This window comes from Hibiscus syriacus, unplaced genomic scaffold (assembly GCF_006381635.1).
Source record: "Hibiscus syriacus cultivar Baekdansim isolate YM2019G1 unplaced genomic scaffold, ASM638163v2 tig00113725_pilon, whole genome shotgun sequence".
NCBI lineage: Eukaryota > Viridiplantae > Streptophyta > Magnoliopsida > Malvales > Malvaceae > Hibiscus > Hibiscus syriacus.
This window is the reverse complement of record NW_024063471.1, coordinates 2,463,295-2,607,473: the sequence shown is the minus strand read 5'-3', so window position 1 is coordinate 2,607,473 and position 144,179 is coordinate 2,463,295. Positions and strand designations below refer to the sequence as shown.

Sequence of the window (144,179 nt, the reverse complement as noted above, 5' to 3'; positions counted from 1 at the left end):
GGCATTTAGAATCTTTTACATAAGAGTTATTGAAGATTTAGACATAACATGAGGGTTCCCATTATTCACGCAAATAGGAGTATTCCGTACATTTTAATTTTTGATGGCTTCTTAGTAACTTAATACAATAAGGGTAAAATAGTAGTTTACATTATTCCAAATTTATACTGAATTATCATGATTTTGAGTAAAATCGTACTATCTGATCTTCACCCTGTAAAACTTGTCAATATTCCAAACTAATATACTTCACGAATAATCGCTTCTTAATATTAATTACACTTGTTAAATTTGTCACTTTCAGAATCACCACTGAACAGAACTATAGGAGACAGTCATGTATTTGATGGTATTATACATTTCTGGGATGTATCAGTATCAAGAATACTCAGCACACTTGAGTTATGCTCCATAACCTTTAAGGATGATACAACATAGGTTTATTGGTGTTTCTAGAATTTATCCAAAGACATTCGCTTATTTCAAGTCGTTAGGATATTTAGGTCACTTCAACACTCAATGTTACTTCAGTCATCTTGAAGTTCAAGGTATTTTAATCCTTTTGGGGTTTAGGGGTATTTCAGTTATTTAAATATCAAAGTTATTTTAATATTACATAGATCGATGACCTTTCGGTAAATTCTTTTTAATCCAAAACTATGTACCTTTTTTGGGTAATTTGTCAGATATATTCGTTTAAAGTTATTTGAGAATTCAAGCATGACATGAGTGATTCCATTATTCAGGAAATGAGGGGCATTTTAGACATTTGGTTCTTGGATATTTCTTAGTAATTTAATCTAATAAGAGTAGAGCAATGATTTGTGGTATTGAAGATTATATATTGAATTATTAGGATTCCGAGTTAAAATTGAACCAACGATCCCAACACTGCGATACTTGTCAATCATTCGAACCATTATACTTCTCTATTTTTCACTTCTTAACACTGACTGCACTAGCAGATATAATCAATACAGAATCAACGTTGAATGGATATTAGGGAGACGAACAAGTATTTCAATAGTATTTATTTCATTTATGTGTTGCAACAGTATCACGAAATGTCGATGTGATGGATTCATGGTTCAAAACCCTTATGGATGGTACAACATATAAGTCCATTAGCGTTTCCAGACTTATCCAAGTCATTTACTTAATTCTATGTCATTGAGGGTACTTAGTTCATTTAGTAGTCAAGTTATCCCAATCACTTCGGAGTTTCTAGAGTAATTCAGTCGTTTCCACAATTCAAAAACCTACAATACTTCCATTCAGTTCAACTTGGTCATATAATATAGTAATTTTACACTTCAAGGATATTTTGGTCATTTTACAGTTCAGGGGTAATTTTGGTATTAAAGTTTTTAACGGGGATAAAAAAAATTTAGAGATTCTGAGGTTATTTGTTTTTCCGGATAATTATTGAACTGGAAATCATTCTTATTACTCTTCATGTGTCTATGCAGGTAGTCTGAGTCTTATGCAGGTAGTTTGAGCTTAGAAATTTTAACTATACACATGTAATCATGTTCAACCATGCATTTACCAATACCAATATGTTCCATACAACATGCATAAGGTAATAATATATTACCTCGATTTACGAGCTAGATCGATCGACCATTTAAACTCCATTTGATCACCCTCAAACTTTAATTCCACGTCCCATCATGTCTCGGATACATGGAAAACGAATTTATGTTAGAAACTAAACTTAATCGAAAAATTAAATTGAATCCAAAGATAAAACACTGAAAAAATGACTTACCGAGTGCGAATTTGGCAAAACGGACTTCGGATTCGGACTCAGGGCATCAAAAACATAACATATGACTTTATGGGAATTTTTACTTTTTTGTCAAAGTCAATAGTCAGACCGGTCAAATTCAAAGGTCAGACCGATCAACGGTCAACAGGTCATGTCAAATTCAACGAGACAGCGGTTTGGGTCAAACAGACCCGATTCAGACTGGACTGGTTATATAAGAAACCAGAACTGGGGAACAAGCCCCACGCGTATAAAACGACACGTGGTGGCGCATGACGACGATGACGGGTTAGAGAACGGCTGCCGATTACTCTTTGTTCAGGTACTCACCAATTACAATCAATATTTAGCCAAAAACATGCCAAAATTGGAAGAAATTTAACCAAACTATAAACACGAGCTTACCCACACTGATAACAAGGAAAATAACAGCGACAGAGTGACCCTAGGTCTAGGTTTAGAGCGGATGGCGATGTTGAGACCAATGGTGTAGACGGTGAGGCGAGACGATGGCCTAGGCGACCGGAATCGAAGGAAAATCGTGCGATGACGGTTGGGGTTTCGACAAAGATTCCTAGGCTTCTCCACAGAAAACAACAGTTCCATCGACAAATTGACCGAGGGGTTTTGGTCGCACGAGACCGGCCTTCGCCTAGTGCTGGTGGTGTAAGCCACCGTCGGCCGGTGACTGATGAACAACGATGAGTGGCTTTGGGAATTGGTTTTGCTATGGTATTTCATCGGGGGAAATTAGGGATAATTTTGGGGTTTGGCTTGCTCAACTGGGGGTTTATTTTTCATTGACCAAAAAAAATGGTAAAATTCAGGGTTAAGTCCCTACACTTTCCACATGTTCCAAAATTGAGTTGTAAACTTTTAAAAAAATTTCTATTTGTTCTTCAACTTTTTCCTTGTTACGACTTTAATTTAATACTTTAAATTAATAAAATCTAGCCCCTAAAGTGGGGTGTGACAGTGCTATTAATTTTTAAATTATGATCCAATAAAAATGATATCTAGACATATTGATTAAATAATTGAAGCTTAAAATGGTTGAATTGGAGAATAAAAATCAAATCTATAAATTATGCATAATACATGGATTAAAAAGTAAAATTTCATTAAATATATTTATTATTTATTATTTATTATTTAGGTTACAACTTAAACTTCAAGTTCTGAAAGGTATAAGATTAAAAATGATTAAATTAAAATACATAGACTAAATGATAGAATGTACTCTATAAGAATGTGTAACGCCCGAATTTTTGAGTCAATGTATGTATAGAGATTGACCCAATAAATATATAAACAGAGAGAGGTTGGTATTTAGAACTGTTGAGCCAATTGTGGGCATAATTGGATATAATTTGGGTTCGATTAACCGTAAAATGAATTTTTTTACACGAAATGCAAATAGAGAGTTAAAAGAATAATTATACAATTGTTAAAAAAGAGGTTAATATTGTACGATGTTTAAAATTAGGATTTAAGTGGAAAGACCGACCACTTTTCACATTTGTTTTCTCTTTTTTTTTCACCTTCTATTTTTTTTTTCTTCCTTTTTCTTTAAGCTCTAGAGATCCAAGGTTATTGGTAAGATTTCTTCCATTTCTCTATTAGGCTTCAAATTCATCCTTTAATCTTTTTGTAACTTTGTTTTCGATTAAATATCATTGTAATTCTTGTTTGGTTAGAGAAAGAGTAGAAAAACAACTAAGTGCTAGAGGAGAGAATAAGAGCAATGATAATTGAGTAAAAGAGCTTCATTTTGAGATTCTAAGATCGAGATAGTGTATTTTTAATCTTTTTTTGATGTTATGACTCCTATAAATATGATGCCTTGCTGTGGATTTGAGCTTTGAAGCATGTTAGATGATATAGCATGATTTATGATTTAGATTACATTTTAATTGTTACACATGTGTTGTTATAGTGCTAGATAACCCTAAATAAATCTCTGAAGCTTTAGAAATCATTTTGGGGTTAAATTAAAGTTTTTTGGGAGAGGAAAATTGTTAAATTAAATAATTTTCTGAAGCTTCATTTTTAGAAATCACTTTGGGGTTAAATTAAAATTTTTGGTCAAATTAACTTGGTAATATCCTGAATCAACTTCGAATTCCAAAATTCTCATTCATATCATTGATAAAAAAATCAAACGAGTACAGAGAAGAATCTTAAGATCATAAGAAATTTCCTCCTTAAACAAGCGATAACCAGATTCTAATATATTTTCAGAAAAAAAAATGATCACTCAGAACAGGTCAGACATATTGCTCTTTGGCCTGAAATATTCGTTCTTAAAAAATTACACTCCCTCAAATATAAGATCTGAAACTTATTATCCAGACCACAAGTAAAACACTTTAATTCTTACTTCTTCATCTCTATATCCACTTTAATTGATACAACATTTAACAGGGGTTCACGACATTACCCGATTACCTCTACTTTCTTATCTTTGTAGCCTTTGAAATAACATTCTTAATTTCAAAAATCAAATTAACTTCGTACCCTGCCAATCCATTTATCCATTGATTAAAACAAACTCTTGTAAAAGTAATTCTATGAGGTCGACCAACTTAACATACTGAGAATCTCATGCACATCTTCAATTATCTTGATAAACAGAAATATTCACTAACAAACCATAAGGGTTTGCTTGAGATAAGAAGCATGCTAGGGTTATCGATAAATCATTTGTAAGTACGAAAGGTCAAGTTATTCCATTACGATCACGCTCACAATTACGAATAGTTTACGACTTCATCCAACTATTATCAGATAAACCTATAAGGTTATACTTACAGGAAGATTTATCCTAATATCAGAGTTGGCACTTGAAGCCTCGTACACAGTTAAAAACTCATAAAAATTGGTGACATGGCCATCGTGACTTATTTTGTAAAACATTTTAAAATCGTTTTTTATTATTTTGTAAAACATTTTAAAACCATATAACAGGGTTATCGATAAGTTTTTTATTATTTTTGTATATGTTATATGGTTTTAAATTATTGAAAAATATTTTGAAAAAATTATCGTAATTCGCTAGATCTGATCATAACGAATAAGCTAGGTCTAGGGGGTTACACTTAGTTTGTATTAGAGCTTTTGGTTTTTAGACCTCAGAATATGGATGAGTCCTAAAAAATTAAAAAACAATTTTAAAATGTTTTACAAAATAAGTCATTATGGTCATGTCACCAATTTTTATGAGTTTTTAACTGTGTACGAGATTTCAAGTGTCAACCCTGATATTAGGATAAATCTTCCTGTAAGAATAACCTTATAGGTTTATCTGATAAGAGTTAGATGAATTCGTAAACTATTTGTAATCATGAGTGTAAAATAATAACTTAACCTTTCGTACCTACAAATGATTTATCGATAACCCTAGCATGCTTCTTATCTCGAGCAAACCCTTATGGTTTGTTAGTGAATATTTTTTTTATCAAGATAATTGAAGATGTGCATTAGATTCTCAGTTTGTTAAGTTGGTCGACCTCATAGAGTTACTTTTACAAGATTTTGTTTTAATCCATGGATAAATGGATTGGCAGGGTATGGAGTTAATTTGATTTTTGAAATTAAGAATGTTATTTCAAAGGCTACAAAGATAAGAAAGTAGTGGTAATCGGGTAGTGTCGTGAACCCCTGTTAAATGTTGTATCAATTAAAGTGGATATATAGATGAGGAAGTAAGAATTGAAGTGTTTTACTTGTGATCTAGATAATAAGTTTCATATCTTATATTTGAGGGAGTTTAATTTTTTAAGAACGAGAATTTCATGCCAAAGAGCAATTTGTCTGACCTGTTCTGAGTGATCCTTTTTTATGAAAATATATTAGAATCTGGTTCTCGCTAGTTTAAGGAGGAAATTTCTTATGATCTTAAGATTTTTCTCCGTACTCGTTTGATTTTTTTTATCAATGATATGAATGAGAATTTTGGAATTCGAAGTTGATTCAAGATATTACCAGGTTAATTTGTAATGACATGAGTTTTTTTAATTGTTAAACAAGTGTTGATTCAGGATATTATCAATCTTCCATAAGGACTTGCCCTAGTCCCAAAGGCGTAAGTGCCAACCTAAAGGAGCCCCTTAGGTCTATAAGGTCTTACCCTAGCTGAAGCGTAGGTGGCCACCTAAGGGGTGTGCCCTCATGCCCATAAGGACTTACCCAACGCACATAGCAGAGAAGACACCCTAAAAGAGTAACATAGGTTCCATAAGGTCTTACCACTAGGCCCCACCCAAGGGTCACCTTAGGTCCTTAAGAAATTACCAGCTTGATCGGTGCTAAACCTACAAAAGGAATTACCAGCTTGATCGGAGCTGAACCTGCAGAGACTTCATACCAGATCCCACATCACCCTGAAGGAAAATAGTTTTTAGACAGTAAACAATAGTAGCAGGAACAATAGTAGCAGGAAAATAGAGTTGAGACAGATATCAATTCAATAAAAATAGTAACTAGAGAACATGGATGAGACATGCAGGCTTAAAACTTCAGTAAATCAAAAATCAAGCTTGAAACAGATAAAACATACGAAATTTAATCAGATTAGCTAACCATATTGCAAATCATGTAAAGCAATCATGTGCACATGATATTTCAAATAGGTATTTAAACCATATATATATATAGAGAGCACCCAAGGAACACACCTCGCAAAAAGAATAAGTCTGGTAGATCTATCAAGCACCTGCTTCACTATGCTCTTCAACTGTATGAGAACCTAAGTCATATCAAAACAAAATTATTATCAGAGTAGTACACTAAATTGAGTATTTAACAGGATTGTAGAACTATACGAGTAATCACAGGCTCTCGCAGATAAACAGATCAGGAGGAACCGGGCCGAGCAAATTAATGGTCGAGAGAATCAAGGGTACCTTAATTAAACGGCATAATAATTTAGTCCTTGACCCTCAAATTAAATTATATGCACTTAATTAAATCACTTAAATAAATACTTAAATTACATATGCATATTCGAGTTTAACGGGTCAAATTGAAGCCTTTAATGTTCGAATTTGGCAAAACGGACTATAGATTCAGTCTCAGGAAATCGAAAAACATAAAATATGACTTTTAGAAAATTTTAATTTTTTGGTCAAAGTCAACGGTTGAACTGGTCAAAAGTCCAAGTCAATGGTTCGGGTCAAAGTCATAGGGTTAGACTAATTTAGATTAACTTAGGCTGATTCGGGTTGACTTAGTTCAGTTCGAGTTGACTCTGATCGGTTTGAGTCAACTCGAACCAGTTCTAGGAGGTTCCAAGACAGGGGAGGAGCCCCACGCGTACGTGGAGAAGCGTGATAGTGGTGACAGAGTCAAGAGTAGTAGTCGAGCTCTCTGAGATCACCAAAACATCAATACCAAGCTATAACAATGCTTAAAAAAGCTAAAATCATCAAAATCAAAGGAAAATTACCAAAACTCTAAACCCGGCAGTGGACAGATAAAACTAGCGATGGCACGGTGACCCACTGATTGGGTTTCGAGCGTACGGAGGTGGGGAGTTCAATGGTATAGGCGGTGAGGCGAGCCGATGATCGAGGTGACCAAAATCATGGAAAGAACGAAGCGACATGGAGGTTTTCGGTAGAAATTCAACAACTTCTCCACGGCGATCGGTGACACCTTTCAACGATCAGTCAAAGAGGTTTTGATCGGGTTGAGATGATGTCTTCATTGGAACGGGCTGGGACACGTACTGCCGACTGGAGGGGGAGAATTGACAAAGAAGAGTACGAACGAGTTTCTCCCTTCTTCACGACGAACGATGACTCACTTTGGTGTTTCGATAATCGGGTTCGGGTCACAGGAGGATACCGGTTTAATTGGTGGTGTCGTTGAACTTCACGGACAACTGAAACGGTGGTAGACGGTTGAAGATGGTGATGGTGGGGTTTTTTTGGGGTACATGGGTTCGATGTTTGGGATTTCACGAGCACCGAGGGGTTTTAAATTGGGTTAACACCTAGTTTATTAAATATAAAATAAAATTTTATTATTTACAATAAAAAAATAGTAGCCTTGCTCGATTGGTAGGGCATTCTCGACTATATAGTAGGTCAAGGTGTTGAGTTAATCAATCGACGAATATGGCCAAGAGTGGGTGAATTGGCAATTAAAATTTGGTGGAAGCTTTTGCAGAAAATTGAAAATATTTGCACAGCGATTTAGAGTGGTTCGACTTTCTCAACCAAAGTGTACGCCCACTACCTTAGCTATCCACACTAAAGATTTTCCAAAAATTCACTAATTTGACTTTCTTTTGAGGACAAAGAGTAACCTTACAAATCCCTCAAGAATTATACCCCAAATTCTTGAGAACACTCTCTCCCAAAGAGAACAATACAAATTTTGCAAACTTACAAGAAAATCCTCACAAGGCAAGATGTTTGCACAATTCTAGAACAAAGAAAAAACACTCAAGAATAATACAATTGAGCTCAATAAGTGTTCTTGAAAGCAAAAATGAATATTGAATGAAATAGGCTTGAAAATGCTCAAACTTGAGGTTTGATGTTTACTCTTTGATTCTCTCTTGATTCTTGTTGATTATTGTGTCTTGTTGTTGATCAATGGCTTCTAAGCTTGTTTAAATACTCCTTCAATTAATTCTGAACGTTGGGGATGATTAGTGGAGTCAATTGAGCCGTTTAAGTGTGAAAACAATTAATAAAATTAGTGGGAGCGTCTGGTGCATCGATGCATAAGGCTAGTGCATCAGTACACTATGTGTAAAATTTAAATATTTCGACCGTTGGACTCTTAGTGCATCGGTGCACTAAGAGTGCATCGATGCATAAAATGCATTCGATGTTTTAAACAAGCCAGAGTGCATCGATGCATGGTCTGTGCATCGATGCATAAAATGCATTCGATGTTTTCATAAAACCTTAGTGCATCGATGCATGGTAGTGCATCGATGCATAAAATGCATTCGATATGGTGAGTGCATCGATGCATCAATGAGTGCATCGGTGCATCCCTTCTCAATTTTTATTTTTGGCTCGTTTTTTGTTCGAAATACTTTGTGAAAATTGTTTCAAAAATATTTTAAGTATAAAACACAATTTTACACATTAGTAAGGATTGAAATTGAACTTTGAAAGACTTGGAGTAATATTTTGATATTCGAGTAATTGAATCGAATATACTTAGAAAATCATTTGTAAAATCTTAAAATTCATTTAACTTAATTTTTTATATCGAAACATCAAAATGTTTTCAACAATCTCCCCCCTTTTTGATATAACAAAACATTTTAGTAATTTAAAGATTTTCTAATAAATTTTGAAATCAAATTTGAAAAATTACTCCCCTTACTTTAACATTTCTCCCCCTTTTTCTTAAATCAAAAAGAATTCAAAACGCTTTAAACAAGGTTGTTAAAAACATAACTAATAGATTATAAATAAATATAGATTAAGCTGCTAAGATCAAAGATCAAGAGAAGGGTTAGCCATTAGTTTTCATAATTCAATATTCATAATCAAATGTGAAATGGCATAATTGGTCATAATGCAACTAATATGTAAATGATGCAAAAATTAATAAACATTAAGCTCAAAAAGAAAGTTAAAACCAAACCAAATATATATATAACAAGTTCAAACATCCAATCATCCAAATCATAAATCCAAACAAATTCAAACATTCAAAAACCAAAGTAAAACAATCCAAAAGCATTCAAAATGTTTAAAACAATAAGATCTAGGTTTTTATCCAATAAAGTTAAGCAAGAAACAAGATCTAATCATCCATCGGTGGATCAGGAGGAGATAAATGTGTCCAAATGTTGGTCACATCATGTGAAAGAGCATCGACCCTCTCATCCAAACTGTCGAAACGAAGGTTCATCATCTCGTTGGTAGCAGTCAGATTAGAATCGATGGATGCGAGCCTCATATCAAGATTCTCCATAAATGATCTGAAGTATAGAGGCATTTGATTTTCTTGTTGTGCTGGTTCCGGAGCAGGCTCATCGTCTGGTATATGATCATCAATATCTTGCATAAGCCATTGAAGCTCGGGATCATCGTCAGCAGCCAGTACCGGAGGAAGAGGAGGAGCACGAGAAGAGCTAGGAGTAGCTCGTGAAGAACTGGCTCCCAGAGTTTACTTATTGGGTCGAAAGACTCATTGACCAGTTTCCTCGTCCTGTTTCCAATCGGCTTTCTTCAAAGAGGTGAGATTGATTTGGTTTTGAAGAGAGATTGGATTGTCGATAGAGACTCTAAGACCAAGTTTGATAAAAAGATTACTAAGTAGACACCCATAAACTAAAGTTTCGATATGTTTAGAAGGGACAAAATTTATGGTATCTACTAGTTCACTAAAAATGATTTCTGGCAAATTGATTTTCCTGTTATGTTGGATACAATGTATCCACCATAAATCCCTAATACGAAGAGTGGAGTACCTACCTCCGGATGGTCTAAACCACCAAGAGATCATCAAATGGAGAAATTGATCGTGATGAGATCGTAGAGTACTAACACTAGTATTAGGAAGATAGGGATATGCCACAGTTTCTTTTTCATTATATAAACCATTATCATCTAGCCCAAACTGTTTGGCTATAGTCTCGGAGTCAATATGAATATATTGTCCTAAAAGGTAGGATCTGATTCCTATAGTCCCACATTGACTCTCGTTTTGAATACACACCGCATTAGAGTAGAAAATGCGGACTAACTGATGATAGACAATAGGTTTAAGGTGAAACAGTTTATTAAACTTTCATGACTTAAGAGTCGGTAGGTATTGAAAGTTGATATCTACCATGGCTTGAACAGAGGGAATACGTTTTTCCCGAATTTTGTAAGATTGGAAGAAATCCATGTACCTATGGTAGAGTTCTTCTCTACGACCATCAGGTATATTAAAACATGAGTTTAGAATGGTCATATTAGGATCGTTTGGATTTGGAGCTTGAGGAGGAATAGGATTAAGAGGTCAATTAGAATGACTAGAAGAAGTCCTAGGGCATTTAGGGTTTGACATGGTTTAAGAAATCAGAATTAGGAATGTGACATGCAATTTTAAAACACATGTATGCACAATAATCAATCCCAAAACTCAATTGAGTCTGTAATAATTCAAGGTTCTCTAAATCGAATCCTAATGGGCATGTTTTTGAAAACTATTTGAAAATAACATTGGAAATATCATAATACATATAGTTTTCATGAAAACAATACAATTAAATAAAAAAACATCAATAATTTTTTAAAATAACAATTTTTTTATTATTTCAAAAATTCAAAAATAATGTTGAAAAAATCATTTGTTTTTGACTAAATTGATTGTAAAATCTAGTTTAGAATCATAATATAATCAATGTCTGATATAATGTTCATCCTATAACTAATCTAAACTAGTTCTAAAATCAAAATAGAGGTTTTTGGAAAAATATTTGAAAATTTTGGATTGAGTGGAATGTGATGATGTTTTGCATGATTTAATGATGTTAGAAGGATTTGGAGATGTAGTATGAATTATTTCTGATCAAAGACGAAGGATTTACAGCAATTTTGAGAGTGAGGAGAGGGAGAGGAGCGGCGGCCATGAGAGAGCTTAAGAGAGTTTTGAGAAAATAAAGAAAAACATGGTTTTTATCTAAAAACCCGACGGATGCATCGGTGCATGGCCTTGTGCATCGATGCACATTCAAGGCGTGCATCGGTGCATCTTCATGATGTATCGATGCACATTCAAAGGAATGCATCGATCCACTTTCATAGTGTATCGATGCATTATAAACAAAAATGTCAAAGTTCCGTTTTAAACACTCAAAATGCTAAATTAATTAGCTCTAGTGGTATTGGCAACTCATATATTGAAAATTAATCACATTCAATCAATCAATTTAATCCTTAAACTACATTTGAACATAAAATTAATTCTCACCAAAGAACATAAACTCCCCCTAACTAATAACAAAGAATACAATCAAAAATTATTATTATAAACATTTTTCATTTATTCTTAAAAGTGCTAAAAATTATTTTAAACACTAAGTGAAGGTAGGTCAGTTAAACCTAATTCTCTTCTAAGTGTCCAAAATCTTTCTTTGTCTAAAGGTTTTGTAAAGATATCCGCTAATTGATGCAAAGTATCAACAAATTCTAGAACTATATCTTCCTTAGTGACATGGTCTCGAATGAAGTGATGTCCAATTTCAATGTGCTTAGTTCTAGAGTGTTGGATGGGATTTTTAGTGAGACAAATAGCACTAGTATTGTCACACTTGATAGGAATGGTACCTACTTCAATTCCATAATCAAAAATGTATTGTTTTATCCATAAAACTTGTGCACAACAACTACCAGCTGAAATGAATTCCGCTTCAGTGGTAGATAATGCAACACAATTTTGTTTCTTTGAAAAACCAAGAAATCAGCATATTTCCAAGGAATTGGCAAGTACCGGAGGTGTTTTTCCTATCTAATTTGCATCCTCCATAATCCGCATAAGAGAATGCATGCAAGCTAAAACTAGAGTCTCTAGGATACTAAAGTCCTAAACTAGGAGTATCCTTAAGGTATCTAAAGATTCTGTTAACAGCTAGTAAATGTGATTCCTTAGGGCATGATTGAAATCTAGCACATAAGAAAACACTAAACATAATATTCGGTCTACTTGCAGTTAGATAAAGCAAAGAGCCAATCATTGACCTATATAATTTAACATCCACCCATTTACCTCATTCATCTATGTCAAGCTTTGTTGATGAGCTCATTGGAGTATAATGAGGTTTCCCATTTTCCAATGCAAACTTCTTGAGCATATATTTGACGTACTTATCTTGATTGATGAAGATGTCATCTTTTCTTTGCTTGATTTGGAGTCCCAAGAAAAATGAGAGCTCCCGCATCATGCTCATCACGAATTCACTTTGCATTAGCTTAGAAAATTCTTGGCAAAGAACATCATTAGTAGAACCAAATATTATATAATCAACATAAATTTGAACTATTAATAAATCTTTACCTTTATGCTTTAAAAAAATTTAGTGTCAACCTTCCCTTTTGAAAAACCTTTTTCAATTAAAAAGTTTGACAATCTTTCATACCAAGCTCTAGGAGCTTGTTTTAAACCATAAAGTATTTTTGTCAATTTAAGAACATGATTTGGAAATTTTGAATCTTCAAAACCAGGAGGTTGTTCCACATACACGTCTTCTTTTATAAAATCATTTAAAAATACACTTTTAATATCCATTTGATATAGTTTAAATTCATTGAAACATGCAAATGCTAATAACATTCTAATTGCTTCCATCCTAGCTACGGGAGTGTATGTTTCATCATATTCTATGCCCTCTTCTTGAGTATACCCTTGAGCAACAAGTCTAGCCTTGTTTCTCACTATATTACCCTTGAGTTTGCTCATCTTTCGTTTCTTTCTTTGATGATGGTTCTCCAACGTCATGTCTAACGTCATTTATATTTATAATACCTACATCATCATTCACACAAGAATCCTTCATCGAAAGAGGATTATAATTGAAAACAACATGTATAGACTCTTCTACAACTAAAGTTCTTTTATTAAATACTCGATAAGCTTTAGAATTTAATGAATAACCCAGAAAAATTCCTTTATCACTTTTAGCATCAAATTTGCCCAGATTGTCTTTATCGTTGTTTAAAACAAAACATTTACATCTAAAAGGATGAAAATAGCTAATGTTAGGCTTTTTATTTTTAAAAAGTTCATATGGAGTTTTCTTCAAAATAGGCCTAATCATTACTCGATTAATAACATAACAAGCGGTATTTGTGCCTTCCGCCCAAAAATATCTTGGCAAATTATTTTCACAAAGCATGGTTCTAGGCATTTCTTCTAAAGTTCAATTTTTCCTCTCAACAACTCCATTTTGTTGAGGTGTTCTAGGTACTGAAAAATTATGACTAATACCATTAGAATTACAAAATTCAGTAAATCCAAGATTTTCAAATTCAGTTCCATGATCACTCCTAACACTAGTTATGGAGTAACCTTTTTTGTTTTGGATTACTTTTGAAAACGTGATGAATTTTTCTAATGCTTCATCTTTAGTACTTAAGAATAGAACCCAAGTATATCTAGAATAGTCATCTACCAATACAAATGCATATTGTTTTCCACCCAAGCTAGTAGTTCTAGATGGCCCAAAAAGATCTAAATGGATCAATTGTAATACTCTACTAGTGGATACGTCATTAATGGATTTAAAAGAAATTCGCTTTTGTTTTCCTTTAGAACAAGCATCACTTATTTTATCATTATCAAATTTTAGTTTAGGCAACCCTCGAACTAAATATCCTTGAATTAACCGTTGCAAAACACTCATACTAACATATCCTAGTCTCCTATGCCATAGCCAACTATCATGCTCATCTTTAGCAACTAGGCATAAATTAGTCATATCTATAGAATCTAAATGCACCATGTAAATGTTTCCTATTCTATGACCAACAAGCATAATCCGATTAGATGCAATGTCAAACACTTTACAACCATTAATATCAAACATGACATTGAATCCCTTATCGCATAATTGACTAATACTCAATAGATTATGCTTTTTCACATATAAAACATCCTTAATTTGTATGGAAGAGGTATTACCTATAGTTTCTATACCTTCAATGTGACCTTTTGAGTTATCAGCAAAAGTCACCTCTCCTCGATTTTTGGCGTTGAGCTCTATGAACCGCCTTTTGTCATCGGTCATGTGTGTTGAGCATCCACTATCAAGGTACCATGAGTTTGAATTTGTTTCTCGTGCCTTGTAGTAATTCTCCTTCTCCTACAAACATAGATTAATTTTTTATTTTTGGTACCCAAATTCTTTTGGGTCCATATTCATTAGTTTCCAAAATCCTAGTCCCCTTAGGTATCCATTTGTGTATGATAACCTTATCTTTAGTAGTAATGAGTTCTTTAGGAACCCATATATATCTAACGATTTTTTTATTAGAGGTTTTTTGGGGACCTCTATGATTGTAGTTTCTAAAACTTTTTCTAACAAAGTTGGTTTTTTAATTTTCTCCTTTTTCAAAATGTTTTGATCCAACTTTATCAAAAGAAGCTTTAAGATCATCAATTTCCTTTTGATGATCATCATTGGCTCTTGAAAGTAAATTTTGTAAATCAGAATTTTTCTTTTCAAACTCTTCTAGTTTGATTTGTAAATCTTTGATTTTACTTTCAAGATCATTGCTGGTCTTGGATATGAGATTATTTTCATTTTTCAATTTTGAAATATCATTTTTGTATTTTAAAAACAATTTCTCATAATCCGAAGCCAACCCATTATATTCCTCTAATAGCTCATCATAAGATAAATCATCTAAATCAAATGAGTTAGAGGTTACCTTAGAATCTTCCACGAATGCCATCAAGAACAAGATTGATACTTCTTGTTCCTCTTCATCGGAACATTCTTCATCACTCCATGTAGCCATGTGAGCCTTGTGTTTATTCTTTGATTGATCCTTTCTCTTCAATTGTGGGCAATCATATTTGACATGCCCCGGTTTCTTGCATTCGTAGCAAATGATTGGGTCCTTCTCTTTTGGTTCATTTTTGAAGCTTTCATTTCGTTTGAATTTTCTTCCACGATTTGGCCTCATCATTCTTCTAAACTGTTTGGCAAACAATGTCATTTCCTCGTCATCGTCATCTTCATCCGAATCACTCTCATCTTTTGTTGATTTGAGAGCAACTCCCATGTTCTTCTTATTCTCCGTCTCCTTCTTTGACTCGTCTCTTTTCTCGAGATCTTCCTCTTCTTTAAGCATCATTTCATGCATGAAGAGAGACCCAATAAGTTCATCGAGGGTCAAGTATTTTAAGTTCTTAGCCTCGATGATTGTCGTCTTCTTTGATTGCCAAGATTTTGGAAGAGAATAAACTAACTTCCTTACAAGCTTGTCATTTGGAATGATTTCTCCATATGATTTGAGACTATTGAAAATTGTGGAGAATCTATCCGTCATAGCTTTGACATCTTCATCCGGTTTCATCATGAAATTTTCATAGCTATGAGTTAGAAGACTAATTTTAGATTCTTTTACCTCGTTTGTGCCTTCATGAGTGACTTGTAGTTTGTCCTATATATCCTTGGTGGTTGTGCAAGATGAAACTCTCCCGTATTCATCCGGTCCAAGAGCATAAAAGATAATATGGATAGCTTTAAAGTTGAGCTGGAACATCCTTGCCTCTCATTCACTCCATAATCTTGGGTGAGTGGAGGGTTTGATGTATCCGTCTTCTATAATATTTCATGCTCCCATGTCACTTGCTTGAATGAAATACATCATCATATTCTTCCAATAAGAATAATTAGCTCCATTAAAGAAAAGAGGCTTGTTGACGGGCAATGAATCAAGACCGAATTCAGAGTTTGAAGTAGAGGCCATTGATGACTTGATTATCGATGTAACTCTTCCCGGATTGATTCAAGATGCAATTAAACCTTTAAATGATTGAGGCTCTAATACCAATTGTTGAGTTAATCAATCGACGAATATGGCCAAGAGGGGGTGAATTGGCAATTAAATTTTGGTGGAAGCTTTTGCAGAAAATTGAAAATATTTGCACAGCGATTTAGAGTGGTTCAACTTTCTCAACCAAAGTCTTCATCCACTACCTTAGCTATCCACACTAAGGATTTTCCACAAATTCACTAATTTGTCTTTCTTTTGAGGACAAATAGTAACCTTACAAATCCCTCAAGAATTATACCCCAAATTCTTGAGAACACTCTCTCCCAAAGAGAATAATACAAATTTTGCAAACTTACAAGAAAATCCTCACAAGGCAAGATGTTTGCAGAATTCTAGAAAAAAGAAAGAACACTCAAGAATAATACAATTGAGCTCAATAAGTGTTCTTGAAAGCAAAAATGAATATTAAATGAAATAGGCTTGAAAATGCTCAAACTTGAGGTTTATACTTTCTCTTTGATTCTTGTTGATTATCGTGTCTTGTTGTTGATCAATGGCTTCTAAGCTTGTTTAAATACTCCTTCAATTGATTCTGAACGTTGGGGATGATTAGTGGAGTCAATGGAGTCGTTTAAGTGTGAAAACAATTAATAAAATTAGTGGGAGCATCTGGTGCATCGATGCATAAGGCTAGTGCATCAGTACACTATGTGTAAAATTCAAATATTTCGACCGTTGGACCCTTAGTGCATCGGTGCACTAAGAGTGCAACGATACATAAAATGCATTCGATGTTTTAAACAAGCCAGAGTGTATCGATGCATGGTCTGTGCATCGATGCATAAAATGCATTCGATGTTTTCATAAAACCTTAGTGCATCGATGCATGGTAGTGCATCGATGCATAAAATGCATTCGATATGGTGAGTGCATCGATGCATCCCTTCTCAATTTTGATTTTTGGCTTGTTTTTGGTTCGAAATACTTTGTGAAAATTGTCTCAAAAATATTTTAAGTATAAAACACAATTTTACACATTAGTAAGGATTGAAATTGAACTTTGAAAAACTTGGAGTAATATTTTGATATTCGAGTAATTAAATCGAATATACTTAGAAAATCATTTGTAAAATCTTAAAATTCATTTAACTTAATTTGTTATATCGAAAAATTAAAATATTTTCAACACAGGGGTTCAAAACCCCTCAGCCACACACATTTTCCCTTTTTTTTCTCTACCGACCCAAAAAGGAAAATTTAGGGCTAAGTCTCTAAACTTCCTAAACATTCGAGATTAACCCAAAATTTTCAAAATTATCCAATTTGGTCCCTTAATTAAATTAAATATATTTTAAATTAAAATTTGGGGTGTGATAACTCATTTAAACAGTATCGATACCGAGGGTTCAACTGCTATATTTTTACCATTGAAAGGGTCAGTCTCAATACCTATTACATGGTATCGATATCAAATGTTCAGATGAGCATTAAATGCTCAAAATTAATGAACCCAACGGTTCTATTCAATCTTCAATGGCTCCAAACGGCTAGACTGATGTTAGAAGACATAAAAATGACCAATATTCAAATGGAGAACAACAAGAAAGTCAATTGCAAGATCAATTCAACATCCAAAGAGTTTTAAAAATAAAATTTCCAAATTCTTTATAACACAGTCGTGAGCTTCTTTGTTTAATCTTGGTCAAGTGTGATTTGGGTGTGAGATAAATTAGTTTCAAACTTATTTGTCTTTGTATGGTTTTTCTTTAGTTTGCTAAATTTATAATTCCTCTTGTGGAGAGAGTGTAAATAAGGTTTTGGGGTATAAACCTTATGGGTCATTGTAAGGTTACACATTATCATCAAAGGTTGGTAAATCTAGTGTATTTGAGAAATCCTTAGTGTGGATAATAAGGTAGTGGATGTAGACTTTGGTGTAGAAAGTTGATTCACTCTAAATATTTTTAGCAAAAGTTTATTTTTCAATTCCTTACACCGTAAAGTTTTTAAAGGCCAATTCACCCTCTCTTGGCTATTTTGGTTGATCGATAAAGCTTACATTTGGTATTAAAGCATGTCATAATCCAAGGTTTAACAACCTACAAAAGATCATTGAAAAGTTTTATCAACTGATTCTATCAACTGATAAAGATGGCTTCAACTTTCGGGTCCTACAATGTTATAGACTCTCAATCCATTTCAAGACCACCATACTTCAATGGTGTAAACTATTCTTATTAGAAGAATATGATGATGTTGTTCGTTCAAGCAACCGATTATTTAATTTGGGACTTCATCATCGATGGTTCTCCTACTCCTCTAAGAAACAATTTGGAATAGACCAATGAAGATAAGAAGCTAGCTCAGATAAACGCCAAAGTCATGCACATTCTATTTTATGCACTTAACCCCGATGAGTATAGTAGAGTGTCCTCATGCTCTAATGCTAAAGAAATTTGGGACAAACTTGAAATCACTCATAAAAGAACAAATTAAGTCAAGAAGTTCAAGATTGGTATGCTTACTCTTAATTACGATAACTTCAAGATAAAGCCTGATATAGACATAAAGACTTGTCTAATCGGTTCATTTCAATAATCAACAAATTGAAGAACTTTGGGAAGGTCTATCCCAATAAAGAAGTAGTGATAAAGATACTTGCCTCTTTGTCCACATCTTGGGAAGAAAAAACAACCACCATAAAAGACGTCAAGGATTTGAAGTTTTACACCTTCAGTGAGCTTATTGGATCATTGCTCACTCATGAGATGAGGCTTCATATGAAAGAAGAATAAAATGGAAATAAGGAGAAGAAGAAAAATAGTGTAGGCATTTCTCTCAAATCCTCCAATGAAGATAATGAAGATTTAAGTGAAGAGATGACCAAGATCTTCAAAAGATTTTAGCGATTTATGTCATCTAAAGAGAAAGACAAGAAGCATAAACCGAAGAAGGAGAAGGATCTCATCATATGCTACAATTGCCAAAGACCATGTACATGTGAAGTATGATTATCCCTAATTAAAGAAGAAATGATCAAGTAAGCCAAAGAAGAAGGCTTTTATGGCTACATAGAGTGATGAAGACATCACCAATGATAAAGAGGATGAAGTAGCCAATCTTTGCCTTATGGCCATCCAAAGCAAATGTATCATCTAACTCATCTAATTCAAATTCATATACATTTGATGAGTTGCAAGATGTATGTGATGAATTAGTATTAGAATGTGAAGTCATGATTTCAAAACACAAAAAAAATACATTCAAAATTGAAAATGACTCACTTTCTAAGACTAATAATGAACTTAAAAGCAAAGTCAATGATTTACAAGAAAAATTAAATGTTTTTGAGAAAAAGAATTTAGACTTGAAAGTTTTGTTTTCCAAAGTTCATGAGGATCATCAATGGAAAATTGATGATCTTGAAAAAAAAAAGAGCTAATTTTGACAAAATTATTAAAAATAAATTTGAAAGAGGAGATTACTCCAAATCAAATTTTGTCAAAAATGGCTTTTACAATAGACATGTTTATTCCCCTAATTTTATAAAGGAAAAATGATTAAGAGTATATGGGTCCCTCAATAACTTATTGCTACAAAAAATATGGATATCATATCTCCATGGATACCTAAGGGAACTAAATTGTTTGAAACTAACACCAATTGACCTAAAAAGATTTGGGTACCAAAAATTGTATAATTTTCTATTATATGTGTTTTGGAGCTATTGTGAGCAAAGTCAACCTACTTTGGAGCTCTAAAACACAATAACGAAGAAAACATGAAAAAAAAATAGACTTAACAATCAAACTTACTTCAAGTGGTAAAATATTTTAAATTTCATGCAATTTTGTGTTTTTATGTGATTATATATTTTTTTGTTCTTGAGTGTGTATCCACACCTAGTGTCATATTACATTTAGTTAGGGGGAGTTAACATTGCATGAATTTCATCTTTACGACCTTATATGCTTAATTTGATATCTTTTGGCCTTAATTTTTTTGGGGGGTATGTTTAGGACCTTGTTTAATCTAGCTAGTAAATTCTTCAAATAGTCCATAATATACACTTTAGTAAAGTACCTATAAAATTAATTTAATTTAGTATCAAATCATTTTTAGTGCCTAAATAACCTTTTAGTGCCTAAAATTTTGGGTTTCAAAAATTTTGTGAAATATGTATTTTTTTTTGGTCAAAATTAGTTGCAATTGGGTTGCTTATTGGTTACATATTTGCATTTTTTTTCTTGCAAGAGGTTATCTCATTCACCAATTTTTACTTAAAACCCTTGTTTTAAGTTTGTCCACTACGTGTTCGGTAAAATTCCTAAAAGAATTTTTCTTTTTTCATATCCTCTGTTTTTCAATAAAAAAAATGCCTTCTAGAACGAACCTAAAGCATCTTAGGACTAGTGGCATTACTCCTTCAAGGATAATCCTAAAACTCAGGAAGTTTTAAAAATGCTTGCTTTAGGGACCGTAATGCACTTGATCTTTTTAATAGCTTTTTCAAAACAAAACCCCTTAGAACCGAACGTACCATTGATCATGCTTTCTTAAATCATGAGTTTATCAATTTACTATCTTTGAAACCTTCTTCCCTTGGGAATGGTTAGACTTATTTAACATTACTCCCAAGGTTAATCATAACCTTGTTCATGCTTTCTTTTCAAATGTTATCCTAGTGCATGAGGAAGATATTATTAACAAGGTCATAAGGATAAAGTCATATCTTATGGGAAAGACTTTAACTCTTAGTCTCACTTCCATTGCCTCGTTCTTGAATATAAATAAAGATGATAGGCCTTTTAAGGATAGTACTTATGTTTGAATGGAGAAATTTCCTAATAATAGCCCTACCTCTCTTGAGTTCCCCGATCATCTCTTATTTCTCCTAATTACGTGTTTTTTCTGTCCTTCCGATGGTAAAGCTACCCATAAGCGCACTTGCAATTACTGTTGGTTTTATCATATCAAGAACAATATCCATCCTAATTTTGAAATGATCATATTCTTAGAGCTTGTCGATATTGTGTCAAAAGGGAAAAATTATATCAAAACTTTTCCATCTGGTTGTATCCTTACTTACATTTTTAGGGATAAGCTTAAAGTGTCCACCGCCTTTGACCCTCATATTCCTCTCGTTTGTATCGTCGATATCAAATCGATCCACAAGGCTAATTGAGATTTTGATGAAAATACCGGTGAATGAGGTCTTTATATAAGACAACTCATAAACGTCGTTGATGAAGAAGAAAATGAAATGGAAGAGACTCCAGTGCCACCTCCTCAAGAAGAGATTTCTATAAAGACCATGTATAACTACATGGTTTGAAACTTTAGGAACTTGAACGCTCACATGTCTACTATGGATCATCGCTTGGATTTGCTCAAAAATGACGTTCTCTCGATTCTCGATGACGTTCGCTTGATTCGCGATGATGTTCGCTCGATTCATCATCACTTGATGCCTCCCTCTCCTTCGACACCGCCTCTGGAAGAATATACATATTTATGATGCTTTTAGGACATTATTATGACTTGTTTTTTCATGCACTTTATGGATATTTTATTTTAGCACTTTATGTTGCTTTGTTTTTAGTACTATTTTAATTTGGTATTTTATGTTTGAAATACTCTTGTTGATGAATTTATGCTTATTTGATCTTATGAATTTAATTATATTATGTTAATCATACTTTGATCTTATGTTTATTGTTGAGTATTTGGGTTCCCTATTACACTAACATATTTTCTCTTTTGAAGCATAATTCGATTTTGTTATAACAAAAAAGGGGAGAAATATGTGTAAGTGTAAAATTTGCTAGCGAAAGATTATTTTAGCCTAAAATGTTTTTATTTAGAGAGATATTTTATTTTCATAAAACTAAATTGAAAAATCATTTTAAAGCTAAAGCAAATTTTCACAAAGGGTTTTGTTATATCAAACAAGAGAGATTATTGAACCAAAATTTGATCTTGATATAACATGATTTTTAAAATGTTTTAATTTGTTAAAATTTGTATTTTACAATTTTATAAATAATATGTCAAACTATTTTAAAGCATTTTTAAGTGTGAAAAATAATCATAAGTGACAATGGAAACGTGGGCTTGCGAGGTATGGAAAGGAAAATCTCTTCTCACCACAATATTGAAGCTAGCAAGGTGTGCTTTTATCTACACTCTTTGGGAGGAAAGGAATCGAAGAATGTTCCAAGGTCGTACTCGATCACCAGAAGATCTTCTTAAAGTCATAAAGGAAGTCGTAGGAATACAATTAAGAGGGAAAAAATATTAATAGAATTGAAAGTGTTAATTTCACCCTGTGTAATTCTTGGGGTATTATCTAACCGATCATTTCTTTTTGTATAGTTGTATATAGGCTTTTGTTGGTGATTGGTTTGTAGGAGAACTCTGTTTCATTGGGTAATAATATTTGAATTATCCAAAATTAATAATCATAAGTGTTATTGAGTGATTTTATATTTGCAAATATCGTTTTAAAGCTCAAACGATTGAAATTATCCAAAAATATTTGTCAGTCTTGAGACCAACATGTCAGTCTCGATACCAATATTATAGTGTGCAATTTCGTATCGATACCATGGTGTTGGTATCGATACTGATGGGTGAGTATTGATACTCATTTAAACAATATCGAGACCGAGTGTTCAACGGCTATATTTTTACCGTTGGAATGGTCGGTCTCTATACCCATTACTTGGTATCAATACTAAATGTGCATATGAGCATTAAATACTCGAAATTAATGAATCCAAATGCTCTATTCAATCCCCAACGGCTCCAAACAACTAGATTGATGTTAGAAGACAAAAAAGGACCAAGATTCAAATGGAGAACAACAAGAAAGTCAATTGCAAGATTAATCCAACATCAAAAGAGTTTTAGAAATAAAATTGTCAAATTCTTAGTAACACATTTGTGAGCTTCTTTCTTTAATCTTGCTCAAGTGTGATTTGGGTGTGAGCTAAATTAGTTGCAAACTTATTTGCCTTTGTGAGGTTTTTCTTTAGTTTTCTAAATTTGTAATTCCTCTTGTGGAGAGAGTGTAAATAAGGTTTTGGGGTATAAACTTTGTGGGTCATCGTAAGGTTACACCTTGTCCTCAAATGTTAACAAATCTAGTGGATTTGAGAAATCCTTAGAGTGGATGCTAAGGTAGTGGATGTACACTTTGGTTTTGAAAGTCAAACCACTCTAAATTCCTTGCAAAAGTTTATCTTTCGGTTGCTTCCACCACAAAGTTTTTAAAGACCAACTCACCCCCTCTTGGGTGTTTCAGTTGATCGATAAAGCTAACACATTTGAAAGAAATGCAAACTTGAAATAAATCGAGTCCATTTTTGTACAACATTTTTTGTTGAAATAATTAATTAATGTTCAATAAAAAGGATCATACTTTAATTTTTTTCGCTACTTTATAATTTTCACTATCACGACAACATATGAGCGAATATGTACCAATTTTGGGTGGTGTGAGTGCTTACCCTTCCCCACGTGTAATCGACTTCCGAACATTTTAAATTAAATCTTTGGTAAACCCAAACCAAGTTTTATCTTTAAAAATGAATTTTCTTAAACAAATTTAAAAGACATTTTTAGATTTTAGACCTACCAAACTCAAAGGTCAATGGCGGCTCCAAATTCAAACTAAATCCATTTTATAAAAAATTCAAATTTTCAAAATAAAGTCATAATTATTTTAAATTTATATTTTTAATTAAAAAAATAGTTATGACATAAGATTTAATGTTTGTAATGTAATGTTTGTATTTAATAAAAATAAAAAATATGTTCGTTAGAACTCGTCACTTCGATATAACGAGATCCATGATTTTTTTTCCAAAAATTTATTTTGATAAAATAGTCTAAATTCAAAAAACAATATTATTATAATAGAACTCGTCATGTCAATATAACAAAATTCAAGAAAAATAATAAAATATTATACCCAACGACTAGATCCATTAAAATATATTTTTCATTGAAACTCATTCCGTCGACGTGGTGAGTTCCATAAACACTATAACAAATGTCTTAGATACTAAAATAAACTTATTTGTGTAATATTGGACTAATTATTAAGCGGGCTACCATATTGGGAAAAAACCTTCGATCCAGGCCTAACATTCGGGACCGAACAAAACCTAATATAGGTTTGTTTTAAATTAATTATTAGTGACATGTATAAGGTTTTGAACAAATTTGATTTGGAGTTCAAAAACTAATTATGTCCCAAACCTATTAAGTCATTTGAAATTAAATAATTAATGTCCGAATTCGATATTTATAAATGGAACAAATTGGATTGGAAAGATCGCGCTCACCACAATATATGGTCTGAATTTATTGATTATTTGAGATTTTATAAGGCTAAATATAAGATTTGAGTTTTTTTATAATTTAAAGATTTTAATTTGATTAAATGTTATCCTAGTTCTTGAATTTGAAATCTCCAATTCGATTTTGACTATATTAGACTAAAAGCGTTATATGAAATTTTACAAATTAACCTCAAAACTGAATCACTCAACGTGATTCACAAATCACCAAAATTAACATAATATAACCTAAAGCTAACCCTGGGCCCTAAAATCTAATTATACAAATTTTTATTTTTTTTAACGTAAACATTAAAACCCTAAACCATCCGCTCTAAAAATCCTAAAAATTTAAACCACTAAAACTAACACCTAAACAAGTAACCTAAGAAGAAATTGGAAATCGTTTTAACTTTTAAGGCTTGAAAGACGTTTCGTACAAAACATAATTTTTTTTGTCACATATGCAACAAGTACTTTAAAAAAATACTTTTGAAAAAATATTTGTAATATCAATTCAAAAAAGGTAAATTATATATTTGGTCATCCATTTATTATTTAGTTTCTATTTGAATCACTCAACTATTATATTTTTTTAAAATCTCACCTAACATTATATTTTGGTTTTGATTTTGTCACCCGTCATTAAAAAATTAACTATGATGATGACATTACATTTTAAAATTATTTTTCAAAGCTGACATGTCAATACCTTGTGGAAACATGTCAGTATCATTATTATTTTTTTATCCATAGATGACTAAAAACAGAATAAAAACATAATATTAAATATGATTTTGAAAAAATAACAATTGAATAGAAACTAAATAATAGATGGGTGATCCAATAGGCAATGTACCCTTCTAAAAATAATTAGGAATTAATGTTATTTAAATAATAAATTTTAGGCAAAAAGTAAGCCAAGGCCCATGTATTTTTGAAGAAAAATAATGTGACCCTCATATTATTTTTCATTCAATGTGACCCTCCAACTCAGAAAACAAACTCAATGTGGCATTTTGACCAATATTTTTCGTCGTTGACTGTTATGTTGTTGTTGTGACAATTTACAATATTGACACGACAGTCTACTATGGTTAATGACATGACAAATGACAAGGAAGATGAGTCAAATTGGTTTTTTGATTTTATTCGAGTGCATGATTATTATTTTTAAAGTTTAGAGGCTTATTTAATTACTATATATATATATATATATATATATATATATATTATATATATATATATATATATATTAAAATACTAAAAGTGTTATTAAAAAATATTTTTTATATATATCATAAGCTATAAAATGATAATTTATATTAAATATAATTTTAGAAAGATATATTATACATAATATATACATGTAACATATAGTTATTTCATCAACATTTATACATAGTATTCTTACTGGATTAGTCGAGACTTTCAAATTTTGTATCTAAATATAATTAGAAAGCATTATAAGTTTCAATCAATCCAAAATTTGTAAGTATCGATTAATTCAAAATTTTTAAGTCTCAAATATTCAAGTAAGAATAATTTGTATAAGTGTTGATAATATGATTATATGCTACATGTATATATTATGTATAATATATATTTTTAAAAATATTTTTAAAATTTTTATTAAATTATAAGTTATCATTTTATAACTTATGATATATACTTAATTTTTAATAGTAGTTTTGATGTTTTAATATATAGTTAACTTTTAATATTTAATTTTTAATTTTTTTATTATTTAAATTTTATATTTAAAATTTAAAATATTTTTTATTTTTAAAAATTAATAATTTCAAGAACTTTCTAAAAAATAACTTAACCCTCGAACAAGATTAAATAAATCAATTTAGTCATCTGCCATGTCACCACCACATCATCATCCACCCAGACTGTCACGTCAGTATCATAGACTATTAGGTCAGTATTGTGAACTGTCATTGTCAACACTGTAACGGTCGACATTGAAAAATATTGGTCAAATGATCATTTTAGATTTATTTTCTAATATAGATAACCACATTGGTAAAAATAATAATACGAGGGCTATATTATTTTTTTCAAAAGTAAAGGGGCATAAGTGCCTTTTTCTCTAAATTTTTTTTCTATATATTTACTATTTAGGTAATAAAGTGGAGGATTTTATTTGAATGTCACCTAAAAGATAAAAAAAAAAAACCATTCTAGCATCCTTTTCTCAGTATGTACTAAACTACCATCTTTTTTTAAAGTGAGGCATGGAGTTTTGCCTATATAGTTGGAAGGCTCATTTCAGTGGAAGAGCATTCCCGAGTTTGACTGACGTAGTAGCACATGAAAGTGGCGCATTCTACGGGTAGAGTCTACCCTCAAAGCTCATTTCCCAAGATGAGTCTTCCAATTTTAAATTGTCAATACCATGAATGAAAATTTATATTTTACTATAATAATTCTTTTCTGATTTAATTTTTTTTTTTATTTTCTGTTAATAATTTATTTTTATCTCTTAAAATTTATAAGTTCGTATCTTAATATAAAATTATGTATATGTCTTTGTCTTAATTTTTAATTTGTTAATTAAGTTATATTAGATTTAACAATTGCCCAATGGATTTCAAAATTCATTCGATAACGTAAATTTAAATTTAATAAAATTAGTCGACAATGTAATCAACTTAATTTTTTTAAATATAAAACTAAATTCTAAAATCTAAGTACTATAGGACTGAAGGCAGAATTAAACTTAAAACATTATAAGACACAAAAAGAGGCAAATAATAATAAATAATTATAAAAATGGTCAAAAATTTTAAATACCCATATTTACATGACAAATTAAATATTATATATTACTCGTCCAAATATTATAATTAAAATTATTTATGATTTTTTCTTTTCTGTTACTTCTATATATATAATTACAATTAGATCAAATTTTTTTGATTAGTGATATTTAAATAATATCAAATTGACAATTTAAAATTGGAAAGCTCGTAGTGAGAAACAAGCTTTCAAGAAGGTTTTTCCTATAAAACGAGTCTCTCTCTCTCCTGTATTGCCACATCAGCTATATTTAGGGAAAACTCTGCTTATGAAACGAGCTTTTCCAACTACATAAGTAAGACTCATTTTGTGAAATAGACCTCTTGCTTTGATTTTTTTTTTTAAATATTAGTTTAGTAATATTAAGGAAAAAGGTCCTACAATGATATTACTTTTTTAGGGTAAATTGCCAATAAAGTGAAAGTAACCCTCCTTCGACACATAGCGTCGGATCCCGACAGCTGTCTTAAAATATTACCTGTCGGAAAATAAATCAGACAATCGTATACATGGAAGAAAATATAAAGATCTCTAAATATTCTTCAGATTTCAATCCCAGGGTTCTCACTTATCTGTTCTCCGATTTGGCGTTCTTTAGGCACTGAACCGAGACTGGATCGGGTCAAAGAACCTGTAGATGATGGACAATTGTTTGGGAGCTCAAAGATCTAGAAAGATCCAGAGAGCTTTCCGTCATTGCAAGGTCACGACCTTCTGCCTCCTCCTCACCGTCGTCGTCTTACGTGGCACTATCGGAGCCGGTAAATTCGGGACTCCGGGTCAAAACTTGGCCGGGATCCGCGACCACCTCCACCTCTATTCCCGTAAACGCGCGGAGCCGCATCGCTTCCTTGAAGAAGTACGAACGACGTCGTCAAATGACCAGGCCGGCGTCGACACAAACTCCGGTTCCAACACCTACAATGAGTTCGACATTAAAAAGATTTTAATCGACGAGGAATCCGACGACTTGAAACGCGATCCTAACGAGCCCTATTCACTCGGACACAAAATCTCCGATTGGGACGAACAACGTTCTAGATGGCTGAAAGAAAACCCAAATTACCCAAATTTTATAGGTTCAAACAAACCGAGGGCTCTCTTAGTCACTGGATCGTCTCCAAAACCTTGTGAGAACCCAGTCGGTGATCATTATTTATTGAAATCGATCAAGAACAAGATCGATTACTGTAGATTACACGGGATCGAGATATTTTACAATATGGCACTTTTGGATGCAGAAATGGCAGGGTTTTGGGCGAAATTACCGTTGATTCGAAAGCTTTTGCTCTCGCATCCGGAGATTGATTTCTTGTGGTGGATGGATAGTGACGCCATGTTTACCGATATGACATTTGAGGTTCCTTGGGAAAGGTATAAAGATTCCAACTTTTTTATGCACGGTTGGAATGAGATGGTTTATGATCAAAAGAATTGGATTGGACTAAATACTGGGAGCTTTTGTTGAGGAATGGGCAATGGGCACTTGATATTCTTGATACTTGGGCTCCAATGGGTCCCAAAGGCAAGGTTAAGGAAGAAGCAGGGAAGGTTTTGACCCGGTAACTTAAGGGTCGACCTGTTTTCGAAGCCGATGATCAGTCTGCAATGGTGTATTTGTTGGCTACTCAGAGAGAAATGGGGTGATAAGGTTTACTTAGAGAATGCGTATTATTTGCATGGTTATTGGGGGATCTTGGTCGATAGATATGAGGAAATGATTGAGAATTATCACCCAGGTTTAGGTGATCATCGTTGGCCACTGGTGACTCACTTTGTGGGGTGTAAACCTTGTGGAAAGTTTGGGGATTACTCAGTCGAGAGATGCTTGAAGCAGATGGATAGAGCATTCAATTTTGGGGATAATCAGATTATTCAGATTTATGGGTTCACTCACAAGTCTTTGGCTAGTAGAAGGGTTAAGAGAGTTAGAAACGAGACCAGTAACCCACTCGAGGTGAAAGATGAGCTCGGACTGCTTCATCCTGCTTTTAAAGCTGTTAAGGTATCCTCTTCTTGATGATATAGGCTTTCTACGAGTTGTGTTTGCAATGGGAATTTTATGTTTTAGGTATGGAGAAATAGCATTCTTTTGTTACTTATCCGTCTTTAAAATATGAGTTCATAATGCCTTCCAAAGGAAAACTTATCCCATAATTTTTCCCCAGCTATTCATATTTGTAGCATATAAACGAACTCTGTTCTGTCAATATTTTACATGGGGATACATTGTCACTAATGCTGCTGCATTTTTTAATTTGATCATCACTACACTATGTTCATAGTTTTCCAGCAGCTGGTATAATTTCTTATTGATAGGGTAAGTTAAAATAGGTTGCTGTGGATACTGTTGTTAGAAGCATTAGCTGGACGAATTGGCAGGTTGAAATTTAAATTGTCTTGGTTAATTGCCAATGTACATGGTTTAAAATAGGGTTTTATGTTAGGGAGAACGGATCCATAAAATTTTAGGAGGCAGAAACAAATTATCAATAGGATTAGCCAGCCCCCCCTCAGTCCAACACTGATATCGATGATTGTTAGTCTCATTCTCTAGCTGTTGTTTCTTTGGTTTGTACAGGCATATACTCGAATTCACACTCCCAAGTTTTAGTAGCACAAGTTTACTACTCGTTTACTTTATAATTTTAGTATAAAGAAAACATATGCAAGAATAGTTCACGTTTATTAATGGACGCTGGCGAACTGCAGTAAGGGAGATCCGTACTCTTCTTGTTCAGTTGTTTATGATTTTCTTAAAGCAAGCCTGAAAACCATTATAGAAAGGTCAGAATTAAAGTACGATTATTTGGGGATCAAAATGCAGTATTATCTTTGTATTAACTTATAATTTCATAATCTTTAACACGAATCAAGCTACTTAAGTAGTTAAATGAATGATTATTATTCTTAGAAGTCATATGTTTGAACAGCAGAGATTGCAAGGTATTTGAGTGTTGAGAGTCTTTGAGTAGATATTACCACCGTTAAGTGACACGTTTATGTTCTGATAATTTTAAAATTTTTTATTTAAAATAAAAACTTAAAATTTTAAAAAAATTAAAAAAAATTTAAAAAAAAAACCTTAATAAAAAAATGTAAAACTTTGAAAACTCTAATTCTAATCCTTATATCCACACTTGTCGTCGGCCTTCGCTGTTGCTGTTGTTGTTGCTGTCGATCGGACTTATTCTGATTGCGCTTCCACCTGAAGAACAGCCACTAATGGCTGGTCGTTGCCCTCTCTTAAATTTCTAATTACCAGCCATCATCGGTCACCACTACAACTGTCGTCACTGCCGCCACCCATCATCGTTATCAGTGCAGTCATCGTCGTTCACCAAAAACAAAAAATCTATTGCGTTGTAACCAGACATTTTGCATCATTCGCGAGAATCGATTGTGTGAATCATGTCTACAGGTGGGTAAGCTTCCCTTTGATGAAAATAAAACGAGCGGAATCCAAATTAGATCTCAAAAAAGCTCCATCGCCAACTGAAAACTGAATGATGCAGCAGAATATTGAGCAAATGGTTGCAATATAACCATCTATAAAAACTTGAACTTTCAAGCTCCGACGGAATAAATCCATGAAATTCAACAACAAAAAACCAAAATAAACGGACAGTATTAAATACCCACAATCCAAAATAACAAACATTAAGCTAAAGATCAACTTTAAAAATGATTTTTAATTTTTTTAAATTATCTAAACTTGACATGTTTCATTTAACAGTAGAATTTAACAGTTGTTACGTTCCGGGCATCTAAAATGGTAACATCTGCAATGTTAGACACCTAGATGATTCAAAAAATAGTTTAAGCACATATTTGTAAAAAACGATATAATTTGAATACTTATTTTATAATAGAGCCTTATAAGAAAATGTCATGTTATCTTTAAAAAAAATAAAAGAAAATATAACGTCAATAGTTTAGTTTATTTTTTAACGGTAGGGGATCAAAACATAATTAAAATGTAACATTAGGTATAATTTTAAAAATAAAATAATTAAATAATTAAATTGAAATTAAATTGATAATTATGTGATTAAATACCTAATTTATTCATGATTTTTTGTGTTGTTTGCATAAATAATTATAAAGAACGTTTTATTCTCTTTTTTTACTAATAATGAATCAAATAATAATATTTTATAATTCACAAGCAAAGCTAAGAGCTAACAATTTCCAATTAATTTTTTTATATTTTGGAATCTACTTTAAAAAAACATATATCATCTTTTTAAGGATGTTTGTGGAATTTTTATTTTTTTATTGGTAATATATTAAATTATAGTACCATAATATGTATATCTTAATTATTATTATTAAAAATAAAAAAAATATTAATATTATAGTGTACATTTTAGTATAGGAAGGACTCGCATACATTTATGTAAAGATAATATATTACAATGTATTATTAAACTTTAAAAAAAACATTAAGGATAAAATAAAATGTTGTCTTTCTTAAAGTTATGGGTTGTTCATTTTGAGCTCGAATAATTACGCCCGTAGAATATATGTACTTGTTAATTGGTTAATATTTTTAATATATATTATATGATAATCACCTTTAAAATATTTAAAAATAATTCTAATAAATTGTGATTAAATTAATAATATAATTATAATTACCATGCATGTAAAAATTAAATAAATTTGATAATTCTATCATGTTAATCTATAATATTATATTTATTAATATATATTTGATAATTAATTTCCTTTTTTATAAATTAAATAATTAGACATTATGAAATCATTTAAATTCCAACACGTGTCATATCATCTATGTAGTTAAATATGAAATATGTTAATCGAATTATTATAATAGTAACTGTACAAAAACGTTAATGAAGTGTGTAAAAATTTATAGTTTTAGAAAAAGTTAATAGATACTCCAATAACTTTTTATACAATCAATGATTATCGTATTTTTAAATATTATAGTATTAAAATTTCAATATGATTATATGATATTTACAAAAACATTAACATAAAATAAATATTTTTTTAATTATTTATTATTTTATATACTATCATATGAATATGTTAATAAGTTATCATAAAATAAATATTGACTAAAAACACTTTTATAATAAATAATAAACAACCATCAATCTTATTCAATTTAATTTAAATTTTATTAACTCAAATTGTACTAAATTTAATTTTTTTTTGGATTTGGATCATCTCGGCCAGGCTTTCGGGCTCGGGTTATTTTGCAGGCTCTACTCGGACTGAGTTGTTCCCAAGCCGCCTGAAATATAAATAATCTGAATCAGTGATGCTGCAGTGAGCAAAAGAGTTGCATTGTTTTCGTGACTTTGGGCAATTCGAACTGACTCAAAAATGGCGGTATTTGGGAATTTACGGGTGGATGCCACTCTTGCGTCTTACAATCAACACCATTTTCGAAGCTCTGTCCCACATTCAAAGGTCATTGTCTTCAATCCCTCGAATCTTTTGTTTAACTTTTCTTTTCATTGAATTTGAAATATTTGTGTAATTTATCACCCATTTGATCAATTTCGTGTCTGGGTTGTTGAATGGAATTGGGGAACTTCCGTAATTCAGTGTATTTTTAGGGTTAGTGTTGGAGAAGTTGTTCTGATTCGTTTGAATTCCTACTTGTTTAGTTGTTCTTTTGAAGTGATCGAAGCAAGAGCTAATTGGGTTTCCCTGCTTTGACGCAACACTGTTGGCTGGCAAACCCTTACCGGTCCTCGGTTTTCAATTCCGGGAAAATGTTCTGGGTTCTGTTACCTAATATTTCAGCTAATTATTTTAGATTTTTTTAGTATATTCACTATTGGCCTTGTTGGGTTCGTAATCTTCAATTTCAATCGCAGTTAGTTTTCTAATTTCTACTTTTTTTAATTGAAAATTGCTCTTCATCATTGTCATAGCCTTATGCTGAGGAGGGTTGTATTTCAGTTCCTGAAACGTAAGTACCAAGAAATAGTCAAGAATCATGACCATGGATTGATCTTTGTCAAATTTCATGTAGAGTCAAATTTAAGCATGTATGTACATTTTAGAACCTATTACTTGTTGGTATGAACTGAGATTCTTATTCAGAATATGATATTGGGAAATTATGAGTAAGAGGAACAAGATATTGATGGAAGATCTGAGCTTGATGAGTTTGGTGTTTCATGTGAGTCGTACCCTTGCCTGTTCATCATAATCCTTTGATCTCCTACCTTTAGAAAAAAACAATCCTTTAATCTCCTACCTTTGACAATTTGTTGATTAGAGTGATTTGGAACAAAAAGAAGATGCATAGCCATTGCTTGTAGGTTGCATTGGGCGACGATGGCTGCCAATCTGCCACAATTGCCCGAAGACTCATTCTATTAATGTGAGAGTTGTAGTAGAATCTCTAGTGTGTGATAGCACTGTGGGAAACACTTTGGTGTGATACCGGTGATGAGTGACGACTTTCTGTTGGATTATGTTTAAAGATATTATCATTTCAAGTTTTCAACCTTATAGCTGAGGTTTTCCGCACCTTGAGTCTTACTTTTTCTGTAGAAAAGTGGTGTTTTGTTATTTTTGCATAGCTATTGGGCATTGGCTTTATTTGTTAATTGTATGACAAGATAGTTCATTGTTTCATACAGAGCACCATTTGTTAGTTATTAATCGATGTTCTACATGTGTATAACAGTTATAGAAGAGTGTACATTCTCTGGTCTTTTTGTTTTGATTTTGGTGCTCTATTATAGGTAGATTTCGTGTGTTTCATGAATGGAGGATCAAGGTTTTCCAAAATCACACCAAAATGGAATGGATTGGCAATTAATAGTCGAAGCATTGGCGGCCAAACTAAGAGGTCAGCAGGGATCATGGAAGATTATAAGTTGTCTCCAAATGCCGTTCAGGAAGACGTTGAGAGCTTCCTCTTACATGCCATAAACATGAGCTTCTTCGAGCGACTTAACTTGGCTTGGAAAATAGTTTTCCCATCTCCGGCAACTAGGAGGAGCTCGAATGCAAATATAGCGAAGCAGCGCTTGAAGATGATCCTGTTCTCTGATCGCTGTGCAGTTAGTGATGAGGCGAAACAGAAAATTGTCAAAAACATCGTGCACGCTCTGTCAGATTTTGTCGAGATAGAGTCGAAGGACAAGGTTCTGCTTAGTGTCTCTACCGATTCTGATCTGGGAACTATTTACTCCGTTACGGTGCCTGTTCGGCGGGTGAAGGCAGAATACCTAGAGGAAAATGAAGCTGGGACGATAACAAATATCGAGTACAAAGATACTGGAGACCGGTCTGGTTCGGTCGATGTCAGGTTTGATTTCTACGTTCCAGACGAGTAGACACAACTTGGCGGGTCTTTAAACCATTTTGCATTCGTGTGGTACCTGAATTATCTTTTCTAATTTCTTGATGTTTGGACAGAAGCTTTAGGTAGCAATGCAACTTTACACTTGTTTGTATATATGGAATTTTAATTTGAGGCGATTTTCTGGTTTGCCCTTTTTTTAAGGTGTCATTTCCCCTCATTGTGCTCTCTAATTTGATTGATGATTGGCTTCATTGGACCCCGGGTGGCTCATTTTTCTCACTGCTGATTTTTCTAAACTATAGAAAAACAATTATGTAGCGTTTCTAGAGTAAACTATACATATGATCATCTAATTTTTGTTTCTTTTTTATTTTTCCCATTAATTTTAAAATTTCGTCAATTAAATTATTTAATTGTATCAATCAAGTCACATCATTTTCTCTATGAAATATTAACGACTAGTGATTAGATAAATATAGTTAAATAATTAAGAGATCTAATCGATATGAAAATGATTCTTTTCATCGATAATTATGAATATTATATAAAATTATTATATTTAATATGCTTCATGTAGTTTTTTTTTATTAAAAATTTATTTGATTAAGTGATCACAAGTGAATGATAAAATGATTTAAGATCATGTTTGATCATTAGATAATGATTTTAATTATATGAAAATGTAATCATTTTCTCATATAAATAATAGGGATTCTAATTATCCATACATGTTTAACAAACATAATATAATTATATATTAATTCCCATATAAGGATGTCGTAACCGTCCTTCAGGTGGGCCCGGAATTGGGTTTTGACTTAAATTGAACATGTTAGAGCCGCCACCAATCATTGTATTTTTTTTAAATTAGGTTGACCGGACACCTCAATCGATCATCTTACATGATCTACGTTTTACCATAAATATGTCGAGTTCGGGAGTCGGTAACAGTCAAGGAATGATTAATACCCTTGCACTGCCCTTTCGGTACAAATTTAATTTATCAGCTGTCTTAATTGAAAAAACTAAAAGCTAAATTGAAATTTAAAGATTTTATTAGAATTTATTACCTTTGATCGATTGAAATTACCCCTAAAAAGTAAAAAAAAAAATGTTAGATTGTAAAATAAAATATTGAGTAAATGAAGGAGAAGAATAAAAAGGGTTAAATTAAGAAAAAAAAGGAAAAATGTTTAAAAAAATAAAAAAAACATTAAATAAAATCAATAAAATAAAAAATATTAAATCTTTAAAAGAGAAGAAAAAATAATAAAAAAGGAAAATTTTAAGAGAAATAAAAAAATATAAGAAAAATGCTAAAAGAGAAAATATAAAAAAGTGCTTTTAAAAAATTAAAAAAAAATGTTAAAATTAAAAAAAAAATCAATTAATAGATAAAAAATAAAAAGGATCAAATTAAGATAAATTGAAATTTATGGATTGAATTAATACTAAAAATGAGCTGCAAGAGAAAAAAACAAAAGTTAGGGGACTGAGTGCAAAATGAAATAAATTTAAACAGGGATTAAATTGAATAAATTTAAAATTCCAGAGCCAATTTACAACAGGTTACCAAAACGAATTACGCATCAAAATTGTAGGGACTGTGAAAATAATTTAACTATTAGCTAATTACACAGTGGTCCCTCGGTTATAAATACCCCCGGAAGCCTAAACCGAGACCCAAATCACCTAAAAAAGCCATGAATGGCGTAGATCTAAGCCTAAACTTTTGAATTTTTACCTTTTAAATCAGCTTCCTTTCAAAATCCGGAGACCCTTCCTTTCCGACGAGCCACGAACCGATGCTTCTCCTTCGTTCTTATTGTGATTTTCCTTGCGGTTTTGCAAGTGGTTTTTTTGTGTTTGCGTTGTTGTTTCGATTTTTTTTTGTTGGTTTTCTGTGATATTTTTGGAGTTTGACTCAATTTTGCTTGTTGTGGTTGCTTGATACTCCAGTGATGCTTGAGTTTTTCGCTTGTTTTCCCCGACGAGGCTTTTATTGCCTTCGATCGGTCGTTTGGAGGTCCTGATGATATCGGGATCATCCCAATCTTTCCGGGGTTGTTTCCCGACTTGTTTACGTTATGTTGAGGTCGTCGTTGGGCCGGAGATCCCGAGATGGTTCAGTCCCGGGCGTTCGACCGAAAGTCTCAGCCGACTCATCGGTGCATGGCCTCCACGCGCGCGGCCGTTTTCCTCTCTTGCGACGCCCCTGATTAAACACAAAACCTTAACACTTTAGGTTGGGTCAGGCCCACTTGAGCTTGTCGGGTCTGTTGGGTCAGACTACCCGATTAGGTTGTATTCTGGACCTAAACTTTGAATTTTGGACCCCTACTGGACTTGAAATGAACTTGAAAAAAAATTAATAAATAAATATAATGTAAAAAAATATAATAAATAAAATAAAAATAATATTAATATATATATAATATGTAAGTATATAATTATATAATATATATTATGTTTCCAAAAAATCATTATTTTAAAAACACATATACATGCTTTCAAAATATGTTTTTAAAATTATATATTATAAGTTTTCAAAACGTGTTCAAAACCACATATTATACTTTTTCAAAAAAACATTTTCAAAACTATATATTATATATATTTTCAAAAAATGTTTTCGAAATTATATATTATATATTTCCAAAAAAACATTTTCAAAACTATATATTATATACGCTTTCAAAAATGTTTTCAAAATTATATATTATATATGTTTTCAAAGAATGTTTTCAAAATTATATAATATATATGTTTTCAAAACTATAAAATATATGTCTTTTAAAAACATATTTTCAAAATCATGATACGTATTGTCAAAAATTGATTTCTTTAAAACCATATATTGTATGTTTTGAAAAAAACATTTTCTAAAAACTATGTATTATATATATACTAAATAAACCCCGAACAAAAATACGTGTCTACAAAGGATAATTATTATAAAATAAGCTTAAACCTTATCACTATTTATAAATACTTAAGTATTTAATTACGAAACTATTAACTAACATAAAATTATTAGATTTGAAAAACATGATGTTGTAAATATATCTATAATCATATAATTTTTTAAAAATAAGTGTCGTTCATTTTTTTTTATTTTAAATAGTTCAGGTAATTATAGATTAATATTTGTTTATAAATTTTTAAAGGTAAGGTATATAAATAGTCTCTAAATTTTTAAGATATTTTATTTTGGTCACTTAACTTTTAAAACTTACAATACATTTATCAAACTTTTTATTCGTTTACAATATGATCCGTACTGTTACCATCCGTTATCTGCCATAGATAATGATGTGGCACGTTAATATCCTTTTTTTCAGCTATAAAAATTAAAATTCAAATTCCAAAACGGCGCCGTATTACACTTCGGAAAAGTTGATCCTTTGGATTCTCTTCTCAAGCACCTCCTTTCACCTTTCTTCATCACCCACCCCCACTTAGGGATGGCAATGGGTCGGGGCGGGTCGGGTCGGGTTTTTGGGTCACCCGATCCGACCCGAGAAGAAAGGGGTTTTCACCCGTGACCCGATTCGACCCGACGAAATTAAGGTTTCACCGGACCCGACCCAACCCGAATATATGACTTAGAAACCCGACCCAACCCGATCTGACCCGAAATAATAATAAAAAAAATTTTATTCAATGAAACAGTGACTTAATTGAAAAAATTATATATGGAGGGACATTTGTAATTATCCCTAATATAGGATAAAATTATATATATATTTCGGGTCGGGTCAGGTCGGATTTTTTTCATCCTAAACCCGACCCGACCCCACCCGAACCCAAAATTTTTTTAAAAAAATCCAACCCGATCGGGTCGGGTCAGGTCGGATCGGAACCCGTCGGATTCGGGTTGAGTTGCCATCCCTACCCCCACTGCCCACAACCCAAACCAATTAATCCTCCAGTGGTGGTGCGAACCAATCATTATCAGTTCCATCATTCGCCAATCCATTTTACATAGAAGTGATGGTATTATCTTCATTCGCCAAACCATGTTTTGGCAGCTCGATGACTCCCCTGCCGGCATTCAAGAACGATTAGGGTGCATATCCATTTCCATCGCCACAGTCTTCTTCAACTGTATAACCAGAGTCCCCACTTTCATTCAAGAAAGATATATCTTCATGCGAGAAATTTCTTACAACGCTTATCGTCGTCCTCGTATGTCCTCGCTTGTTCAATTACCCACATTCCATTACTATTCAACCTTGCCCTCACCTTATCGTTGATAACGTTTTGGGCCGTTGGCCTCGCCGGCGGCGTCACCGGTTTTTATTCTTATTCGACACGATCCTCGCTGCGTTTTGGGCCGGAAGTTCATTCGCGGCTTTTATTTCAGGGCTTATACCCGATGTATTCCTCACCTTCGTTAGCGGTATCGCCATTATCTTCTACTTTCTCTTCCTCTGTGGCTTCCTCGTCGCTCGAAATCGGCTACCCAAATACTGGGTTTGGTTACATTATATCTCCTTGATCAAGTACCCTTACGAAGCTATTTTGCAGAACGAGTTCCTGGATCCGATGGAAGGCTATGTTATGGGGGTTCAACTGTTTGATCAAACGACGGTTGGAACGTTGCCAGCGCCGTTGAAGAGCGAGTTTTTGGCGAGTATGGGGCGGATCTTGGGGAGGAATATAACGATTTATTGCCAGCGCCGGGTAGGAGGATTAATTGGTTTGGGGTTGTGGGCAGTGGTGGTGGGTGAGAAGGTGGAGGTGTTGGAGAACAGAGTCCATAGGATTAACTTTTCCCAAATGTAATAGGGCGCGGTTTGGGAAGTTTTATTTTTGTGGTAACATTTTTAGGAGATACATTAGACTTAAAAAATTTAATTTTCAGGGAAAAATAATAAAATATGATTTTAAAAATTGATTTGATTTTGGAGTTGTCACCGACCTTTAAGTTAGGTATGTTAGAAACCTTAACCGACAAAAAATAGTTTGCGTTTTTACCGAATATTCGTTTTTAAGAGTTCGGGAGTCGATTACGTGTGGGGAAAGGTTACCACCCCACAACGCCTAAATTTTGATACCTAAACGATTATATGTTGTTTAAATATTGGGAATTACAAACTTAAAAATGTATTTAAATTATAATCATTTTATTCATTTGACTTTTAAAAAAAGTCAATTTTTGGATAATTAATGTCCTTTTGTGTGAACAATCTTTATGAAAGCACTTCCTTTACAGTTAGGAGACTTTCCCATAGATTCCCCTCACAAAAGACATTATTTCACAATTTTAGTAAAGATAAAATAACATAAAATAAAACAAACTAAAAATGAAAAGTGGTGAAAAATACTCTAAATAAATAAACGTGGACAAATAAAATTATCGAATATAAAATACATATTTATGCGAAAAATCCTTGAAAAGACACATTCCCTTTAGTTGGGAGACGTCTTCGTAGATTTCTCTCATAATAATTTTCTCATTTTCGTATATTTACAATAAATAGAGATAAACACATTTATTTATATGTGATACAAGTGAATACATAACATATAAAATGTACATACATAAGAGATTGAAATAAAAACAAATGAATATTACAAACCAAGCTAAAATACAAAAAAAAATCACTTAAGGGACTAAAATAGTAAATAATAGAAACTTAAGGGACTAAAATAATAACAAAAGAAACTTAAAGGACTAAAATGGAAAAACAAAAATTTAAAGGAATAAAATAATAAAAACAGAAACTTAAAGGACTAAATCATAAATACACATAAACCAGAGCCAAAAAAATATTAAACAGTGCAGGTACTATAAATGAAAATAATTTATAAATCATATTAGGGACCAAAATGAAATGAACAGAAAATAAAGGATCATATAGCAATTAAACCATACCAAGCAGTGACTAAAATAAAATATTTACAAATGTAATGGCCAGATTCAAACATCAATAAAAATATACAACATATGCTTCTAGTGATTAAAATGAAATAACTAAAAACATTTTGACCCAAGTGAAACATACACAATCATGACAAAATAAACAACTAGTGACCGAAATATAATTATGGAAAGATACATTCCTGAAACAAGACATTAAAATTTCATTTACTGATCAAATCAAGAGATTACAAAGATATAGGGACCTACACTTTGATTTACCCAAACATTGAAAAACACGCGTGTGAGATTACAGAGTTACAAGGACCAAAGTTGTTATTAGCCCCAAAATTTCAAAAGAAAACATGGAGAGATGAGAAGCAAAACTACGTCGTTTTGTAATTAATATATATATATATAATCCAAGGTCGAAAATGGCCTAAGCCTTTCATTTAGTTTGGTTTCCAGAAACGGAGAGAGAGAGAGAGAGAGAATTGAGAACTCTCTCAACTCCCCGTACGGGAAAGAAAAAATGGCTGCCACCGGCGGAGCTCGCGGTGACCGTAGGTGGCCGAAGATGGTAAACCACCCAAATGATTCCCCTTAGCCTCCTCTACCTGAAAACCACCCCTAATAAGCCTAAAATCGCCCAAAACATCCTAGATCTATCATATACCTTTTGAAAGCTTTGAACTCCGGTGACCACTCGACTTCCCGACGTTTCTCCGACCAAGGTATGTTCCTTTTTTCCTCTATTTTTTCTTTTCTTTTGGTGTTTGGTTCAAATAGGATGGAGGGTTTTTTTCTTATCTCGGTTTCTTTCTTTTTTTTCTCTGTGTATTTTCTTTTTTTTTCTAGACCCGAATATTCTCATCTTTCTCTCTTTCGAAACTTACCCCTCCTCTTTTCTTTCTGTTTCTTCTTTCTGTTTCTTCTTTCTTATCCCTTGCATGTGATTGATCTATTTTTTTATGCCCGAGAAGATTGATGGATTTGAATGCTCAGCTTGTAAGGAAATAATACCATAGGTTCTAGGATAAGATTTGATGTAGATTTATTCTGACTTGGTGTGATTTTTCGGCTGACTGATGGTAGATTTGTCATTGTTTGATGGGTTTGTCTAGATTGGCTCTGGCAACGGCAGCGGTGATAGTGAAATTCAGCTCAAACGGCAGTTGGTGTTTGAATTAGCTAGGGTTTTGAAACCTTAACTGGATGGGTTAATTTCTGGGCTTGGATCGGGTCGTCTTCGGGTCAGGTATGGGCTTCAGCTGCGCTGGGTCGATTTGCTAGGCGGGTCACTGCTGGTGGGTTGTTGAACCCGGTTCAGTTGGGTCTGGGTTAATGGGTCACCCGAGTAGGCATAGGTGCTGGGTAATCTATGCTGGGTCTCTGGTTGGCATGCAAACATTTGTAATGTAATTGTTAATAATAATAATAATTAAAATAGTATTTTTGTACACCCGGTCAAAAATAGGTGTCTACAGATGCCCCTCTTTGCACATTCTTGTGTTAACAAGAGTAGGGCAAAGATGAAAAAGACAATCAGTTTTTGTCTGATTCTATTTTTTGGTTTGAAATTTGATAGTGTTTGTTTTGGGGATGACACTACTCATATGTGATGAAGAGGTCTAGTCGTCTAAGGATGACACGACTCCTATGTGATGAGAAGATCTGGTCAGGGGATGACACGGCTCATACGCGATGAAGAGTTCTGGCCATCTTTAGGAAGGGTGATAACACGGTTCCTACACGATGAGGACGACTGGTTATCTAGGGGTGACACGACTCTTACATGATGAGGAGGTCTGGTCGGGGATGACATGGTTTCTACATGATGAGAACAACAGGCCATCTGTAAGAATGATAACACGGTTCCTACGTGATGAGGGTGGCTGGTTATCTAGGCATGACACGGCTCCTACGTGATGAGGAGGTCTGGTCGGGGGATGATACGATTCCTACGCGATGAGGATGGTAGGCCATCTTTAGGGATAATGGTTCCAAGGGAAACCGACTCAAAGATGATGTTTCAAGATAAACAGACTCAAAGACTTTTGTTTTAAGAGAAACAAACTCAAAGATTTTCCTTCAAAATAAATTGTCTCAAGGAAACAAAATTTTGTTTCCAAAGAAACAGACTCAAAGATTTTTTTTCTCAAAAGAAATTGTCTCAAGAGAGACAAAACTTTGTTTCCAAAGAAACAGACTCAAAGATTTTTTTCTCAAAAGAAATTGTCTGAAGAGAGACAAAACTTTGTTTTTAAGAAAACTGTCTATAGTGAGACAAAATTTGTTTCAAGGGAAACAATCTCAAAGGTTGGTATTTCATGAGAAATTGTCTCGAGAGAGACAAAATTCATTTAAAGGGAAACGACTCAAAGATGATTTTGTTTTAAGAGAAATAGATTCAAAGATTTTGTGTTTCCATAGAAACTGCCTCAAGAGAGGCAAAATTTGTTTCAATGGAAACAATCACAAAGGTGGGGAAACTAACTCAAAGATTATAAATTTTGTTTCCAGTAAAACAATCTCAGAATTTTTGTTCTTTAAAGGGAAACTGTCTCAAGCAAGACTAATCAACTTTGAAAATCTCAAGTGATTAACTTTATTTCAAGTAAAACAACTCTGAAATTTGTATTCCGAGAGAAGATGTCTCAAGTGAGACAAAATTTTGTTTCGACAGACTCAAAGATTTTTTTTGTTTTGTTTCAAGTGAAACAGACTCAAAGATTTCTCAAGAAAATTACCTCAAGAAAGACCAAACTTTAATTTTTAGAAATTGTCTCAAGCGAGACGACAGTTTATTTTTTTAAAAAGATAATCTCAAGAACTCATAGTCTATTTATCGATTCCTTCATGTTGAGGAAACATCTTAAGAAGATCTGATTGTTGACTTCAGGAAGTCATATCTGTGGATGGCATTGTTCTTTCAAGTTGAAGACATCTGGTTATTTTTTTAGCTCTTATTTCCTGAAAAATTGAAATGATGTATTTATGATTGCCTAATCTTGGATATTTATGGGTGTCATGATGAAGTTTGTATTTTATTTGATGAATTATTGAATTTGTCCTCAAGAGAGGGAAAATCAAAGTCTTTATCGCACATGATAATGAATGCAAAGATGCAAATTTCATGCGTCATGTATGTATGTGTATGTATATATGTATGTGTTGATGTATGTTTTCTCGATATGGAAGGAGAATGGTTGCGAGAGCATTCTTCACTCTATCATTGATTCAGTTTGTCTTCATTTCCACTAGGGTGTACTCTTGTAAACCTCGACCTGAGATAATTTGTTTTTCTTGCCCCATCAAATTTTGGCTCAAAAATTTATCTTCTCTTTCCCCAGCTTCGATCTTGAGCTTCGGAGAGACATTCGTTGAATTATAAGATACTTCCAAAGAACTTATCTTGTTTGAAAATGTTTTTCTTCCTTTGAATTTTTAAAATCTTGAAAAATATCAAAATGAATTTTAATAAAATTGCCCCCTTCTAAGTTTCACAATTGAAACAAATCATAAAACATGAGTTCATTGAATATCAAAAGAATCAACTGTTCTTTTAATCTTTTATAGGTGCAAATCTTTGACAAACATCAAGATCGAAAAGTTGGTTTCGAGATTAGCTACCTAAACTTTAAGGTTTGTATCATAGATTCGGTCACCTTACAGATCATGGCATGCCCCTCTTTTTTGGTTTGACATTTTGATCGGAGGCGGACAAAATGTCATAACTAACATGGTCAATTGCTAGACTCTTTAGAACACTTTTATTTCAGTTCTATGAAATCTTACATTTGTTCAAGCTTCGTAGACCCCTCTAGTCAAGGTAGTGCATAAATATCAGTCTAAAAATGAGATTTAAGAGTGCTCGTATGAATTAGACTATAACAGGTGTTCCTCAACTCCATTAGTCCATATTCACTGAAACTCTTTATTTATTAAATTTGATTTAATTCACCAATGTTTGGCTAGTTAAATTCAGCTTTATTGTATGTATATCTTATAATTGCCTTTATCTGGCTAACTGAAGGATTCATGTCGTCACAAAGTCTTTGACTTGACAACCATAGCCGAGCAAACACTGAATTTCCAAGTACCCGATCAATGTCATGGTTTGAATATAATCTATTCATAAAGCCAGAGCTTTCGAATTTCCTCTATAACCAATTGCTTTAGCAGAATAGCTCAGCTTTATTGTATATATATATATTATGGGTATACGAATTCCATTTCTTAAGCTTGTCGAGGAGAACTTGTTATAGTCCTAGTGTTTGTTGTAGGTCAAAAAATATCATCGTTAAAGTTCAATTTCGAAGCAACTGACCTAAACTAGATTCACCACTTGACAATTCCATCTGAGAAGATTATGATCATCATCGAACGTAATCAACAAAAGTAAGAACCAATCAGTTTTACAATCTCATATACTAGTTGCCCCATTTTGTCCGCTCCTAACACATACCTGAATACCAAACCCTTGATTGACTCTGTATGCAAGGAGAAAACTAGCTCAGTCCCTTCAAAAGAATGGTATGTATTATGGTGTAAATTTAGATTATGATTAAGGGGTCCTTGTTTTGCTGGGGTTCAATCTTATCATTTGTCAAAGATTTACAACCTCAATTATTAAAAAGCTTTTAATTAAAATAATATTCAAAGAATTCAAGATTAAAATTTGCTCATTGTACATTTCCTAAGAAGGAAGCAATTTATTGAGAATGTTCGAAAGTCAAGTGATATACAAATATTTAATCATAAGAAGTACTAAATAAAAACAAGTTCAAACAAGATGATATGCATGATAATGCAACAAAACTTCTGATGGATGCCCTAATAGACTCCCGATCAGAATGCCCCATCACACATTGAATGTCAATGCCCCTGAATCAATCATATCTTACACCTTGCGCTTCAATGCCCCACAATTCTCAGTCGTGTGCCTTGAGCTCCCAATATGATAGCTATATATGGCATTAACATCTTGACCTTCAGGATATGGGGTATCTCTTGGTTTGGATTGAACTGGAGTCATAAGGTTTCTCTCTACTAGCATTGGGAGCAACTCCTCATACGTCATTGAGATTGGATTGATGCGAGTCTTTTCACAGAAGACATCATGAGGTCTGGTCCCTAGACTAGCTAGATAAGATCTCATGATGTTAATCTCAACTCTGTCTTTAATGTCAGTACTACTAGTGCATTTATCTGACCATTCTTGATTGCTCTTTCGATCATTTCTCCACATATAACGATGTCAGAGAAACTCTTGGTGGCAGTTCCTATCATGTAGTTGATGTATGGAGATTTCATTGTGTCGATGAATAGAGTGATGAACTCTCTTTTAGTCATTGGTGGATGTACTTGAGATGCAACATCCCTCCATCATTGTGCGTATTATCGGAAGCTCTCATCACTTCCCATCTCTATATTCTGCAGCGTTATTCGATCAGAAGCCATATCAATCATATGCTTGTATTGGCTCAGAAAGGAACTAGCCAAATCCTTCCAAGAGTGGATTTGAGTATGACTCAATTGGTTATACCACCTAGAAGCGGTCCAGTCAGACTGTCTTGAAAGCAATGAATCAATATCCGATCATTATTTCTATATACAGTCATCATTCGGATAAACATCATGAGATGTGCATTGGGGCAACTGGTTCCACTATACTTTTCAAAATCGGGCATCATGAATTTGGACGGAAGCACCAAGTCATGAACTAAAACTAATTTGGTTGCATCCATTTCACTGTGAGAGCTCTGTCATTTCATTCTCTGGAATGGCTCTCTGCACCATTGTTTCAAATTCCTCGGGATCTCATTGTTGGCTCTTCTCTTCTAATCAGAATTTGGCATTTTGTGATTAATATAATTTTCCCGATGATATAACACAGTTGCTCGATTTTTAGTGGCAGAAGAGCTTGTTGGGTAGCTTGGAAGCTTGTTGGGAGAAATGAGTAACAATGAACTAGCTGGTGCCCTCATGTATTCAGAGGTTTCCATAATCGATGGAATCTTCTCTTTGTCTCTTTCTTGGTTGAGCACAGTCAGTTTGACTACAATTTGATCAACCATGTCATTTTGGTTTTGCAAGATACTATCTATGGTGGCTTTTTGCGCCTGCTCCATTTTAGTTTCCCACTCTACTTGCATCTTTTTCACACTCTCTTCCAGTTCTTTCTTCAGCTTCTCAAATTTGGCTTCCATTTTCAATATTGTGCGAACAAAGTTGCACAATTAGAAGCACTTCCTCAGAGTCTTCAACGAGATAAACCCATGATTCTATGATTAATACATGTAAAAAATGCTTCAATAAATGCCATGCAGAATGCGAATATGCAGATGCAAAAAAATGTGAAAATGTTTAAATAAATGCAGTGCAGGATGCAAATGTAAAAGTTATCGATTTACAAAAGTAATAATTTTTAGAAAGAATTCCATTCGTCCAAAAAGAGTTTTCATCTTTGCAAGATAGATTCATAGACGAATGCGATTTGTGATACGTAATCCACAGGTAAACTACCAAACTCGGACCACCGAATTGCGTTATTCCTTGTTATGAAAACTCTTTTCCATTTTAATGGTCACTCTTTTACTATGATGATTACTTGGTTAATCAACACCTTTCTTTTATTTATGATGATCATGCAATTCCAAACAATAATAATAAAAAAATCAAACATAGAAAATGTGTCAGTATAAAAGATTCAAATATCAAAAAAAATAAAATAATGCAGGCAAAGAGAAGAGGTTTAGAGTTGTTTCTCTTTTTTGTACACTTATTTTGGGTACCTACTGAAGGACAGAGGTTCGACATGAATTTTATCGGGGTAGGTTACTAGGGCTCACTATATGCTGTGTTGGGTTCTAAAAAAAAGGGTACTCGAATTGTCCATGTTGGTGCCTCCTTAGGCTGCTAAACCCTTAATCATGGCCCATTACAGGCTCATGCGGATCGAGTTCAATTCGAAAGGATACATTCCCTTATGTCCATGCAGAGAAACAATTTATCTCAAGTAGACATAAGGTATATAAACCCCAAAGGTTACTAGCTAAAACCCATACAGAGAAACAATTTACCTCACGTAGGCTAAGCTCTCACCTCAACTTAAAAAGGACAAAGCTCGTAAGTGAGCTTTTATTATGTAAATGTATGTGTTGTGTGTGAGGAGAAACTCATAATCTTTAAAAACATGACAAAAATAACACTCTCACAATTTCCAAAAGTTCGAATTTGAAAACCACTTAAATCAATAATCAGTTAGCTAAAAATAAAATAATGCATAATATCTTGAAACTCAAAATAAATAAAAGGATCGTAAATTAAATACAATTGAAATTTGTAATTCTCAAAAATAAAAACAACGTATAATTGTTTATGACCTAACTCTCGAAGTCTCTATCGGAGTCACCAAGCTGTCATAACGTTTCCCCGGAGAGATTCGTTAGATTTAAAAAAATTAGTTTTCAAGGAAAGACGATGAAATATGATTTTAAAAAACGATTTGATTTTGGAGTCGCCACCAACCTTTAAGTTAGGTAGGTTGGAAACCTTAAACGACAAAAAATGGTCTGCGTTTTTACCAAAGATTCATTTTTAAGAGTTCAGGAGTCGATTACGTGTGGGGAAAGGTTAGCACCCCCACAATGCCCAAATTTTGGTACCTAAACAATTATATGTTGTTTAAATATTGGGAATTACAAACTTAAAAATGTATTTAAATTATAATCCTTTTATTCATTTGACTTTTTTTTAAAAAAATCAATTTTTGGATAATTAATGTCCTTTTGTGTGAACAATCTTCGGGAAAACACTTCATTTATAGTTAGGAGACTTTCCCATAGATTCCCCTCACAAAAGACATTATTTCTCAATTTTAGTAATGATAAAATAACATAAAATAAAACAAAATAAAAATGAAAAACAGTGAAAAATAATCTAAATAAATAAACGTGGAAAAAATAAAATTATCGAATATAAAATACACATTTATACGAAAAATCCTCGAAAAGACACCTTCCCTTTAGTTGGGAGATGTCTTCGTAGATTTCCCTCATAATAATTTTCTCATTTTCGTATATTAAAACAATGATGATTGGAAACATGCAAAATAAAAATATTTACAATAAATAGAGATAAACACATTTATTTATATGTGATACAAGTGAATACGTAACATATAAAATGTACATTTATAAGGGATTGAAATAAAAACAAATGAATAATACAAACCAAACTAAAATACCAAAAAAATCACTTAAGGGACTAAAATAGTAAATAATAGAAACTTAAGGGACTAAAATAGTAAAAAAGAAACTTAAAGGACTAAAATGGCAAAACAGAAATTTAAAGGAATAAAATGGCAAAAATAGAAACTTAAAGGACTGAATCATAAATACACATAAACCAAAGCCAAAACCGAAAATATTAAATAATACAAGTATTATAAATGAAAATAATCTATAAATCATATTAGGGACAAAAATGAAATGAATAGAAAAATAAAGGATCAGATAGTACTTAAACCATACCAAGTAGTGACTAAAATAAAACATTTACAGATGTAATGGCCAGATTCAAACGTCAATAAAAATATACAACAATGCTTCCAGTGATAAAATGAAATAACTAAAAACATTTTGACCTAAGTGAAACATACACAATCATGACAAAATAAACAACTAGTGACCGAAATATAATTATGGAAAGATACAAGCCTGAAACAAGACATTAAAATTTCATTTAATGATCAAATCAAGAGATTACAAAGATGTAGGGACCTATACTGTGATTTACCTAAACATTAAAAAACACGCGTGTGAGATTTTAGATTTACAAAGACCAAAGTTACTATTAGCCCCAAAATTTCAAAAAAAACACGGAGAGATATGAAACAAAACTACGTCGTTTTGCAATTAATATGTATATATATATTATATAATCCAAGACCAAAATGGCCTAAGCCTCCCATTTGGTTTGGATTCCAGTAACGAAGAGAGAGTTGAGAACTCTCTCAACACCCCATCGGGGAAGGAAAAAATGGCAGCTGCTGGCGAAGCTCGCGGCGGCCAGAGATGGTAAACCACCCTAAATGATTCTCCTTAGCCTCCTCTACCCGAAAACAACCCCTAATAAGCCTAAAATGCCTAAAGCCTCCTAGATCTATCATATACCTTTCGAAAGCTTTGAACTCCGACGACCACTCGACTTCCCGACATTTCTCCGACCAAGGTATGTTCCTCTTTTCCTCTTTTTTTTTTTCTTTTCTTTGGGTGTTTGATTCGAATGTGATGGAGGGTTTTTTTTTCTTATCTCGATTTCTTTCTTTTTTTCTCTGTGTATTTTTTTGAACTTGAATGCTCTCGTCTCTCTTTCTTTCGAAACTCAACCCCTCATCTTTTCTTTCTGTTTCTTCCTTCTTATCCCTTGCATGTGATTGATCTCTTTTTTTATGCTCGAGAAGATTGATGGATTTGAATGCTCAGTTTGTAGGGAAATACTACCCTAGGTTCTAGGATAAGATTTGCTATAGATTTATTATGACTTGGTGTGATTTTTCGACTAATTGATGGTAGATTTGTCATTATTTGATGGGTTTGTGTAGATCGGCTCTGACGGCGGTGGCGGGGAGAGTGAAATCCGGCTCGAACGACGGCTGGTGTTAGCGACGGCAACTGAATTAGCTAGGGTTTTAAAACCCTAACTGACTGGGTTTATTTTTAGGCTTGGACTGAGTCGTCTTCGGGTCGGGTATGGGCTCCAACTGAGTTGGGTCGGTTTACTGGGCGGGTCACTGCTGGTGGGTTGCTGAACCGGGTTCCAGTTGGATCTGGGTTGATGGGTCACTCGAGTAGGCCTGGGTCTGGGTAATCTGTGTTGGGCCTCATTTGGGTCACTGGTTGGCGCAAACATTTGTAATGTAATTTTTAATAATAATAATAATAATAATAATAATAATAATAATTAAAATGATATTTTTGTAGACCCGGACAAAAATGAGTGTCTACAATTTTAAGTTTTTATAGCTGAAAATGAGATACTAACGTGTTATGTCATTTTGTACTAACGGTAGGTAATGGACAGAAACAACATAGATCATATTTCAAACTAACTAAAAGTTAGATAATTATATTATAAATTTTAAAAGTTAGATAACCAAAATACAAACGTCCTAAAAATTTGAAGATTATTTATATACTTTACTTTTTTTAATTTATCGAAGAAGCATACATGCCACAAATGTCACTTTTAAACTCAAAACCTTTACGGAAAATAACATTTTCTTGTACGACTAAAATCAATTGATGAATTCAAGTTTCAGATACTAACATATATCATTATACTACGTATCAATATGTATTACTAATTAGTTTTCTTTTATCTTATATAACAATTTTTTTATTAAACTAAGATGATTATAAAATAATATCTTTTTTAAATACTCTCAATTATTTAACAATTAACACATAATCATCCTATTACAATCGTTTATGTTTAAATATATGAGTTTTAAAATCAACAATAATTTTTTTAATCACTACGATAAATTAATTTGTTCTTATACGACAGTTGTTGTAAACTCATCTGGATACTGCGCAGGTTTAGTTATTGTTCGGTTTCAATGTACACCATGAGAGGGTAATTTTGACTTTTGAGGGATCGGTATGGATAATTTCGTAAATCCACTTTTCAATTTAAATTCACCAGAAATTTGCCGAGCGGGATTTTTCAAAATTGAGTGTTGTGTCTTCAACTCCCCCTCTGCTGGCTCCATGCTAACTCTTTACCTCTTCATGAAACCACGATCCCAGATTTGAAATTCTTTTCTACCTAATCAGCTGTGAGCTCTCCTTGTAAGCATTTGAAATGAACGGATCTTGTTTGGAATTAGAGAACCCGATCCGAGACGCCATTTCCAGGATCCGATTCGCTCCTCAATCTAACAACCTCCTCATTTCTTCTTGGGATTCCGTTAGTAATCTTCTCTGATTTTTATTTCGTTTTTTTTTCATCTGGATTGCAATTATTTGCACCTGATTTTGTTTCTTTAATTTGTAACAGAGTCTTCGACTGCTTGAGGTGGATTGTTCTCAGCTCAGACTAGAAGCTTCATCCGAGGCTGCGCTTCTTGACTGTTGTTTCCAGGATGAATCTGTCGCCTTCAGTGCTGGCTCTGAGGGTTCTATTACAAGGTTTTTCATTTTAATTGCTTGAGTGTATTCAAATTTTTTATTTAAGCTATTACATGAGTGGTTTTCTTTTTTAATTAAAGGTTTTGCTGCTAAATATTGGTTAAGAGCATGAAATATATGACCTCTTTATCTTGTAAATCCAAGATTCTCTAAATATGGAAATCCTTTTTATTTTTAGGTATGATTTGCAGTCTGGAATCAGCAATAAAATTGGAAATCATGATGATATGGTAACCTGTGTGGAATATTCTACTGAAACACGTAAGTTGGTTACCTCATTCCTATTGCGATTCAACTTGAGCAACATTTTGTGTCAATATCTTACTTAGTGATACTGTGAGATCTTGAATAACGTTGCATATATTGAACATATACAACAAGAGACTTTGTCTTATTTTTATGCACTGTAGCTTTACTTTGTCATGTTTCACTCGTCAAATGAATGTGCTTTGTTTTAAAAGGTACCTGATTGTTTTCATGCACTTTACGATTGTAATTTGTAAACAAGTAATGATGGTTAGTGTTTACATTTCTGTAATTCATCTAGCTATGAAACTAAATGTTGTACCATTACCTCGAACCTTCTACAAACCTTTTAACATAGGTTCAGAAATGTCAGAGAGAACTCAATATAATATTCTTAGTACAAGAGACGGATTCTCAACTAATATTATCAGTACAAGAGATACGAATTCTCATCCTATACTAGTTGTAGCACTCCCCATACAATATTCTCCCCGACTATTCTCTCCCTTAAATAATCTTCATTGGTTACTTAATACTTACCGTAAACACAACCTTGAAACTCTCAATAGCAAAGTTATAATGTTTCTCAAATAAGCCCATTTGTTTGAAATAATAAAATGTTCTCTCATATGATGCAATCAAAGTCCTAGTCGAAACTCGACACAAGTAACCCTTTAAAGAGGCATCATGCATTCTGTGTACAGCTTGGGACAGATCTCTTTTTTAATTGGGTCTCTTTAATTGCTGGATATTTTATCTCGGAGCTATTCAAATATTCTTTCTCAATAAGAAACCTTACATAAAGTCTTTACTTATTGTCTTATTGAACAAGTAAATTTGGCTTTGTAAAATAGAGTTACTTGGAAAACAAGGTCTTCTTCCATTAATGTAAATCTTCCAGAACAATCTCGTATTTTTATTTGGTTAAATGAAAAGTCTGCCCAAATAATGAAACTTTGTGATAGACTAACCCAAAGTTTTCGGTTTCTAAATCAATAAGGATTCTATGAAATAAGTTTCTTATTTGTCTTCAAAAACACGTTATACAATATGAAATAATACTATAGAAAATCACAGCTCAATAAGAAAACATGCCAACAAAATAGATTTAAAAAGTTGTAGTCGAACTATCCAGTCCTGCTGCATACACCCAGTGGGTACCGTCTCAGCCACTAGTGAAAAACAAAATTAGTTATACAGCTTTTTGCACCAACAAAAAGTAATGTCTACCGAGGGCAATTTGTCTGCAATTTTGAACCTCTTTATTTTTTGGAAGCTTAGAACAGTTGAAGAGAATGGTTCGTGCATCGAGTTTATATTGTTCTGTGACGTACTACCCTGCATGTGATGAGCAACTGAGTATTTTGTTTCTCTTGTTGTTACATAAGCTGGGGCTTTAACAGGGCTGTGATAAAGAAGTTTTAGTTGATTAATAATTTGGTCCTCTCAACAGAAGGTTTTCAAGAGCACAGCTGACAGTTTTTATTACATATGCCACTACAAATATGAGCCTATTCAACTATGTTTGTAAAGAATGTTAATAGTAGAACCATATTGTGATGTGTGAGTTTATCGTTTCACATTAGAGCACAATGTTTTATTCTCATTATTGGAGGGATCCTGAGGAGCCTTCAAATAGCAACATTTCAGTGAACATTGAAAAAACCCCATTATACAACCTTAGATCTTAGATTTACCATTCAAGTATGTTCCTGTAATCGTATTTATTTCCAGTGGAAGTTAGTCTCCTTATCCTATTATTTCAGGTCAAGTGATTACAGCAGGCTTTGATAAGAAGATCATAGCTTGGGACATGTTTGGAGCAAAACCCCTTGTGTTCGTGAAAAATCTAGATGCAGAAGTGGAGTCAATGTCACTCTCTGGATTTGAATTGATAGTCGCGGTTGGATCATCAGTAGATATTTATGACCTGCGTAACCTAGACCAATCTGTTCAATCAAATGAATCTTGTATGGATGTTCCAATACGATGTGTCTCCTCAATTCCTTATTGTAAAGGTATTATTTCTTGATGTCGTTGACTCTACATGTAATGATGTTCTCTTCTGTCTCAAAATTATTTCTGATGAATGACCTATGACCAAACAACTAAATTTGAATTCCACATGAGTTAATGTGATGGATTTCTTTCATAATTCATAATCTTCAATATAACAGCTTTATGAGAGATAAGCAAATAAAAAAAAAATTCTGATATGGCTTTGAATTTTTTCTATACCGCCCTTAAAATTGATTATATGTTCATGCAGGATATGCAGTTGGATCGGTAGATGGACGAGTAAAGTTAGAGATTTCATATCCTTCCGTTTCAAACAACATGGGGTTAGTTTTGAAAACTGTTGAACTTTTGGTTCAATGTAGCATATGGACATTTGAAAATCATGGTCTGTGTCAATTTATAAATCCAATATATCTCATGCCTGCAGGTATATGTTCCGATGTCATCCAAAATCAAGAGACCGAAGAAACCATGTAGTACCGGTGAATGACATTGCATTCAACCCATTGTATGTGCACTTCAATCAGGATCATCTCATAGATAACGGACATTGTTGCATAATGGCATTTTTATGGTACTTTCTGTTTAGCATCTCAGGTGTTTTTGTCACGGGTGATAATGCGGGTTATGTTACTGCATGGGATGCCAAAAGTAGAAGAAGACTCTTTGAGGTAATCTTATCTGTTCCTTGTTCTGCCACTCTTAATAAGTACATTCAATTCCAAGGTTCACTAATCTGCTTTCCTCTGGTTACAGTTGCCTAGTTGCTCAAACAGTATTGCATCCTTAACATACAACCACGAAGGACAAATTTTGGCTGTTGCATCAAGCCATACTTATAAAGAGGCCACTGAAATGTTAGTTGTTCTTCCATTTCTTTTGCTTCAACCATCAAATATTTACACGATTCGATAACAATTATTATTTTGATATTGATTTTTTCATCGAATCATTTTGAATTCTCCGGTGGCAGAGAAAAACCCCCACAGATATTTGTGCATGAACTTGACGAAAGCCATTTGAGATCAGTTTCTGATGGAAGTTCAAGTACAAAATGATTGCACAAATCATTGTATGTACAACATTCTGAAGGCGCTTAGTTATTGATTGCTGGTAGCTTTCATTGCTTTGAAAATCAAGACTAATGCTATCTGAACCATGGTAACATGAACTTTTATCCCTTTGCTTATCTATTTTCAAATCACTGGCAGAGTTTGCCAAATCAATTCATGATTGTATTGTGTTTAAGTTTACATCACGGGTAAAATCTAGGGTTTTCTATTTCTGGTGTTAATGTTTATGGTTTTGTAATGTATACAGAGTTTCTGTTTTCCAGCTTGCTAATTGGCTTTTAAAAGAATTTGAGCCGAGTCGAGAGCAACAAGAAAAAACTTGAATTGAGCTCTATTGATTTTACTTCATTTTTTAGTTTAAGTTGTGTTCTAAATAATAATTGGCTTTATTTTTTATTTTAAATTTCATTACTTGTGCTTAAAAATGCTTTTTTTCAATACAATTAAAAATATATGTAATTATGATGTGAATTATTTGAGCTGGATCAAAGCAGTAATTAATCTTTGAATTTGGTATTCTTTTTAACTTGACTTTTGTTTTATTTTATCCACATTAATCTTCATATTTAGTAATTTTTTTATCCTTAAAGTCAGATTTTAATATGACCTAAATGTGATACTTCGATATAATATCATAATGTCACCTAATAATCTACTATATGTAATCTAAAAATAAATAAAAGGTATATAATTTTTATATTATTAGATGGTGATATGATATGATTATTTTGAATAGTATGAAATGATTATAAGGTAGTATTTGTTTAAGATCTTTTTAATCATTGACAATGTATGTATATCTTATGTATATAATTGTTCGAATCTGAGATCTTGATAAAAAATAATACTCTTTTTTTACTATTAAGAATGTTTAATAAATTTGATGTGATATTATTTTGAAGTGTCATATCATAACTTTGTCACGTAATCTAAGTAAAATGACTAAATTAAAATATATTTTGAGTTTTAGGATTAATGTTGATATGAAAATAATCAAGGATTAAATTAAAAAAATAGTTAAATTCAAGATTTAATTTATTTTATTGTTATTTGTCGTAATCGGTTTTCGTCCGGGCACGAATATATTAAATTTGGCGGGGAAATTGATGTGAATAAATGGTTTTGAAAATAATTTGGGAGTCGCCATCGGCCTTTTGGGTCAGGTAGGTCGAATACCTAAAATTTATTTTTTTTAAAAGAGTTTTAAGAAAATACCAATTAAAAAAATGAGCTGATCTGCGTTTATAACCAAAAATTCGTTCTTTTTAATAATAAAAAGGGATTCGTGGTCGATTACGTTTAGGGAAGGATTAGCACCCCTACAACGCCCAAAATTGGTACTTTTTAATTATAAATTGTCTCTATTATTGGAAATTTAAAAATTCAAAAATATATATTTATAATCTTATTATTTCAAAATTATATAAAAAATATTTATTTATTTAAAAATATTAGAAAAGAACTTCTAGGTACCTTAAGACAGCTCTTTTCTTTGATATTGATTAATTTAAATAATATTGTTTACTTTTTAATTTTAAAATATCAGAATAGGACATCCAGTTGTATTAAGACTGTCCTTTTCTTCGATATTAAAAATAAATATTTAAAAATTACTATTTATTATATATATATTTATGAATACATAAAAATATTTAATAATATAATAAAATAAAAAAAAATACTACTAAAACAATATATTTAAAAACAATAAATAAATGAAAGCATATAAAATAACTGACTAAATTACAATAAAAATAAAATTAAAAATCTAATTCATAATTAATCAAAATTATATGGATTAAATATGTTATTTCTTTATTTTATTTATTTAGTGACTAAAATAAAATTATCTAAAATTCGGATATTAGAATAAAATAAATTAAAAATATAAACTAAGGATTAAAATATTATTTATTAAAATTAAGGGATTAAATCTGTAATTTATCCTAAATATATTATTTTAATATGAAGGACTAAAATAAAAGAAATTAAAATTCGAAAATTGAATTAAAAATATTATAAATTCAATTTAGTGACTAAAATGTAAAGTTTACAAGTTCGGAGGACTGCGGACGGGGTTTAACTATTTTATAATTACGCGCATAGTCCTTCCCGAAACGACGTCGTTCGGGAAGGACTATAAAAGTCCAAAAACCGGCTGGCCCGAAGGGCCAGCTTCATTTCATCATTTTCCTTCTCTCTCTCTTCTCTGAGAGAGAGAATTTTTCTCTCGCTTCTCTCTAAAACAGAGAGAAGCCCAGCCGGCCGGCAGCCGTTAGCCGGCGTTCGTCCGCCGTCAACCACCGCCGCCGGCCACCGTCTTCGGTGGCCGGAAATTTTTTTTACATCTAAATATAGATCGGACCGTCCTAATGACGGTTCCGATGTTTTTTTTCGTTAAACGGCTCCCAATCGGAGCAAATCTAAAAGAATACCTTCGGCTTTTCGAAGGTTTTGGTGAGATCTGACGTTTGGACTCCTCGGTAAGTCTTTCTCCTCCTTTTTCTTCTGTTTTTGGTTGCTGGATGTTTGACTGAGATCGTTGGTTTAGTAGTTTTTTTTTCTTTCTCCGGTTCTGTCTCTCTTTTTTTTTTCTGTCTCCGTTCTTTTTTTTCAGGTTGGGGTGGTGGCTTTTATAGCCACCACCGGTGTGGCCGTCGGACCGGTCCGATGAGGGGGTCTCGGTGAGTCACCGGACTACCAGTGGTGACTCACCCCGTAGCCATGGCGTGGACGGCTGGTGTTCTAGCTTCTGGAGTCTTCGGTTGAGACGTGGCAGCGGCGGAGGCGGCGAGATAGCAGCGGCAGCCACGTGTCCCTAGGGTATCAGACCCTAGGGTTTCCATCTGGGGCAATCTGGACCGTTGGATCTCTCAGATCCAACGGCTGTGATGAGGCGGCCGGCTAGATTAGGGTTAGGAAACCCTAACTGGAACCCCAAATGTTTAGGGTTTCTGGTTTGATTTGGACCGGTTCTGGTTTGTTTGTAACTGGGCCGGTCCAGTTGTAATTGGTCTGTAATTATTTATTTATATATATTATTTAATATATTTTATTAATAATAATAATGATAATAATAATAAAATAAAATAATAATAATATAATAATAATAATAATAATAATAATAATAATAATAATATGGATAAAAATTAGTATCTTCAGCTGCCCCTCTTTGCTCATTCTTGTATTAACAAGAATATGGCAAAGATGAAAGATAATAATTTTTTTATCCATTTGGCTTTACTTTGATCATAATGGATATATTGAATAAATTCTTCTCTCTCTCCAGATGAGTTCTTCTTATTATGAACTTTCTCTAGAAAGGCTGATGCTAATCTATCTCCTTCTGTGATAGAATTATGCAAAAAGTTGAACAAGTTATTCTTATTATGAACTTCTTCTTTCTTCTTCATATGAGGAGTTCTTCTCATTATGAACTTTCTCTGGAAGAAATAATCCATCCAGTGATGAATTCAGATAAAAGGTTGAACAAATTCTTCTCATTATGAACTTCTTCTTCCTTCTTCAGATGACGAGTTCTTCTCATTATGAACTCTTCCTGGTAATGTTGATCCATCAAATGATGAATTCAAACCAAAAAATTGAACAAGTTCTTCTCATTATGAACTTCTTCTTCTTTCTTTTTCATATGAGTTCTTCTCATTATGAACTTTCCGCTGGGGATGATGCTCCATCAAGTAATGGATTCATGTAAAAGGTTTGAACAAATTCTTCCTTCTTTAGATGAGTTCTTCTCATTATGAACTTTCTCTGGAAAAGCTGATCCATCAAATGATGGATTCAAGTAAAAGGTTGAGCAAATTCTTCTCATTATGAACTTCTTCTTCCTTCTTCAGATGAGTTCTTCTCATTATGAACTTTCTCTGGCAAAAATAATCCATCAAGTGATGAATTCAGACAAAAGGTTGAACAAATTCTTCTCATTATGAACTTCTTCTTCCTTCTTCAGATGAGTTCTTCTCATTATGAACCTTCTCTGGAAATGTCAATACATCAAATGATAGATTTGAATCTTTGCTAAAATCTTTGAAATTCCTGTTAAAAATTCAACATAGATGAAAATGAATGAAAATGCACCTATTTTTGTAAACACCTAAAATATGATGCATGAATGTTAATTTATTTGATTTCAGACTGGTGAATTGAGTATTTCTTCAATTGTAAAAACCCAATAGATCTTTCTTCTTCAAATCAAAGAATCTATCATCTTTGACAAATGTAGATGTAGATATAATGTCACAAAACCTCTTGAGAATAAAACTCAATAGTATAAACTCTTGAAAAGCTTGCATTCAGGCAACATGTTGATTCTGATAACAACTCATCTGATTATGAAGTGACCTTTCAAGATGATTTCACAGATATCGATAGTTCTTTTAATACCGAGAAATCTTGAATTCTGATTCTGATGAGGAGAATAAACTGTTATACTTGACAAAAATGGGATTCTTAAAGGCTGAAGCTTCAATAGCCATGTAGAGATGTGTGGTCCAAATTCATCAATTGCAGAATTGGCAAATTTTATATGTGCTGCTTAAATGACTAAGGCTGCTGATGTACTTCTTCTAGTAAAAGATAGGAAGTCATTATGCAATGATCCCAATTACAAGCAAAGGCAAAACTTGGGCTATGCTTTTTGAAAAGGAAGAAGCAGAAGAAGCTTGAAAATAAGCTTCTTAATGAAGATGATCATGCAGTTCATCTTTCAATTCCAACGATCGGTTCTGGGGTTCCTACTGAATCAGATCAGATAACTCAAAGAACACTTCCAGAAGATGCTATGAACACATTCATCTTCCGAATTCAATGATTGGTTCTGCCAAACCAGATCAGATAACTCAAAGAACACTTCCAGAAGATGCTATTGGCAAATTCATCTTCTAAACTCAATGATTGGTTCTGCCAAACCAGATCATATAACTCAAAGAACACTTCCAGAAGATGCTATGAACACATTCATCTTCCGAATTCAATGATTGGTTCTGTCCAACCAGATCAGATAACTCAAAGAACACTTCCAGAAGATGCTATTGACAAATTCATCTTCTAAACTCAATGATTGTTCTGTCCAACCAGATCAGATAACTCAAAGAACACTTCCAGAAGATGCTATTGACAAATTCATCTTCTAAACTCAATGATTGTTCTGTCCAACCAGATCAGATAACTCAAAGAACATTTCCAGAAGATGCTATTGACAAATTCATCTTCTAAACTCAATGATTGTTCTGTCCAACCAGATCAGATAACTCAAAGAACACTTCCAGAAGATGCTATGAACACATTCATCTTTCATTTAATTGTTTGGACTAGGATATCACTATGCTTATTTGATGTAGAGCCAGAATTTGTAGATTCGAAGCATTTCCATGTTATTACACTGAAAAGGGCTATATTCATAATTCTGCCAATTAAGAACAGAGTTTCTCTTATTCTGCTTCCTCCATGTGCTGATGCTCTTCCATTGACAAAGAAATGATGGCCTTCTTGGAATCCAAGAACAAAGTTGAATTGTTTATAAACATGTACAGGAAGTGCCAAATTGACAGAAAGGATCTGTAAGGTTCTTGAAGCTTATGTCAATGAGCCACCTTCGAGTATCCAAAAGTATGTTCTTGATGAGTGCTGAAAATGGAATCTAATATGGGTTGGAAGGAATAAAGGTGTTCCACATGAATCTGATGAGGTGGAAATGCTTCTAGGTTTCCCTAAAAACCATACACAAGGATCTGTATAGAGACATGTTCCATGGTGGTATCAATGTCCTATCTCTTTTCTCTGGAATCAAAGCTACAAAGGTCGCCTTATACTGTCTTAATATATCTTTGAAAACAGATGTGCAAAAATTGAATGGTGATTGGTTGGAGCAACTGATGAGTAGATTTGGCGGATTCGACCTTGTTGTCGGTAACATCTCGTGTAACAATCTTGATGTTCATGGCTTTAAGATGGTGATGATTTGCTTACTTTGTATTCCATGTATTTAAAAGTATTAACATAAAGTGATATTCAGAAATCTTTAATTTATTTTAAAATTATGTTAAATCATAGAAGAATAAATTGAATTTCCCAAAATAAATTGAATCTTCAATAAATTGAACTTGAAATAGATAGAATTGTATTCAAAGTTATGGCAAACATAAGAATGATAAAAATTCAAATGTCTCAACAAATTATAAGCATAAGTATTTCTAAATTAATCAAGTTGACACAATTTAGAGATGATGTAAGCTTTTGTCTGGAAGATCTCAAACGTTGTTGAAATGCTTGTAGATGTGAAGTTTCTTCCAAACTGTCAAAATCTTAAGATAGTTCAATTGCCAGATGCCTAATATCAACCTGCATTTGAGCCGCCTTTTCAGGTTTTCAACTCAAATCCTTCCTTTGGTTACAAGATGCCCTTTGCGGGTTTTCATCTTGAACCCCCCTTTTTCTTTTTTCTCTTTTTTTTTCAAGCATAATATTTCTTGACAGAATCCGAGTTTATTGGATTTCTCAGAATTTTTCCATCCATTTCTGCCAAGATCAATGCTCCTCCGGAAAAGGCCTTTTTCACAACGTATGGCCCTTCCCAATTAGGCAACCATTTCCCACGGAAATCTTTATGTATAGGCAAGATCTTTTTTAGTACTAGATCACCCTCTTGGAATTCTCTTGGATGTACTTTTTTGTCATGAGACTTCATCATCCGTTTTTGATACATCTGTCCATGGCAAACAGCTTTCAATCTTTTCTCTTCAATAAGGTTCAATTGATCAAATCTAGCTTGGATCCATTCAGATTCATCCAATTTTATTTCTCTCAATATTCGAAGCGATGGAATCTCAACTTCAATTGGCAAGACTGCTTCCATCCCATAGACTAAAGAAAAAGGCGTTGCCCCAGTAGATGTTCGGACAGTAGTTCGGTATGCATATAGAGCAAAAGGTAACTTTTCGTGCCAATCTTTGTAAGTTTCAGTAGTCTTTGTAATGATTCTCTTGATATTCTTATTTGCTGCTTCAACTGCCCCATTCATTTTTGGACGATACGCCACTGAGTTTGAATGTTTGATCTTAAACTGTGCACAAAGTTCGGTCATCATTTTGTTGTTCAGGTTCAGAGCATTATCTGTAATGATCCTCTCTGGTAGGCCATATCGGCAAACTATCTCTTTCTTTATGAACTTGCAGACTGTGGACCTCTTAATATTGGTATATGAAGCAGCTTCAACCCATTTGGTAAAATAATCAATTGCCACAAGGATGAAACAATGTCCATTCGATGCTTTTGGTGTGATTGCTCCAATGACATCTATTCCCCACATAGAAAATGGCCAGGGTGCTGTCATTACATGTAACGGAGATGGGGGTACATGAATCTTGTCTGCATATATCTGGCATTTATGACATTTCCTAGCATAATCAATGCAATCTGTGTACATGGTAGCCCAATAGTATCCATATCTCATTATTTTTCTGGCCATGAAAAGACCATTTGCATGTGTTCCACATATTCCACTATGTACTTCTTCAATGACGTTTCGAGCTTCGCTGGTATTTAAACATCTCAATAGCATTTGATCATTGCTTCTTCTATACATAATCTCTCCATCAAGAAAATATCCAGCAACCATTCTTCTCAAGGTTCTTTTATCAATTTCCGATGCATTTGGTGGATAACTTTGATTTTTGATATATTGCAGGATATCATGATACCATGGTTTACCATCTACCTCTTCTTCCACACTATAACAATGTGCAGGAATTTCATACACTTGCATTTTGATTGGCATCATATCAACTTTCTTAGTTGCCTGAAACATAGCAGCTAATGTAGCCAAAGCATCTGCCATTTGATTTTCTTCTCGAGGGAGATAATTGAAGGTAACTTTCTCAAATTCTTTCACTAATTGAGTGTAAAATTTCGGTATTCCAACAATTTGGGATCTTTTGTTTCCCATTCTCCTCGCAATTGATATACCACTAATGATGAATCTCCATATATCTTGAGAAATTTGATTTTTCTTTCTATAGCTGCTTTCAACCCCATGATACAAGCTTCATATTTCGCCATGTTATTGGTGCAAAAGAACTCCAGTCTACTTGTAAAGGGATAATAAACATTTTCTGGAGAAATTAACACTGCCCCAATTCCTCGTCCCAAAGCATTAGATGCTCCGTCAAAATAAAGCTTACAAGTTGCAAATTCATCATTTGTTCTGACTTCTTCATTCATGGATATGCACAACAGATCTTCATCGGGAAAATTAAAGTTCAAAGGCTGATAATCATTTGATACACGACTGGCCAAAAAATCAGCTATGACACTTCCTTTTATCGCTTTTTGGTTGACATATACAATATCAAACTCAGATAATAACATCTGCCATCTAGCCATTCTGCCTGTCAAAGCTGGTGATTCCATTAAGAATTTCAAAGGATCAAGTTTGGATATCAACCAAGTAGTATGGTATAACATATATTGTCTGAGTCTTCGAGTAGTCCACACCAATGCACAACATAATTTTTGTATTGGTGGATATCGAATTTCACAATCAGTAAATTTCTTGCTCAGATAATAAATAGCTTTTTCTTTCCTTCCTGATTCATCATGCTGTCCTAGTACACATCCCATCAAATTTTCGAAGACCGTCAAGTAGAGAATTAATGGTCTATCAGGCATTGGTGATACTAAAATTGGGGCATTGGATAAATATTTCTTAATAATATCCAAAGTTTCTTGACATTCTTCATTCCAGACTTCAGGATTGTTCTTTCGAAGTAATTTGAACACTGGATCACATTTGTCAGTTAATTGAGAAATGAACCGAGATATATAATTTAATCTTCCCAAAAAGCCTCGAATTTCTTTTTTTGTATTGGGTGGTGGAAGATCTTGAATTGCTTTGACTTTATCTGGATCAATCTCGATTCCTTTTTTGCTGACTACAAAACCCAAAAGTTTCCCGGAAGTTACCCCAAAAGTGCATTTTGCGGGGTTGAGCTTTAATTGATACTTCCTCAATCTCTGGAAAAGCTTTCTCAGATTTTGAATATGTTCTTCTTCAGTTCGGGATTTGGCAATCATGTCATCTACATATACTTCAATCTCTTTGTGCATCATGTCATGAAACAAAGTTACCATGGCTCTTTGATACGTTGCCCCTGCATTTTTCAATCCAAATGGCATCACTTTATAACAGAATGTGCCCCACATGGTTATAAATGTTGTTTTTTCCATGTCTTCAGGATTCATTTTTATCTGATTATATCCTGAAAATCCATCCATAAATGAAAACCATGCATGCCCTGCAGTATTGTCCACCAATGTGTCTATGTGGGGTAAGGGAAAGCTATCTTTCGGACTAGCTTTGTTGAGATCTATGTAATCCACACACATTCGAATTTTCCCATTCTTCTTTGGTACGGGAACAATGTTGGCTACCCATTCTGGGTATTTAGATGCCTGTAGGAAACCTGCATTGATTTGTTTCATCACTTCTTCTTTGATTTGCAACAACATTTCTGGCCTCATTCGTCTGAGCTTTTGTTGGATTGGTTTATATTCTGGATTTATTGGAAGCTTGTGTATTACTATATCTGTGCTTAAACCGGGCATATCTTGATAAGACCATGCAAATATATCTTTGAACTCTTGAAGGAGATTTATCAATTCTTGTTTTATCTGGACTTTCAGAGTGGTACCAATTTTCACCTCTTTTATTTCTTCATCTGTTCCCAAATTCACAGTCTCAACCTCTTCTTTGTGGGGTAGAATTTGTTTGTCTTCTTTTTCTACCAATCTTAATAGTTCAGTAGGAATATCACATTCCAGTTCATCCTCACAACCATTGATTTCTTCCAGACATATAGGATGCTCTAAATTTATCACTGGATTAAATTTAGGAATACACATTCTATTAACACGGTGACACCTGCAAATTTAAGTCGGACATATTTCCGAAAGAATATAGTAAATTTATGAAATGTAAAAATGTAATAAAATGTAAAGAATGATTGCCATCTGAAAATTTTAAAGAAAATTTCTTATATTTAACATAATTTCTTTTACAAGATAACAAAAAGTTTTCATATTTTTGAGCTAAACATAAAGATTAGTTCTGAATATTACTCTGTATTAATATTAAAAACTATAGGAAGATCTTCAGCGGTCCAATTGGTGAGTGTTTCTCCAGGAAAACATGGGCGAATCCTATCCAAGTACTTGCCAGTCTTGTTGTCATTCATGATCATGTTGATAAATAATCCATTCATAGCTTTTTCAACTATGTCTTGATCTTTCGTCAACTTTTCTTCTTTAAAGGCTTCAACAAGCTGCTGCTCTACATTAATTGTTCCCCCTGATCTGAATATGGTCTTCAACTGTGGGAATGACATGTGTTCCCAAAGGATTTCTCCCCCTTTCAATTTTGCCTTTCTCTCTTCACATATTCTTTTCATCTCTTTGTTTATTTGCTGAAGATTGGGCTTACACCCTAGCCCAAAACGGTCTTTTTTCATCTTTATACTGATAGGAATTGAAATCCCTTGAAGATTCTTTCCTAGACCTTTCCCAGCTTTAGCTCCGATGCCTAAAGTTTGTTGTAGCGTCATCTTGGTGCAATCAGACAATCTGGGATATGGAATTTTGCTTCCTTCTGCAATAAAGGTTGCATTTACAAATTCAAGAGCTCGGAAAGAGCATTCAAGAGCATCATCATTGGTGTTGATATATGGAACATCGCTTGTTACAGACGCAATGATTTCTTCTTCAGCACTGACGCATATTAGTTGTCCCTCAACAACAAATTTCAATTTCTGATGTAATGAAGAAGGAACGGCTCCTGCTGAATGAATCCATGGCCTCCCTAATAAACAATTATATGTGGGGTGGATGTCCATCACCACAAAGTCAATATTGTACATGACTGGGCCGATTAACAACGGTATTTCCATTTTCCCAAGCACTTCTTTTTTAGTACCATCAAATGCTCGTACCACATTCTGATAACTCTTCATGTGTGATTGATCCAGAGGCATTCTTTGAAGTGTAACTAGAGGCATCAAGTTGAGAGCGGATCCATTGTCAATCAATACTCCTGGTAACACATGACCATGACAATGTGTCGTGATGTTCAAAGCTTTTACTGACCCCATTCCGCCTTCCGGTATTTCATCATCCGTGAACGTTATATAATTGTCAGCGGCTATATGTCCCACAATTCTATCAAGTTTATTGAGGGATATATCTTCGGGGATAAATGTTTGATTGAGGATTTTCATTAAAGCATTTCTATGTGCTTCTGAATTCATCAATAAATCAAGAATAGAAATTCTCGCTTGTTGTTTGTGTAGTTGTTCAACCACACTATACTCACTATATTTCAGGAATTTCAAAAATTCTTGAGCTTGTTTTTCTGTCACAGGCTCATTGAATGCTGGAAGGGATTCATCCTCAAATACCTTCTGAGGTATTGCCATGGCTTTTCCTTTTGCTTTCACTTGTTCTAGAGCATTGGATGTTTCGGGAGAGTAACATCTCCCACTTCTTGTAAAGAAACCGACCTCGCTCACTGCTTCAGACGTCGATGTTGTACTCAGGCTTTGTATTTTCTCTTCTGTTTTTTCTAAAGAAACAGGTCCTCCTACCATTGAAACATTGGTAGTATAATTCCAAGGTACCCTGCGGGTATCTTTGTATGGAAATGGTAGAGGAGTGGTAATAACTACTTTCGGCTTTATTGGTGCAGGAATCGCCGTAGATGATTTCACATTAATGATCACAGGATCATTTATTCTTTGACTTGGTTTAGAATCCTCTGATGAGCAAACATCATCTTCTTTTTTCCTTGGTTCTTCTTCAAAGAATTCTATTTCTCTGTTGTTCATCAATTTTTGCACCAAATCCCTAAACTCAGGACATAGTTGAATTTTATGCCCTTTCTCCTGATGATATTCACAATAATTCTTGCCTTCATTCTGCTTTGGCTTGAATTGTTGTGGAATTATACCGGCTAAATAGAGTTGTTGGAATACCCAAACAAACGGAGATTTAATTTCAGAAATGTTCTTTGCTTTCTTCTGTTCTCTTCCTGAATTGCATTTACGTTTTTATCTCCATGATTTGGCAATGGATGATTTGATGCAGATGGTGTATTGAATTCCAACTTTCCAGTGTTGATCAAATTTTGAACCACCCTTTTGAATGCTAAACAGTTTTCAATGGAATGACCCGTAATTCCTTCATGGTAAACATAGTGTGCCTTTGTATCATACCAAGGAGGGAATGGTGGTTGCATGGGAACCAAGGGATAAGGCCGTATAACATCTGCTTTTAACAGCGAATCATAGATCTCTGCATAGGGTACTGGTAAAGGTGTAAAAGACAACCTTTCATTTTCCTTTCGAGATCCTCTGGACTCTGCTCGATTAGTGTTTGTTTCCTCTTTCTTAACCCTTGGCTGGGTTATTGTAACACTTTTCGATGAATCTTTGCTGTAAGAATTTGCATTGTTGACTTCATTCTCTTTTTTCCGGTATGTAGGTCTTTTGGAACTAGACCCATCATTCGATTCAATCTTGCCGCTTTTCAAGACATTTTCAATTAGTTCTCCAGAAATGACTAAATCTGCAAAATTTCTGGTTGCATTTCCCATTAGATGATTTAAATATGGAGCCTTCAATGTATGAACAAATATTACTGTGGCCTCTTTTTCTGACAAAGGTGGTTGAACTTGAGCCGCAGTGTCACGCCATCTCTGGGCATACTGTCTGAATGTTTCATTATTCTTTTTCTCCAAGTTTTGGAGAGTCCATCTATCAGGGACCATGTCTGTTACATGGCGGTACTGCTCTAAAAATGCTTTAGCCAAATCTTTCCAAGATCTAATGTTGGCTTTGGTCAATTGAGTATACCATTTTAAAGCCGGTCCTGTCAAACTATCCTGAAAGCAGTGAATTAACAATTTCTCGTCCTTCACATATCCTGCCATTCTGCGACAAAACATAGTAATGTGGGATGAAGGGCATGTAGTACCGTCATATTTATCAAATTCGGGAGCTTTGAACTTGATGGGGAGGATTAGGTCTGGAACCAAACTCAACTCACTAGCATCAAACCCATAGAATGATTCAGTTATTTCCACGATTTCATTCGTTCTTCTAAGTTCTTGATCTGTCTGGTCAGTTCTTCATTTACTTTTTGTTTCTCATTCAGCTCATTCAAATCCGGGATCAAATGATCAGTATTAAGATCCCCTATTTTCACATCTGATATAAGCGGATTTTTGCTTGAAGATGCAGGATCCACTTGTTGATCTTCATGTGGTTTGACTTCTTGTAATGAAGATGTACGAGCATTGATTTGTATAGGTGTAGTACCAGAATGATAAATTGGTTCTGGTGGAAAACCTAGAGGATACATAGATTCTTGATCAAAAGATACAGGATTTTCATGCATTTTTCCACTGATAGCCTGCCTTTTAAACAAGTCCTCTATTTTCTTCATCATACTGTCTTGTGAATTTGCAATACTGGCTTCAATTTTTTCCAACTTCATTCTCATTTCTTCTTGTTCTTTATGATGCTGTTCCTCAATACGCTGTATTTTATCCTCCATAATTCTCTTAGTAGCTTGTCTAGTACCGTAGTGATGTAGTATTTCTCTTTTGGCCAGAGTAACTGCGATTGAAAATCTTTTAATATTATTTTCAAATTTTAATTAATGAATTTTAACTTAATAAATAAAATAATTCATAGTGAAAATTATGAAATGAATGATGAATGTATGCAAAATGCATGTATGTAAAAAAACATTGATCCCAAAAAGTTAACTGTCATAGAACAACTTTCATCGGCATACAAAAGTTTTTTTATAATAGTTCATAACTACAGATAAGGCATAGCTTTCCTATTAAGCTCTATAATTTCTTTCATTAACCATGAAACCTTCTTTCCACACTTAGAAACTGGATCAACTTGATGCTCAATTATTTTGGCTTCAACAGCTAGTTCCCCACATATTGGCAACTTCGCTCATTTGAACCATGGCCTCAAATACCATATTACTTCTTTCTTCACTTCTTTCAACATAGAACTCAGTTGACTTTTGCCACTGTTCATTCATTTCTTCAAGAGTCTGCTCTAATTCAGTGATTCTAACTTGACAATTGTGCAGAATTTTTTTCAAGATCTCTAATGCGTCTTCGCAGTGAAGCATTTTTCTCATTACCTTCTTTGAGGTCATTAGGCCCTAGACGAACCTTTTCTTGAAACACGATTCCTCAAGTTGCAAAATGTAAGCATTAAACTCTGAGTTTTTATTCTAGACTGATCCAGATCTTCTTCAAGTTTTGTTCGTGCTTCTTGCGTTCTTTGATTAAGCTTCTGGATCTGAACATCTTTGTTTCTGCATCTTTGCATCCAATTTCTAGCCACTTCCTGCTCTACCTCAAGTCTGGTGTTGAAATTTTTTCTTTCCAGCTCCCATTTTTCTTTTTCAACATTGGATTCTTCCATCTTTTGGCCTCTGACTTCAAGTTCAGCAATCAACTGGTTCATTTCAGATTCAAAGCCCCTTGAACATGATATTTTCTCACATTCAAATTTATTAAAGATGTCATTCTTCATTTCTTCTACATCTTTGACTCGATCTCTTTCTCTTTGCATTTCATTCACGATCTCGCGCTCACCTTGTGTTTTATAATTCGCTCTCTTCTGTCACCTCAAAATCTTCCATTTTTTGTTTTCCTTTCTCAAGGCTTTTGAGTAGACGGCTATTCTTTCCTTTCAGATCTTCAACTCGTCTTTTCTCGATGTTCAACTCTTTATTCATCTGTATTGTTTCTTGGCTTGATCCTGATGCTTTCCGGGATTTATATAACTCCTGGTAATTTTTCTGTAAGGCTCTGTACTCATCCTCACCTTTTTCTTTATCTTTTCTCAACATTGCACATTGTGATGAATGAAATTCAATGTCAACTCCCAACATAGCTTTATCTTGTCTCATTTGCTCTAATTCTTTCGACCAGCCTTTTCTTTCTGCTTCAAACTCAGCTCTCAAGATTTCAATCTCTGACGGGACCAACCTTAATGCAATCTTCCATAGAGATATCCTCATTTTGATCTGTAGAGGAAATATTTCATTTTTTCTGACAGATCTCCATTCTTCATAATCAGGAGTTAACATTTCTTTTGCTGCTTTAGCTCGGATACAAAAAGTTGTTTTCCAAGCTGTAACGGCTTCCATGATACTTCTTTTATAATTTTTGCTGTGGAATACGAATTCAGATGACTGTAATCCAGCCGTGACAGGTACAAATTGACGACCTTCATACTGTCTTATGACCAGAAGTGGTGCATATCCAATTCCTCCCCATAATCCGAGTAGCATTATCCAGTTGTATTCTCCACATTTGTAAATGAATTCCCTTTGTATTTGCCACGGGGCTCGCCAAAAAATGTCATTGCTTTGCAGATTTCGAAAGGCATTAATCCACATATTTTTTGTAATTTCTTTCGGCCATTCCTGCTCCAGAAATTCTTTTAATGGTGAGTAATCCGTATTAAAGCGTCGGTATGAAACTTTTTCTGTCCTCCAGAAATGACTACGGATCCAAACATATAACAACTGGGTACACCCTGAGAATCGTCCACCTCCTAACTTTCTACAAGCATTTAACGATCTGAAGGTCTCTGCTAGAATTGCAGAAGCAAGATTAATCTTTTTCGGTAGCTGCTCAAACAAATCTACCACTGCAGCTTCAACATATCCCAATACTTTTGGGAAGATGACCATACCATATATACCCAGAGCAAATAAATCGAATCGTACTTTAATATCTGGATGGCTCTGAATAAGTTCTCTAATGTTGGTCCAAGCAATGCCTTCGCTTTCTCCTTTTTGTTTTGTACGGGATGCTACCCATTCTTCTCGTACCCCGGCAATCTTTGCTAATTTAACTCGAAAGGGTTGAGTTTTAATTGACTTTGAATAGATTCGATTCTCCAAAGCCCCTTCGATATGTAACAAAGTTGTGTATTCTTCAATAGTAGGGACCAAGTCTTCTTTATTGAGAGTGAAGCAATTGTACCCTGGATTCCAGAATTGAATTAGGGCTCTGAGTAATTCATCATCAACTTCAACATAGAGCAAATATGGGATGTCTCCGTAAGTCTGATAAAACTGCAATTTTTTGTTTGAATCCAAACTTTCCCAAATGCTTCGCAAATCTTGCATATCATTTCTTTTTAGTGAAACTGGAGCATAACTGGCCAAGTCAGATACATAATCATCCTGCAAACTGTCTCCTTCTTGTCTTTGTAAGTCTTCAGCCCATTGTCTTACTTCTGAGTTTAGAATTACTTGATTTGAACACTTTTTATCCATAGATGAAGGCTTTCCAATGAGACAATTAACACAAGGATCAATGTCTTTTATCCTGTATGATGCAATGCAAACAGAAAAATAAAGAACACACAAAAAGAAAATAAATTAGTTTACATAATAAAGAATTTAATAATACATTTACATAAATATTCTTTATTTAAACATGCCTTTCTAAATTTAAATAATTTAAATAAACATGTAATTTAAACAATAAATTAACAGGAAAGTCAGAATTCATTTCTCCTGTGTGTACACCTATTTTGGACAAAATTTCGGCATGACTTCTGATCGGAAGAGTTTCTAAGGTTCTTTATATGCAGGGTTTCAGATCTAAGAATCAAGGTACCCGAATTGTCCTTGTTAGTGCCCCCTTGGGTTGCTAACCCTCAATCCTAGTCCATCACAGACTAAAGTGGATCGAGTTCAATTCGAGGGGATACATTTCTCTATATCTGACACGGAGAATAAATTCTCACGAAGACATAGAGCATATGAACCCCGAAAGTTACTTGCTAGGTCTGACACGGAGAATAAATTCTCACGAAGACGTCGCTTTCACCCACTTAAAAGGGACAACTCAATTATAGAGTTTTATGTTATGCAATGCAAGTGTGTGTGAGGAGAAATGTTCATACCTCTGACAAAATAAATAATGAAATAAAATACTTACAAATAAAATAAAACATATAAATATTATGAAAATAATAAGTAATATAAAAATTTTGAAAAGAAAGAATTAAAAATTAAATATTAACTTTTAATTTTTAATTAATAGAGACAATTTATAATTGATTTTTAAAAGTTTGACCAGTCCCCAGCGGAGTCGCCAAGCTGTCGTAACCGGTTTTCGTCCGGGCACGAATATATTAAATTTGGCGGGGAAATTGATGTGAATAAATGGTTTTGAAAATAATTTGGGAGTCGCCATCGGCCTTTTGGGTCAGGTAGGTCGAATACCTAAAATTTATTTTTTAAAAGAGTTTTAAGAAAACACCAATTAAAAAAATGAGCTGATCTGCGTTATAACCAAAAATTCGTTCTTTTTAATAATAAAAAGGGATTCGTGGTCGGTTACGTTTAGGGAAGGATTAGCACCCCTACAACGCCCAAAATTGGTACTTTTTAATTATAAATTGTCTCTATTATTGGAAATTTAAAAATTCAAAAATATATATTTATAATCTTATTATTTCAAAATTATATAAAAAATATTTATTTATTTAAAAATATTAGAAAAGAACTTCTAGGTACCTTAAGACAGCTCTTTTCTTTGATATTGATTAATTTAAATAATATTGTTTACTTTTTAATTTTAAAATATCAGAATAGGACATCCAGTTGTATTAAGACTGTCCTTTTCTTCGATATTAAAAATAAATATTTAAAAATTACTATTTATTATATATATTTATGAATACATAAAAATATTAATAATATAATAAAATAAAATAAAAATACTACTAAAACAATATATTTAAAAACAATAAAATAAATGAAAGCATATAAATAACTGACTAAATTACAATAAAAATAAATTAAAAATCTAATTCATAATTAATCAAAATTTATGGATTAAATATGTTATTCTTTATTTTATTTATTTAGTGACTAAAATAAAATTATCTAAAATTCGGATATTAGAATAAAATAAATTAAAAATATAAACTAAGGATTAAATATTATTTATTAAAATTAAGGGATTAAATCTGTAATTTATCCTAAATATATTATTTTAATATGAAGGACTAAAATAAAGAAATTAAAATTCGAAACTGAAAAAAATATAAATTCAATTTAGTGACTAAAATGTAAAGTTTACAAGTTCGGAGGACTGCGGACGGGGTTTAACTATTTTATAATTACGTGCATAGTCCTTCCCGAAACGACGTCGTTCGGGAAGGACTATAAAAGTCCAAAAACCGGCTGGCCCGAAGGGCCAGCTTCATTTCATCATTTTCCTTCTCTCTCTCTTCTCTGAGAGAGAGAATTTTTCTCTCGCTTCTCTCTAAAACAGAGAGAAGCCCAGCCGCCCAGCAGCCGTTAGTCGGCGTTCGTCCGCCGTCAACCACCGCCGCCGGCCACCGTCTTCGGTGGCCGGAAATTTTTTTTTTACATCTAAATGTAGATCGGACCGTCCTAATGACGGTTCCGATGTTTTTTTTCGTTAAACGGCTCCCAATCGGAGCAAATCTAAAAGAATACCTTCGGCTTTTCGAAGGTTTTGGTGAGATCTGACGTTTGGACTCCTCGGTAAGTCTTTCTCCTCCTTTTTCTTCTGTTTTTGGTTGCTGGATGTTTGACTGAGATCGTTGGTTTAGTAGTTTTTTTTTCTTTCTCTGTTTTTTTCTTTCTCCGGTTCTGTCTCTCTTTTTTTTTTCTGTCTCCGTTCTTTTTTTTCAGGTTGGGGTGGTGGCTATTATAGCCACCACCGGTGTGGCCGTCGGACCGGTCCGATGAGGGGGTCTCAGTGAGTCACCGGACTACCAGTTGTGACTCACCCCGTAGCCATGGCGTGGACGGCTGGTGTTCTAGCTTCTGGAGTCTTCGGTTGAGACGTGGCAACGGCGGAGGCGGCGAGATAGCAGCGGCGGCCGCGTGTCCCTAGGGTATCAGACCCTAGGGTTTCCATCTGGGGCAATCTGGACCGTTGGATCTCTCAGATCCAACGGCTGTGATGAGGCGGCCGGCTAGATTAGGGTTAGGAAACCCTAACTGGAACCCCAAATGTTTAGGGTTTCTGGTTTGATTTGGACCGGTTCTGGTTTGTTTGTAACTGGGCCGGTCCAGTTGTAATTGGTCTGTAATTATTTATTTATATATATTTATTTAATATATATTTATTAATAATAATAATAATGATAATAATAAAAATAAAAATAAAAATAATAATAATAATAATAATAATAAAAATATGGATAAAAAATTAGTATCTTCATTATTTAAATTGGACAATAAATCATATAAATTTAATTTGTTTAAAGATAAACTACAACATATATTAAGTTTTGTTCGATGATTTGTTTATAATGAACTTTTAATTTTCTCAATTATAATATTAAGTTTTAATTTTATATTCAATTATGTTATTATATTGTAAAGTTAATAACCTAATGATGATATTACTAATGATTGATATAACATATCACATCAAAATAATATCGTTTTGACAATAATTATTGATATATAAAATGGCGTAGTTTCAGGCACTATACCTTAAGAGTATATTAAATTTGTCATTGAATATTTTAACAATTGACTTTTCTGCATTATACTTTTCAATTGCCACCAATAACCAATAACCGTTTGTCACTAATTGTCTTTTATGACAAGATCAGTACCAAAACGTTCGCATTTTATTCATCTTTCTTCTCTTAAGATTTATTTTTCCACGAAACTCACTCAAAATCAACAAAAATCTATTAAAATTTTGATGTATTAATACCCGATCTCTTTTAATGATCGTCCGATGATGTTAGTTTTGAGATATGTTGTTCGTCTTCTCGAAATAATGCTTATCACTGTTCAGATTTTTGAACAAACACCTCAAATCTCGTACATATAAGAAATCCTCTAAACATTTAAAAATGGTGGGTTTTTTTTGTTGTTGAATTTGATCGATTTTGAGTGGGTTACGTGAAAAAATAACCCTATAAGAAGAAAAAAATGACATGCAAACATTTTGATACCAATTTTATCACAAAAGGAAATCGACGATGGGCGATGATTGTGTCGCGATTGTCTTTCGGTTGGGTCCGTAATTGGGCTTTGACTTAGGAAAATGGATTAGGAGTCACCACAAATCATTTATTTTAAAACAAATGGGTTGATTGGTTCCCTTATTTCTTACTTGATCTGCGTCTTACCAGAAATATGTTGGGTTCGGGAGTCGGTTACGATCAAGAAAGGATTAGCACCCTTGAACCGCCCTTTCGGTACCAATTAATTTGTCGGCTCTCTTTAATTACGAAAATAAAAATTTAAATAAAAATTCAAAAACCCGATTCGAATTACTCACATTTGATCGATTTAAATTACCACTGAAAATGTCACAGAAAATGTTAGATGGTAAAATAAAAATAGGTACGAAGAAAGAGGAAAAAAAGAAAAAAAATATTAATATAATAATAAAAAAAAATTGATGACACAAATAAACAAAAGTCGATAAAACAATTTTAGAAAATAATAACATAATAAAGTAAAATAAGGGAAAAATAATAGAAAAGGTCAATTAAAAAAGTAAAAAAGAAAAAATAAGGAAAAAATAAGGAAAAAAGAAATAAAATAAGATAAAGTAAAGTAAAAAGCAAAAAAAATTAAATCAAATCGTGAAATAAATAAATAAATACATAAAATAAAAACAGGAAGGACTAAAGTGAAAATAATAATAATTTGAGGGTACAATTTAAAAGAAAATTGGAAAACAAATAAAATTGAGGGATACAAAAAGGTGATTAGGAAATACGAGGGACTAAAACTGTGGTTTACCCCCTTTCACCTTGAAAACGCATGGATCCCTTCGGTCGGGTCGGGTCGAATGCGGGTCAACCCATGGGTTGGTATATAACCCAAAAAATCCCCCAAATTACATTCATTTTCTTCATTTTTCAAAACCCCCTATCTCTAAAAGATTTCTCTATTGCCTCTCTCTAGGGAGACTTTTACCGGTGGAAATCGGCCCCCAACCGGCCACTGATTACCGCCGCCTGTAGCAAAATCCCAAACCTTAGCAAAATGTTTTCCTCTACCCCCTCAACACTAATCCGAAACCCAAACTCCACAAAACCTTCTAAAACGGCGTAGATCTGAGCCCGAAGGTTCGACCTTTTTACCTTCCTCGCCGGTGACCGTTCGTTTTCTGATGAGAGGCCTTCGACTGTTTCTATGTTTGTTGCTTTTGGTTTTTTTAGTGATGTCGTATTTGGTTTTTCGATGTTGTAATGGCTTGTGGTTTTTGGTTTTCGTGACTTCGATGTACTGTTGGCTTTGGTTGATATTCGTTGTTTGGCTTATGGTTTGACGATTTTGGTTTATTGTGTACTTTTTGATGGCTTTCGGTTTGCTGTGTTTTGCTCGATGGTTCTCCGTTCGTTTTCTGTGTTGGTACGATCGTGTTGATGGTTGTTCTGTGGGTTCTATGTTTCTGTTGTGTTGTTCTATTGGTACTATGGTTGATGTTCGGTGTAGATGTCTCATCACCGTGGCTTTACAGGGCATTTATAGTCCCTCATCGGCCATTGTAGTCCCAGAAATAGCAGGATGTATGGGCTGTTGGTTGACTGGTCATCCCGGGACAGGTCAGTCCCGGGATTTTCAGTCGACCGTTTCGCCTTTTGAGCGTTGGGTTCCCTCTGTGCGACATCGTTGTCGTGCATGACTTGATAGGTTAGGGTTTTACAAACCTAATGAACCTAGGCTGGTTCAGGCCGTTTAACTGATGTTGGACCCGAACGAATTTGGGCTCTCACCCACATTGGACATATTGGACCCTTGTTGGACCTGGAAAAGAGAATGAAAATAAAATGAAATTAATAAAAAAAATAAAAAAAAATAACCATAATAATAGTAATAATAAATAAATATAAAAAAGTATTTTTTTTAAACTATATAATATAAACTTTTAAAATGTTTTTTTAAATATATATTATATATAAAATTTCAAAATTGTTTTTTTTAAAACACATATAATTTTTAAAAATGCTTTTTTTAAAACTATATAATTTTGAAAAATGTTTTAAAAATTATATATTATATATAAGTTTTCAAAAATGTTTTCAAAAGCTATATATTATATAAGTTTTCAAAAATGTTTTAAAAAACTATATATTATATTAGTTTTCAAAAGGATTTTAAAAACTATATATTATATAGTTTTCAAAAGTGTTTTAAAAACAATATATTATATACATTTTCAAAATGTTTTTAAAAACTATATATTATATACGTATTTTCAAAAACTGATTGCAAACTATATATATATATATATATATATATATATATATATATATATATATATAAAAAAAAAAATATGGATGAAAATTAGTGTCTACAGCTGCCCCTCTTTGTCTTTTTTCGTGGAACAAAAAATAGGACAAAGATAAAAAGACACAAATTTTCATTCGGTGGAGTTGAAGAATAACTCCCTGTCGAATTGGGTTGCGGATGGCTCCTCTGTTGCGAAGTCGAGTCCATCTTGAAATGATATGGAATTGAAACTGTAGTTCGAAACTTGAATCGGGATGCGACTTCTCGTTGCCTGATTGTAGTCAACCTCGATCTTCTTCTCAATTTAAAGACATTGAGTAAAAAATTCAACTGGAAAATAGTTCATTGACTCCACCCTGTGGTTGATAGGCCCTCAAGCTAAATCGAACTCGGAAGGTCTTCGTTGACATATAACTTTTCTCGACTTAAGCCATGATACTGGAAAACGGTTTCTTGTCACTAAGGCATGACTAACCCATGTCTTCTTCTCGACTTGAAAACCTCGACTGCAACCGGATAGTAGTGTGACTGATATGTCATCGAGCTGAGTGGAATCGAATTCGACAATTTTGTTGACAAATAGCCCTTTTTGCCTTGAGCTATGCTGTAAATTTGATTTGCCTATGAGTTGAATGTAATCGAACTCGAAGGCCTTTGGTTGGAAGATAACCCTTCTCGACTTAAGCTATGCTGCAAATGATGTGCCTTTGAGCTGAGTCTTAATCGAACTCGAGGGTCTTTGGCAGATAGCCCTTCTCGCCTTAAGCTATGCTACAAATGATGTGTCATTGAGCAGAGCGTAGTCGAACTCAAAGGTCTTTGTTGATAGATAACCCTCTTACTCTTGAGTTATGCTGCAAATGATGTGCCCTCGAAGCTGAGTGTAATTGAACTCGAGGGTCTTTGGCAGATATCCCTTCTTACTTTAAGCTATGCTACAAATGATATGCCGTTGAGCTAAGCGTAGTCGAACTCAAAGGTCTTTGGTTGGCAGATAACCCTTCTAGCCTTGAGTTATGCTGCAAATGATGTGCCTTGGAGCTGAACCTAATCAAACTCGAAGGTCTTTTGGGTGGCAGATAACCCTCCTAGCCTTGAGCTATGCTGCAAATGATGTGCCTTGGAGCTGAGCGTAGTCGAACTCGAAGGCCTTTTGTTGGCAAATAACCCTTCTTGCCTTGAGCTATGTTACAAATGATGTGCCTTTGAGCTGAGCGTAGTCAAACTCGAAGGTATTTTGGTGGCAGATAACCCTTCTAGCCTTGATCTATGCTGCAAATAATATGCCTTGTAGCTGAGCGTAGTCGAACTCGAAGGTCTTTGGTTGGCAGATAACCCTTCTAGCCTTGAGTTATGCTGTAAATGATATGCCTTGGAGCTGAGCATAGTCAAACTCGAAGGTCTTTTGGTGGCAGATACCCCTTCTAGCCTTGAGCTATACTGCAAATGATATGCCTTGAAGCTGAGCGTAGTCGAACTCGAAGGTCTTTGGTTGGCAGATAACCCTTCTAACCTTGAGTTATGCTGTCGATAGTTTCTAAAAAATTGGCTTCCCTTCACGGGTCTAAGCCGGTCATAATTCTGGATTCGTTCTGAATTGGCTCTCGAACCCATTTAAATTGATTCTAAGATCTGTTGAAACTTGACTCTATAAGTTGCAAAATATTATGCATGTGAAAAATGATAAATGTAATTTTCTTAAGTATGTCTAAGATGCGTGCAACATGAATTAGCCTTGGACGGAGTCTCGTGCTTTGTCTGCCGATCTTGATCCTTGGAATCGATCATGCCCCATTTTTTCTCGGGTTGTAGCCTTTCACATTTGAGACTGTCTTGTTTGAAAATGTTTTTCTCCTTTCTCTTATTTTAGGAGGGAAAAAAGATGTGAAAATAGAAGAATTCTGTAAAACATTGCCCCTTAATTCAGGCTCGCAATCGAATCAAATCATAAACATAAGTTCAAAGCATATCAAAGGAATCAATAGCTCTTTTAATGCTTTTAGAGTTGTAGCTCTTTGAAAAATATTCAAGTGGATGAGTTGGCTTTAGGTTGACTTAAGGTTTCAACCATAAAAAAATATCATTTTTCGGTTATTGCAACATGTTTTTTCTTTGGCTTGGCATTTTAATTGGTTGCATATAAAATGATGCAACTAACATTATCAATTACTAGACCTTCTATTTTGGTTCAATGAAATCCTCCGTTTGTTCAAGTTTTATAAGCTCCTCTAACAAAGGTAGTGCAGAAATATTGGTCTAAAAATGAAATTCTTGAGTGCTCGTGTGAATTTGACTATAACAGGTGTTCCTTAACTCCCTTAGTCCATTTTTACTGAAATTCCTTATTTAAATTTGCCATTGTCTGGCTAGCTGAATCCATAAATCCAGGGCGTTTAACCAATTGATCTAGAGGGACATATTAATATAATTGTATAGATATTATAATCACATTTATCAGGCTAGCTGAATATTATCCATAAAGCCGGGGCGTTTAACCAATTGCTCTAGAGGGAAAACTCAAGCTTTATTGTATAGATATTATAATCACCTTTATCAGGCTTAGCTGAATCTTATCCATAAAGCTGGGGCGTTTACCTAATTGCTTTAGAGGGATAGCTCAAGCTTTATTGTATATATGTAATATTATAATATGGGCATATAGATCCAATTTCTTAAGTTTGTCAAGAAGAACCTGTTATAGTCTAGGTGTTGTTGAAAGTCAAGGAATCTCATCTTTAGAGTTCAATTTCCAAGCAACTGACCTAAACTAGATTCACCTACTCGACTATTCCATCTGTGAAGATTATTGCCATCACTGAACATCTTAAACAAAAAGTATAGAAATGTCATATGCAAAAGATGCCCCATGTTGTCCGCACTTATGCACATCTAAATAACAAGCCTTATGAAGGGAGAATGCTATATTGGTTATTGGCAAGAGAAGGGTACGGTGTTTGAGCGTATCTTCTTTGGGTAAGGTTAGAGTCCTTGTTTTTTTAATCATGTCAAAATGTCAAAGATCTGGTACTCCGATCATTTACAGAGTTTTTTGATGCAGTTGATATTCAAAGACATACAAGTCTGCAAATTTGATTGATTACTCGTCGTCTTTAAAGTAACATAAATTTATTTATTCTTACAAAAACTTGAGAAAAAAATGAAAAAAACAAATTCAAAAAAAATGTCTCGAATGATGAAATGATATTCCTCACTTGGATGCCCCCAAGTTGTTGAAGTCGATCCAGTTATGGTTACGCATCTTCTGCACGATTCTCTTGAATGCGTAACAGTTCTCAATGGTGTACCCTGGGACACCGCCTTGATATTCACAATGAACATTCTCATAGTACCACTTGGGGTATGGGGGCTTCATGGGTTCTACTGGGTATAGTGACACTACGTGGGTGTCAAGAAGTTGCTGGTAAAACTCTTTGTAGGTCATGGGAATATGATCGAAATGTTGCATTTCTTTCGAAGTACCTGACGGTACATCTGCAGTTGATTTTGGGTTGGAGATTGTAACACCTTTATTGACGTGGTGGATGTTGTTAATTTCTCCACCCCTTTCCCTTATAGGAGGTTTCTTACTGGCTTCCCCATCCTTAATCTTGCCTTGTTTTAGGGCCGACTCGATCATTTCTCCGACCATAACTAAGTCTGAGAAGCTTCCTGATGTGATTGTAACCAGGTGTCCGAAGTATGGAGCCTTCAGGGTTTGTATAAAAAGCTTTCGGGTTTGTTTCTCATCCAAGGACGGATAAACTTGTACAGCTAAATCCCTCTATTTCTATGCATATTGTCTGAAAGTCTCGTTATGCTTCTTTTCCATGCTTTGTAGCATAACTCGATCTAGCCTCATGTCATTAATGTGCTTGTACTGTTCTAGAAATGACTTGGCCAAGTCCTTCTAAGTCTTGATATGTTATCGGCTTAGTTGGTTGTACCACCGGATGGCTGAGCCCGACAGACTCTCCTGGAAGCAGTGGATCAGGAGTTAGTTGTTTCCTCCATATCATGTCATCTTTTGGCAGAACATGGTGATGTGAACGGATAGGCAATTGTTTCCATCAAACTTCACGAATTCCAGGGACTTAAATTTTAGAGGAAGAACCATGTCCGGGACTAGACTAAGTTTCGCGGCATTGACTCCATGGTAGTCATGGTCTCCTTTATCTACATTCATTTGCTCATCCAATTGCTTGATTTTATCCTCCATCTTCTTTGATTTGCCCTCTTCGTCCGAATTCGGTATATAATAATAACCCAGATTGTTCTCAGGGTTAAATACAGCGGACAAAGGCTTCGCTTTTGCAGCAGATGAGTCCCCTCAAAGTTTCGATAATATTTTAGGTAAGACAACTACTTGCGGGGTAGGTGGTATAGTTACACATTCCGGTGAACCTGTCCCAGGTGCACTCGTTTGATGCAGACCAGATAACTTGGCCACAATTTGATCAATCAAAGAGTCTTGGCTCTTTACGATCGCATCCAGAGTACTTCAACTGCTCTGGTTTATCTTGTCTTCCAACTCTCTCTTGAGCTTCAATATGTTCTCCTCGATCTGAGCAATTCTGGCTTCAATCTTCTTCTTCTTTTTCAAGCGGGTGTTATACGGATGGGGTATGTCCAACATTTGAGGTGGTGTATCTAGTATTTGTTCCTTTTTTGCGAGACATTCTTCCATTAGTTAATGCGAATGCAAAGAATAAAAAAATACAAAATATGTCTAAATGCATGATGCATGAAATGTTCGAGGCATTGATCCAAAAATGTGTCTGTTATTATAAATAATCCTTATTGGAGACAAAAGTGTTATGTCTTAAGAGATAAAAACATTTTGATGTTATAGATCCTGAATAACCCTGACAAGTTGATTCGTCTTCCGTCTTTTTTTTTCACCAGTTGAATATCCTGTTGAACCTTTCCGGCTCCTTTGGGTAAACTGTGCAAGTGACAAGCTGCTTGCCCCAAAAAGGTCTCGATGGACTGCATCTCTGGCTTTCACTCCCTGTTGAGCCTGTTCCTAACAAAAGCGTTATTGGAGCCCTCCATCAATAGGAACTATCCGAAGCTTGCTTCTTGAGTTTATCAAAAATGGACTGTTGTATTTGAAGGGATTCTCCAAGTCAATTTTTCTCGTCTTGCCCATGTAACCTTTGCCAGCTCGAAAAGTCAACTTTTGGTGTGCACAGTGTAAATCATGGTCCATCTTGAGCTTTCTTTTACCATAACTGGACTTCTGAGCTTTTCATCTCTTGTATTATAGCCCCTTTGTCCATTAATACAGATTATTTACATTTTCAAAAACTATATATTATATACGTATTTTCAAAAACCGTTTGCAAACTATATAATATATATATATAGATATATATGTATAAAATAAAATAAAAAATGTGGACGAAAATTATTATCTACAGATTGGCTATCAACGGTAGCCAGAAAGTGTGATGCCAAAAAAATCACTTGTTAAAAGTTCATTGACAAAATTATTACTCTCTAAGATTAATGTCTAAATTGATACGTTCTTAAAGTTTGATGTGTAAAATAAAATCATTTTACACATCAAAATAACAATACCAAAATGAAATCATTTTGGTGTGACAAACTACGTTAATTATGTTATTGTCACATTATCGATTTAATAGTTGAGTAATTATAAATTAGTTTTTCAAACTTAGGCTAGTTTCGTTCATATTATCTCCTTTTTATTTGAATTATATATAATCTTATATTGATATTTGTGTAGACACTTGTTTTTGTTCGGGTCCACAAAAATATTTTATTATATATTTATTATTATTAATAATAATAATTTATATATTATAATCATTTTTTTGCAGGTCCCTCATTTTCAACAAACAACCCACTATCCCATTTACATTTTCTCACGAACAACTACCTACTCCTATGGTGCCGGCCACTTCCCCCTCAAACTCACGCAGTGTGCTCTCCACTTTCAAATCACTTTTAGCATTTTTTTTAAAATTTAAAAAGGAGGGTTGAAACGAAAGGGAGGAGGCCAAGTGCGGTTTCATGGAAGGGGGTCTACTGACTCAAATCCAGGGGCTATCAGGAACCGACTCAGATGTTTTATCGCTGCAAAATTTGCTTAAACAAGCTCACGACTCACTCCATTCCGAGCCAACTCGATTGATGCACTTTCCTCTCCAATCCAAACAATTTAAAGCTAATTAATTTTAGCCTCAACATTTAACGCCCCATTTCTCTCTGCCCATAATTCTTTACTTTCCTTGCTTTCAACACTTCTTGGTTGAACCCAGGACCAGGGCCCTCTAATTTTCAATGCAAGGAGGCGCTGTTAATGGCAGTTCTGAAAGTGGGTCAATGTCCACCGTGTCAAGGAAGGATAACATGGTGGTCTCCTCTGATGATTCTTCGTGCTCAGATGAGTATGAATTGGAATTGGGTCTTAGCCTCAACCTCGGTGATGGTGGTTCTAAGATGCACCAGGTTTCAATGAGTGGTCAATATGCTAGGATTCTGACTGGTCAAGATTTCCCCCATTTGTCTCCTTCCTCATCATCGTCTTCTTCATCGACTTCGTTTTCTTTAAGTAGAGCTAATGCCGCGGCCGGGACCGAGAGGACTGCTGATTCCGTGGCTGCTGCTAATGGATCTAGGTAAATATGGATGGAACTCCAATCAGAAGGAAGCAGGATCAATGATGCCGCAATGTGATATGACAAACAAAATTGCAAGACCTTGAAAGAACTCACGCAAACGAGGTTTTATGGATTTTTCTGGGTGAGTTGCACCCAAAGCCATTAAGTTTTGTAGATTTCAACTTTCAGTCTATAAATTTTACCCGGAATTCAATCTAATCCCTAATTTATTTTTATGATTTGATCTAATATGTTTATTTAATTATTATTCTATTTTCACTAACATTTTTGTCTTTTCGCACTTTTAAAATATTAATTTTTCCTTTTATTTATTATTTCTTATCTAATATTTTTGACTTTTAGGGAATTTTTTTAATAAATCAAAGGTAAGTAATTCGAATCGAGTTTTTAAATTTTTAATTTAAATTTCAAATTGTTGCAATTAAAGACAACCGATAAATTAATTGGTACCAAAAGGGCGGTTCAAGGGTTCTAATTCTTCCTTGACCGTAACCGACTCTCGAACCCGACACATTTCTGGTAAAACGCATATCATGTAAGATGGTGTTCGATCCACCTAATTATTTTTTTTAAAATGATCGGTGGCGACTCTAACACATTTTTCAAGTCGAAGCTTAATTTCGGGCCCAACCAAAAGGGGGCCGCAATAGCTTGGTGACTCCGCTGGGGACAGGTAAGTGGGTCAGGCCAGAATTAATTTTCGGTTGTCTTTTTATGCGAAAATAGTAAATTTAAATTTTAATTTATTTATTCGATTCTAATTATTTACCTTTGATTATTGTTCAAATAAATAGTTGTACTGTCATTTTTTTCCAATGATTTCAGATTTTTGAAAAGTTTTCATCTAATGCTCTATACCCGAGCTCCAAACCCTTTTTAAGTAGAGGTGAAAGCGACGTTTTCATGAGAATTTATTCTCCGTGCGGGCTTAGCAAGTAACTTTCGGGATTCATATACCTTATGTCTTCGTGTTTATTCACCGTGCGGGCATAAGGGAATGCATCATCTCGAGTTTAACTTAGTCCACATGAGCTTGTAATGGGCTTAGGACTAAGGGTCTGGCAAGCCCAACGGGGCACCAGCAAGGAGAACTCGGGTACCCTTTTTTTAGAACCTAAACCGGGAGACTAGAAGGAGTTATAGCTCACCCCAAAATCTCATTTCAAACCATAGGTTGCTTTGATATTATTTCCTTCTTTATTTTATGCTCAAACCATGTGAACTAGAAATTTATGCGGTTAAGACTTGTTCAAAATCAACTTACGAGATAGAGATCATGTTCGGGTAGGAATAATAAGCATGTTGGGTAGATATCATGTGGGGTAGGACTTTTTATTTTCATTATCATTTTGATTATTATCCTTATCTCACTAACTTTTTTTCCCTTTCATTTTTGTCTTATTTTATTTTATTATTTTTATCACTTGCATCATTCAAAAGAAGTGTTGATCCACAAAAAACATGTTTTTTAAAAACATAAATAATTTGCATTAATGGAGAAAGGGGTTATAAAACAAGAGATGAAAAGCTCAGAAGTCCAGCTATGGTCAGAAAATACTCAGAATGGACCAGGATTTACACCGAGCACGTCAAAAGTCAACTTTTCCATAATGGGATGGCGAAAGTTGCAGGGGAAAGGTAAGGAAAAGGTTACTGACCCGGAGAGTCTTTTTCGAAGATTACGAGAACAAGATGACGAAACCCTAGCTGAGTTGGATGCCATTGCTGAAGAAGTCAAGAAGCAAGCTTCGGATAGTTCCTATCGATGGATGGCTCAAATGATGCTTTCGTTAGGAACAGGCTCAGCAGAGAATGAAAGCCAGAGATGTAGGGCAAGCAGCTCGTCACTCCTACAGTTTAGCCAGATGAGCCAGAAAGGTCCGACAGCGTATTCAACCGATGACAGAAAAAAGGCGGAAGATGAATCAACCTGTCAAAAGCTGTTCGGGATCTATACCATCAAAATGTTTTTTGTCTCTTCAGATGTAACACTTTTATCCCCAATAAGGATTATTTATAATAACAGACACATTTTTGGATCAATACCTCGAACATTGCATGCATTATGCATTTAAAACATATATTGCATTTTGTTATTTTCATCTCTTTACATTCGTATTAACTAACAAGAGATGTCTCATAAAAAGGATGAAAGTAAGGACACTCCCAAAGCAGAAATTTGTGCATCTAAGGGTACATCAAAAGGAGCCCCAACAGGTGAAACAATTGAAAGATGGGGAGCAAGTACAGATGAAAGCCCTAATCCTCGACACTCTGGAAATAGTGGGGCATCCTAATGAGGATTTATTCTATTTTGCAGCATCCTGTTTGGACTTGTTTTTTTTGAACTTTCTCATATTCTTTTTGTAACTTGCTTTTGAACTTTGACATATTTCTTTTTATGAGGATGTTTCAATGAATTTATGCTGAGCATTGAATCAAATTTACAACTTGAAATTCTTTGAATATCAGCTGAATTAAAAAACTCCATAAATGATTCGGAGTTACAGATCTTTGACAAAGTGATATGAGTTAAAAGTGGTAAAACAAGGACTTTGACCTTACAACGAAAAATACGCTCGAACACCATACATTTCTCTTACAATAACCGATATATCCTTCTCCTCTTATAAAAGAATGAAAAGAGACTTGGTATTTAGATGTGCATAGATACGGACAACATGAGGTATCTTTTGCATATGAAATTATTATACTTTTTAAGACGTTCAATGATCTTTACATATGGAATAGTCGAGTAGGTGAATCTAGTTTAGGTCAGTTGCTTGGAAATTGAACTCTAAAGATGAAATTTTTAACTTTCAACAAAACACCTAGACTATAACAGGTTCTTCTTGACAATCTTAAGAAATTAAATCCTTAAAGCTGAGCTATTCCACTAAGGCAATTGGTTATAGAGGAAACTCGAAAACCCCGGCTTTATGAATAGATTGTATTCAAACCATGACATTGCTCGGACACTTGGCAATTCGGTGTTTTCTCCACTTTTTTGTCAGGTCAAAGATTTTGTGATGAGACGAACCCTTTAGTTAAACCTGATAAAAGTGATTATAATATTAAGTTGTCCCTCTAAAGCAATTGGTTGAACGCCCCGACTTTATGGATTCGGCTAGCCAAACAATGGCAAATCAAATCAAATTTATCTAAACAAGAAATTTTCGGTAATGATGGACTAAGGGAGTTAAGGAACACCTGTTATAGTCAACTTCACACGAGCACATATGAATTTCATTTTTAGACTGATATTTCTGCACTACCTTTGTTAGAGGAGCTTACAAAACTTGAAAAAATTGAAGATTTCAGAGAATCGAAATAGAGGGTCTAGTAATTGATAATGCTAGTTACGTCATTTTGTCCGCATCCAATTGAAATGCCAAGCCAAAGAAAAAGCATGTTGCAATGACCGAAAAAATGACATTTTTTTATGGATGAAACCTTAGGTCAACCTAAAGCCAACTCATCCACTTGAATATTTGTCAAAGAGCTATAACTCTGAAAGCATTAAAAGAGCTATTGATTCCTTTAATATTCTTTGAACTCATGTTTATAATTTGATTCGATTTGATTGCGAGCCTGAATTAAGAGGCAATGTTTTACAGAATTCTTGCATTTTTATATCTTTTTTCTTCCCTCCTGAGATAAGAGAAAGGAGAAAAACATTATCAAACAGGACAGTCGCAAATGAGAAAGGTCCTGGAAGGTGCTAAGGCTCATTTTGCCTCTATTGAAGAAAGAACGAACAATGCCAAATTTTGAGCATTTCACAAGACAACCACTCCGAGAGATCAGATAAAACTTGTGACATTACAATAACCTGAGAAGAAAATGGGGCATGGTCGATTCCATGGACAATACCAGCAGACAAAAATGAGGCCCCATCCAAGAGATAAAACAAAACTAATTCATATTGCATGCATCTTAGATATACTTAAGAGCATCAAATTTATCATTTTTAGCATACATAATTTTTTGCAACTTTTTGAGTTAAGTTTCAACTTCAAGACGAAAGATACTCAATTAAAAAGCACATTTAAAAGTTGATGGTGGTTGCTCGACGTCACAACGAAGGGGCAACTGTCGAACGACAAAACAACTTTCCGAGTCTCGTTCAGAGTCAATTTCAACTTCACGGCGAAGGATATTGAACTCGAAGTGACACAATTTACTCGAGATTGGATTTCAACTTCTCAACGAAGGATATCCAACTCAAAACAACATACAATACTTCGATTACAACTTCACGACGAAGGATATTCAAGTCAAGGTTCAACTTCACAACGAAGGGGTCATCCACGATTTCAACTTCACGACGAAGGATATCGTGCCAACTCTAGATTGGATTTCAACTTCACGACGAAGGATATCCAATTCAAAGCTCAACTTCACGGCAAAGGGGCTTCCTAGTTTCAACTTCACAACGAATGGGCCATCCACGGTTTCAACTTCACGACGAAGGGAATCGTGCTCACCAGTAACATTAATCTTCAACTTGGATTTCAACTTCACGACGAATGATATTTAAGTTAATGCTCAACTTCACAACGAAGAGGCCATCCACGGTTTCAATTTCACGACGAAGGGAATCGTACCCACCAGCAACATTCATCTTCAGTGTGGATTTTAACTTCACAACGAATGACGTCCAATTAAAAGCTCATTTTCACAAAGAAGGAGCCATCCACGATTTTAACTTCATGAAGAAGGATATCGTGCCCGATGAAGTGATTTAGCATCACATCAAACATGCCATCCATAGATTTGACTTCATTAAGTCAATGATTAGAGCTTCTGAAATGATTTCTTTAACATGCAGGAACAAACAGATTATAGATCGCCTTTGAGATTGTTTCTCTCGAAACAAGGGGTCGTCTCGCTTGAGACTACTTTACTCAAAACAAAGTTTTGTCTCTCTTGAGACAGTTTCTCTTGAAACAAATTTTGTCTCTCTTGAGACAGTTTCTCTTGAAACAAATTTTGTCTCTCTTGAGACAATTTCCCTTTAAACAAATTTTGTCTCTCTTGAGACAGTTTCCCTTGAAACAAAATCTTTGAATATGTGTTCCTTGAAACAAATTTCATCTCCCTTGAGACAGTGTCTTTTGGAACTAAGTTTTGTCTCTCTTGAGACAGTTTCTCTTAAAACAAATTTTGTCTCTCTTGAAACAAATTTTGTCTCTCTTGAGACAGTTTCCTTTGAAACAAAGTTTTGTCTCTATTGAGACAGTTTCTCTTGAAACACCAACCTTTGAATATGTTTCTCTTGAAACAAAATTTTGCCTCCCTAAAGACAGTTTCTCTTGAAACACAAAAAACCTTGGAAATCGTCTCTCTTGAAACACGAAAAAAAACTTTGAAATCGTTTCTCTTGAAAAAAAACTTTTGAAAATGTTTCTCTTGAAACACAAAGACCTTCGAGTTCGACTACGCTCAGCTCCAAAGCACATTATTTGCAACACAACTTAAGGAAAGAAGAGTTATTTGCCAACAAAAGACCTTCGAGTTCGATTACATTCAACTCAGAGGCAAATCAAATTTACAACATAGCTCAAGGCAAGAAGGACTATCTTTCAACAAAAACTGACGAGTTCGATTTTATTCAGCTCGATGATAGCAGGGAACTATTTTCTGGAAGAATTTTCAAGCCGAAATCTTTAAACTGAGAAGAAGACAAAGGCCCAATTCGAGGAAGCACCAGACAAAAACTGGTTGTCTTTTTTTCGTCTTTGGTTTATTCTTGTTAACATAAAAATGTGCAAATAGGGATAGCTGTAGACATCTGTTTTTGTCCGGATCTACAAAAACATTTTATTATATTATTTATTATTATTATTAATTTATTAATTTATATATTATAATCATTTTTTTACAGGTCCCTCATTTCCAACAAACAACCCACCGTCCCATTTACATTTTCTCACGAACAACTACCCACTCCTATGGTGCCGACCACTCCCCCCCTTCAAACTCACGCAGTGTGCTCTCCACTTTCAAATAACTTTTAGCATTTTTTTTAGAGAAAATCGCCTCAGTGACCAAAAATGCCTTATAATATACGATTTTAACCAACTTTTTTTGGATTTGCCAAAATGACCAACAAAATCGCAACGCGAAATAAAAATCGCAACGCGATCCCCAGAATCGCAAATCAGTTTCCAAAATCGCAACGCGATTCTTGAAAATCGCAATGCGATAGTACAAATTCGCATTGCGATTTTCCAGAATCGCAACGCGAATATGAAAATCGCAACGCGAACACATAAATCGCAACGCGTATCCGTAAATCGCAACGTGTATCCGTAAATCGCAACGCGTATCCGTAAATCGCAATGCGTATCCGTATATCGCAACGCGTATCCGTAAATCGCAACGACAATACGTAAAATCGCAACGCGTATCCGTAAATCGCAACGCGATTTTTAAAGCGCCATTATAATCGCTACGCGTATTTTATTTTCAAATTACAAAAACGAATATTAAGACAAAATCCCGTAATCGCAACCCATAACCTAAAACCTAAAATCACAACTCAGTCCCATCTCCATCTCTCACTCTCTACAGCGAAATCCGTCCCCATCTCCGAAGATTTCCGTCCCCATCTCCGGGGAAATCCCTCACAACCATTCACGGTCAGAAATCCCTCACAATATTCAGAAATGGAAAATCAACCTCCGAGGGTTAGTTTTTTTAATTATTTTTATTTTGAAATTTTTGCATTATTGTAGGTTTTTCATATTGAAACTGATGATAAGTTTACTGGTCATTTCAATAATAGATTAACCATTTCACTTAGATTTCATTTCGCGTTACGATTCTCTCGTTGCGATTTTCATTTCGCGTTGCTATTCTCTCGTTGCGATTTTCAAGTTAGTATTTGTCTTTGTCTTTGTTCTGTCTTTTGGTTGAAGTAATGCAATCCATTCAAGTTTCAATTTGCAGAATAGTCGCAACGAGAGAAATGAAAATCGCAACGTGAAAATGACTATCTGCAACGAGAAAAATGAAAATCGCAACGAGAGAATCGCAATGCGAAATGAAAATCGCAACGAGAGAATCGCAACGCGAAACCAAAATCGCATTGCGATTTTCATTTCGCGTTGCGATTATCTCGTTGCGATTTTCATTTCGCGTTGCGATTCTCTCGTTGCGATTTTCATTTCTCTCGTTGCGACAGTCATTCTCTCGTTGCGATTTTCATTTCAACCAAAAGAAAAAACAGTGTTGCAAATTTTAGTTTCAAGAATAAACTACTACTTTTTATGTTTATTGTTTTTAGTATATCTTCACAGTGTAGTTTTTGGTATATCTAACTTGGTATGTTTATTGTTTTTGTAGAAATTTTTTTCGGCTTCATTGACATTAAGGAATAAAGTTAGCCTAGCCACTACAGTTGCTTCGAAGCTTTCACCTGCACAAAGACAATTGTTTGAGGAAACCTGCTTCGGGCCATGGCTGAGAGTACAGCATCCGGGTGGAGATGCTAATTTGACCCATTTGTGGCTTCAGACCATGACATCAAATCTACCCGACAGTATACAACGTGGTGAGGAAGAGATATGGTTTCATTTTCCACCAGCGTATACTTGTTTTGGGCGTAAGGAGTTCTGCTTAATCACTGGTCTACGATTCGGACACGATGATGTAGGCCGGTACACTCGTCATATCGCCCACCCATCATGGTTATCCCGGGTTTTTCCGGATGAGTCAATGGAGAAGCCGAACCTACACGTCGACGACCTGAAGAAATTTTTTAATAAGAAAGATGGTTTCACTCGGATGGATGACGTCGATGTTGTCCGAGTATGCCTTCTACTACTTGTGTATGCCGACTTTTTAGGCAGAGAGGCCAGACAACCTATTCCTCGGGAGCTAATAATATTGGTAGAGGACCTGAATGCATGGAATCTGTTTCCGTGGGGTTCGTATATATGGAAAGCTACCTGGACTAAGTTGTCTACTGCCTTTGATGACCGCAAAAGTTTGCGTGGCGATGGGTCGAAATACACTTTGTCAGGCTTTGTTTGGGCCTTTAAGGTAAGAATTTCTATATAATGTTTCTAAAATTATAATTAATTATTTAACAATTACTAATTTTGTTATTATATTGTTTGTAGATTTGGATATTCGAGGCTTTCCCCAGCATGCGTACATATGCAATAAAAACGTCAAATGATATTCCCAGGGCTATTTCCTGGAAGAGGAAAAATCTGTTGGATTGGAAAGACTTAATACCATATGTGACAATAAATAATGTAAGTTAACACAAATACTTTCATATAATATATAAACAAGTTATTAATAGTAGACGTTTAACTTTGTTTGAGTTTTTATATTGTTAGGAGGCCAACATTCCATTACAAAGACTGACACCCACGGAGGAAGAGCTTGCCACTGATTGGTGGCAAGCTAGTCAGAGTTTTTTGATGGCACGGATGATGAGCAGCATCCACTTCCTCCAATTCGAGAGCCATCACCTCACCCAGAGCCATCACCCGATCGACCCGACTATACACCTCTAGAACGAGAGCCATCACCTATCCCGTCACATCATCGAGCCTCTTCTCCACCATCACCTCATGATAGGCGACCGGTAAAGAGGCCACGACATTTATCTCCTTGTTCTCCACCTCCACGGGATGAGTTACGTGATGAGGTCAATGCCTTGCGTGAGGAGATCGGTACTCTACGCGATAACGATGGTGCATGGCGTGGAGGTGTCAACTTTACGTGGTGAGGTTGCCGCTCTACGTGAGATGATAGTATCATTGCAGAATGAGGTTCATACTCTACGCAACGAGGTAAGTTTAAGATTTTCCATATTTAACTTAATGATAAATTTACTCGTAATTTCACTTAGATTAGCCATTTCACTTAGATTGCTTAGTAAATTTATTCGGTTGCTGCCAATTCTGCTAAACTGTGTATTCTTTAACACTGTGAAATAGTATTTGTCTTTGTTTTGTCTTTTGGTTGAAAGTAAATTTGTTCGGTTGCTGCCAATTCTGCTAAACTAATACCCTGAAGTCAGTATTTGTCTTTGTTTTGTCTATTGGTTGAAGTAATGCAATCCATTCAAGTTTCAATTTGCAGAAGAAGAAATAGTTTACTTTCGCAACACGAAACTTAAAATCGCAACGAGAGAATCGCAACGTGAAATGAAAATCGCAACGACAGAATCGCAACGCGAAACCAAAATCGCAACGACAAAATCGCAACGCGAAACCAAAATCGCATTGCGATTTTCATTTCGCGTTGCGATTCTCTCGTTGCGATTTTCATTTCGCATTGCGATTCTGTCGTTGCAATTTTCATTTCGCGTTGCGATTTTGGTTTCGCGTTGCGATTTTGGTTTCTCGTTGCGATTCTCATTTCGCGTTGCGATTTTAAGTTTCGTGTTGCGAAAGTAAACTATTTCTTCTTCTGCAAATTGAAACTTGAATGGATTGCATTACTTCAACCAATAGACAAAACAAAGACAAATACTAACTTCAGGGTATTAGTTTGAAACATATTTTTCTTTGTTATCTGATGCATTTTGTGAAATATGATAGAATAATGACTTGGGTGAATACAATGCAAGTTTGAAACATATTTGTCTTTGTTTTCACTGTTTAAATATCATGTATGTTTATTTACTGATTTTTGTATTTAATTATTTAGCGGCCCGATAGAGTGGATGCTTTACGTCGGGTTATGCTTGCACGACGGAGTTCACGCATCAGACAGCGTGCACGTACTATTAAGTCTCCGTACACCCCAATAGTGCGAAGACACCGCAAGAAGAAGCCCGACTCGCCTGTCATCCCTCAAGAGTCCACTCCTATCGTTGAAGAGGCCCCCTATCATTCCTCGAGAGTCCCCTCCCACCGTTCAAGAGGCCACTGTCATCATTGAAGAGGTCTCTCCCACCATTCAAGAGCCCGATTCACATGGCGTCATATGTAGGCTTCTTGAGAAACCCTCTGACGTGCCGGACATAATGGATGAGAGTTGGCTCTCGTATAAGTTACCGGCCAGTACCATTCCGGTATCGGAAGTGGAGAGGATACAACTACCAGACACAATTCTGGATAACACCCTTTGGGCTAAGACCGCAGTTGATTTTTATCTACATGAGCGGAGCCAGGGGTGTTTCACTGACATATGCAAGCTGACCGATGATATCTATTTGTTGCTTGATCGGTCTTGGTGGGGCGTATTATTAGGGGTCGAAGACAATGGCTATTTCGATGGGGGGGGGTAAGTCTTATATTTTTCTTATATTTCAATTTGATTAATTTTTTTTAAAATTTATGTAAGTCACTAATATATGTCTTTTTTGTAAAACAGCATATCGATGCGTGGGTGACACGTCTTCTAATAATAAGAAAACTTAAGAAAAATAAAAATATACGATATACAATTATGCCGACGTCTTTTAACGCCGTTCACTTGAAGAATCAACGAGATGAATCATTTGATTTGGGCAATGGACAAGCTAAACTTTATCCTGCATGGTGGGAGGTCGATAAGGTTAGTATTTATTTTAGATTGAGTTTAAAGGTTTTATGAAATAAGTGCGCAAATGAATGAATTATTACTTATGATTGCAGGTGTTTATCCCTGTTTTGGAACGTAAACATTGGATTCTCGTCGAGCTTCAGCTCCCATCCCTTAAGACAATAGTGTATGACAGCATGATAAATTACATATCATTGGCTGATTTAAGAGATATTATTAAGGGATGGAGCTCTCATTTGGCTAAATTCTTGGATGCGATCAATTATTGGACTCGTTCTGGAAACAAGAAGCCAAAGAAGCTCAATATTACAGTTATTAGAGACGAGACCGCGCCACAATAAACGGAAGGAGCCAGAGGAGATTGTGGTCCTCTCGTATGCTTGGCGTTGGAGCGTTTGACGACGGGAAGCACCAAGTATCTACCTCCCACCAATAGAGATAGAGCTGCAGTAGGCTTGTGGTTTCGGCATTATATGGCTAAATCGATATATACGAGACGCTGCCTACCTGCATCCGCGTTATAAAAATGTCCATAAACAATTGGTAAGTTTATAGACTTTTGGTTTGAAAATGTTTGGTTAAGTACCTAGAATTCAATAATTTGCTGTTTGTAGGTTTTAGATGTGTAGAAAGTGTTGTTTGAGCAAATGTTTGGTTTCTGCAGGTTAATCTCAGAAGTGAACTGCGTGAAAATGATGTATGGCTGCAAAAGTTGATTCAATAGTTTAATTGATTGTTTTTTAATTGTTTAATTGATTTGTAAAAGTTGATTCAATAGTAGATGATTGGAAATAAGAATTATTGCTTATTTTTTGATTGTTTAATTGATTTGTAAAAGATGATTTGTAAAAGTTGATTTGTGTAATTGATGCGAACATAATTCTTATTTGTGCTTGTTTAATTGATTGAAATGTAATGGTTGATTTTGTTGATTTCAATCTGCATTATGTTGAAGGCAAAAATGACTATCGCAATGCGGAAATGAAAATCGCAATGCGAAATGAAAATCGCAACGAGAGAATCACAATGCGAAATGAAAATCGCAATGCGGAAATGAAAATCGCAACGAGAGAATCGCAATGCAATTTTCATTTCGCATTGCGATTTTCATTTCCGCATTGCGATTCTCTCGTTGCGATTTTCATTTCGCATTGCGATTTTCATTTCCGCATTGCGATTCTCTCGTTGCGATTTTCATTTCGCATTGCGATTTTCATTTCGCATTGCGATTTTCATTTCCGCATTGCGATTTTCATGTTGGGATTTTCATTTCGCATTGCGATTCTCTCGTTGCGATTGTAATTTCCGTGTTGCGATAGTCAAATGCATGCCTAATAAGTGATAACAACTGAATAACAAGAGTTGGTTAAGTCAAAATGGTTGGCCTGAGTCATTAATTCAACTGAAAATGTTAAAAGTTCACACATAAAATCCACATAATACAACGTTTACATTTAAAAATCAACTAAGTTAACAGTCCCAAAAGGTGAAGCCAGTTGTGATTGGGATTTTAAAGATGATTGCCTTTTGCTTGACACCATATGAGCTTTGGATTTTGATGAGGATCCATATTTTGGTAGAGGAAAAGATGATTGTGATGGCACTGGTGATCCACATGTCAACCTTGTATGACCACTTTCCTTGCACCGACTACATGTCGATCTCTTCTTCTCTTCACCCTTAGACGGTATACGATCGTGACTTTTTGGTCGGCCAGGTAGCCTTCTGTCCATGGCTGGTGGCAAAACTGTTTGTAAGTCATCTGGTATGTCCCACTCAGAAGGATGTGGAATAGGGTAGACAATCTCGGCATAAGTCTGTCGATAAACTTATGTAGTGTAGCAATCCATAGCGTATGCGCTTGAATCATCTTGGTTTAAATGAAGAGCAACTTTTATAACATGGCCACACGGATAACCAGATGTTTGCCATTTCATACAACTACACGTCTTTGCATTTAGATCGACTAGCCCATTTAAGTTATTATCCAGTACTTGAAACAAAGTGTTTGAACATGGTTCAACTCTCCATGACGTTGACTTCACAACACGTTTCGTTATCTTTTTTTCAGTCCATGGTGTAACACGATGTTCCAATGTTCCTGTAAATTTAAATAAACAATACTTAGTAAATATATAAATATGATAAGTTACGAATTCAAAGAAATAATACCTGCATGGTTTCTTTTCTTGTAGTACCACTGTTGAATAGAGGCTCGAAAAAACTCCATTAACATAGTAATGGGTAATTTCCGGGAATGACGACTTAGAGCGTTGATTGATTCTGCACTATTAGACGTCATGAAACCATATCTTGCTCCATGTTGATGTACTCTTGACCATCTTTCAAACCCGACATCTTCTAGTGTTTGAGCACACTGAGGCAAAACACGTCTTAAACAATTTATATGCTTATTGAAATCCACTTCCCGATAAGCTTTTACAGCCTTCCAGTATGTCCATTTGTGCTTTTTTATACCAGCAGACCTTGATTTTAGATTTCTATACAAATGAACACCACAAAGTCCATGAAAAGCATATGGGAAACACCTTCTAACAGCGTGTCAATTGAGTTTGCCCTATCGGATATGATTGTCAGATTGCTAATAGGACCTATGCAATCCCTAAGATGCCCCATAAACCATGTCCATGAATCAGAGGTTTCAGATTTGCCAACCCCGTAAGCTATTGGCAATATCCCATTGTTAGCATCCATGGCTACTGCTAATAAGTTTACTCCAAGGTATCGACCTTTCAAATGTGCTCCGTCAACTATAATAACTGGGCGCATGCAAGTAATAAACGAACGAATCTACAAAATAATATACACAAGAAATATAATCATTTAAATGTGAAATGCATGTAACTAACAAAAATGAGTCAACAAAATTATATTGATTTACTAACCGTAGCACCAATGGCGATAAACAGCAACTCAAAGTGTCCATCTCTATCTGTTTTGATATGAGTTACCGACCCAGGATTTTTCAGCTTTAAATTGTGACAATAAGCCGGCAGTTGGGCAAACGATGCTTCTGGCGACCCCCTCAACAATTCCAAGGCATAACATTTGGCTCTCCAAGCTTGAGATATATATACTAATCTTGAACCGAGCATTCATGTCAGTCATAATTTCATGTCCCCGATATACCCTGCCATTCAAAAACATTAACTCAGCCAGAAAACCACCCAACACCTTTTTGTTTGCCTGTCTATGGTGAGGAAAAACTTGGGTTCTTGAACATGTATGTTTATCAATAAAAGTCCTAACTTGAAACATTTCGCAATCTTTTATTCTCTTTGCAATCATACGCCACGTACAGTTTTTGTCAATCATACACCTTGTTTCGAAACGATCTTTGCTTGATTTGTTAACTTTTAGTTAATAGCCATCTTCCACACATTTCGTATACAAAGCTATCTTCAAGTCTTCCTTTGTATCAAAACAATCATCTTTCTTGATACGAATAACTTTTGTGTAACAATCAACTGCTTTCTTTACCAACTCTTCTTCCGGTATCTGAAGTAATTCTGGCATATTCCAGTTATACGCCCGTGGCATTTTCTTTTCTTCGGGGACTTTTTCTTCTTCTTTTTCTTCTTCAGGATTATATGAATTACAGAATGGATGTTCAACATGTTTATTCACAGTCGTAACTTCCTCCTCATTATCATCAACAATACCTTCTTCGGCAACGGCTGTTTCATCATCAAAATTCGGGTATTGACCAATATCAAAATCATTACACGCAAGGTATGTTTCTTCTTCTGAAACATCATCAAAATCCGTGTATTGACCAATATCAAAGTCCGGATATTGACCAAGACCAAATTTCGAATACTGACTAGTACTCACAATTTTTTCTGTTGGCTCATCATCGTCTAACTGGTCAATACGAAAACCGGAATTTGGTGCTGAAAGTTGATTGGGATTTGGATTAGAGAAAGGTTGTGGGTTTTGAGAAAAACTTAGTTGATTACTACCCGCTACTGACCCAACAATACTACTTCTAGGTTCAACAACATACAATGTAACATCATCTTGTGAAACACTAATGTAAGCAATGAATCGTTCAACATCTTCATTGTCGGTTAACAAATAAACTTTACCATTCCTCTGATAAGATAGCCTAAATCCACTTAGGGGCTCTAAATTCAATTTCTTTGAAACACGTAGCATTAGAGTTTCATAAGTTAACTTTTGTAAAGACAATTTTAGTTGAAGATTCATGGGTAAAGGCATATATTGTAAAACACCATGAACATTATCCCATGACCCTCTAAAACACAAATCTATCCAAACATGATCAACATTAGATGATTTAATGGTTGTAAATTAATTTACTAAACAGACGAGCTGCGAAACTAAAACCTGTTGCCGGATTGGGAAGGATGTCGTTGGATATAGGAACGGATGTCGCCGGAGAGAGTGATAGATGGAGATGGAATGAGTTGCGATTTAGGGATTTAGTTTATGATTTGCTGCTGTTGCGTAGTTATATACCCAAAATTTCAGTGTTGTGATTTATAGATTCTCGTTGCGATTTACGGATTATCGTTGCGATTTACAGATTCTCGTTGCGATTTACGGATTATCGTTGCGATTTACGGATACGCGTTGCGATATACGGATACGCATTGCGATATACGGATACGCATTGCGATTTACGGATACGCGTTTCTATTTACGGATACACGTTGCGGTTTACGGATACGCGTTGCGATTTATGTGTTCGCGTTGCGATTTTCATATTCGCGTTGCGATTCTGGAAAATCGCAATGCGAATTTGTACTATCGCATTGCGATTTTCAAGAATCGCGTTGCGATTTTGGAAACTGATTTGCGATTCTGGGGATCGCGTTGCGATTTTTATTTCGCGTTGCGATTTTGTTGGTCATTTTGGCAAATCCAAAAAAAGTTGGTTAAAATCGTATATTATAAGGCATTTTTGGTCACTGAGACGATTTTCTCTTTTTTTTAATTTAAATAGGAGGGTTGAAACGAAAGGGGGAAGGCCAAGTGCGGTTTTATGGAAGGTACTGACTCAAATCCAGGGGCTATCAGGAACCGAGATGTTTTATCGCTGCAAAATTTGCTTAAACAAGCTGAAACTCACTCTATTCCGAGCCAACTCGATTGATGCACTTTCCTCTCCAATCCAAACAATTTAAAGCTAATTAATTTTAGCCTCAACATTTAACACCCCATTTCTCTCTGCCCATAATTCTTTACTTTCCTTGCTTTCAACACTTCCTGGTTGAACCCAGGACCAGGACCCTCTAATTTTCAATGCAAGGAGGCGCTGTTAATGGCAGTTCTGAAAGTGGGTAAATTTTCCACCGTGTCAAGGGAGGATAACATGGTGGTCTCCTCTGAAGATTCTTCGTGCTCAGATGAGTATGAATTGGAATTGGGTCTTAGCCTCGACCTCGGTGATGGTGGTTCTAAGATGCACCAGGTTTCAATTAGTGGTCAATATGCTAGGATTCTGACTACTCAAGATTTCCCCCCTTTGTTTCCTTCCTCATCATCGTCGTCTTCATCGACTTCGTTTTCTTTAAGTGGAGCTAATGCCGCAGCCGGGACCGAGAGGACTGCTGATTCCGTGGCTACTGCTATTGGATCTAGGTAAATATGGATGGAACTCCAATCGGAAGGAAATAGGATCAATGGCGCCGCAATGTGATATGTCAAACAAAATTGCAAGACCTTGAAAGCATTCACGCAAATGAGGTTTTATGGATTTTTCTGGGTGAATTGCACCTAAAGCCATTAATTATTGTAGATTTCAACTTTCAGTCTATAAATTTTACCCGGAATTCAATCTAACCCCTAATTTATTTTTATGATTTGATCTAATATGTTTATTTAATTATTATTCTATTTTCACCAACATTTTTGTGTTTTCTCAGGTTTTTTATTTCGTTTATTTTATTACTTTTAAAATATTAATTTTCCTCTTTTATTTAATTTATTCATTATTTCTTATCTAATATTTTTAACTTTTTAGGGGAATTTTTTAATTAATCAAAGGTAAGTAATTCGAATCGAGGTTTTAAATTTTTAATTTAAATTTCAAATTATCGCAATTAAAGGCAACTGACAAATTAATTGGTACCGAAAGGGCGATTCAAGGGTACTAATTATTCCTTGACCGTAACCGACTCCCAAACCCAACATATTTCTGGTAAAACACAGATCATGTAAGATGGTGTCCGATCTACCTAATTATTTTTTAAAATAATCGGTAGCGATTCTAACACATTTTTCAAGTCAAAGCCTAATTCCGTACCCAACCGAAAGACGGCCGATAATTTGTATATTTTAAAATTTAAATTTAAAAATATGCATTTTAAATTATATTTGGTTTGAATTGTGGGCTAAGAAAAGATTGCCGAAATCTGACAGTGAACTCATCCACCAATCTTAAATCCATTAATTTGGTCATATGTAAATTCATTGTATGGAGAAACCCTGGCTTCAAGCAACTCATCCACCAATGCAACACGAGTGCCTTGAATGCCACTTCTTTTTAAGTCATTGATACAAATATATTCCTAAAACTTTATCCAAACCAGATTTCTTTACAAAATCTGTTTGAGCATGAGATAAAATCACGCGTCCATGACTATGTCGCCACCGAGCACGTGTGTTCGGTTCTTGTATACTACATCTTTATATATGGACTTAATTATAAAATAAGTGTTTAAACTATGCTATTTTTCACGAATAGGTGTCTAAATTATTTTTTTGAATTATATGGGTGCATAACGTTACATAGACACGTGTCACGTTCAGATAATTTTGAAACATTTTAAAAAAAATAAGAAATATTATTATATTTATAAAAACAACCATATTTTTTTTAAATTACAGAAAGCCCCAAAATCCCTAAAATTCTCAAATCTTAACCCTAACCTTAACTCCACCTACGTTTCTGGCCACACCCACCTCCTCTGACACCTTCCCTACCATCTTCATAGACAGACAACACCGTGTAGTCACAATGGTTGTCCCTTCATTGTGTTCACCGTCGTTTTGTCGGGTAGATTTCTAAGCGATTTTAGGGGACTTCGATTATTGTTATGGTGGTTGTTCGTTGGGTAATTAATCTTCGGTGGAGGCGCGACCATGTGGAAGTGCAATCAACGATGGACTATTTTTAAGATTTTTGAAAATTTTAGGATTTTTTTAAATAAAACTTTTAAAGTTTTTATAAAATAAAAATTTCAAAATTACCTATGGGCAACACATGTCATTTAATAGTGGAATTTAATGTTTGTCATGTCTCGGGCATATAAAGTGGTAATGTTTGTAGCGTTAGATATATCAAAAAATAATTTGGATACAAATTCGTGAAAATGATATAGTTTGAACACTTATTTTATAATTAAGCCTTATAAATGAATATTTGATTTTAGAGAAAAAGTTGCGTTGAAGAAGATGTTCGATTGAATGTGTGAGGGAAATACGAGATTTCAGAATGTTGAATGTGATATTCTAAATATTATTTTTTTTAAAATAAATAATTTTATGACTATTAAATTTAAGGTTTTAGTTTAGTTAAATATTTTTTAAAATGATAAAAAAATAAAAATTTTCATTAGCTTCTATATACTTCATTTAAGTTATGGATTCAAATTATGTATTTTGATTTGATCAATTTTGTTTTCTATTTTTTTTAAATTTTAAATTTTTTATTCTGATGCAAATAATATATTTTACAATGACACCATAACTAAATTAGAAAAAAAATTAAATTATCAAGTTGGAGATTAAAAACTAATCAACAACTTTCGCTTAACACAAGGAGTGGTCGTAAATTTTAACTTAACAAATTTCACAATTACTGTTTAGAGTGTGATTGAAATTTAAAATTTTAAAAAATAGTATAAGATTAGGAATGACCAAATTAGTATGTAGTGATTAATCCGTAACATACACATAATATAAGGAGTAATAGAAGAGTTTAACCTAAACAATCATTATCAACAATAAATAATCTATTAATAATACTGGATTTGTTAAGAAGAAGAGTTAATGCTCGGCTTGATACTGGGACCCAGAGCAGCCACGTGTAAACATCTGAAGCTGAGTATCAGCTACACACCAACTAACTCACTAGCTCACTCACTCACTCTCCTTCCTCTTCCAAGCTTGTTATTTGATCCGTGTCTCTCCAGTTCTCCAAACTTGTTGATCTGTTTAAGCTTAGTCATAATGTGTGACGAGGATCACCATTTCGAATCGAAAGCCGATGCCGGAGCTTCTAAAACTTTTCCTCAGCAGGCCGGCACCATCCGTAAGAACGGTTACATCGTGATCAAAGGCCGTCCTTGCAAGGTTTCCAGTCTGATCCTCAAATCTAAGTCAAAATTCTTTGATCTCCGATTTCGTTTGGCGAGTAAGAATAATTATTGATTGAGAAATTCTTGGTTCGAAGAATCTTTGATACGCTTTCTTGAATTTCTACAGGTTATGGAAGTTTCGACTTCGAAGACCGGAAAACATGGGCACGCGAAATGTCATTTCGTCGGAATCGATATCTTCACCGGTAAAAAGGTTGAAGATATTGTTCCTTCGTCTCACAACTGCGATGCAAGTCTTCTCTCTCGGAGTCTCGGTCACTCGATCTATGCGTTTTGTCTTAGGGTTTCAGAGTCTAATGTTGATGTTGTTGGTTCCATTTTACAGGTTCCTCAGGTCAGTCGTACTGATTACCAGCTGATTGATATCTCCGAAGATGGATTTGTAAAACTAAATTTTAATTGATTTTCGTTTTTTGAAATTGAGTGGCTTCAGATGATTGTTCTTACCATAATGATTTAGGTGAGTTTGCTGACTGAAAGTGGTAACACTAAGGATGATCTTCGTCTTCCAACAGAAGAACCTCTGCTTACACAGGTTATTGTAGATTTTAAATGATATCTTCTCGAAATATTCGTATCTGACACTCATATTCGATACATATATCTATATCGAACGAATAATCGTATGTATCTTATTCCGTACAACATATATTAGAACAGGCTAATAACAGTGTGGTTGTCGGTGAATGCAGATAAAGTGTGGATTTGGTGAGGGGAAGGATCTGATTGTGACGGTGATGTCATCAATGGGTGAAGAGCAGATCTGTGCTCTCAAGGACGTTGGCCCCAAATGAATTCCCATTTCTCATTGCCCTCACCCTCATTCATATGGTGATGTTCATAATTTCCTTTTACTGGGGTTTCAAATGAAGAATTAGTTTTGCTAATTAGTGCATTCTTTTCAGTTATTTGATTTTTCAGTTTAATAATGAAATTCAATAATTCACAGTTTTATTTCTCATCGGTGAACATCTTATTATTAGACAATAATTATTTTGAAATCTTCATTTCTTGTGCATCATTTGCTGAATCATACGATGACACCCTAATTTACATGCTAAATTGACGAACTTAGAAATAAAACTAGTATTGATAATTGAACTGGGGAGATTTTTAGATTAAGAAAAAGACATTATTCTTAAAAGTTTTAAATACATGGACTAAATCTAAAAAATGTCAAAGTATTGAGACCAGGATTGAATTGCAGTTGTATTACGTTTATTACTATTGTAGACATGATAGATATTATTGCGATCGTTGTGAGTATTACGGTTATGCAATCATGATTTCGGAAGACACTGTTATTGCTAAATAGTGGACCCTGGCTGGAACTAGTAGTGTGGATGGTCAAAAAAAAATTACAAGGTAGATGAATGATACATTGATTTGTTTGTTGAATTGTTGTGACAAACATGTCAAATAATTAATCATTTTTTTCAGATAATTATACTAAAACCACATAATAGAGAAAAGGGTGACAGCTCATAGGGATTCATAAATTTATAATTTTTTATTTGAATTGATCTTGAACCAAGAAAACTATAAAACAAATAATTAAAAGAAGGTTTAAAATAATCAAGTAAACTAAATAAAATAAAATTAAAGTAACGAAGGCAATAAAAATTAGAAAAGTAAATTGTAGAAAAATTAATTATGATGAGAGATAGCCTCCAACTTCGCTTTGTGATTACTGAAATAAATTATACTTCAAGTATTTACCGATTACACTTTACAAGGCTCAACCCTTGTAACTTGCTCTTCTCGCTGATGAACTAATTTTTCAAAGTCAATACTTGGAATTTAGCCCTTATTTGGATTAATGTTGCATATCGTAGGAATGGCAATGAGACGGGTTCGGGGTGGGTTTTGCTCCCCCGTCCCCGTCCCCATCCCGATCCCTGTCGGAGATTTTTTCCCGTCCCCGAACTTGACCTGAAATGTTATACCCGACCCGATCCCGAGAAAAACCGTATTTTTCATTAAAAAAAGAAAAAAAGGAAAAAATATAAAATATTATATATAATTAATATAAAAATATAAAATATTATATATATAATTAATATAAAAATATAAAATATTATATATATAATTAATATAAAAAATAATATATATATATATATATATATAATTAATATAAAAAATAAAAATATTATATATATATAATCGGGGCAGGGCGGGGATACCTTGCCCGAACCCGAACCAGAAAAAATCCATGAATTTTACCTCGATACCCGACCCAACCCGATATTATTCAAACCGACCCGAACTTGGTCGGGTTTCGGATTTTCCCGTCGGGTTCGTGTCATTCTGCTATTCCTAGCCTATCGATTTTAGCGCAAATGCTGGTTTAAAACTGGAAAAGCCCGTGCTCATATTATGGTGTATCAATGAGAATCGAACCCGATCTTGATTTCCCTTAGTAGATCACTACTAAGTTTGTTCTTAGAGAATTAAACTTGCTACAAGTCGGTTCTCCTCCCCAATTGTAAATTGCAATGTCGATCAAGCCAATGTGTACTCCTTAGATTGAAGATATCAAGATGTCTGAAGAAAAACAATTGCCTCTCTTTGTCTGCCGAAAATTAAGAAAGAAACTTGAAGGTATGAAACGCCTTTGCTATTTTCACGAGATTGGATTTAGTCGTAGCTTAGCTATCAATTAACGAAAAGTTTAGCTAAACATAGTAGAGATCATGCTTTGCGTGTAGAAAGAAGGTAAAAAGAAAGAAAGAAAGATCAAAATCAGTTCTATATTGAATTCTAAACTTACTGTACGTCTTTCAAATTCACTCGGATAGGTATTTATAGCTAAAGAAAATAAAATAACTAAAGAAAATAAAATCCTAATAAAAATCCTTAGCAGAATTTAAAAATGATATCCCAGGATGGCAAAGAAGGGATGATAGAAGATTCTCGGTCAGAACGGCGTACGAAACCTGAATGAACCACCAAACAATTGAGGAAGAACCGGTATGGAAAGCGATTCGACAAGCAAAAATTTTACCCATAATCAAATCATTTGTGTGGCTTGCGGCTCATGGAGCTTTGTTAACAAACAAGGAAAGTACGAGAAGACATCTTGCTCTAGATGCGAGTTGCAGAATCTGTAACAACGAGGAAGAAGATATCAACCATATTTTGAGACTTTGCCCCACAGCCAGCACCTTATGGGTGGAACTCGTAAAGGAAGAGAAGCTAGAGGAATTTCTTGCACTAGGAATCAATGAATGGATTTTGAAGAACTTAACATCCTCGTTTTGCTTTGCTAAGGAAGAAGAGGCATGGGTAAAACTTTATTTGGAGCAATCTTATGGAACCTTTGGAAACAAAGAAATCAACGGATCTTTGCGCTTGAAGTACTAGAGAGAGAAACGATCCTAGAGCGTAGCAGACGACTTGTCATTGAAACGAATCGAGCTATAGCTTTCTTAGGAGACTCTAAGAAGATTAAATACATCCAAAATCGATCAGAGGTCAGATGGAAACCCCCACCACCAGGCTGACTAAAGCTTAACTTGGATGGATCCGTGAGTGGACCAAACGGAGTAACAGCTTGTGGAGGAGTGATTAGAGATGAAAAAGGAGAATGGATAATGGGTTTTCACAAGGCTATCGAGATATGCTCAATTTTAGAGGCGGAGCTTTGGGGAGTCTTGGAAGGAATGAAAATTGCATGGGAACTCGGTTTAAAAAAAAACTGATCATTGAGGTTGACAACAAGAAAGTCTGGAAGCACCTATAAGCTGCTGGCCAAAAAGATATTGAATCAACAGTATGGTATTACGTAGCTGATATGATAAGGAAAGATTGGAATATTCAAGCAGCACACACCCTTCGTAAAGGGAACAAAATTGCTGATGAGATGGTCAAGCTGGGACGAAAAGGAGATTAAAGAACCCAGAGAATGGTCGCACCTTTAGAAACAGTTTATAACCGTTGGATAGAGGAAAAGGTGGTGGAGTAAGTTAGTTTATCAGGCTAGGCTGCCTCGTCATTTACCAAAAAAAAATAATAATAAAATTTAAAAGTATTTGAATTTAATTATAATGTTTAATTCTTAAAGAATTTTGGTTCTCTTTGCTTTTCTCATTTGATCTTACTAGTTAAATTATTTTATTGAAGTTGACGCCCAACTTTGTCTCTAAATTTGTGTTGACGTTGATTTCTCCAAATAAATGAGATAAATATGTTTTAATTCGTACTTTAATTATTGTTTTCTAGAAAACAAAGTCCTACGTGAAATCTAACACAAATAATCCAAATTAACACTATAAAAGAGAATAACATGGTTTAATTAATAATAAATTATTAACCAAATAAAACAATCGTCATGTTGTTTTGAAATCTTGCATTTTAATCATCTTTGACGGCTGAATTTGGCCATGATTTACAAAATCTATCTTGTTCAACCGCAAACAGCACAAGGCTTGCTCTGGTAATTCCTCTGTTTTTTGTGCCTGCAAACGTTATCAAAACCAGAGACTACAAAATTTTATGAATTTCTCCACACTTTCACCTGCAATTCAATTTCGTCCTATCCGGAATCCCAGTTGTTTAAAATAAGAGAAAGAAATAGGAAGAACTTACCTGAATAGTCAAACCCAGATCGATGATACCATTTTTCATGCGGTCTAGAAATGCTTCGAGCCCTTTCCTAGATGTGTAGCTAAATCTGTGTATGTCGAGGTCGACCTCGAAGTAATTCGGTCCCTGGAGACATTAACTGAAAGGTCGGTTACGTTGTAACGGACACGAATATTTCAAGAAAAATGAAAACTCGTAACAACTAAGAATGATGGCATGTGAAACCAGCAGACAATGCTTTGACTGCTAAAACATCAATAGGAAAAGCTATAAATTTACCTTATAGAGATTATGTTGAGGGCGTGAAAGAACTGGCTTATCGTTATAAGCTTGAACAAGCTTATTTTCAGTACTACCTAACTGAAGTTCGTCGGCGTTAACTAAACCGGCCAAAATCTTCAGCTTCTCTCTGAAACGAACATTGGACTCTTTTGCAAACCCTTAACCTTTTCCATTTCATCTTCAATAAATTTCTGTAACAAAGCACAAGTCAAATATTGTTCGATATCCAACACTGATAATTACGTGTTTAAAGAGTTCTTGTAGAATCATATGTCAGTGAGTGGAATACCTTTATGTTGTCCTGGAAGTGAGGGGATATATCTTTGTCAAAAGTATCCAAGACCTTAAAATACAAGACAAAACTCAAGCCTTTCCCATTAGCATCACCCAGAAACATGCTTGCCGGATAAGTCGGAACCTGCATATTAACAATTAGCAGTGCAGACACTTTTTCGAGCGGCTTTACATGTGGTAGTTCGAGGTGCTGAGCGATGTGATTCACTTTCCGAGGGCAGATGAATAAATCGACACCGATTGGTACATATGGACTACAATCTGGAGCAGGTAACTTCTGTTTATCTCTGTATGACAAAGTACAACATCAGTTCTATGTATGAAGGATATGATATATTGCAGAATGCGAATAACAGTGAAGTGGCTTACCGGAAGTAATTCTTGCCTCGGAGCTTAAAAATTGAAGGTGAAATCTCCGACCAGCTTCCTTCAGTCGGTTTCTCTCGTGAGCAAGGAATTATAAGTCCAGCTCTCGGACGGTATACGTATCTCTCAGCTGCATCTGTTATTAACCCTTTTAGTTCTACATAACTAAGGTATCATTTTTCTTATCATAATGTTCAAATAAGATCGTTTTGTGATTCCATTACCTCCGAAAGATTTCGTCTTGACGGAAAGCATGATAACCGTCGATTTCTTTAGGCTCTCTTGAGTTTTCTCTCCTGAATTGATGGAACCATTTTCAACGAAGACTGAACTTTCGTACTAAAGCACTTGTGCATTTGAGATATTCCCTAATGAAGAAAATGCTTCTGCAGGAAACAGCAAAAGGGATACCAAAAAACTAGTGTAAGCTTTTCCAACCGACCGGACATCACAAATCACAGTCCAAAGAAACAATCAGTTGGTAGTAATAAGATGCCATCTGCATTACCTCCGTATACACTTACGGAATCATCATCCGACTCGGACTCGATAATGCTAACAGAATCAAACCATACTTCCTCTTGGCATCTTCCTGAAAAATAATTTTGTTTCTACAGTTACGAATTGTTCCAAAAAAAAAAAGTTGCTTCAACGCCGTGAACGAATAGCAAATATCTCCTAGATTTTTCTTAATGAAAATAAGTAATGACAATGGATGAGTAGAAGAGACCATTGGCATCCATTTGATTGTGGTTCCATTGTAGCTGCTTCAGAAGAAACGACATGTTAGTCATCTCCGCGCGCTTGCAGTTGCAGGTGGTTGATGTTGGGAAATAAACCGAGTAACGAGTAATTTCCCTATAACCAGATTAGTGAGAATGTGAAATAAAAGCGGAAAAATAATACTCGAAATTGATAACGGAGTTCAGCCAATTTTGCTTACGTCTCCGGACTGCTGCAGATATTTTACTAAGAGAGAAAATTTACAGGTGTTTACAAAACACTCACTACTCAAGAAAGCTCTCTAGTATTGGGAGAAAGAAAATGATTTTGGGATGATTTTGAAGCTAAATGAGTTAGAGTATTTATAGTTGAAGCTTAAGGACTAATCTTATAAATACCCTAAAGTCCAGTGACTAATTATAATTTTCCATTACAATTTTTCAACAAACATCTACCAAACTTTGAAAAACTATTTTTTAAAGAAACATTTACCAAACTTTGAAAACCATTTTCAAAGAAACATTTACCAAACTTTGAAAACCATTTTTTCAAAGTTGGTTGCCAAACTTTGAACTTTTAACAATCTTCCACTTGAAGACTAATTTTAATCTGTCTTCACACCTCGATCAATGCAACAACTTTTTTAGTCTTGTTACTCTAGCATGCCAACTGAAGTTGAACACAACTTCAGTTTTCCATAGTCACCGTCTTTTTCAACATGTCTGCCGGATTTTGAGCTCCATTAATCTTTTCAAGTTTCAAAATCCCATCTTCTAGAAGAGATCGGATAAAATGATATCTCAATTGTATGCGCTTTGTCCTGGAATGAAAAGACGGATTCTTTGCTAGATGGATAACACTTTGACTGTCACAATACAAGACATTGTTTTCTTGTTTCTTGCCTAACTCTTCCAAGAAACTTTAGAGCCAGACCATCTCCTTGCTGGCTTCCGTAACAGCGACATATTCTACTTTAGATGTGGAGAGAGAAACTATCTTCTGTAGTTGAGAAACCCAACTCACTACAGTACCTCCTAGAGTATAGACATACCCTGTAGTGCTTCTTCTGATGTTAACATTTTCGGCCAAGTCAGCATCTACATAGCCTGTCAGTATCGTATCTCCACCTTTGAAACAAAGTGCTTTATTTGTGGTACCTTGTAGATATCTGAGGATCCATTTGACTGCTTCCCAGTGTACCTTGCCTGGATTATTCATTTACCTGCTAATAGCTCCCACTACATGAGCAATATCTGGTCTAGTACAAACCATGGCATACATTAGACTTCCAATTACTGAGGCATACGACACCTTCACCATGTGTGCACGTTCTTCCTCCGTCTTTGGTGACTGTTCTTTGGAGAGTCTGAAATGAACACCTAAAGGTGTAATTACTAGTTTATCATCTAGCATGTTGAACCTGGAGAGTACTTTGTTGATATACTCAGCCTGTGATAGCATCAAAGTCCCCGACTTTGTGTCTCTCTTGATCCTCATCCCAAGAATCTGCTTTGCAGTGCCTAGATCTTTCATTGCAAACTGCTTCGACAATTTTTGCTTCAAGTTTATAATCTCTTGCATGTTTGAACATGCAACAAGCATTTCATCAACATACAACAATAAAATAATGAAGCTGTTGTCGAACTTCTTGATATAGCAACAATGATCTGCTTGACATCTAGTAAAACCACTACTACTCATGAAGCTATCGAACTTCTTGTACCACTGTCTAGGAGCTTGTTTTAAACCATAAAAGGTCTTCTTCAACCTGCATACCAGGTTTTTCTTACCTGCTTATATGAAGCCTTCTAGTTGCCTCATATAGATTTCTTCCTCTAAATCACCATGAAGGAAAGCTGTCTTCACATCTAACTGCTCAAGATGTAAATTCTCTGCCGCTATAATTTTCAATACCAGTCTGATTGTAGACAGTTTCATGACTGGAGAGAAAATTTCATTATAGTCAATACCTTCTTTTTGCTAAAAACCTTTGACAACCAATCTTGCTTTGTAGCATTTTCTCCCATCGTACTATTCTTTGATCCTATAAATCCACTTGTTATGGAGTGCTTTCTTGCCTGATGGTAATTCAGCTAATTCTCACATCTGATTTGACATAAGCGAGTCCATCTCATCTTTCATGGAAGACTCCCACTTGACTGAATCCTCCACTTGCATTGCTTCATCATAGCACTCTAGTTCACCATTTTCAGTCAGCAATAAGTAGTGCAAAGAAGGTGAATAACGCTGGGTTGGTTTAGGAATTCTGGAGGAGCGTCTTAGTTCATGTGTGCATGGTTCTTCTTGAATTGCTTCAGGACTGATCTGAACATCATTTCCAGAAATCTCCTCGAACTCAGCAAATTCTTTTACTTCATCTTTGGTATTGGAGCTGCTGGATTCTACCGTTGACATGTCTTTGTACATCACATTCTCATTGAAAATAACATCTCTGCTTCTGATGATCTTCCGATTTTCATAATCCCAAAACCGGTAGCCGAACTCATCACCGCCATAACCAACAAAGGCACATTTGTTGGATTTAGCATCAAGTTTAATTCTTTAAGCAGATTCTATGTGTACATAAGAAATACAACCAAATACTCTTAAGTGTGAAAGATTTATTTCTTTCTTGCTCCAAACTTCCTCTGGTGTTCTGTCATCCAAAGGAACTGAGGGCCCACGGTTGATCAGGTAAGTTGCAGTGTTGATAGCTTCAGCCCATAGAAATTTGGGTAATCCGACATGTATCCTCATGTTTCTGGCACGTTCATTTAGAGTTATGTTCATGCGCTCTGCTACGCCATTCTGTTGCGGTGTCATAGGAACTGTTCTCTCTATCTTGATCCCATTGTTTGCATAGAAATCTCTGAATCTCCTATTTCTGTACTCTCCTCCATTGTCAGACCTCAACCGCTTGACTTTCAGACCAGTCTCATTTTCCACCATGGCCTTCCATTTTCTGAAGGTATCAAAGACTTCTGATTTCTTCTTCAGAAAATAAACCCACACCTTCCTTGTAGAATCATCGATGAAGGTGACATAATATAATGAGCCTACAAGAGATGGAACTGGAGATGGTCCCCATACATCAGTATGAACCAACTCTAACTTTTGTGCCTTGGGTGTCTTACCAATCTTTGCAAAGTTGACTTTCTTTTGTTTGCCAAAGATGCAATCCTCGCATAGTTCGACATTTATATTCTTTAGATCCGACAGCTTCCCTTTTGACAAAAGTGTCTTCATCCTTTTCTCGCTCATATGACTAAGCCTTTGGTGCCATAGGTTTGATTTTCCATCAGCATCTGTTGCAGTAATGATATTTTCTAAGTTTGAGGTTATATAGAGAGTACCAGTTTTCTTACCACGAGCAATGACGAGTGCTCCTTTGGTAATCTTCCATTCACAGCCTGAAAAGGTTGTACTATATCCTTCTCCATCAAGTTGTCCTACAGAAATCAAATTCCTTTTGAGGCCAGAAATATGTCTTACTCCTTTTAGCGTCCAGGTGGTCTGGTTTGGCAACTTTAATTGGATGTCTCCTTTTTTGACGATCTTCAATATTTCATCATCAGCTAGATGAACGTTCCCAAAATCACCACTGATATAGTTCTTCATGATTTCTCGGCATGGGGTGGAGTGGAAAGATGCTCCTGAATCTAAGATCCATGATTCAATCGGACTGTTGACGCTTAGAATCAAGGCATCACCTGTATCTTCTATCACGTTGGTAGATTCCTGTGCGCTGATATTTTTCTTCGGTGCTCGACAATCTTTTTTAAAGTGACCCTTCTTGCCGCAGTTATAATAGGTAAAATATTTTTTTCCTGTTCTTGATTTTCCCCTTTTGGATTTGGATCTGCCACGGATTGAATTTTTTTTCCTGAAGTTATCCCTCTAGACTCCGTGTGCAAGGCTGAGGAGGTTGATGCTTCACCCGATTCTCTCCGACGAATTTCTTCGCTTAGTACCATATCCTGAACATCGTCAAATTTCAATTTACTATTTCCTGATGAGCTGCTAACTGCTGTAACAGTAGCATTCCAACTATTTGGTAGAGATGATAAGAGAATTAAGGCTCAAAATTCATCATCGAATTCAATTTCCACGGAACTCAACTAGGTTGTGATTGTGTTGAGTTCATTTAGGTGTTAAGCTACTGATGCCCCTTCCGCCATCCGCAAATTGAAAAATCGCCTCATCAAATGAACTTTGTTTGAGGCCGATGGCTTCTCATACATACTGGAGAGAGCCACAATAAGACCCCCCTTGGTTTTTTCCTTTGCTATGTTGAAAGCAACATTGCGGGATAACGTCAGTCGGATAACTCCGAGGGCTTGTCTATCGAGAAGAGCCTAGTCTTCATTCTTCATGCCCTCTGGTTGCTTTCCTGAGAGAGGTTGATATAGATTTTTCTGGTACAGAAAATCTTCAATATGCATCTTCCAAAAGCCAAACACCATCAAACTTTTCAATTTTCACCTTCCCTTCGTCTGCAGTCATCGCTCCCACTCAAATCTGTCCTCTTTGGATCGTTCTGACAATTTTCGTGAACTGCCGTATATTAGAACACCTCCGTCGACAAATTCGTATCGCCGACAAAATTTTACTATTCACTATTTATGTGAATAGTAATGAATAGTAACCTCACAAAAATTGATAAAATTCACAACCAAAAGCTCTGATTACCAGTTGTTGGGAAATAAGCGAGTAACGAGTAATTTCCCTATAACCAAATTAGTGAGAATGCGAAATAAAAGCGGAAAAATAATACCCGAAATTGATAACGGAGTTCAGCCAATTTTGCCTACGTCTCCAGACTGCTGTAGTTCTTTTACAAAGAGAGAAAATTTACAGGTGTTTACAAAACACTCACTACTCACAAGAAAACTCTCTAGTATTGGGAGAAAGAAATGATTTGGGATGATTTTGAAACTAAATGAGCTAGGGTATTTATAGTTGAAGCTTGAGGACTAATCTTATAAATATCCTAAAGTTCAATGACTCAATTTGGTGATTATCCCTTGCCCAAATTCAATAAAATAGGTTGTCTAACTTTGAAATTTAAAGCAGCCCCCACCTTTGAATTTCAAGCAGCCACCGGCTGCTAGCATTATTTGACCAACAATCTCCCACTTGAAGACTGCTTTTAATCTGTCTTCACACCTTGATCAATGCAACAGTATTCTGGTCTTGTTATTCTAGCATGCCAACTGAAGCTGAACACAACTTCATTTTGTCTGTGGTCACCGTCTTTGTCAACATGTCTGCTGGATTTTGTGCTCCACTAATATTTTCAAGTTTCAAAATCCCATCTTCCAGAAGAGACCGGATAAAATGATATCACAATTGTATGTACTTCATTCTGGAATGAAAAGAAGGATTCTTCGCTAGATGGATAACACTTTGATTGTCGCAATACAAGACACAGTTTTCTTGTTTCTTACCTAACTCTTCCAAGAAACTTTGGAGGCAGACCATCTCCTTGCTGGCTTCCGTAACAACGACATATTCTGCTTTAGTTGTGGAGAGAGCAGCTATCTTCTGTAGTTGAGAAACCCAACTCACTGTAGTTCCTCCTAGAGTATAGACATACCCTGTAGTGCTTCTTCTGATGTCGACATTTTCGGCTAAGTCAGTATTTACATAGCCTGTCAGTATTGTATCTTCACCTTTGAAACAAAGTGCTTTGTTTGTGGTACCTCGCAGATATCTGAGGATCCATTTGACTGCTTCTTAGTGTACCTTGCCTGGATTATTCATGTACCTGTTAACAACTCCCACTGCATGAGCAATATTTGGTCTAGTACAAACCATGGTATACATTAGACTTCCAATTGCTGAGGCATACGACACCTTCACCATGTATGCACGTTCTTCCTCCGTCTTTGGTGAATGTTCTTTGGAGAGTCTAAAATGAACACCTAAAGGTGTACTTAATGGTTTAGCATCTTGCATGTTGAATCTGTAGAGTACTTTATTGATGTACTCAGCCTGTGATAACATCAAAGTCCCTGACTTTGTGTCTCTCTTAATCCTCATCCCAAGAATCTTCTTCACAGCACCCAGATCCTTCATAGCAAACTGCTTCGACAATTTTTGTTTCAAGTTTATAATCTCTTGCATGTCTAAACTTGCAACGAGCATGTCATTAACGTACAATAATAAAATAATGAAGCTTTTGTTGAACCTCTTGATGTAGCAACAATGATCTGCTTGGCATCTGGTAAAACCACTGATACTTATGAAACTATCAAACTTTTTTTATCACTGTCTAGGAGCTTGTTTTAAACCATACAAACTCTTTTTCAACCTGCATACCAGGTTTTTCTTAACTGCCTCTATGAAGCATTCTGGCTGCCACATATAGATTTCTTCCTCCAAATCACCATGAAGGAAAACTGCCTTTACATCTAACTGCTCAAGATGTAAATTCTCTGCAGCTACAATTTTCAACACGAGTCTGATTGTAGACAGTTTCACATCTGGAGAGAAAATTTCATTGTAGTCAATACCTTCTTTTTGCTGAAAACCTTTGACAACCAATCTTGCTTTGTAGCGTTTTCTCCCACTGTGCTCTTCTTTGATCCTGTAAATCCACTTGTTATGAAGTGCTTTCTTGCCTGGTGGTAATTCAACTAATTCCCACGTCTGATTTGACATAAGCGAGTCCATCTCATCTTTCATGGAAGACTCCCACTTGACTGAATCCTCCACTTGCATTGCTTCAACATAGCACTCTGGTTCACCATTGTCAGACAGCAACAAGTAGTGCAAAGAAGGAGAATATCATTGGGTTGGTTTAGGAATTCTGGAGAAGCGTCTCAGTTCTGGCGTGACTGGTTCTTCTTGAACTGCTTCAGGATTGATTTGAACATCATTTCTAGAAATTTCCTCGAACTCAGCAAATTCCTTTGTTTCAGCTTCGGTATTGGAGCTACTTGATTCTACAGTTGACCTGTCTTTGTACATCACATTCTCATTGAAAATGACATCTCTGCTTCTGATGACTTTCGATTTTCGTAGTCCCAAAACCGGTAACCGAACTCATCACAACCATAACCAACAAATACGCATTTGTTGGACTTGGCATCAAATTTACTTCTTTCAGCAGAATCTATGTATATATAAGAAATACAACCAAACACTCTTAAGTGTGAAAGATTTATTTCTTTCTTGCTCCAAACTTCCTCTGGTACTCTGTCATCCAAAGGAACTGAGGGCCCATGGTTGATCAGGTAAGCTGCAGTGTTGATAGCTTCAACCCATAGAAATTTGGGCAGTCCGACATGTATCCTCATGCTTCTGGCACGTTCATTCAGAGTTCTGTTCCTGCGCTCTGCTACGCCATTCTGTTGCGGTGTCATGGGAACTGTTGTCTCCATCTTTATCCCATTGTTTGCGCAGAAATATCTGAATCTTCTATTTTTGCACTCTCCTCCATTATCAGACCGCAACCGCTTGACTTTCAAACTAGTCTCATTTTCCACCATGATATTCCATTTTCTGAAGGTATCAAAGGCTTCTGATTTCTTCTTCAGAAAATAAACCCACACCTTCCTTGTAGAATCATCGATGAAGGTGACATAATATAATGAGCCTGCAAGGGATGAAACTGGAGATGGTCCCCATACATCAGTATGAACCAACTCTAACTTTTGTGCCTTGGGTGTCTTGCCAATCTTTGCAAAACTGACTTTCTTTTGTTTGCCAAAGATGCAATCCTCGCATAGTCCGACATCTACACTCTTTAGATCCGACAGCTTCCCTTTTGACAAAAGTGTCTTTATCCATTTCTTGCTCATATGGCCAAGCCTTTGGTGTCATAGATTTGATTTTCCATCAGCATCTGCTACTGCAATGATATTCTCTAAATTTGAGGTTATATAGAGAGTACCAGTCTTCTTACCATGAGAAATGACGAGTGCTCCTTTGGTAATCTTCCATTCACATCTTGAAAATGTTGTGCTATATCCGTCATATGACTCCCGGCATCACTCATCCTTTTCACACATACATCAGGAAACGATCTTTCCATGGCGCTTGCAGAATCTGCCAAAGAGTCTTTTATGCGACCTAGATCGTACCTTCTCACTATGTACCGAGAAGTAGCCATCCATTATGTGCATAATTAGACTGCTGCTAGTGAAGCTGAAGTAGGAACAAAGCATATAATCCGAGAAAAACGAAACATATGCTGCAATAAAATATCAAAGACATATGATGTCTGGTAAATTCTAAACATGAAAACCTTATCATCCAATGACAACAATCTATGAACTAAAGATCCATGAATGCGGCATACGAAACACTCATCGGAATAAGAGATTGGCCCTTTAGATCACAAGAGAGACATCAATCAATACTAAACCAAAGAAATAAACTCATGCAACTCCAAACTTGAAATGTAGTATATTCAATGCTCTTCCAATAGGAATCCTACCCCTAAACCCCAAACTCTAAATCTATAAAAGCTGATAAATTCGTCGGCGCTTTCTGATAAAACCCGAAAATCCATTGCATGAACAAGAACGGCAAAAAATATGATAGTAATTTTTTATTTATTTGCTAAACAAATTAGTAAATCAATGTAAGAATTTGGCTCATACCTTCAACTTATAGACATTCCAACAGAGAAAACACCCCTTTGGAACTTCCTTATCCAAGAGAAGGCTATTTCATTGATTTGCATAAGAAGCCTGAACATAAAAAACAAGAACAACTAAAATACAGCTAAAAAAAAGTATGATTTTATCATTGGAAGAGACATTTGCAAAACATTTAGAATTTCAAAAATCTAAAGTGGAAAATGATGACTAAGAAAACAACGCATGATTTTGTGTAATCATTGAAGTTTCCCCCACGCCCCACCACATGATTATATCCTTTAATACAATCAAATCTTAGAAAACAGATCAAACCTTCAAAATATAAAGAATAAAAACAAGTGAAGAGATGAACCTAGGGAAGACGAACAGCTGTTTCATTAACTTGGGACACTTACAACTCCTGCCTCTGTCTCTGTGATTCTAAATTTGAAGCTAAAGTGGAAAGAGAGGTAGAAAAAAAAGAAGAAATTGTGGCGAAAGTCATGTTATAGGTAGGCAGATTCCTTATTCTGCAAGACTAAGATTTAAAAAAAAAATGTTTTCTTCAGTTCAGTTGGACTCTGGTTTTTATTCATGAGAAATATTGTTTTATCAGTTTTATAATTTAATGGTCGTCGTAAAGTCTGCTTATTGTTTCATTCGATCTCTGTCGCCGTCTGCCCTGTTTGTATTTGTCAACGTGTTTTTACCAAAAATGAATAATTATAATTTATTATGATATGAACCCCAGTAATCTTATGTATTTCAAGTTCCAACAACTTTATTTATATGGCAATGAATGAATTATATTTGGTATTCGCAATTTTTTTTTTTTTTTTGAATGAAGAGGAGTCCATAGGTCAAATATAAAAGCTAGAGCCTTAAAAAAAGGACCATATACGTCTTTGCGCATGCAGTTAAGTACACGAGGGTAGGAGCCAAGATGCGATCAGTAGAACCATCGGGGTTCGGAACCATCTTAGCAATGGAGTCGGTAGCCAAGTTAGCTTCACGGTAAATAAGGATAAAGTCCACCATCCAAGACCTGGAGGTCATGCCAGCTATCGTTCTCATCATGGATATCGAACTAGAATGGGCGTCGTTGGAAGAGATGAGATTGTGAGCTCCGAACAATCGGTTTGACATTAAACACGTTCAAACCCAAGATTCCAAGCAGTGTTGAAGCCAACGAGAATGCCCCAGAGTTTTGTACAGAGAGGATGAGATATTCCAATGAACTTAAGAAAGCCAGCGAACCAATCACCATAGAAATTGCGAAGAAGACCTCCGGCAACACCATGACAAGTCTCGGGGTTGAGGGCACCATCAGTATTCACAATTTTTATTTCCTTTTAGATTTTTATTTCGTTATAAATTTATAAATAAACCTCTTTATATTTTATAATAATACTTTTTTTAACAATTACTTTCGAGGGGAGGGAGAAAGAGAATTTTTTTTTGCTCTTAATGGTATTAGTGATTATAAGGTAGTATATATTCAAAGTTTTTTTTGATCAATTGACAATTTACACACACTACAAATATAATTGTTTGAATTTAGGACTTCTAAAGAAAACAACATTCTCTTCTATTACTGAGACCGCTTGTTAAGTTTAAATGTATTAAAATTTCAAACACAAATATAATATTAAAATATATGAGATGACAAAAGTATAATTCACTTAATGAAACGAGAGTCATTGAATGTTGTAAATAAATTAGAACTAGAGAAGATAATCAAGGGGCCAATCTTACTCAAAAATCACCCAAAAAAAATAAAAAAAATGATTGGCACCCTTCCAAGAATATGTACCAAAGTAGCACCCTTTTTGACAAAATAAGGGGGAGGCACATTTCGTGAAACATGCATTGCTGATGTGGCAATAAGACGCGTTGCAAGGGACATACTTTCAGTTGACGTGGTTGCCACAGTGGAAGGTGCTTCGTAGGGGATGCGCCTTTATGGGGTTTTGCGCGTCAGCTGGAGGCGTGTTATAAGGGGCACCTTCCCTCCCATCCAACAGTTCCCACTTGCCGTTCCCGTCTAAACACCCTCCCCTCCCCTTATATAAACCCTTTCCCATCTATAAACAAATCACACCAAAAATTTATATATTTGTCTCATCTTTCTTATCCTTTATAATTTATTTTAAGTCGGTTCATTATTGAGAAAATTTTTTGGAAGGTATAAATTTTTTTACTTATTTTTATTGAATATTTTATTAATTAATTATAAATACTATTTTTTTTTTATTTTCTACAGTTATAAAATGAAAGGTTAATGTTGCGATTTGATACTAATCATATTCAAGTCATTTTGTCGATATGGTAAAAATATTAAACTATGTTATTTTAATTATTTTGAATATTTTATTTATTTAAATAATTGTTTGAATATTATTTCAAATTTTAATTTGTAGAATATTTATTAATTACGAACATGATCGTATATTAGAAGTTTTTATTCATAACAACAAAATGACAAAACGCTTCGTATCTGACGATATTTATCTGAGGTTAGATTTAGTTGCATATCCAAAATTGTTAGAGTTTGTAAACTTGAACCCACCCTCATTTCTACACTAATTGAGAGGTGGGGAGACCAAAGACACACACGTTCCATATGCTATGTGGGGAGTGTACTCAATGCATTTGGGACTCAGATGGAATTGTTATTTGTGGTGTGGCGGATGATGATTGACATTCTTTGTGCATGGAGTATCTTGGAGCTTCTCTGACGGAGTTCAACAACGACTGAATAACATTATCGTGGTTGCAATCTAATTTTAAAGAGCTAAACGAAAATTGTTCCTTGGATGAGACAAAAGCATTTGCCCGAGCATACATATTATGGATCATAGGAGGGATATTGATGTTCGACAAATCTAGCAACCATGTCCATTGTATGTGATTGCAACACTTCATTGATTTTGAAATAGCTGACACGTTGAGTTGGGGCTTTGCAGTTTTGAGATTTCTGTTTATAGAAATGTGATGGATGTAAAATTGCTATCGGTGACAGTCTCCTTCTTCTTCAATCTTGGGTGTGATATCGCATGCCTTTTTTATGTCCGATCGTGAATGAGTCAGTTGTCTTCCTGTTATTATTAGAAGATATACAATTACTCATTGATCAAAAATTTGGTTTGGAGGTACGCTTGTAAGTTTTAATTTTTTTTATTTAATTATCTTTATATAATTAGAATCTTATTTTAATTTTGATAAGGAATATATATTTGTTTTAGTTCCAATGGTTTCCTTATTTGTATGATGAAATGAGGGCTTGCATCCCACTGCTTTGTGAGCCAGGTGCAAATGATGCTAAGACAGGATTATTCGTTGAACCCAAATCATCACAATTTGATATGGAGTCCGATGATGATGCAGATGAAGTTCTCATAAATATGGCACAAATCAAAGCTCCAACGCATATGTATGAAACTGACTATGAAGTAATATAAAAGTTAGAATTTATGGATATGCATATTGTTAGAGACTATGTATTTAACTCATCAATCAATGATGGTGAGTTTATCATCATTTAACCGTTGCCCATTACTTATGTAATTGTATTTTCTGATATTTCAATTTATATGATTTGATTTTTTGATATGCATTTTTATTTTATTTTTTATCGTATAGATATTATTAATGCTTTTATATTTTATATTTTCATCAGGGTTTAGTCTACGATTTAGGTATATATTTTGATTTATAAATTATAATTTTCATTTTAATGTTGAATGATTACACTTTACGGTTAAAATTTTATGGTTAATCATTTACGATTAACAAGGTTTAACGTATACGATTATTAGGGTTCATTTTTTCTAGTTAGGGTTTATTACTTGTGTTTTTAGAAACACAAACTTTAAACCACTTATTCTTAAAAAACCTAAACAACCATTCCAAACCATATCCCTAAAACCAAGGTGGTTTTATTCTGAAAAGCTCTCCCTGTGAAATGCGTCATCCACACATTGCCATATCGTCAAAACCCGTTGGAAAACACTTCAGGGGTGCGACTTACGACCACATTAGTAAGGCACGTTTTGTGTAACATTCCTCCCTTTTTCTATCAGTAAAGGTGTTAGTTTGGTATTTGAGAAAGGGTGATGAATCACTTTTTATTTTTTTGGTGATTTTTTGATAAAATTACCATCAAAGGGCAAGAGATATAAGATAATAACTTGATCTTCAATTTTATATAAAAGTTTTAATTAATATTTAAAAAAATTATGATAATTATAAGATAGCATATGTCACATAAGATTGATATATTTTTTTATAAATATTTTTTTATAAATGTTTTATCTTCTAAAATATTATCATATAGGTATACGATGTAAAATGTATTTAGTGATATTTGTGTGTGATGTATGAATGGAAGATATAAATGATCTTGTCTAAAAATTAATTAATTTTTAGAAAAAATATCCTATGAATACAACAGGAAAAGGTATTAAAGTGGGAAGTTTATATGGATGGCCACGCAACCATATATTATATACACAATGATTAGTTTGAATTTGTCTTTTGTTTAAGTGGCCATGCATATCATTGAGAGCCAAAAAAAGAAAAAAGTGGCCCGGTTGAACCAATGTGGGAAAGTAATTGACCCGGAAAGGGGTTTTGTCTCCACTCAATCAACCTGCTCAAGAAATATTGGATGTATTATGAAGAGTTGATGTGCCAGCTCAGCAGGGTTGGTTATTTTGTTGTATTACCCTAGGGTTGTAGCTGTTTGTAACATATTTCTGTTAAGGCTATTGTGTAAAGCCTTTCTTGTATAAATAAAGATGACAATGCTCCTGTAAAGAGATATAGATTAAAAAAAATACAATTCTATATTCATTTTCTATGTTATTTTCCACTATGGTATCAATCGCTAAGTTGATCCTGGTATAGTTCTTGTTTTTGCTGTGTGTTGTTTCTCGTTTCTGGTTTCATGGCGTTTGGTGGATCTGGAAATATTCTTGGCATTGCAGACTCGTAGCGTCCTGGAAAAATGTTTACTAACAAACACATAAATATTATGCTTGATGAGATGAACTTTCTTCGATGGAAGTAGCATGTTCTTTTAACCATTCAGAGTCACCGGCTTGAAAGATTACCCACCGTTGATCCTCGGTCTCCACCGAGAAAGTTCTTGATAATGATGGCAATCTTGTGATCAATGAAAAATATGATATGTTTGTGGCACAAGATAGTGACTTGGCTTCTTGGTTATTGTCCACCATCAGCGATCATCTTCTTCCGTAGTTTGTTGGTGTCGAAACTGCCACTGAGGTATGAGCCACAATTATTAAGTTTTTTTCCAATCGCTCTACTACTACTATAATAAGTTTACATTGCAAGTTACGATCGATTAAGAAAGGAGATGAGAGCATGCGTTCTTGCCTCACCTCGATCAAGGAGGTTTGTGATGCATTGGCAGCTTGCGGCAGTGCTATATATGATATTGACCAGATCGCCACGATCTTGAATGGACTTCCCTTCGAGTTTCAACCTTTTGTTGCTGTTATCACAGCAAGCAAAGATGTCTTTACCTTGGACGGGGTTCAGTCTGTATTGGTTGATACGGAAGCGCATCTAAAGAGTTTTCAGGCTCAAGCTAAACCGCTTCTTAGTGCTAATGTTGTGCATGTTCATAACAACAATCAAAGGAAGTATTCTGATTTATCCACTGATCAACAATATTATGGTGGTGGAAGATCTTAACAACAATATTCTCGTGGTCGATCTGGTATTCGAGGTCGTGGAAGAGCGAGGGTGCAATGTCAATTGTGTGGAAAACTTGGTCACTCGATGGATCGGTGTTGGCATCATTTTAACCAAACATTTCCTGGGGTCTTAGCAGATAAGCATGAATCTCCCAATGCTCAAGTAGCGGGTCTTGACAATGTGTGCTACACTTGCAACAATAATGGTTGTGCTCAGGTGCCGACCTCTTCTTCATCTTCCATCTCAAATAAGTGGGTTGTTGACTCAAGAGCAACTAACCATGTTACTCCAGATGCTTCTAAGCTGGTCAGTGGGTTTGATTATTCTGGACCAGGTAAATTAATTGTGGGTAATGGTCAAAGTCTTGGTATATGTAAAACTAGTTCTACTCTTCTTCAAACAAAATCTCGCGCTCTTTTTATTAATAACCTGCTGCATGTTCCTGCTGTTATTAAAAATCTTTTGTCTGCTCCAAGTTTGCTAGAGAGAACGATGTGTTTTTTTGTTATTCATGCCAGTCATAGCTTGGTGAAAGACAAGAAGACTAGAGAGGTGTTGCTCTAAGGATGAGAGGCTACTGGGCTGTATCAATTTGTTGTTGATCATATACATTGTAATAACAACTCAAACGCTATAGAAGTTAATGTAGCTATTAGCATAGATACGTATGACTTGTGGTATAAAAGAATTTGGCTTCTTGCTCATGCTCCATTGATGCAAGTCTGTAAACAAATTGGAGTTGATTTTTCCTCCTCGTTTAATAAAGAAAATAGAAGTGTTTGTGTAGCTTGTCGAATGGGAAAAAGCCACAAAATATCATTTTATGAATCAACAACCGTGTATGATAAGCCGTTTCAGCTTGTTTTTTCTGACTTATGGGGGTCTTCCCACATTATTTCTAATGGATTCAGATATTATGTCTCATTTACGGTTGTCTGTACAAGGCACTATTGGGTATACTTACTTAAGTCTAAGGATCAAACGTTGCATGCTTTTCATATGTTCCATGCGTTTGTTAAAACACAATTTGGTGCTAAAATAAAGGAGCTTCAATCCGATTGGGGTGGGGAGTACATGCCATTATTGATTATGCTGGCTAGTTTGGGTGTCCATCATCGAATGTCGTGCCCTCATACTTCAGAACAAAACAGTGTTGTCGAGCGTAAGCACCAACATGTTATTGAACTAGCCTTGGTTTTAATGGCGCAGACGTCTTTACCGTTGCGTTTCTGGTCTTATGTCGTAAGCTCGTTTGTGTTATTTACTAACCGCCTGCCCACTAAGGTTATGTATGGAAAATCACCCTTTGAAGCACTCTATAATAAATAGCCTGACTATAGCTTTATGCACGTTTTTGGGTGTCAGTTCTTTCCACAACTTCGAGCGTTTCAGCACCATAAGTTGGACTTTTGGTCTTAACTATGCACTTTCTTCAGATATAGTACCCATCATAAGAGCTATCAATGCTTGGCATTAAACAGAAAATTATATATTTCAAGACATGTGATCTTTTATGAACACTATTTTCCTTTTGCAGGAGGTAGTGAAAAAGTGTCTGACATGGGGCAGGTGTCTCCTCAAAAGTTGGCAATCATTAATGGTGCTCATAGAGTGTGTGCTTGGCCCGGTGGTTTTGTGAATGAGCGTCAAGACCCTCGGGGTAATACTCAAAGATTTATGAGTAGTCCATCTCAGGTTAATATTTAAGGACCTACGATTACTGTACCAGATTCTTGATCGATGAATAGTCAGCGTACTCAGCAGTCTGCCAAAGAGGAAGATGGTGATTCTGATAATCATGTAACAGCTCCAGTACCAGTTGAAAAAGATGTTGTTGTTGAGCAATAGGATATGACACAGACCACTCAGCCCCCGTTGGATGTTTCTTCGGGTTCAAAGACTGTATTCGACCATCATATGATAACTCACAGTAAGAAAGGAATTTTCAAACCAAAGGTTTGTCTTATCACACAAGGTGACGAGGAGGAAGAACCACACTCGATTTATAATGCATTATAATCTGCTAAGTGGAATGTGGCTATCCAAGAAGAATATGATGCGTTAGTAAGAAATGATACCTGGACACTGGTTAAACTTCCTGAGGGCAGATCTACAGTTGGCTATAAATGGTTGTTAGGGTAAAAAGAAATGGAAATTGTTTACTACAATGATACAAAGCCAAGTTACTAGCTAAGGGCTTTTCTCAGGTTCCTGAACAAGATTTTCAGTACACTTTCAGTCCAGTAGCCAAGTCTTCCACAATTAATGTTATTCTTGCTGTAGCTATTCATAAAAGGTGGTGTTTGAGACAGGTGGACAGAAACAATGCATTTTAAATGGTGATTTGCATGAAGATGCCTATATGCAACAACCTCAGGGGGTTTGAAAAATTTGATTCGGATGTGACTCTTCTTGTGTGCATATTAAATCGAGCTCTGTATGGCCTAGGGCAAGCCCCCTGTAACTGGTATGCCAAGTTGAGGGAACATTTGCTACACATTGGTTTTGAATGCTCGTTTGCTGATTGTTCATTGTTTGTTATAAGAAGGGAATGATTTGTTATCTATGTCTTGTTGTATGTAGATGATATAATCGTTACTGAAGATGTGGCTTATAAAGTGGAAGAAGTGGTTCATTTACTTGGTAAGAAATTCTCCCTTAAAGACTTGGGGCAACTTGATTTTTTTCTTGGAATTCAATTTAAATATATGGGAGATAATATATTTCTGAGTCAAAAGAAGTATATTATGGAGTTATTAGACAAAGCACATATGAGCAATGCTTCTCCAACACCATGCCAATGATTTCATCTCTCAAGTTGTCCAAATAAGTTGGTCGTGCTCTTGTTGAACCAAAGGAGTATCGTAGTCTTGTTGGATCACTACTGTATACATGTCACACAAGGCCAAACATTGCATACAGTGTCAATAAGCTTGCTCAATTCTTGCGTACGCCGTGTGAGTAGTATTTGTCTGATGTGAAACGAGTTCTTAGATACTTGAATGGAACTTTGGATTATGGGCTAGTTATATCTAGAAATGATACACCTTTTCAGCTGGTTGCCTTTGCAGATGTTAACTGGGGTGGTAATATGGACGTCCGTCGTTCAATCTTGGATAGTTGTGTTTATCTTGCTGACAGCTTGGTCATGTGGAATTCCAAGAAGCAGAAAACGGTTTCTAGGTCCACAACAAAAGATGAGTATAGGAGCTTGGCTGATGTAGCCTCTGATGTTACATGGGTAAGTGTTCTACTATACAGCATGGGAGTTAAGCTTCAGAGTACACCGATCATCTGGAGTGACAATTCTAGCACTATATCTATGAGCGCTAATCCGATCTACCATTCAAAAACAAAACACGTGGAGTTGGATGTGCACTTTGTTAGAGAAAATGTGGCATCAAACAAGTTAAATATTAACTATGTTCCTTCTTCACATTAGGTATCTGATGGCTTTACTAAAGAATTGTCGAAATACTATTTTCACATGTTCAGACAGAAACTAGGGGTTGTATTGTGTTAGGATTTACGGAAGCTCGAAGTTGCAAGAGGATGAATTGGAAATAATTTGTTTAGGGTGTAAGGAGAGTAAACGATAGAGAAATTTGGCACAAGGATTTATAGTGGTTCGACTTATCTACCAAGTCCACTTCCACTACCTAAGCTCCTCACTTAGGATTTTCTAACAAATTCTCTAATTTGTTCTTTCTTTTTAAAGGATCAAGAGATAACCTTTACACTCCCTATCTTTTCACTTGGTTAAGATAGAACCAATCCCTTTTTACAAAAGGTAAAAAGAAGTAAACAATAAAACCTTTCAAAGGTAGGGTGTTTACAAAATTAGTTCACTAAAACACTTAATATTTACCAGAGAGATAAAATAGGATTAGAAAACTCTTCTATTGTGTTTGAATGCTTGGATAAGTGTTCTAACCCTTCTTCAAGTGTCTTGAACTTGTATTTATTTGTTGGAATGAAGTTGTGGCTATTTCTAGCCATTGGGGATGATTTATAGCCGTTTGGGGATGAAATCTCGACAAAATAAAACTGCCCAGTACAGAGGGTAGCAGTACTGCTAAACAGAGTATCGGTACTACCTTTGTTAATTTTAAATCAACTACCCGTTACTAGCCATTGAGGCTTGATGGTATCGATACTATGCCTATGGTATCGTTACTACTATGTAAAATAGTATTTGTACCTCTTTGGGTATATGTACCATTTTTGCATTTTGAAATTTTAGCACTGCTATTAGTATCGATACTACCTAGTGAGTATCGATACATCCCTTACCTTGGTATCAATACCATATGAACAATATCGGTACTGTTCATGAGGTATCGATACTGTAAAAACAATATCGATACTGCTTTTCCAGAAAATTATTTTGTGCTCAATTTCAAGTTAAATGGACTTTGAATTATTTTTGAAAACTTTGAATAAATTCAATTCAAGTCCAAAAACATTTTGTCTTAATTGTTATATCAAAAAATAATTCAATATATCGTTAAAGAAGTTGGAGGTGGAAGAAGCAGGGAGCATGTTGGATGTATTATGAAGAGTTGATGTGCCAGCTCAACAGGGTTAGTTAGTTTTTTTGTATTACCCTAGGGTTGTAGCTGTTTGTAACAGATTTTTGTTAAGGCTATTGTGTAAAGCCTTTCTTGTATAAGTAAAGATGATAGTGCTCCTGTAAAGAGATATAGATTAAAAAATACAATTCTATATTCATTTTCTATGTTAGTTTTCCATTAAGAAAGAACCAAATGGGTTAAACTTTCTTTCCCTAATCGTATAATAAACAAAAAACCGACCGAACCAAACTGAACCAAAGTGGCCGCTAAACAAACCGAACGAACACAAACGGGGGTATGTTCATGTTCGTTCGTTTAACTTTAACCGAACAAATGAACGAACACGAACATAAACAAACAAAAAATTTCTTGTTCGTGTTCGTTCATTAAAGAATGTAGTTTTTTCGTGTTCGTTCATGTTCGTTTATTTAAATGATAAACGAACACAAATAAAGGAACATAAATAAATGGATGTAAATGAACATAAATGAACACAATAAACGAACATAAACAAACATAAATGAAAATATATATTATTTTCTTTCCTAACAATTTTAGTATTATATTTTATTTAATTGTTTTGGGATTTTTTATTTGTATTTAAAATTAATTGATTTTTAAAATATTTATGGGTATTATTAGACTTTAATATTTTAAATGGGTCTAGAGAGATTGGGCTAAACATAAATGAGCGCACATAAACAAACATAAACGAACGAACATAAATGAACATAAATGAACGAACATAAACGAACATATTATTGAACGTTCACAAACGTAAATGAACGAATGAGTCATCTATTCGTGTTTGTTCATTTAATTAAACGAAAAGAAAATCTTGTTCACGTTCATTCGTTTCATAAATAAACGAACATAATTGAACTTCATGCCGAATGATTCATGAATGGTTCGCTGAACGTTCGGTTCGTTTACAACCCTAATTATCAAAATCAACCCTCAATGTTTATTAAAATGATCATTTTGGTTTAGATTCCCTTTTAAAGCATGTTGGTCCCAATATTTCATTTAGGGTAAAAGGATCCTAAAATTTGATTGAATAGTCATTTTGGCTCTTATTCTTTTTCATCGAGAGTATTGTGGCCCTCTACATTTTATTTTAAGATAAAAATATCTCTATTTTAGAGTGTTAATCATTTGTTGACTAATAGTTTCCATTCATAGAGGGGTCTTCTTGTCTCAAAATGAAATGTATGGGACCAAAATATTTAAAAAAAAGGGACAAAAGTGATTATTTAGTCAAACATTAGGGACATTTTTAAATATTATGTCTTTCATTTTCAATAAAGTTTTTGGTTTAATAATAATGTTGAGTTTCAGAAATTTGATGTTTAGCTTGAGTTTTATTTTATTTTATTTATTTATTAATCTGCGGTAATAGTAATTATAATGTAATATTTGTTCAAAGATAACTTTTAATCTCTTGACATTGAACACTCATACCCTTGACATTATAGTGCTCGAAACCGGATCCTAAAGAAATAACCAATTCGATTTTTATTATATGTAAGTATCATGTATAAAATTTTAATTCAAAATTTATTATAATTTAAGTTTTGGTATGTAAAAATCTAATGTATATATATTTCGATTACTATTTCAATTACTATTTCAATTGTACTCTATCAGAGTTAACGAGGACCTATTTTACTTAAATGAAAATGAGAATGTGCAAAAGAAGTAGTTATCTCTAACCTGCAGGGAAGCTCCGCCCATATCCTCTTGAAAAACAATGGACAATTGAGACGGGGGTTGTCTGGAACATCTGTAAACCAACCGGTTGAGTCGATGCTAATCTCACCATGTTGTCTGCTAACTTATTTCTCCCCGAGGTAAAAAAAAGAATTTCAAATTTCAGCTTCTCTCAATAAAATTCGTAAAATGAGGTGCCATCGATGAAACATTTCTGATTTCCGGTCTAGCCTTAATCTCACAGAGAGCTTCCTTATTATCAGTTTCCACAACTACCGAAGTAAAATTCAGTCTTCAAGCGATTGATAAGCCTTCAAAAATATCCCACCGCAGGTTGCAAAACCATCAACATTTTGATGAGCCCACAACCCATCTTCCTTCATGATTCTGGATCACTCCACCGCAGGTTGTGTTAGGTTGCTGTCAAAAGGAGAAAAGGAAGAGCAGGGGGAATGTTAGACTCATGCATGTAAAGGTGGTTAGTCTGTTAGGTTGATTAGATAAGTCTGTTAGTTTGTTAGGTGGTTAATGGTTAGCTAAACCATTGTTATAAAAGCAGTGTACTAGCTAATATGAATCAATGCAATTCTTTACTGTGTATATTCTCTGTTATACACACTTCTCAACGCCATAAGTCCTGGAGAAATCGTTTATGATGCAAGAAGTTTCGGTGTTCATGGCTGTTGCTGATTCACAGTCGCTGCATGGAGTTCGTCCTCCTCATCCGTTGCCGCCGGCTTCCATTTCCACCGCCGCTTATAATGGAAGGCCGTCGGTGTACGATGACTAAACCGTTTCATGCTGTCAGACAAACGAAGGGGATTCATATAGTGGAAGATACCGCTGCATCACACCAGGGAAATACTGAAAAAGCAAGAATCAGTGAATGGGTTGCTCATGAAAATGCCATATTTGATGTATGCTGGATGAAGGATGATAGTTACATTTTAACAGCTTCAGGGGATCAAACTATAAAGGTATGGGATGCTCAGGAAAAGAAATGCAATGGAGTCTTAATGTTGCACACAGGAAGTGTAAAATGTTTGAGTTCTCATTCTACTAATTCTGATCTAGTTGTTTCCGGTTCGAGAGATGGGTCCTTTGCCGTTTGGGATCTAAGATGCAAGATCAACTCCCGAAGTAGAAGTGATGAAGTTTGCCTTGCACCAACTATTCTGGTCAAAGGAGCTCATCATTCATCTCAAGCAAGGCGGGCTAGACGTGGCAAGCCTGTTGTTGCAACCATTACTTCAGTTCTTTATCTCAAAGATGACATTTCCATTGCTATGTCTAGAGCTGCAGACAGCGTTGTGAAGTTCTGGGATACAAGGAATCTGAAATCCCATGTCACTCAGGCATGTCCCCAACCAGAGGCTGCATCTAAAAAGGGTATATCTAGCTTGTCCCAGGACTCAAAAGGAGTTTTTCTAACAGCATCATGCATGGACAACAAGATATACTTGTATAATATAGTTAAGCTTGATAAGGGCCCGGTGCAAACTTTCTCTGGATGCCAAATAGAGTTTTTTTTATGTGAAGTCAGCAATCAGTCCAGACGCAGACTACATACTAAGTGATTCCAGCAAAGGAAATGCTCATATTTGGAAGGTGAACAAGCCTCAAGCGGAGCCTATCATCTTGAAGAATCACCATGGTGAACTTACTGCAGTAGATTGGTGCCCATCTGAGATGGGGAAGATGGCAAAGCTCGATTATCTCATATCAAGAATGTTGAAATTTAGATGTTACTAGGCGTGTTTTTTTTTTCGTGATATCTAGCTGTTACTATTCTGAAACATGGGCTTTGTTAGCTCAAACATGAGTTTGTATGGATTCTACAAAGAATTCTAGGTGGACAACTTTAACTCTTGATTAGAAAAAAAAGTATGTCAAGGAACCTTGTAAAAGAGGGTGAAGAAGGAAGAAATGAAGGTGAATAAGAAGAACGAAAAGAAGCATTAGCACTTTCGATTCAAAGTGAACGGAAGGAAGTATCGACATTTTCGATTCAAGAAGAACGAAAGGAAGCATCGACACTTTCGATTCAATTGAACGGAAGGAAGCATCCGCACTTTCGATTCAATTGTTCATCTTTTCATCAAGAAGGAAAAGTAGAGGGAATGTTAGGTTGCTGTCAAAAGGAGAAAAGGAAGAGCAGGGGGAATGTTAGACTGATGCATGTAAAGGTGGTTAGTTTGTTAGGTTGATTAGCTAAGTCAGTTAGTTTATTAGGTGGTTAATGGTTAGCTAAACCATTGTTATAAAAGCAGTGTACTAGCTAATATGAATCAATGCAATTCTTTACTGTGTATATTCTCTGTTATACACACTTCTCAACAGGTTGCAAAACCATCAACATTTTGATGAGCCCCATCCTAGTTTAATTTAAACCATCCTTCAAGAGCGTATTGCCATGGGATACTCCGATTTACAATGCTTCCACATTTTGCTTCGCATATTTGTCGATTGGCTATTACCGTAATAGCTTCAGCATGGAGCCGCTTGCTTTGCATGATAATGTTGTCTTTAACTACGTAAGTATCATCAACTAAAATTCAATTCTAACCACTCCACAAGCACCAAATAACTGATCCAAATAAAAGATCTCAATCGCGAGCTTTTGAAAGGCAAACTATGGAATTACTCTAGTCGATTCATTTTGATTAAACACTGACAGTTCGAACAACCACACAATCTCGAACAATAAGTAAGTTCGACTCAATCATTGCACCACAAGCTACACAATACATGCCCATCGTCATATGTCTCTTGTGACGCCGATAAAAGCTTATCCCGAAACAGTAACCAAAGAAACATCTTCACACGCGGAAGAACATGATAATCCATGATTTGGTTCTAAACTAATAATCTCTCATTTTCTGTCGTATAACCTAATCATCGGTTGTAAGCGCTCTTAACTGTGAAACATTTGTGTTTGTGCTATTTCCAAATCGGGATGTCCGGTCCTATATTTTTCGCTAGAAGTATGAAAACAACAATGTAAGAATCTACTGGGGAATCACAGTGCTTAACCAGTTCCAATTCCTGTTTTTATTTTCTACCATGTCCTGAACCTTTGTTGTGTTGTTGAAACCATAGGTTGAGCCAGAGTAAAACTCCTTTAAAGCTCCGAGTTCTTTGATCCAAGTACCATTTCAAAAGACAACAATCGAACCATTTCTGAAACTCTAACTGAGACCCTTGCGGACCTCATCCCAAATCAAGTTTAAACCTATCCAAAGCATAGTATCAAATTGCGGTTGCGGTTGAGGATGTTGTTGACGTTACGTAACGTGTTGTGACTGTTGCGGGTGTGATATCTTCCTCAAAAATACAATACGTCTAAAATATTATATTTATACATTTTACCGTTATCTTTTAATATATTAATATTAATATTAATATACTCTTTTAATATTTTATTTTGAAAATAAAAATTAAATTTAATTGATAAAAATTTATTAAAAACAAATATAAATCATAGAAGTGTTATCATACTGGATAATGGGTAATAACAATTATAATGCTAATGAATAACATATAAACAATATCACTAAAATCATATCAAATTTTTTATATTGTAACATAAAAATGTTCATTTTACATAACTTAGAAAGAAAGAAAAAAATACATAACTAAAAATAGAAAAATTCTATATCTTACAGATCACCACAAAAATGAATGGTGTGGCGAATCTAAAGCATTTCCATCTTCGTCATTGTCTTGGTTGTGATTCCTTCCTATTCAATGTGAAGAAGACATCACATATGTGTATCATAAGATGCATCATTGGTAGAAAATATGTTGTATGATAAATGATAACAAAAAAATTCAAAACTTGGATTTTGTTCAAGGTAAGGTGGATAACATGAATTTGGTTGGTAACAATGAGAACCATGAGATGATTCACTAATTTCATTATCATTTGTAGCTTAATTATATGATGATGAACATGAAAATGAATCATAATGGTGTTCTCCCATCCTTCTATGAGTTCTATCATCATCATCTCTTCTATTTTGTGATGCATTTGTTTTGTACAAACTTGAATTATCACCGTAAGGATATCTAGACGTACCTTGATCTCCATGAAAAACAATAGAATAAATGTGTCCATATTCTGGTTGGTACGTGCCTTCATTATCATTACCATGATCATCACAACCACCATCATCATCATCGTCACCATCATCATCATCGTCGCCATCATCATCATCATAACTTGACTTCGATAGTTGAACATTTTCCTCATTAGATGGAGTAGGTGAACTGCTCATATATTCACCTTGAGTTTCTTCATCAGTTTCATTAAGTAACTCCTCATGCAACCATGAGAAATTTTGTTCACTATCAAGTGTAGCATTCTTTCTTTCTTCAATCCATGCATTTAATAGGTCATCTTCTTCAAAAATATTTTCAAAATTAATTGGATTAAAACTCATTTCTAATTCTTATGTACTTTTTCTTTGCATGTGTTTTAGCTTCAACCTCATATTATAATGAACATAAACCAAAATTTGAAGCTTTTTACGCTTGAGTCTATTTCTCTTCTTAGTATGGATCAAACTAAAAATACTCCAATTACACTCACAATTTAAAGATGAAGTTGTTTGACTCAAAACTTTGACAGCGATACATTGAAGTTGCAATGCACAATTTCTATAATTAATCCACCATTCAACTACAAAAAACATAAATATTAAGATATAATTCATAAAGTATTTATACAAATCTTTATTATCTACAAAACTATAGAGGATAAATTTTTTTTTGTTTACGAGGGTTAATCTTCAAAATTGCAGCTTGAGCTAATGGTGTTTCAAAAGAATCCATCTTGTCTCGATATAGCAACAACTAAAAAATAAATGAATTAGCAGTTTAAACATTCAATTTAATTTAAAATTAATCAAGCCAATTTTAGATATGAGAAAAAATCAATTTAAATTTAAATTAATTTTAAAATAATGTTAATAAATAATTTAATTAATTCAAATTTAAATAACTAATTTTAAACATAACTATTACGATATTATTACTTATATATATTTATAATCCAGTTTTAAGAATTAAACTAGAACAATTCATCTATGTAATTTTATATTTCAGATAATTTAAAGTTTGTTGCGTCATTGCGACGTAATTTATAGCGTGTTGCGGTATTACGTAACGGTTTTTGACCGCTATAATCGTGATGCGGTTCCCTTATCGCGTTGCGCCGATATTGCGTCGCGATAACCTTCAAAAATGATACAATGCGGACGTTACGCTGCGTTGCAGCCGCAATTTACTATGATCCAAAGTCTCGAACAACCTGTGCGATTAATATGCTCTGGAACTATATCTATCATCTTGTATTTGGAGCGTAGCACTCAACCCATGGGGCTGATTTTTTTCGGAGATGAGGCGAAAGACAGTTTTCATAATAAAAGCTTCGTTTTGGATTGTATGTGTTTGACCCCCAATCCCTCATAGCCAATTTGTAAACCTCCTCGCACCTTACAAAGTGTTCTTTATGTTTCTCATCCGATCCACCCCATATAATCTATCGGATGAGCTTTTCAATTTCATTACAATTCCCCTTGATAAGGTAACAAGTCTGCATAGCATACGATAGTAAGGTTTACAGTACTGATTTAGCCAAGGTCACTCGTCCAACAAGGGAAAAATATCGTGCCTTCCTTCCAAAAAGTCTATATTGGAAAACGTTGCTGTTGTCCAATCTATTACATTCAGCCATATTCTTGGAAAAAACAAATGTTTATGTTAGCCAAATTGACCTTGTGACCCGAGCTCTTGTAGAAATCCTAAAACGCCTTTTGAACATCAAGCTGCTCCAACAAAGCTTCAACAAATAATATTAAATCATCTACGAAAAATAAATGCAAAAGGCGACGATCATTTCTGGCTGGCTGAATCGGTTTCCAATCACCATCTTCTACCGTATTTTATATGGCTTGTAACAGTCGTTCATACAAAGAACGAACAAATAAGGAGATAATAAATTCCCCTGACGGATCTCTCTAGAAGGTCAGAACTCATTTGTCTTGCTGTTATTCCATATAATTTGAGTTGTAGCTGTTGTGATGCAGTTTATGGTCAAATTATGGAGTCCAAGCGGAATACCCACACCCGAAAGAGTGTCATCTATAAAGGCCCATTCGAGTTTAACATATGTCTTCTTAAAATCAATTTTTATCACCATCCAATCTATTCTCCTCTACTTACGTTTCATCATCGAATGCACCACTTCCTAAGCTATAATGATATTGTCTGAAATACTATGTCTCAGGAAAAAACTTGTTTAACTTTACGAAATTTAATATTTCAAAAAAGATTAAAATTGATTGATCATCACCTTCATAATTATTTTGAAAAGAACAATATAGAGACTAATTGATCTACATTGTGCAAAATTTTCCGGTGATGAAACCTTTGGGATGAGTACTAGTAATGTGCAATTGATTTCAAGTGGTACCTCTCATCAATCAAGACATTTCTGAACAAAACAAATTATAGTGGTCCAACAACTTCCCATTTTTACAGAAGAACAATGTGTGTGTAATTCATCAACATTAGGAGCCTTAGATGGATTTATATCAAAGAGAACAGACTTTAGATCTTCCTTAATTGCTTTATTTAATAAAACTTGCACACAGCTATCATCTAAAGGATGTAGTTTTCCGCGAACATGATAGGTCTAGCCGCCTCGCGTACACTGAAAAAAAGCTTTGAATAAAAAATCACAACCATTTGTCGAATAACCTGCTGATTTGAACACCAATTCCCATCTTCTAAACGCAAAGAAGATACAATATCGATCCTTAATTGTGACAATAATAGTAAGTTTTTCATTTTATAATGGTATACATGTGACAGTCTTAAATTACGTCACAAGTATCACTATAAGTGTAAATGTTTTTATTGGCAAATTATCAGTGACTATTAGTAATTTTGTCACAAATATTAAACTTTTGGTGACAAAAATTTTGTATGACACTATTAATAAAAATAAGTGTGATGTATTTTTATTTCGTCACTGTTATACTAATAACTATGATGATTATATTTTTCTCACAAATAAATTCTCATTATAAGCATATAATTGTGATACAAATTTTACCGTCAAATTGTTTTTGACACTATTAGAATAAATTGACATAATTATTTCCTTGGCGAGAAATGATATTATATAGTGACGATATATAAAGTGATCACTATTATTTGATATTTATTGTGACAATAAAGTTGCTTGCCACTTAAAATTTTACTTTAAGTTGTGATAAATATTGACATCAATAATAATTAAAATTGTTGTTAAGATAAACTAGTAAGTCAAACGGTAAAATTTTGTTATTAGTCTTATGCTCTAATTTGATCAATTTTAGTTTGTATACATTTTAAAATTTTAAATTTTAATAACCATCCAAATTTTACAATGACTATATGAAAAATAAATGACTAATGAAATTACCTTAACCTTTCAAATATATTGTTTTATATTATTATGAATTTTATTTTTATTAATGAAATAAGTGATAGACGGTACTATACGCTTTGATAGTGCCATTTAATATTCAATTATGATTAGTTTTTTTCTTCAAAAACAATTGATTAATTTTTATATGTAATTTATGATTATTGTGGAGATATATGTGAATTTTGCAAATACTAGATAATTATTAGTACTTTCTTTTTTAATTTAGGACTTTCACTACAAGGGTTAATACATTGTCAAATATTTTTATTTTTCCTTTTTAAATAAAATTTAAAAGCACATGGTATTATTTTATATTTAAATCTTAATATTTTTTGATTATATTTTAAAATAAACATAATTATATTTTATATTTATCTTCCACAAACGTATTTCATATGAGAAATCATAGAAAAATTAATTAAATAATAATAATAATAATTAATATTATATATGAATATTAAAATAAATAAAATTAATTTCAACAATAGTTTAACATAAATATTATTTTTTTGTCAACAACATATAGTTCTTTCTCAGCACAATGGCTAGGTGTTGCATTCTTTCCCTGAAGGTATCGGGTTTGATCATCTTAAAAGCCATGTGTTGTATTAATTTATCAAAAATTAACATGTTAAACCAACAACCAGATGCTCTAGCGAGATGGGACACTAGACCCTTTCAGCAAATTAGGTTGGGAGGATTGCCTGACAATAATTGCAGTGCAAGTTCCTAAAGAAGATGGATACAACTAAAAATTTAATATTTACTATAATTAATTTACATAATAATTTTTTAATTAATTTAGTTATGTAGTTGTAATAAAATGTTCGTCACTAATAAAGATGATATTAGGGTCTAAATTTTCTTCATTGTTATTAATATTTATGTGTCAAAAAGCGTAGTAAAAAAATACAAGTAATTGTGGCAATTCATTAAAGTCATCACTAATATAATAGTGACGAAATTATTGTTAATAGTATTGAACATTTGGTCACTAAAAAACACTTACTGTGACAACATTGGTGGGCACAAAATATACTTTCAATGTCAAATAAATTTATCATAATTTCTTTTGATAATAGTTTCAAAAATTTGGTCACTAAAAATACTTAGTGTGACAATATTGATGGTTACAAAATATATTTTTAATGTAAAAAAAATCATCACAATTTATATTGATAATTGTGTCGAATAGATGGTCACAAAAAAGAACAATCATGATAATTTTTAGAATAATTGTCATTAATTCCATCATTAGTGATGACAAGTGACGATTTGAATTTTTTTTATACATTTTAGTGTCTAAGTTTAGTGCTTTTAGTGAACATCTTCATTTTAACTAACGTGAGAAATCAGGGATTTAATGTGGGAAATCCTTTGTGAAGTGGGGAATGTGTAGATTTAAAGTGGTACAATGGCAATAATAGTTCAAGATCCAAGGTTGAGATGTTTGACGGAGAAAATTAAAAGTTTTAACCAACAAAGTAACAAAGCATTAAATTGGAATGTTATGGAACGAGTGATTAGAGTCGTTCTTTTTGAAAATTTCAAATTATCATATATTTTAGATATAATTTTTTTTATTTCAAAAATTTTATTAGTTCACTCTTCCTTAAAATTTTAAAATTCATATTTCTAACATATTATTTTACGTCCATCCCTTATTACAACATGTAATATGCAACTTTGCAAATTAAACATGTAGTTTAGTTTGGTAGGCAGCTTATGCTTGCTTTGTTAGGGCATATAAGACCCGAAGTAATGGTAGGTCGTTTAAACTCCTGACCTTTTTAGTTTAAAATAGGTTTAATTAAGAAACAGTGTTCAAATTATACCTTTTATTTGCTTTAGGTGTCTACTGTTTTTGGGTAAAGTATAAATTTGGTAATTAACTTTTTCCTATTCCACTCACTGTACTTTAAATCTTTTCAGTTTCCTCACTGAACTTAATACATTAGATTTCTTTAGTCACCCAACTGTTTTCTCACTAACAACATTATGACATGGTTTTTTTATTAGCATATGAGTGACAAAAAAGAAATCAATGCATAAACTTTACTGATTAAATTGAAAAAAATTAAAAGCATAGTGAGTGAAATAGGAGAGAGAGTAAAGTCCAACGATTAACTTTGTAATTTACCCATTAAAAATAAAGAGCCACATCATAAAGTCGATAGTGAGGAAATTGTTGAGTGACCAAAATAACCAATGGATTAAGTTCAATGAGAAAATTGAAAAGATTTAAAGTATAATGAGTGAAATAGAAGAGACGGTAAAGTTTAGTTATCAAATTTATACTTTAGTCATTTTTTTTATCATGATAAGGTTCCTAACATTTTCTCTTTTATCATTTAAGGAGTTTGGCTGTTAACAATTGTTAAAAAAAACCATCAACCATTCAAACTATAGCATGCGCCAAATTTATAAATTTTTAAGAGTAAATTATACGTTTAGTACCTAAATTATCAATTTTGTTTTGTTTTAGTACCTAAACTCTCAATATTTTGAAAATCATACTCGATGTTTAGTTTTTGATTCATTTTAGTACCTTGTTGTTATAAACTTAACGGGTGATTTGCACGTGACACCCTTTTTATGGGTAAATTACATCACTCATCACTCAACTATCTTCTCACTCCTATTTTGGTCACTAAAGTTTAAACTTTTTAAATTTAACTACTTAACTTTTAAATTACTCCTAATTTAGTCACTCTTACTTTCAAATTTATTTTTTATTTTTAATTATATATATTAATAAAATAATAAAAAATTCATTTCATAAAAATTATTAATAAAATAAATTAGAGTGATTAATTTCACAAAAATTCATTTCACAATTTTTTTTAAACTTTAACACCAAAATAAGAGTGAAAAGATAGTTTAGTGATGAATAATGTAATTTACCCATAAAAAATGCAATGTCGTCAGCTATCATTTACTGTCGATGTCATCATCGAACGATCACTCACCCACCTACTCATCATTGTCGTCAGCCAAATCTCCTAATGTCTTCCCCTTCTAGTTACCCCTTCTTCCCTTATCGTCGTCAACGATGAGTTTATGACATAGGGGAAATGTCGATTGAACGGAGGAATGGATTAGGGATTTAATTAATCAAAATTTAGGGATTTATGTGGATTGGTGTGATAACAAGGGAGATAGTCAATTAGTGGGTGGGAGATGATTGGTAGGTGACTGGTTGGAAGTGGCAATGGTAGTTGGCGATGGTTTGCGACGATAATAAAGAGTTATAATTAGAAATTTTAGGGGTTTTTTATATTGTAGAGAAATTTGAGTTTTTTAATAATAATTTTACATTTTAAATAAAATTTTGATTATAAAAGCCCTACATGTCATTTTTTGAATAGTTGATGGTTTTTATAATGATCATGATGAACCAAACACTTAAAATAATAACAGAGAAAATATTATGTACCTATCTTGATAAAAAAAACCTTTAGGCACCTCAATAATCCAAAGGTCAAAAGCTTTCTTATAGATGCTTCAGGTCACTTGGATTCATGTAGGGATGGATCAAGGGGAAATGACAGGTGGGGACAGTCGTCCCTCTAAAAATTTAAAATTACAATATATTTGTGATTTTTTCTATGTATTTTCTATTGAGAATATGTTTTCGCCCCCTAAAGTGTATAAGTTCAAATTCGTCCCTAACATAAAATCTTTGCGTCTGTTCCTGGATCCATGTCATTGTCTCGTGCACAAAAAATCTAAAAAGTCCTATATAAATAAATTATTTTCCTGTGAAAATAATATTTCTCAAAAAACATAAATAATTCAGATGGACATATTTGTTTCCTACAATTCTAAAAAGAAGCATCAATAAAGATATAATAAATGTACTGATTGACTTATTCAACATGTGATGTAACACAAAGGGATAGGAAAACCATGGGCAACAATAGTTACTATAAGGGTGTGTTTGGTTCACAAAATGAATGATTATCTTTGAGAATAAGATTACCGGAATGTAACATTAACCTGGGAATATTGTATTACCGTGTTTGGTTTATTTAATAGGAATGTAAGATTATAATGTTTGGTTGGAGGAATATAAAATTACTTGGATGCATATTTTATCAAATTATCCTTGTGATATATATATTAACAAGTAAAATTTTAATATTAAATTTTAAATATTTGAATAAAAATTTATAAACACATTTTAATTATTACACTATCTAAGTTTAAAGAAAAATATATTTAACATAATAATTAGTATTGTAACACCCCAAATTTCGGGCTAATAGTTTCAGGTTTACCCGAGAGGCATGTGGACACTGTGAATTTCATAATTTAAGTCGTTGGGTTTAATTGAGTTTCATTTGGGCTTGATTAATCACAAAAAAAAGTTTTTGTATAGTAGAAAAATGAGAATGACCAAAATTGTAATTAGCCCATTTTTAAAAAGATGAGAGATTTTATATCTCCTATCATCTTCTTCTATTCACTTTCTCCATTTTCACTTCTTTTTTCTTCTTCTCTTCCTATTCAAGTGCCATAACTAAGGGGTAAGTCCTTTGAGCAATTTACTACTTCTTTTAAGCTTCATTTTCATCCATAATCCCTTAAGCAAACTTGTTTTAAGGAATCAAAAACTTGGGTTCTTTCTAGCTAAAGAAAAAATAGGGATTTTCATCTAAATCACCAAGGAAAGGAGTGTGGCTAAGAAAGGAGCTTCATTTCAGGATTTAAACATCAAGGTGTTGTATTTATAATCCTTTGGAGTGTTAAGGATTTCATAAGCATGATGCTTTGTTAAGATTTAGTTATTTGAGGTTTTTAGGGTTTCATACTTGATTTATGATATAAATGATGAATTTGATGTAAAGAATGTGCTTTTATGACACCATAAGACCCTAAATAACTTCCTAAAGCTTTAGCACATTGTTAGGAACCAAACTAAGACTTTAGGAACCTAGAACTAATAATGTGGTATCAGAGTGTCAGGTTGAGTTGGTCTTAGGACCCAATAGTCAGTTTTTGTAAGGTATCATTGAATATATGCCCCTAGGTACTTAAAGTACATGTATAAGGCTGGAATCCTAATGGTGCCCCTTTCTTTATCTGTTGTAGAGAATTGTGATGGTTGATAGTTCCAAGCGTGGTCTCGAGGATAGGATGGTGAGTCAAGCCTCTCATCTTGACATTTTTAGTGAGAAGTTTCTACCTAGGGCAGAGGATAAGTGGGTTTCACTAGGCACAGAAATCAGAGAGGCGACCTTCTTTAGAGGTTTATTTTCCACTCTTAGAGAGATAATGAACGTTGTTCCTAGAGTACAGACTACTTAGACAACTTTCCATAGTACGTTAGTGTCGTTAAAGTCCCTAATAAATAGACTAAGAAAGTACAAGACAATTTTGTTCTATGGTTCAGGTGATGGTGAAATAGTTTCAGCCGATTAGTGGCTGAGATAGACTATGAGGACTTTTAGGTAACTTCAAATTACCCTAGAGGGTAAGTTAAAGTGTATCACCTTTTTGCTTAAGGGTAATGTTATCTATTGGTGGAAGAGTATATATATGAATCTACAACTAGAGGTGCCTACATATGATCTGTTCCTAAAAGAGTTTAGAGGTAAATATATCAGCGAGGGATATATAGATGGATTGAGGATGTAGATCTCTCAGCTAGTTCAGGGAGATCTCTCAGTGTATGAGTACGAGAGAGATTCTCTTTGGTTGATTTGTTACACTCTAGAGTTAGTTGTGTCTGAGTCATTGAGTTGTAAAAGGTTGCTTGAGGGACTTTATATTGACAACTATACGCAGTTGGTGGTAGACCCATCTATGGTATTTACAAAGTTAGCACGACATACTAAGGTTGTGGAGAGAGTACAAAGTATAAGGAAGAGTTTGTTGGGTGAGTCAGTTACCTCATGTAGGATGACTCGTGTACTAGTAGATCTATCTCAATTATTGACGGAGAGGGCCAGAGGTCCGCGTGAGCATATGAGAGTGACATCAGTTTTGTCACTTCAGTTGAGTCAATGATCAGACATAGGTTCTCGTAGGAGACCGCCAGCTTTACCGTCTATGGCGAGCTCTAGAGGCTCTAATAGAGTTGTGAGGTATCTAGAGGTATCCAACGTGCGAGCATTGTGTAAAAAATTATAGAGGAATGTTCTTTAAACTCTTTAGGAAATGTTATAGATCCTTAGTACATATGGTAAGGGCTTGCCCTAGTTCAGACGTCGATGTCTCAGTTCAACTTAGGGGAGCAGTTCTAGTGGTTCAGCTTGGTAGAGAGTCTACCTAGATAGTTGTTAGTTCTTTGCTCTCAAAGTAGTGTAGATGAGAGAATTGACCAGTTCTTGATTCGACTATGCACGATTCAACTTGTTAAACCACAAAGAGACAGGGTTAGGATGTTGATTTTGTAAGTGAGATACCGAGTATGTTTTCAGTTACCTAGTTTTCAAGTTTCTCAAGTAGGCGTAAGTGCATGTATTCTTTCGCGGTGTCAATTGAACTGGGTAGGAAGCTTATTTTTTTTTATAGAATCCAAGAGTTACGATCTAAGTGGCTAGTAGGTGGATTTAGTGGAATAGACCAAGGTGACTTTAGATATTACTTGAGGGCTTGGGTCATATTTGGTAGTCAACCTAAAGAAAATTGTTAGAACAAGTGTTACTTTGGTTTTGGATTTGGAAGTTTAGAGTCGTATGAAGACCTTATGAGAATTAGTGGTTGTTCCTTGTTGAGTTGAAGGTCAATTCTAAGAATGTGCAGCCATAGAAATGTCCACCCCTGCAAATTCCCTAAGGGAGTATCCTTGCGCGTGGTCCTGCTAGATATGAGGCTATAAGAGCTCTTCATGTTGTTAGTTGAGAGTTCATAAGA

At 34.4% G+C, this 144,179-nt stretch overlaps 3 protein-coding genes and 3 pseudogenes across 7 annotated transcripts; 5 read left to right on the top strand and 1 right to left on the bottom strand.

Annotated features, from left to right (window-relative positions):
- Positions 1-27,952: 27,952 nt before the first annotated feature.
- On the top strand, positions 27,953-29,425 carry LOC120187350 (annotated as a pseudogene).
- Positions 29,426-32,683: 3,258 nt separating this feature from the next.
- On the top strand, positions 32,684-34,892 carry LOC120187351 (cell division topological specificity factor homolog, chloroplastic-like). The gene is made up of 2 exons (XM_039191088.1): positions 32,684-32,834; positions 34,127-34,892. The coding sequence occupies exons 1-2, from the start codon at positions 32,748-32,750 to the stop codon at positions 34,721-34,723; spliced, it is 684 nt and encodes a 227-aa protein (XP_039047019.1). The 5' UTR covers positions 32,684-32,747; the 3' UTR covers positions 34,724-34,892.
- Positions 34,893-38,711: 3,819 nt separating this feature from the next.
- On the top strand, positions 38,712-39,480 carry LOC120187405 (ABC transporter G family member 20-like). The gene is made up of 2 exons (XM_039191129.1): positions 38,712-38,880; positions 39,059-39,480. Exons 1-2 carry the CDS (start codon positions 38,712-38,714, stop codon positions 39,478-39,480), a joined length of 591 nt encoding a protein of 196 aa, XP_039047060.1.
- Positions 39,481-51,369: 11,889 nt separating this feature from the next.
- On the top strand, positions 51,370-103,220 carry LOC120187589 (mitotic checkpoint protein BUB3.3-like). Of its 5 annotated transcripts, XM_039191279.1 has the most exons (11): positions 51,370-51,535; positions 51,626-51,756; positions 51,935-52,017; positions 53,769-54,020; positions 54,272-54,344; positions 54,449-54,529; positions 54,611-54,692; positions 54,778-54,878; positions 54,995-55,068; positions 102,838-102,970; positions 103,103-103,220. In XM_039191279.1, exons 1-10 carry the CDS (start codon positions 51,431-51,433, stop codon positions 102,840-102,842), a joined length of 987 nt encoding a protein of 328 aa, XP_039047210.1. In that variant the 5' UTR covers positions 51,370-51,430; the 3' UTR covers positions 102,843-102,970; positions 103,103-103,220. The 5 variants fall into 5 exon arrangements, with proteins under 5 accessions (XP_039047210.1, XP_039047211.1, XP_039047209.1 ...); XM_039191280.1 differs by lacking the exons at positions 102,838-102,970; positions 103,103-103,220 and having other exon boundaries at positions 53,787-54,020; positions 54,995-55,191; XM_039191278.1 differs by lacking the exons at positions 102,838-102,970; positions 103,103-103,220 and having other exon boundaries at positions 54,995-55,191.
- A 4,104-nt stretch (positions 103,221-107,324) lies between these two features.
- On the bottom strand, positions 107,325-108,833 carry LOC120187404 (annotated as a pseudogene).
- Positions 108,834-130,545: 21,712 nt separating this feature from the next.
- LOC120187403 lies at positions 130,546-131,593 on the top strand (annotated as a pseudogene).
- The last annotated feature ends 12,586 nt before the right edge of the window (positions 131,594-144,179 follow it).

Excerpts from the sequence above, each read along its gene's own strand:
- LOC120187351 (XM_039191088.1), top strand. The coding sequence starts at position 32,748 with ATGGCGGTATTTGGGAATTTACGGGTGGATGCCACTCTTGCGTCTTAC. Across the intron at positions 32,835-34,126 it reads GCTCTGTCCCACATTCAAAG|GTAGATTTCGTGTGTTTCAT; the intron begins GTCATTGTCTTC and ends GCTCTATTATAG.
- LOC120187589 (XM_039191278.1), top strand. The coding sequence starts at position 51,431 with ATGAACGGATCTTGTTTGGAATTAGAGAACCCGATCCGAGACGCCATT. Across the intron at positions 51,757-51,934 it reads TCTGAGGGTTCTATTACAAG|GTATGATTTGCAGTCTGGAA; the intron begins GTTTTTCATTTT and ends TTTTATTTTTAG. Across the intron at positions 54,693-54,777 it reads GTAGAAGAAGACTCTTTGAG|TTGCCTAGTTGCTCAAACAG; the intron begins GTAATCTTATCT and ends CTCTGGTTACAG.
- LOC120187405 (XM_039191129.1), top strand. The coding sequence starts at position 38,712 with ATGTTTTGGCAGCTCGATGACTCCCCTGCCGGCATTCAAGAACGATTA. Across the intron at positions 38,881-39,058 it reads CAACGCTTATCGTCGTCCTC|GGCTTATACCCGATGTATTC; the intron begins GTATGTCCTCGC and ends CTTTTATTTCAG.